Source organism: Oncorhynchus tshawytscha, linkage group LG24 (assembly GCF_018296145.1).
Source record: "Oncorhynchus tshawytscha isolate Ot180627B linkage group LG24, Otsh_v2.0, whole genome shotgun sequence".
Taxonomy (NCBI): Eukaryota; Metazoa; Chordata; class Actinopteri; order Salmoniformes; family Salmonidae; genus Oncorhynchus; species Oncorhynchus tshawytscha.
This window is the reverse complement of record NC_056452.1, coordinates 22,199,624-22,343,802: the sequence shown is the minus strand read 5'-3', so window position 1 is coordinate 22,343,802 and position 144,179 is coordinate 22,199,624. Positions and strand designations below refer to the sequence as shown.

The following is a 144,179-nucleotide window of genomic DNA, read 5'->3' as shown; positions in this document are numbered from 1 at the left end:
TCAGAGTCAACCTGTTTGTAGTCCATAAAATGCCATGTTTGTAGTCCGTTCCTCTCTAAGGTGTGAATGAGTTCTCCTGTTTGTCATTGATAGAATACCATATTCATAGTCAATGAAAAAGCGTTGCTTGTAAACCATGATATACTGCAATGTTTGTAGTCCATAATATGCTGCCATGTTTGTAGTCCATCCCCATCTCAAAGGAAGATGTGGAAGATCAGTGACTTGAGGCTCCTACTGTTGGGAATGTTCTGAACGGAGTACTTGATGGCTTTGTAGAACCTAGGACACGTTCCCAGGTGAGAGAGTGGTGAACATCGCACTGTCCGGCGGTTGTTATGCATTGTCCAGAACCCGATGGAGTAACGGGATAACACCTCGATGCTGACGGTGTGTTGCCCGGGCGACCACTGGGTCAGTCTGACGACTGTAACCATGGAGCCAAAGCCGCAGGAGTGACAAGTCACGCCACGAAACACAGACTCCTCGGGACATAGTGACACGCCTCTCTCCCACGATATACCTCCATCCTCCCCCCCCTCTCCCATGTCACCTAGGTTACACAGGGCCACAAGACACACACCCTCCAGAGCCTGGTTGCTTTTAAAACCCAGCAGGATTCCAACCAGCCTAGGGACTGCCCCCAAACGCAACAACTGCTCCTGTTGACACCCTGAGAGAGAGAAATATGTGTAAGAAAGGTTAGGTTAAGGGCTTAGACTTGAAGCGTTAGATAGAAGGCTGTGGTCGAGGGTTAGGGGTCAGAGGTTAGCGATGACTCACGGCTCTCGTAGCAGATACGAGCGATAGCGCGGCCAGCGTGTATCAGCAACTCCTGATCCCTGGAGACCAGCACAGACAGCAGAGCAGATGACAACCCTGTCTCCCCACACCTCTCCCTGATCACCGCTGATGGAGAAAGAAGCAGTGAATGACAACCATGAGAGGCAGAGAGAGAGAGAGAGAGAGAGGCAGAGAGAGAGACTTACTTTCTCTGGCCAGTTCTGACACCAGTTTAGCAGTCATTAAAGTAAGCGGTCCTCTCCTCCTAAGGGCTTGAGCCAGAGTAGGTAATACACCACTCACTGCCACCTGTTCCGCAGCCCCACGCTCTACACACCACACACACAAAGAGAGATTAAATGCACAGCATCATATTAACAAGCGCAATATACACTCTTTACTGTATTCTCCCTCCATTTACCTACAAGCCACCCAGGCATGCATGTGAATACTGTGTGTGCGTGACTGTGTGAGTGTAACCGATGTGAAATGGCTAGCTAGTTAGCGGGGTTCGCGCTAATAGCGTTTCAATTGGTGACGTCACTCGCTCTGAGACCTTGAAGTAGTTGTTCCCCTTGCTCTGCAAGGGCCGAGGCTTTTGTGGAGCGATGGGTAAGGATGCTTCGAGGGTGGCTGTTGTCGATGTGTGCAGAGGGTCCCTGGTTCGAGCCCAGGTAGAAGCGAGGAGAGGGACGGAAGCTAAACTGTTTCATGAATAATGTGTGTGCCATGTAAACTCAGCAAAAAAAGAAACATCCCCTTTTCAGGACCCTGTCTTTCAAAGGTAATTTGTAAAAATCCAAATAACTTCACAGATCTTCATTGTAAAGGGTTTAAACACTGTTTCCCATGCTTGTTCAATGAACCATAAACAATTAATGAACATGCACTTCTGGAACGGTCAGGAGATGCACTGCTGTACTTAATGCAGCTGGTGGCCACACCAGATACGGACTGTTACTTTTGACCCCACCTTTGTTCAGGGACACATTATTCCATTTCTGTTAGTCACATGTCGGTGGAACTTGTTCAGTTTATGTCTTAGTTGTTGAATCTTGTTAAGTTCACACAAATATTTACACATGTTAAGTTTGCTGAAAAAAATCTGCAGTTGACAGTGAGAGGACGTTTCTTTTTTTGCTGAGTTGATGTACATTGTGTATGGTTTGTTTACGTGTGTGTGAGTTTAATCCAGGCAGGTTAATCAACCCTGTGACCTTTTCGCCTCTCCCTCCCATTTCGTCTCTCTTTCTCCCTCCCTCCCTCTCTCTCCCTCAGACACAAACGGCTTAGCAACTGTTTGTCCAATTGGTCACGCATCCAACTCTCCCGCTCTCAACCCCTTCCTTCCTTCTCTCTCTTGTTCCTCACTTGTTACCACAAATGTATCTTCTTAAAATGTGATTTTAAACCTAACCTTAACCCTAAACTGAAAAACACACTGCTAACCCTAACCTAAAATAAGACCAAAAAGCTAATTTTGATGTTCATGAATTTCTACGATATTTGGACTTTGTGGCTGTGGTAACTAATGGACCCCCCCCCTCCCATCCTGTTTAACAATAGCTTGGCTACTGTACTAATATACTTTTGGAGAATAGACAAAATCGAAGTTCTCCCTTGAAGGAAAGGCCACCTTTTTGTGTAATTTTTGGTTTCGTTGGCAGGTAGTGTCCTCTTTGCTGTGGTCAGTGGTGTGTGTGTGTGTGACTCACGTTTTTCCTGTATGACAGTAAATACTGTTTCCAGGTGAGGTCGGAGTTCATCCTCGATGAGATCAGTACTGACCACAATGGCATCTAACGCATTAGTGAGAGGGTCTGAGAGGATGAGAGAGATGATTGAATATGAATACTTCCTGTACCAGTTCGCTTGTTACGATCTCCCTATAACCATAGTACAGCATTGGTTAATACGTTTGGCTGTGGGCTGGGAGACCTGGGATCAAGACCCTTCAATATGAACCCTGGTACAGTAAAATTATGGTGAGCTCTGGCATCGTTTTCATCACACTTCAAGTACCGATGTGAAATGAATAACATTGTACCACATATACATGACAGCGCTATAGACACCACAAGCAGACATGAGTCGGCCTCGTGATGAGGTACCCCTGTCCGCGAACAAAATCAGTTTCACCTTCAGCCCAGGAGGGAATTACCTCTTGGTTTAACGGTCAAGACGTTGGTTTCTCCCATTGGGGACACGGGTTCAGATCCCAGCCTGTGACACATACAACACGTACCCTACAGAGTAGTGTAAACCTAAGTGACTATGTCAGTGTATACTTAGGATATAAGGCACGAGGGTTGTGGCATAAGGCCACGGCTAAGGGTCACTCCGCTTTTCGTTGTGCAACAGCTCTTAGCCGTGGTATATTGGCAAAATACCACAAACCCCCGAGGTGTCACTGGTTACCAACGTAATTTAGCAGTAAAACAAATAAACGTTTAGTCATACCCGTGCTATATACCACGCCTGTCAGCCAATCAGCAGGGCTCGAACCACCCCGTTTATAATGTACTGATATAGAAGTGTAAGGTACATAGCAACAGCAGCTGTGTCAGGTCGCATAGTAATACCCTCTCCCGTGGCGCGCTGTACACACTGGTGCCATGCTAGTGTTCATATCAAATGAAGCAATATCCGTGGTGTAATGCTCAGTGCTCAATAGTATGTTTAGGTAGGTGTGTGGCTCAGTCCAACACAGCGTAGTGTCTATCTTCACACACCAAACTTAAAACAAACAAAAAATGCAATTCTACTCAACACTCACCTTTGGGTACCACTGGCAGTAGTCGACCGGAGTCACTGGTCGGCCGCAGTCTATCCATGTGTGTGTTGTGGGTGTGTATGCGTGCATATGTGTCAGTATAGACTCCCATCCGGCCTTTTTGTTACAGTTGTTTCTCAAATCGTCTGTCAGCCAGAGAATGTTCTCTACACGCCTCTGCGCTCCCCCCTTTTCTTGTCCGTATCTCTTCGCCAGCTTTCTGGAACATCTGTCTGTTGCTGTTTCAGACACCGTCTTCTCCTTTCTTTCTACCTCGTCTCTCTTCCCTCCTCTATGGTACGCTCAGCAAGCCCCGAATCCATTTATTTCCTTCTTGCCTTTTATGTTACATATTCCGTACTCCCGCTCTTTCAGGCGTTTTTCTTTCTCTCCCTCCCTCCCTCCCTCCTCCTCTACGCTATAATACAGAGTAAATCCTAATTCCCTGCAAAGCTGCTCTCCCTCGGTTCCTCCCTCCCTTTCACCCGCTGTGTTGGCAGACAATTCATTACCACAGTAAAAATATCCATATAACCTAGCGGTCATACAGTGACATGGTTCCAATCGTTTTCTACCCTTCATTCTTCTATGGGATTTTAGAAACACTTAAAATTCCTTTTATCAAGGTGACTTTTATCAATATATTTGCCTGTATTTCATCAAATGAAATGCTGATTAGCTGTTAATGTGGCTATCATAAAGAACTACGAATGCCATGATGATTTGGATGAGGCTGCCAAATCTCTGCAAAATTAAGAATCTCTGGATAAACTATCTAAAGTTAGCTAAATGTTGTAATGAATAAATTGCCAACATTTCTTTAAATTAACAATTCTGAACTGTCTTGGGCAAGTTCTAAATTGACACAATACCTGTTAGCAAAGGTGTCAGCACAGGTGTCAGCTAGAGATGACATGAAGGACCTTGCAGGGATTTATAGTCTTGCATGATGTCTACTTCGATGTTAATTAGCACTTTCGAATCAGAGCCGAATATATTTATAAAAGTCAACCTTGTCCAAAAGAGATTTGCATGGTTATCAAAACGCCACGCCAGAGTAAGCCTACATGAAACACAGCCCTTATCCTAGGCGTTTCTAAAATCCCCTTTGGGAAAAACGAATGGTGGTAAAAGGATTGGAACCATTTCCCTGTTTGACCGCCAGTTTTATGGGGCTTTATAGGCCCTTGGCTTGTTGGTTGACTTGACCGATTTACATTCGGCTGAATGAGCAAGGTGTTTTGCTAATCCTTGTACGTGAGGATTTCTTACTGGGTAGTTCTTTAGAATGCAGGATGATTTGTAGATCAGTGGTTCTGCACAGCACCTTGCTCAAACCATTTAAAATGTCCTTATTATTTTGTGTTTTGAAAAAAAGGTTAAGGCTAATAATACTCTGATCATTGTCTGATCGCTCCCAACCCATAAGAATCCCCACCCAGTTTATGTTAAAATGGTGGAAACACTCTACGGGTGAATAACTCCCCCCTACTGCAAGCAGTGAGGACAGCAGGAAAGAGTGATCTATGATCCTGCCTGTCCAGATGGGAGGAAGGTTCATCTCAGGGGTTAAATACTTTTCAGATTTCTGCAGCATCTGTTTATCTAACTTGAGGTTTAGCCTCTATAGTCCAATGAGTGTGTGTTTGATACAGCTAGAGGCTGACTGTTAGTTTTATGGTTACTATCTGTTTGTCTTTAGTTTATAGATATTAAACATTCCACATTTTCTTTAGATGTACATGTTTTTCTTTCGATGAGGTGAACAAGCAATTAACCCTCACAATTTTACTTTTGCTGTTCTAAAATGGATGGACAGCCCTCAAACAGCTATGATTAAAGCTTAGGCAGTTTTTGGCCTAGCATGCTGTTGGATTTGTTGATTTTAAATGTGTAATAAGCCCAACCTTTCTAACCACCAAGAGGATAATCTAGCTAATTAGACAGGCATGTCAGTCTGTTAGCGCTTCATCAAACGCAGAAGCAGCAGATTGTCTTAGTTTCAATCTGAAGCCTGTTGTTACGCACAATAACATGTTGATGGGTGGAACTAAACAGTGTTAGTTTAGTTTAGCTAAATCGGACATAGTCTGAAATGTGGTTGACCGCGGCACGTGTATAACTACAATCAAGTGGGACATTACTGAGTTTCCTAGTTCGGACTAGCACGCGAACGAGGCAAGTCAGAGACATGTTCAAGTCTTGTGTGGGAGCAACGTTTTTATTTGTAATTGTAAACAAAACAGAAGTAACCGAGAGCTAAAAAGTATAAAGACATGTCTATGTGAAACGAAACATTTACCAAACCACATCAATTTACAGAGTAGAAAGTCTGCACTAGGCTCTACACATATATTCTGCCTCAATGGCAATGTTCATGCTAAAATGGGTTATATCCATCTAGTCCGCCATCTCTCTCTACGTGTGAGGCAGAGCTGCTCGCTTCCTAAAATCTCTCTGAATTTACTATAACACCCAACCGCCAAAACAGTGAGATAGAGACATCAACTAGAGACATCAACGAGCTTCAGCAACTCTATAGAAAAGGATTCTCAAACCCCACTGCATGTGCAGGATTTTGGTCCATCCCTGCTCTAACACCCCTGATTCTACTAATTGTCATTGTCATGTTCATCAAGACCTTGATTATCTGAATCAAGTGTTAGCAGTAGCTCTTCAGGACCAGAGTAGGAGAACCCTGATCTAGGCATGGCTCTCTCAACACAAAGGAATCACCATGCTTTGGAAAATTACAACTTTAATATAAAGTTGTCCCAATAGTCCATATTACAGTAATTTACAATTTAGTCAATGTGTTCCAAGGCACTTAAACTCTTTTGCCTCTTATATCCTTCTTCCATGTCTCTGTCCTCACATCACTGAGTGCTCAGTCCACTTCCAAAATCAACACTTGGCCCCTATACCCCCTAGGTATAATAATGGCATCGGAGGGGATGGCTGCTGTTTTACGGGCTCCTAACCAATTGTGCTATTTTGTGGGGTTTTTCACAATGTAACTTATTTTGTACATAATGTTGCTGCTACTGTCTCTTATGACCGAAAAGAGCTTCTGGAAATCAGAAAAGCAATTACTCACCTCGAACTGGACAAAGATATTTTCTTTAATGAGTCCGAAGTGAAGGATATACTTCTTCTCTGAGACCAGGCCCAAATCCCTGTCATTCGCGTGAAGAAAAGACGGAAATATAGGGGGCGGAGATCGGTTCTATTGGCCAACGTTCAATCACTGAAAAATAAACTGGATGATCTCTGTTCGAGACTGTCCTACCAACGGGACATTAAAAACGAAATATCTTATGTTTCACTGAGTCGTTGCTGAACGACGACACGGATAATATACATTTGGCTGAGTTTTCCGTGCATTAGCAGGACAGAACAGCTACGTCTGGTAAGACGAGGGGTGGGGGTGTCTATTTGTCAATAACAGCTGGTGTGCAATGCCTAATATTAAGGAAGTCCGAGGTATTGCTTGCCTGAGGTAGAGCACCTCATGAGAAGCTGTAGACCATACTGTTTACCAAGAGAGTTGATCTATATTTTTTTGTAGCAGTCTATTTACCACCACAAACCGATGCTGGCACTAAGACTGCACTCACCGAGCTGTATAAGGTCTAAGCAAACAAGAAAATGCTCATCCAGAAGAGGCGTTCCTAATGGCCAGAGACTTTAATGCAGGCAAATTTAAAACTGCTTAACCTCATTTTACCTCACCTAATTTCTACCAGCATGTCACATGTGCAACCAGTGGGGAAAAAAATATTCTTGACCACCTTTACTCCACACACAGAGATGCATACAAAGCTCTCCCTCGCCCTCCATTTGGCAAATCTCACCATAATTCTATCCTCCTGATTCCTGCTTACAAGCAAAAACTAAAGCAGGAATTACCAGTGACTCAATCAATACAGAAGTGGTCAGATGACACGGACGCCACAGGACTGTTTTGTTATCACAGACTGGAATATGTTTGGGGATTCATCCAATGGCATTGAGGAGTATACCACCTCAGTGACTGGCTTCATCAATAAGTGCATCGACGACATCATCCTCACAGTGACCATACGTACATATGCCAACCAGAAGCCATGGTTTACAGGCAACATCCGCACCGAGCTAAAGGCTAGAGCTACTGCTTTTAAGGAGCGGGACACTTATCCAGACGCTTATAAGAAATCCTGCTATGCCCTCAGACAAATTATTAAAAATAGGCAAAGCGTCAATACAGGACTAAGAATGAATCATACTACACCAGCTCTGACGCTCGTCGGATGTAGCAGGGCTTGCAAACTATCACGGACTACAAAGGGAAACCCAGCCACGAACTGCCCAGTGACGCGAGCCTACCAGACGAGCTAAATGCCTTTTATTTGGTCTTTAGTATTTTATTAGGATCACCATTATCTGTTGCAAAAGCAGCAGCTACTCTTCCTGGGGTCCAACATGAAACATAATACAGAATGACATAATACAGAACATCAGTAGAAAACAGCAGCTCAAGGACAGAACTACATACATATTTTTTAAAGGCACACGTAGCCTACATATCAATACATACACACACACTATCTAGGTCAAATAGGGGAGAGGCGTTGTGCCGCAAGGTGTTGCTTTATCTGTTTTTTGAAACCAGATTTGATGTTTATTTGAGCAATATAAGATGGAAGGAAGTTCCATGCAATAAGGGCTCTATATAATATTGGATGTTTTCTTGAATTTGTTCTGGATTTGGGGACTGTGAAAAGACCTGGTGGGATAAGTGTGTGTGTGTCAGAGCGATGTGTAAGTTGACAATGCAAACAATTTGGGATTTCAACACATTAATGTTTCTTATAAAAAATAAGAAGTGATGCAGTCAGTCTCTCCTCAGCTCTTAACCAAGAGAGACTGGCATGCATAGTATTTCAGCCCTCTAAATACAATGAAGAGCAAAACGTGCCGCTCTGTTCTGGGCCTGCCAAAGCTTAACTAGGTATTTTCTTGCCGCACTGACCACGACGGGACAATAATCAAGATTACACAAAACTAGAGCCTGCAGAACTTGCTTTTTGGAGTGTGGTGTCAAAAAAGCAGAGCATCTTTATTACGACTAGACCTCTCCCCATCTTTACAACCATTGAATCTATATTTGTTGACCATGACAGTTTACAATCTAAGGTAACGGCAAGTAATTTAGTCTCCTAAACTTGTTCAACAGCCACACCATTCATTACCAGATTCAGCTGAGGTCTAGCACTTAAGGAATTATTTGTACCAAATACAATGCTCTTAGTTTTAAAGATGTTCAGGACCAGTTTATTACTGGCCACCCATTACAAAACATACTGCAACTCTTTGTTAATGGTTTCAGTGACTTCATTAGCTGTGGTTGCTGATGCGCATACAGTTGAATCATCAGCATACATGGACACACATGCTTTGTTTAATGCCAATGGCAGGTCATTGGTAAAAATAGAAAAGAGTGGAGGGCCTAGAGAGCTGCCCTGCGGTACACCACATGCTCGCTTCGAGGCAAGCAACACTGAAGCATGCATGAGAGCACCCGCTGTTCCAGACGACTGTGTGATCACACTCTCTACGTAGCTGATGTGAGCAAGATCTTTAAGACAGGACAACATTCACATATTACCAGGACGTGTACTCAGAGTATGCGCGGACCAACTGGCAAGTGTTTTCACTGACATTTTCAACCTCTCCCTGACCAAGTCTGTAATACCTGCATGTTTCAAGCAGACCAGCATAGTCCCGGTCTCCAAGAAAGCGAAGGTAACCTGCCTAAATGACTACTGCCCTGTAGCACTCACGTTGGTAGCCATGAAGTGCTTGGAAAGTCTGGTCATGGCTCACATCAACACCAGAATCCTGTAAACCCTAGATCCACTCCAATTCGCATACCACCCCAACAGATCCACAGATGACGCAATCTCAATAGCACTCCACACTGCCGTTTCCCACCTGAACAAAATTAACTCCTGTGAGAATGCTGTTCATTGACTACAGCTCAGCATTCAACACCATAGAGCCCACAAAGCTCATAACTAAGCTGAGGACCCTGGTACTAAACACCTCCCTCTGCAACTGGATCCTGGACAACACATTACCACACTGATCCTTAACACGGGGTGCGTGCTCAGTCCCTCCTGTACTCCCTGTTCACCTACGACTGCGTGACCAAGCACGACTCCAACACTATCATTAAGTCTGCTGACGACACAACAGTGGTATGCCTGATCACCGACAACGATGAGACAGCCTATAGGGAGATCAGAGACCTGTCAGTGTGGTGCCAGGACAACAACCTCTAATTCAACATGATCAAGACAAAAAGGAGCTGATCGTGGACTACAGGAAAATAATGGCCGAACACACCCCCATTCACGTCGACAGGGCCGTAGTGGAGCGGGTCGAGAGTTTGAAGTCCCTTGGTGTCTACATCACTGGCAAACTATCATGGTCCAAACACACCAAGACAGTCGTGAAGATGGCACGACAACACCTTTCCCCCCTCAGGAGACTGAAAATACTTGGCATGGGTCCCATTATCCTCAAAAAGTCCTGGAGCTGCACCATCGAGAGCATCCTGACCGGTTGCATCACCGCCTGGCATGGCAACTGCTTGGCATCCAACCGTAAGGCGCTACAGAGGGTAGTATGTACGGCCCAGTGCATCACTGGGGCCAAGCTTCCTGCTATTCAGGACCTCAATACGAGGCGGTGTCAGAGGAAGGCCCCAAAAAAATGTCAAAGACTCCAGTCTCCCAAGTCATAGACTGTTCTCTCTGCTACCACACAGCAAGCCGTACCGGAGCACCAAGTCTAGGTCCAAAAGGCTCCGTAACAGCTTCTACCCCAAGCAATAAGACTGCTGACCAATTAACCAAAACCAACCGGACTATTTACATTGAACCCCCCGACTAACCTGTACCCCCCACTATTGACCCAGTGCTGGTACCCCTGTATATAGCATTGTTATTGTTATTTTATTGTTACATTTAAATTTTTTGTTTATTTTGTAAATATTTTCTTAACTCTTTCTTGAACTGCATTGTTGGTTAAGGGCCTGTAAGTAAGCATTTCAAGGTAAGGTCTACTACACCTGTTGTATTCGGCGCATGTGACAAATCAAATTTGATTTGCTATACCTATCCAATTGCTTTCACCTATCCGATCCCCTCATATCTAGTCTTACACAAGTGTAGGAGCCAGAAACTGTTTCTGGAACGAGGCTATGTTTCTGTTGGCGCAACTGTTGGGGTTTCCTTTCTGCTGGAGTTTGCAGCTACACATTCTGTAACTTTTCAATTTGTTTGTGTACATCCAGCTGCAGAGTTTCCTTCTGTGTTGCCAGGAGTTCTCTTTTTGGCCATCTTTGCATTCCCCTCTTCCCTGGTATCCGTGGCAACGTGTGGGGAGGGGTTTAGCTTAACCTTCTTACCCTTCCCCTTCTCCTGAGCCGCTTCCTGTTTCCTGTCTGAGGCCCCTGAAGCGGCTCTCTTCCTGTAAGATCCCCTGGGGCCACGCTGGACGCCTCGACTCTTCTGATGTTTCAGTGGTTCCTTAGGGAGCTGGGTGTCTGTCTGGGTCTCGTTCTGGGTCTCTTGGCAGCACCGGAGGGGCTGGGTTTGAGTCCCGTTGTTGTGGGGTTGGGCTATCACATAGAGACTTTTCAAGGGGGGTTGTGCGGCGAATGGGCCCAGGGGCGTCGGATTGGTGATAACAGGGGGGGTGACGAGGGACATGGACGTCTGAAGGGCCGGAGAAGGCCTAGTTTTGACAGCCGTCCTAGTGGGAGTTTGGTGTGAAGGCATGGTGTTCACTAGACAGGCGATTAGCTGCACCTGGTAGTCAATGAGGGTAGAGATGATGTCGAAGGTGGCGTCCATCACGCCCGTGCTCATACCGTGGGTCACATTGTCCATCAGACGACTGTTAGCTGGGTCCCTGAAACACAGTCTCATCTCCTCTAGCTGGGCTCTGAGAGGGGTGGGGGAGGAGTGAGGGGACTAATTAACAAACTGACAAATAGGAGAATATTAAACTATGACAGATACATCATTTTCCTATCTATGGGACATATTCAGAAGTTAAGATGCTTTGAAATACCAGTAGTAACTGGCATTGACGAATGGATGACCTTGGACCCAACATAAAGTATACGTCTATGAGAGCTTACTTGGTATCGATGATCTTGGACCAGTGCTGCACAGGGTTGGTCTCCTCTATGAGCTGCTCGGCCATATTGGTGAAGTTGAGGTGTTTGATAGCCAGGGACTTCATGTCACTACACAGCATTGTGGTGTCGCCTGAAGGAACACACACACACACACGTTACAGAAGTTGAGGTAATCGTTTTAGGTAGCTAGGGACATGCCACTACCCAGCGTTCTTGTGTCACCTGGAGAAAATCTCTCTCTCTTACCCTCGGTGAGCCTGGAGAAGGCACTGGTGATATAGGCAGGGATCTCGACAGGGGGGATTCCAGCCTTAATCAGGTTTTTCACCAATCTGTTCTTGCTGTCTCGGTCTGCAGGGTTCTTCCCAGTGTACATCAGCAACGTTCTCACTGACATCTTCTCTGGCGCACCCATCCTCCTCAGAACCTATCAATCAATAGGTAAATATCAATAATTTCAATGACCATTGAACAGTCCCAGATCCCAAAGTGTACCATTAAATTAAATGAAAACCATATATACTGAACAAAAATATAAAACACAAAATGTTAAGTGTTGGTCCCATGTTTCATGAGCTGAAATAAAAGATCCCAGAAATGTTCCATACGCACAAAAAGCTAATTTCTCTCAAATGTTGTGCACAAATTTCTTCTTTGCCAAGATAATCCATCCACCTGACAGGTGTGGCATATCAAGAAACTGATTAAACAGTATGATCATTACACAGGTGCGCCTTGTGCTGGAGACAACAAAAAGGCCACTGTGCAGTTGTCGCACAATACCAAAGATATCTCTAGTTTTGAGGGAGTGTGCAATTGGCATGCTGACTGCAGGAATGTCCACCAGAGCTGTTGCACTGAGAATTTAATGTTAATTTCTCTACCATACGCTGCCTCCAATACCGTTTTAGAGAATTTGGCAGTACGTCTAACCGGCCTCACAACCGTAGACCACATGCGGAGCCCAGGACCTCCACATCCGGCTTCTTCACCTGCAGGATCGTCTGAGACCAGCCACCAGGTCAGCTGATGAAACTGAGGAGTATTTCTGTATGTAAAAAAGCCCTTTTGTGTGGAAAATGCTATTCTGATTGGCTGGGCCTAGCTCCCCAGTGGGTGGGCCTATGCCCTCCCAGGCCCATCCATGGCTGAGCCCCTGCCCAGTCATGTGAAATCCATAGATTAGGGCCTAATCAATTTATTTCAATGGACTGATTTCCTTACATGAACTGTAACTTTATAAAAAAATTTTTTGCCCTTTTTCTCCCCAATTTCGTAATATCCAAATTGGTAGTTGCAGTCTTGTCCCATCGCTGCACCTCTTTTTTGTTTGAATTTTTACCTCTTTTTCTCCCCAATTTCGTGGTATCCAATTGTTGTAGTAGCTACTATCTTCTCTCATCGCTACAACTCCCGTACGGGCTCGGGAGAGACGAAGGTTGAATGTCATGCGTCCTCCGATACACAACCCAACCAGCCGCACTGCTTCTTAACACAGCGCGCATCCAACCCGGAAGCCAGCCGCACCAATGTGTCGGAGGCTACACCGTGCACCTGGCAACCTTGGTTAGCGCGCACTGCGCCCGGCCCGCCACAGGAGTCGCTGGTGCGCGATGAGACAAGGACATCCCTACCGACCAAGCCCTCCCTAACCCGGACGACGCTAGGCCAATTGTGCGTCGTCCCAAGGACCTCCCGGTCGCGTCCGGTTACGACAGAGCCTGGGCGTGAACCCAGGGACTCTGATGGCACAGCTGGCGCTGCAGTACAGCGCCCTTAACCACTGCGCCACCCGGGAGGCCCCTCGCTGCAACTCTCATATGGACTTGGAAGAGGCGAAGGTCCAGAGTCATGTCTCCTCTGAAACACGACCCTGCCAAGCCACACTGCTTCTTGACACAATACTCACTTAACCCGGAAGCCAGGAAACACCGTACAACTGGCGACTGTGTCAGCGTGCATGTGCCTGGCCCGCCACAGGAGTCGCTAGAGCGCAGGCCAGACCCTCCCCTAACCCGGATAACGCTGGGCCAATTGTGTGCCAACTTATGGGTCCCCCGGTGGCGGCCGACTGCAACACAGCCCGGGATCAAACCCGGTCTGTAGTGACGCCTCAAGCACGGCGCTGCAGTGCCTTAGACCACTGCACCATTTGGGAGGCCTAAGTCGTTGAAATTGTTGCATGTTGCGTTTATATTTTTGTTCAGTATATGATATTTACTATTACCTCTTCTTTGTGGACCAGGTATGGCTGCGGTGCAGGTCTCACATCTCCGTGTTGCAGCATAGAGACCACCTCTGCCACGACAGTAGCGGTCTGAGTCTGGGCATCAGCCTTGGTTGGGGCTGCATGCCTGGCTGTCAGAGGCTTGGGTTGGAAGTGAACCATCTTCCTAGTCTGCCTTGGAGCATTAGGAGGGTCTGTTCTCCCTACTGCAGGCTGGACTTGGGCTTTGACACTGGCTACAATCTGGGATTGAACTGTGACCCCAGTTGGAGTCTTGATCTGGGACTGTCCTGGCACTTTAAGTTGGTCTATTTTCCCAGCTATAGTTTGGGGTTGAATTGTGATCCTGGCTGTAGTTTGGGGTTGAGTCGTGATCCTGGCTGTAGTTTGGGGTTGGGTCCTGACCCCAGCAGCATTCTGGGGCTGAGCTAGTACATAGATGTGTTTCCTAGTGCTTGGTACCTGGGTTTGCGTTGAGCCCCCAGCAGAGAAAGGTTGGGATACAATAAAGATGCGTTTTGTGGATGGGACTGGAGTCCGGGTTTGGGTTGCATCTACAGTGGGAGTCCGAATCTGGATTTGTGGCTCTTTAGGAGCCCGCCGGGGCATGGGTACTACGTAGATGCGCTTCTTGGGGACACCGACTGATGTTTGAGATTGGGTCACGACCACAACTGGAGTCGAGGCCTGGGAAGTCCCTGGCAGTTTGGAGGGAAGTAAAAGCATTTAAATCCACAGTAACTGTGTTGTTTTCTGACATGTACTTTGCAATTTGATGCGTTTGTTAACGTGTATTCAGCCAGCACCTCCAAGTTCATGCTAAATGATCTGCCTTTTCTCTAGTCACAAAAATACAAGCCGAGAGAACCATATACCTACCGGCTCTCCAAAAAAGTTGGGTTAACAATTATTCCCTGTGGACATTTGTATCATATTTCGAGTGGTTGAAGGACTAACCGCTCAGACAACTGGTAGAGTAAGTTCAAATGTAATTTTATTCAACATTTTGGCTTCTAAGGAAAACTTTGACAATTTTGCAGGGAGAAGTTTCAGACTTTACATCAAGCATTGGTATAAAAGTCTGATTGTTATGGCAACCTTAAATTCATGCTTCAGACAATGTACATACCTGCATATCTCTCTGCCTTCTTGGCCAGATGGATCATATCCTTCCCCTCAGGGGTTCTGTTCCCTGCAATTCAATTAGAGAAGTCCTTAGTCACCAGCAAAGCAGGGTTTCTTATCAATCCTGGTCTTGGAGATGTGTACACATTTCATTATTGTCCAGTACGAACACATTAAATCAGCCAATCAAGGACTGGATAATTAGTTGATACTAGTTTGTCAGGTCAGGTGTGTTATTGGCAGTGCACAGCTAAAATGTAAATGTGCAACCCTTGTGGGCTCCTAGAACGATGGAAGCGTTGCAAGTCAATGCACACACCTAATAACAACATTCCCTTCCACACACTCCCCTGCCTCATTCAAAACAACTGGGAACTCTGAAATCCCAGACTTACGAGTGTTCAAAACAACTGGGAACTGGGGGGGGGATGAGCTCTGACTGGTGAAATTGTTTTTGAACAGTCTCCCAAGTCAGAAACTCTGGCATCTTTCTAGAACTGACTTTCCGACCTGAAGATGACTGACCTCATTTTTTCCAAGTTCACGTGCCGCGTTCAAAACAACTCCATGTCAAATCATGAAGTCTGATCTTCAGGTCAGAAAGTCAGCTCTCTAGAAAAAGGCCAGAGCTCCCGAGTTTGAATTCTGAGTAGGATGACCGTTCAAATCAATTTTTCCCAGTCAAAGCCAGTTTTGTTTTTAGTTCCCAGTTGTTTTGAAAGCACTGAAGTCTGAGATTTCCCAGTTGCTTTGAACGCGGCAACAGTTGTCTTGAAAGCACCATTCTTTTATTTCTCCTCCTGCTGTCTGTGACAGTCCAGACATATCAAAGATTTTTATAACTAACCCAAGATAGACCACAGCCTGTCGTTTCCAATGAGAGCAAATTAATCATAGTAGGTAGAACAAGCAAGGGGGTGGGCAGACCCAAGCATTAGCCAGTGAGATCTTATGGGCGCATTCTAGAATTATTTGCATATTTCCGTTATGGAACGCCTACCCTGTGACCCTGTACCCCGCACTTTTTTTTAGAAACTTTGGTAAAGTCTACAAAACTTTGTCAACTCTGTTCGTAACAGATTTTAGTTTTGGGAACAGAAAACTGTAATGATATCTAATGTTTAATTGATGAGAAAATTATCTGAATGTCAGCCAAAATCCATCTCACTCCATCTCCTCCCACTGCCGGCCACTGGGCTTCCTTTCATCACCATGTGGAAACGCCAACCGGATGCTTAAGATTTATACATCCGGTGAAACATCTGGACCATTGTTCAAGCTGTGATATCATCATCATCATCATCATACCCAACCAGCTAGCTAATTAGCTACAACATCATGCTGATAGGCAATAACTAGCGTACAGCTAACACATAAATGCATGCATTTGAAATGCAAACAGTCACAAACTCGTTCATTTTCAGACTGGCTAGCAAAGCAAACATCACAAACTAGCTATCGCCTGTTAGCTAGCTAGTTAGCTACTTTGCTAGTACAACAGCTAACATTACAGTCTGTGTTTACTAGTTAACAAACACCTTGTGAAATGTAAATAGTTACGTTAATATTTACTAAATAATATCCATGCACTCCCAATCGCTAGTGTGTTTATGCGAGGGTGAAATAATTTAGCAAGCTTACCAGAGGGCTCCATGTTGATGATGCGCTATAAGATAACGTTGATGTGCGGCCAAAAATATCTGCCGTCTGATTGGTTTGACGCTGAAAATAATAGTGCACAGTGATTGGCTTGAATCTACAACGACCCAATCATATCTCTGCAAAGTGAATATAAATGTCCTGTTCAAAACAACTTCCAACTCCGGAACTCGGAAATCTCTGACTTTGAAAAAACTTCGGAAATGTTCATATTTCCTCGACTAACCGGTGCCCCCGCACATTGACTCTGTATCGGTACTCCCTGTATGTAGCCTCGCTGTAGTTATTTTACCGCTGCTCTTTAATTATTTGTTACTTTTATTTATATATATATGTTTTACTTTTATTTATTTTTTAACTGCATTGTTGGTTAAGGGCTTGTATAAGCATTTCAGTGTAAGGTTTGTTTGTATTCAGCGCATGTGACAAATAAAATTTGATATTTGGGCATTTTTGTGCTTTCAAGACAACTGTGATATACAGGTCAGAAAGTGCCCGAGTACCCAGTTGTTTTAAACGCTGCTTCTTAAAAATGTTTTATTTTTTAAAGATGTCACCTTTATTTAACCAGGTAGGCTAGTTGAGAACAAGTTCTCATTTGCAACTGCGACCTGACCAAGATAAAGCATAGCAGTTCGACACATACAACACAATTACACATGGAATAAACAAACAAGCATTTCTAACAAACTTTCTAGAGCTCCGGCTTTGTGACCTTAAGATCACTGACGTCATGATTTGACCTTATCCCAGTTGCCTTCGAGACACCAAGAGATCTCTACTGTCTTTGCTGTAACATCCAGTGTCCCTGTTTTATTGTATCAGTGCTACATTTTGAGGACATTTGACTAAATAGGTGTTCATATAGGTTGAGAAACACTGGTCGGGTGTTCGGAGTCTCCACCGGCTGAAAAGTGATTGCATTTGTTTTGAAACTGATGGCTTGTGGTTTGTTGACAACTGTGGCATTTTAGCTAAACCTAATCCAGTTATGGTTGGAATGGAATGATAAACATATGGAAACCACATGTTTGACTCCAATCCATTTATTCAATTCCAGCCATTAATGAGCACGTCCTTCTACAGCTCCTCCCACCAGGCTCCACTGACTTACATTGCAGGTTAGGAGAATGAGGTTAAGGTTAGGAAAAAGGTTAGAGTTAGCTAAAATCCTACAGTTGTAAATAACTTATCCCAGACAACTAGATTTTTATTTTTTTATTTTACCATTATTTTACTAGGCAAGTCAGTTAAGAACAAATTCTTATTTCCCATGACAGCCTAGGAACAGTGGGTTAACTGCCTGTTCAGGGGCAGAATGACAGATTTGTACCTTGTCAGCTCGGGGATCCGAACTTGCAACCTTTCGGTTACTAGTCCAACCCTCTAACCACTAGGCTACCCTGCCGCCCCAAGATGGAGCAGTACTGGTAGCCACAACCGTACAATCCACCAGTATCATAACACCGGCTGGCCCGTATGTCAAGCACGTGCAGTTATGAAGGTTCCAAGGTATCACGTGAAAAACATTTTTGCTCTCGTGATAAAACACATGATGTACTTTATCTGCCTTCTCAAAGAAAATGAATTTGAAAAGATGCACCATGTTTCTGAATGATGCTGCCTTGTTGACCGGGCGGCACAGATTACTATTCAATTTATCGCTTTTTCCCGGTCACGTCACAGGCCACCCCGGTTCAGCTTAGTCAAACTCCCTCAGTGAAACAGATCAGATGCTGTGCCATTGATTCTGTCAGAAATAAAGAACATCATGGAGGTGAATTAATAAAATGAAAGCTTTAATACAATATTTCAGCAATCCAGGTTTCAATATAAACATACAATCATTGACAAAGTACTGGCATGATGTGTTCCCTATGTTACAATCATGGAGATTGAGAGAGGGCTATAACTAGTCCACTCATGATATAAATAAACGGGGCTATCAAATACCAGATGAGTAGGTGGAATGAATGGACTGCCTTAACCCAAAGACCAGAATTAAGACTCATTTCTACATTGTAGGTTTTTCAATATAATCAGGTTATCTTTGGATTGACTTGAATTCCACTTGAACAGAGCTGCGTTCTTCACCTCTGTGCTAACTGACAACAAAAAACTAAATTCAATTGATTGAATTTATCAGTAGGCAAGAGCTGCAACATTCAAAAACAAAACTCTAAACCAGAATGCTGTGAGGTCACTGAATGCCTCCCTCTCAGTGTTTGGGGTTCTGTGGGCCAAAGCAGAGTTGCGTCTAAACATCACAACGTTCCACAATGTTCCACAAAGTTACTAAGACAGTTCCGCTCCCAGCTTCCCCATGGGAAAATATTAAGCAAAGTCCGATTCCCCTGTTAAGCATTGTTTGTTCAACCGTTAAACATCTTCAGATCTGTCCTGTGGCATTGAGGCCGCTGGAGATGGTCTCGTAACCAACAGAGACGAGTGTGAGAACACTGCTCTCCACATCCTCCGGCTGACAATGCTCTTGATCATGCTGCTGGGTTGTATCCATGGCAACACCAACCGGAGCTCCAGACTCCTGCAGCCGCATCTTCTTCCTGCCTCTGCCCCTCCCTTTGCCCTTCCCTGGCCCTTTCTCTTGACCTTTAACCCCGCCCAGCGACCCGTGCAATTTGTCGTTGCCGTTGTCTCGGGGCTTGCGGTGGCGGCGGCGGATGCGTCTCATTGGAGGGCCGGTGTCGACGGGATCGGTTGCCGCAGCGCCAGACAGGATGCGAATTTGTTTGTCGATCACCATGGTAATCATGTCGAGGGCGGCGTCGAGCATCCCGAGGCCCAACCCATGAGTCACGTTGTCGAACGACGCACTGTTGACCGGGTCACGAAAACACTTCCTCATCGCCTCCAGGTGGCTCCTATCGCAGAATAAAGGTGTGTTAGGGTCGGTCTCACTGTACAGAAAACGTATAGATCATAGTTAACTCGTGATTACACAGTGCTGTAACCACACTAACCTGGTTTCTATGACCTTGGACCAGTGTTGGACAGTGTTGGTCTCTGGAATAAGCTGCTTGGCCATGTTGCCAAAGTCTATGTAGTCATGGGCAAAGTCCTTCATGTCGTTACACAGGGCTTTGGTGTCACCTGGAAAACACAACAATCTATAAAGCACAAGAGATTCTCACACACACACACACACACACACACACACACACACACACACACACACACACACACACACACACACACACACACAGCTTACCCTCTGTGAGCTTGGAAAAGGAAGAAGACACAGAAGTAGTAGTACCAGGAGTAAGACCCAGTATATTTAGAGACTCCTGCAGGGTTTTCTTGCTGGCCGGGCCACGGCTGACCCTGGTGTAGGCTGCTAGTGAACGCAGAGACATCTTCTCTGGAGCCTCCAGACGACGCTTGATCTCGTCATAGGGTATCAGGTACTTGCCTAGGACCAGAGGAACAAGAGACAAATTGTGTTGAGTTTTCTACTTATTCCATACTAATATTTTCTTAACTGACTTGCCTAGTTAAATTAAGGTTAAATTGAAGAAGAAAAAAAAGTACTACTCAAACACACCTGGTTGTACTAATCAGCTGATTCTCAGGACCATAATTAACTGAATCAGTTGTTAGACCAGTGCTGGTACAAAACCCTGCACACCCAGTAGCTCTCCAGGTGGAAGGTTGGCCTCCACCTGGAGAGCTACTGGGTGTGCAGGGTGTTGCACCAGCACTGGTCTAACAACTGATTCAGTTAATTATGGTCCTGAGAATCAGCTGATCAGGTGTGTTCGAGTAGTACTTTTTTTTCTTCTTCAATTTAACCTTAATCTAAATAGGCAAGTCAGTTAAGAAAATATTCTTATTTACAATGACAGCCTACCCCGGACGACGCTGGGCCAATTGTGCACCCCCCTTGGGACTCCCAATTACAGCCAGATGTGATACAGTGTGAATTTGAACCAGGGACTGTAGTGACGCCTCTTGCACTGAGATGCAGTGCCTTAGACCGCTGTGCCACTCGGGAGCCCAAGAACATCCTGCAGAAAGATAGGTCTCCAGTAGGAGGGGCCACACCCGGCCTGATTCCCTCCGTCTCTGGCTGTGGTACTTACGGGCCTTGGAACTCTTCATGTTGGGGTCCAAGAGAGACGACACCTCTGCAAACGGAACATGGGGTACGTGGTTGTGGTTCGGAGCGGCAACCTGGGTTTGGGACATGTCCTCTGCTGGGATCTGAATCTGGGCTTGCATCTGGTTCACGTCCCCCATTTGCTGCTGGCCCTGACCCTGTCCATCCCCCAGCACCATGGAGGGGAGGTTGGATAACCCTTGTAACCCCGTCAGCCCCCCAACCATCATCTGCTGCGACCCCCCCTGTCCGACAGAGTTGGTCTGTTCTGAGGAGACTTGGAAGATGCCCATGACAGGTTTAACCACTCTGAACACCATGTTGCCCTGGGAGTCCACCCCCGCCAGGCTCTGATTTGATTCCATCTGCTCTGATGTCACTTCCTCTTCAATTCCTGGGTGACTGTTTTGGAGTGAGGAAGAGTTTCTCCTGAACCTTTCTATATTTGTTTGCAACGTCCGGGGTAGGATGAGAATGAGCTTACACACTGCTCTAAGGTCAGTTATGGGTAAAGTCTGTAGGACAGAAAAAAACAGACATCAAACTTTAGTCTACAGAGTAATAGTCATCATTAATAAGCCATTACAATAATAAAAAAATATCTGTGATTTCCTAATTAGATTCCCCAAGTACCTCACATCCAGACTAGGGTTGTTGTTTTTATGAATCTCTTATCTCATCGAGTCGCTATGCAGTCGATGCTTCAAAAATGTGAATTCTTAAACCCTTACATTAGCCCGCCATTTTTTGTTTGCTGAAATCCATACATTTGAATAAAACGTTAATAAAATACAACGACCGACTGTTTCCTTGTTGATTTTCAATTGGCGAGTTACCCTCTTAGAGGAACAGCAATGAGAAAACAGTCGGTGGTTGTTTTTGAATAACGTTTTATTAAAAAGCATGGACTTCAGCAAACAAAGGCACGCAGATGAGAAACATAGGTACATAACAAGGGTTTGAGAATTTTCACTTTCGAGGTATCGACTGCATAGCGAGCCGGAGGTTCGTTTCTAAAACTCTAGTCTGTGCCCAACTCGTGAATCATCATGGAGTTGAGGTACTCGACTACCAATTAAATAAATAATTCCCACCAGTCGCAGATATTTATCCTCTTTCCCACCCTCTCCAATTCAGCAATGTATATTACTTATATTTAAGATTCTATTCTGGTAAATAATGAATGTCTATAACATTTGTATGACATATTGTGGGCTCGTAATAAGAACGCTTTGTCGTCATGCAAAAAACAACATTAGGAGTTTTGACGTCACATTCTAACTCGCCCTCTGTTGGTCACCCACGCGCACACCGGAGGCGCTCCGGGCCGGACGTCGCTAGCAAGCTAGGTATCTTCTATTTGGCAAGGACACCTGCTTCCTATGTAAATCCAACACAGTGCATTCATTAAAAGCATGTAGCTAGCTACTCAGATGATAGATTGGGCCCAATAAAGTTTGTTAGAAGTACACAGTAACTGCTACCGTTGCAAGTTACCTGAACCACAGTCGCAATTCTGTTTAGTGAAAAGTAAACCGTTAATATTCGCTATTTTCGTCTAAACCTAAACAGGGCTGGCTAGGCCTCAAAGGGGGAAGGTAGCGCCTTTCATAAGGCCCAAACGAAATTATGATACAACACACTCAGAACTGGTTGCACAACATTTTCGCGCTAACCTTCACTGCAGTGCAACTAGTGAGGGTTTTCCGACTCACCACTTTGCTGTTTGCGTTTTCCTAACGGCCAGCTGATCCTAGAACGGTGCGTGTGGAGACAGGAGACATTTTCCTTCTTCTCCAGATCTGCTTCGGCGGGTTGCAAATCAGCTCTAGATCTTATTCTTCTTCTTTGATGAGGTTTAACAGAGGTTGGCATCCAATAAATGTTGCATTACCGCCACCTACTAGACTGGAGAATAACTCCCTTATACGTTGCTTGAAAAATACATTAATATGCAAATACCCTACCATCTAACACAACACTCACAAAAAAAATATATATATACAGTACCAGTCAAAAGTTTGGACACACCTACTCATTCAAGGGATTTTCTTTATATTTACTATGTTCTACATTGCAGAATAATAGTGAAGACATCAAAACTAAGAAATAACACACATGGCTCCATTGGCTGTCATCAAGGCAAAGGATGGCTACTTTGACGAATCTCAAATATAAAATCTATTTTTATTTGATTAACAATGTTTTGGTTACTACATGATTCCACATGTGTTATTTCATTGTGTTGATGTCTTCACTATTATTCAACAATGTAGAAAATATTAAAAATAAAGAAAAACCCTTGAATGAGATGTGTGTCCAAACTTTTGACTGGTACTGTATATTTTGGGGATTTTCATTAACTTTAATCCATAGTCCTTCGAAAGAAGTATTGTTCACATATTTTTTTAAACATTTGTATCTAAAAGCATAATAGATATAATTCATATTTTGGCATATTTATGACATTTTGGCAATACCCAGGCCTCCACAGTATTTCATCTGTAGGTGCTACAAAGCAGATATTGGTCTAATAAATATATCTGTAATATGAGTAGCATTTTTATTTCAATAACAATTTTCTTACATTAAGTTAATGATATATGTCAACAACCCTTCCTCCAAATTACCATTCTATGAATTAGATTTCCTGAAAATCCCCCAAATCATGGTATTTTTGTTGTTGTTGTCCTGGTTTCGTGTGGACTCACCCCATTTCATGTTGTGACGACCTGGGCTCATAGTACAGGGGTAGTGTGTTGCCCCATAATGGTACAGAACTTCCGGCTTAGACAGAGGTTATGTATGACATTGACCTTAAAATGGGTGTGGCCACACTTTAATCTCCACTCACTCAAGCTTACACACACACACACACACACACACACACACACACACACACACACACACACACACACACACGGAGGGGGCGGAGATGCCGGTGGAAGAGAGAGTTCCTGTAAACATCTCCTGACAGACACACACACACACACACACTCTGCGGTGGATGATATCGCTGAACACCATCCGTGCCGGCGGCAGGAGATGATAAACGATCTGTCGCTACACAGTGCTGCTGAAGACAAACACCCCCGTCTGTCTGTCTGTCTGTCTGTCTGTCTGTCTGTCTGTCTGTCTGTCTGTCTGTCTGTCTGTCTGTCTGTCTGTCTGTCTGTCTGTCTGTCTGTCTGTCTGTCTGTCTGTCTGTCTGTCCCTGTACCCCCTCGCTCTCTTTCTCCCTCTCTCTAGCAGTACAGCATATTCACACATCCTTACAACCCACACAGGGAGGGTTAGTACTGTGTCTGTCTGGTTGCCTCAGAGGGAAGGGTGTTGAAAAGGAGAGACTCTGAGTTTTACTGATCCGTTACCATACCAACTGTCTTAGCTGTGGGAGCTGGCTCTTTTTAATGGGACGGTTTGGGGATGAGGAGCGGGGGGGGTAATGGGATTGGAACCTAAGCCTCTGGGTAGGATTGTGGAACACACACACACTCTACAACGACATTATGAATCCTCATGAAAGCTTCAGATGTGCGTGTGCTGTCATCACTCAGCCTGTGTTAAGTGAAGTTAAATCTTCAAAGCTCCACCGATTATGACCCAGTGAAGATATCCATCAGAATAGGACAGAAGCCTACTCATGGCCTGATTCCACATGTTTAACTCTAATGCTGCAGTCTAATTCTAAATTCTAATTCTAATGTATTCTATACGTGATTATCCCTGGTCACCTCCTCCCCTGTCGAACAGTATGAGTGCTATTGTAGCTTCTCAAATTAGCAATAGGAACTGGAGAGAGCTCTGTCAACCACTCAGACATGTAGTAACCCTTGTGTTGCCATGACAACTGCACATTTGTAAAATCAGCACTGTACCATGTGACTCTTGTGTAGTAGGCGAGGTACAAGATGGGTATGGAACAACAGCAACAAAGAAACAGGGACAGGTTGTGTGTGTGAGTGTGCCCTGTTTTGCTGAAGAGCAACAAGGTTATACGTAGGTGTGATTCAGCCCGATTCCAATCCCCTCACTAGCCTCCATCATAAGGAGAGTCAACCTGGGAGCCAAGGGAAGAGTGCAAATTATCTGATTTGAACCATGCTTCTTCTTTGGCTGGAGGAGGTGAAGGAAAGGAGACAAGGAGAGTTGGATGAGAGCGAGAGAGAGATAAGATAATCATCTTCACATTGATAGGCTGGAGGAGGTGAAGGAAATGAGACAAGGAGAGTTGGATGAGAGAGAGATAAGATAATCATCTACACATTGACAGGCTGGAGGAGGTGAAGGAAAGGAGACAAGGAGAGTTGGAGGAGAGAGAGATAATATAATAATCTACACATTGACAGGCTGGAGGAGGTGAAGGAAAGGAGACAAGGAGAGTTGGAGGAGAGAGAGATAATATAATAATCTACACATTGACAGGCTGGAGGAGGTGAAGGAAAGGAGACAAGGAGAGTTGGATGAGAGAGAGATAAGATAATCATCTACACATTGACAGGCTGGAGGAGGTAAAGGAAATGAGACAAGGATAGTTGGATGAGAGAGAGATAAGATAATCATCTACACATTGACAGGCTGGAGGAGGTAAAGGAAATGAGACAAGGATAGTTGGATGAGAGATAAGATAATCATCTACACACTGCATTGGCTTCCAGCTCAGCACAGAGCTAACCAGAGAATCAGCAGTCGCCTGCTCAATACACACACACACACTCACACAGGCAGAGCAGAGATCTGGGTTAGAGATAACAAACCTTTAACAATGAACACCAAACTTCAAAGACTTGTGAAGACAAAAACACATTTAGCTTTTAACTTCATGAGGGATCTTATGCCCTGAAGTCGGTAGATAAAACAAAGTCTGTAAAAAAAGACAAGTAGTTTTTCTAATTTCTCTACAATCCAAGAAAAATACGTTCCATAAAGAACAGAAAAGGGTTCTATCGCTTGCTTCATACCCCTTAAAGTTCTAGAACCCTTTTGTAGCGTTCTTTCATCAGAACCCTAGGGATTCTTCTTCACGGAACCAAAGGTAGCCCCAGTATGGTGCAATTTATTAATTAAGGCTACTACTAATGAATAGTAATATTTCTAGCAAAGAATATATTAAAATTGGGACTGTCAAATAATTGAAATGTAATTGAGTTAATCACAGGATTTGCTACGATTAATCGCAAATTCTGAAATTAAGATTTTGTTTATATAAAAACGTTACACTAATATTGACATATTGATTTGGTCTAAAGTGACGGTTAGCAAAATCAGGTCAATTGAAAAAGCGCCCTTTCTTTAACCTCAATGTCAACTTGTTTTTACATGGCGTTGTTTTCAGTGTGTTTTCAGTGTGTTTTCAGTGTGTTTTCAGTGCGTTTTCAGTGTGTTTTCAGTGTGTTTTCAGTGCGTTTTCAGTGCGTTTTCAGTGCGTTTTCAGTGTGTTTTGAACACTTTCAGACAATGTGATGAATCACGATTAACCAAAAATAGTGCACTAAAATTACAAACATACAATAAATAATTAAAGAATGGACAAAAGACTACCCACATAGTTTTTTAGATTGTGTTGTCATCACAGTCACATTCAAACACAGATCAGGTAATGCTAACGCAATTTGGAAATATTCACTGGTGGCCAGGAAGACATCTCTTTGTTTGAATGATGGCCCATGCCAATCTTGGTACAAATGCTGGCTGACTTCTTTATGGAACAGTAGGCCTGCAGTATGGGTTGTTGCCTGGCCTGAGAAGATAAACGGAGCAAAAACACGAGTTCATCTTCAGAAATAAACAGGAGTTAATCGGCCAAAATTAAGACAAAATGCCATGCAGATACAGTTGAAGTCGGAAGTTTACATACACCATAGCCAAATACATTTAAACAAAAAATTCCACAATTCCTGACATTTAATCCTAGTAAAAATTCTATGTCTTGGGTCAGTTAGGATCACCACTATATTTTAAGAATGTGAAATGTCAGAATAATAGTAGAGAAAATTATTTATTTCAGCTTTTATTTGTTTCATCACATTCTCAGTGGGTCAGAAGTTTACATAAACTCAATTAGTATTTGGTAGCATTGCCTTTAAACTGTTTTGTTTTGTAACAGTATTTTTATTGGAATTTCACAATTTTCACCCATATTAAGAGATACAACAACAGAGACAAAGCACACAGAACAAAAACAAGAAAAACAGCACCCACTTACACATATCTACGTGCATATATATATATACACATACATACATACACATACATACATACACATACATATACCCATGCATATACACACACATACGCATACATACGCGCACGCACACACACACATACACACCCATACATACATACACCATTTTCCTCTTCCCGCTCGGTGCTTCTCTCACCCCATCACCATCATTGCATCTCTCAATACATACATTTTAAACAAACTTACAAACAGAAATTAAACAAAAAAGCTCAGTTTAAACCAAGAGGTTAGGTTCCACACATGGAACGTACAGTGTAGTTCTGAAATACATAGATCCCCGCCATTCTAAGAGAATCCTTGCAGCATATTAGCTGATACCTCAGGTTCTAGGTAATTTAGATAAGGTTCCCATACTTTGTAGAACTGGTCTGTTTTAGAATGCAATGTACATGTCAGATATTCCAGAGGCACCCATTCAAATAGTATCTTATGCCAATCTTTAATAGAAGGAACCTTATCACTAATCCACTGTAAAAGGATGTTTTTCCTCGCTGCGAAGGTAAGGATGTTGTAAAGCCTCCTTTTACCGACAGAAGTAACATGCCTACTAGGGAGACCTAACAGTAAAGAAACTGGGTCCAATTCTAGATCAACCCCTAGGATCTTTTCAATTTCTTGCAGAACACCAGACCAGTATCTTTGTATTTTGGTACATGACCATAAACAATGTGTTAGGGTGCCTGTATCAGTTTTGCATTGAAGACACTGAGGGGAAGAAGAAGTGGGGCTAAAAGCATGTCTGCGATTTGGGGATATATGCAATCTGTGTATTATTCTTAATTGGATTGCTCTAGTACGGTTACATATAGATATTGTTTTTGCATATCTCCAAATGTCCTCCCACATCTCTTCATCAATAGTAACAGACAATTCTTTCTCCCACACTTGTTTCACCCTCTGTGTGTTGACAGCAGAAAAGGACCTTAAAGTATCATAAAACAGACTTACAGACATTTTCCTTTGTGGGAAAAAAAGCATTCTTTCAATGACAGACACATCAGGGTTACCAATTAAGGTGGTGCTCTTCAGAATATAATGTCTTACTTGTAGGAAGCGGAAAAAGTCCTGCTTTGGGAGTCGATATTTCTCGACCATCTGCTCAAATGACAACAAAATCTTATCAGCAAATAAGTCATTTAGCCTGCGTATGCACTTATTAAGCCATAAGTTAAAGCCAGCATCCAGCAATCCTGGACTGAAATCTGGGTTGTTAAGAATTGGGGTAAGAGCAGAGGTTAGTTTGGACCTTCCCAGGAAGCGTTGAACTGACCTCCATACTTTGAGTGTGTTAAGTGTAACGGGATTATTGCAGTGATCTTCTACAGACTTGAAACTTCTGAAAAATAAAAGATCCTGTAAGGGGTATTTTGAAAGAGAAGTCTCAATGTCTAACCAAATAGAGGAGTCATCATTTGTGATCCAGTCAGAAATATAACAAAGGTGGGCACACCATTGATAGAACCTGATATTGGGCAGGTCCAAGCCGCCCATAGAACTTGGCAGCTGCAATATTGCCATCTTAAGTCTTGGCTTGCGTTTACTCCATATAAAGGAACTTAGCCATCCATTTACATCCTTTATTACCTTATTGGAGAGTAATACTGGGATCATTTGGATTGGGTAAAGTAGTCTAGGTAAAATGTTCATTTTCAAGAGGGATATTCTACCCAACCAAGAAATCGGGAGAGAGTTCCAGCGCTCCAGATCCTGTCTTATTGTATCAAACAAGGGAACAAAATTGGCTTTGTACATTAGCTGGAATTTAGGAGTTACAAATATACCCAGATACATGAAACCTGAGGGAGACCATTTAAAAGGGAAGGGGGGAGAAGTATTAGGTACAGAGTGTAGGCTACCAAGTGGCATAGCCTCTGACTTAGTAAGGTTAATATTGTAGCCTGAGAATTTGCTGAATGATTCAATAATATTAATAAGAGATGTAATTGAAGTCTCGGGACTAGAGATGAATATCAGGACATCATCAGCATACAAGCTTATTTTATGGTGAACATCACCAATGAGCAGCCCCTGTATAGCAGGCGTTACCCTGATGGCCTCGGCCAGTGGTTCCATAACGAGTGCAAAGAGAAGGGGGGATAAAGGACAGCCCTGTCTGGTACCTCTGTGTATAGAGAAGCTATTTGACCGTAGCCCATTAGTAAGGACAGCAGCCTGAGGATCATCATATAAAACTTTCACCCATTTTATAAAGTTGTCCCCCAGACCAAATTTATTTAGAGCAAATAATAGGTAAGACCACTCCACACGATCAAATGCTTTCTCAGCATCTAGGGAGAGCACAAGACCATCCACAGCACTTTGTTGGTAGGCTTGAATTACATTAAGAAGCCGCCTGACGTTGTTGCATGACTCACGGACCCTAATGAAGCCAGTTTGGTCTCCTTTCACAATTAGTGGCAGTGAGTCCTCTAATCTTGTGGCTAGAATTTTAGAAAGCAATTTTCTATCCACATTCAGAAGGGAAATTGGTCTGTACGAGGAACAAGACTCTGGACATTTTCCCTTTTTGAGAATAAGTGAAATGTTGGCTTCTCTCAGCGTTTGAGGGAGTTGGTCATTTGAAAATGAGTGGTTAAACATATCACGCAATGGCTCAAGGATCAGGCCATGGAACCCTTTACAGAACTCACTACAAAACCCGTCTGGTCCTGGGGCCTTACCATTTTGCAGATTCTTAATTGCGAACATTATCTCTTCCTTGGTAATAGGGGCATTAAGGAGGGACCTCTGCTCTTCGGAGATAGTAGGGAGCTCAATCTTACAAAAGAAGTTCTCCATTAATTTGGGTGCATCCTTTGGCAGTTCTGAGGCATAAAGGTTTGTATAAAATTTCTTAAATGAGTCGCTTATCAATTTATTTTCATATAAATGATTACCATCAGAATCAGTAATAGTAGCAATTGACTGAGAGTCAGCCCTCTTTTTAGCTAGGTATGCCAAGTACTTTCCTGGCTTATCGCCATGTTCATATAGCTTTTGCCTGACAAATCTCATTTTCTTTTCAGCGTCCTGTGTTAGGAGAGAGTCTAACGTTGATCTAATGACTGATATTTCCTTTAATAGGGCAGGAGTGGGCGTTTTAATGTAGTACTTCTCTTTAGTTCCTAATTCACCCTCTAACATTTTTTGCTTTTCCCGCTTTTTCCGTCTCTTAGTAGCTGTGTATGACATAATCAGACCCCTGGCATACGCTTTACAGGTCTCCCAAAGGAGCGAGGGGTTATCTGTTGATTGAGAGTTAATAGAGAAAAATGCTTTAAACTCTGTTATAAAATATGATGTGAATGTATGGTCTTTAAGAATGGTTGTGTTCAACCTCCAATGTCTTGACCGATTGAATGCCCCGTTGAGTTTTATGTCCAGGATCACCTCAGCATGATCAGATATGACTATGCTTCCTATCCTAGCGGATAAAACAGACTGCAAAGACGTCTTGGGCATAAAAAAATAATCTATTCTAGTCTGACATCCATGAGGTGCAGAGAAAAAAGTGAACTCTCTGTTGGAGGGATGAAAAGCTCTCCAGACATCCGCATACCCCAGATCATCACAAATAACTTTAAGTGACTTAGCTTGAGGAGAGAGTGAAGCTATACCACTGGGAAACTTATCAATAAGGGGGTTCAACAAGCAGTTAAAATCTCCTCCAACCACTGCAGTGTCTGAGTTTAATTCTGAAAAGTCTAGAAATGCCTTAGTGAGGAAATCAGGGGGGTGAGCAGGGGGGAAGTAAATATTCATTATGGAAATGTTCTGCCCTTGTAAAGTACCATTAATTATAACAAAGCGACCAAATTTATCTTTCACACAATTCAAGACCTTAAGTGGTAAGTTCTTTTTCACCAGAATTGCTACACCTCTACTTCTGGATGTAAATGATGAGAAAAACACTTGACCAAACCCTCCTTGTTGTAATTTCAGGTGCTCCTTATCATCCAAATGAGTTTCTTGCAACAGGGCAATATCAATATTTTCTTTTTTCAAAAAAGACAGTACTTTCTTCCTTTTAACAGGGTTATGGCTCCCTCTAATGTCCCACGTACATACACGCAGTCTGTTATCTGCCATTGTATCTTGACCATTCAATATCCAGACTGGATCCTACTGTAAAAGTGGGATGGTACCTTTTTCCATGTGTTGAACTCTCCTCTATCTCACTGAGCATAAACAAAAAATATGAACCCTGAACTCGAACTATACTAAACCCAAAAATTAAACATGTAAAGATCCAAAAGGGGGTTTTCCCACTAGCTAACATGCAGGGGATTTCAACTCTCCAATGTAGACTCTTAAGTCCGCATTGCCGCTCAATAGCCTCATCCTTTATATATATGGAAAAGAAAATCAATAGAAGAAGTTTGAGGCTCTTCCACCTAAAACCAAGCCTGGGCACCAATATGGATTCACACATATCTCAGCCTGAGCTATAGCGGCTATTACTTTAGCAAGAAAAATAATAAAGATACAAATATTACTGAGCCGGAGTACGTGAGGACTCACACCACTGTTTCATGATCAGATTCAACCAAAAATAAACAAAGTTATTCAATGCTTTGGAGGTGCAGCTTAAAGTTATTTACCCGAGAGAGTCAATAAACGCAGCAGCCTCTTCAGGTGTGTAGAGCTTTTTAGGTGATCCGTAGACCATAATCTTCAATGTGGCCGGGTACAACAGTGCGTAGTCCATCTTCATTCTCCTGAGTCGAGCCTTCGCCTCATCAAACGCTTTGCGTCTTCGTACAACCGCTGTGGAATAATCATTGAAGAATGAGACCTTTGGACCTTTATGTTGACTACCATCAGAGCCGATGTTTCTAGCCGCATCCATGACGCGCTGCTTGTCGGTGAAGTTGTGGAACTTTATAACCACCGGCCGTGGGCGCTGATTGGGACCGGGTATCGGTGCTTGAGAGCGATGGGCTCTGTGCAGCTTCACACGACCAGCCTTAGTGTCCATTTGTAGGTAGCCAGGGATCCATTCCTCAAAGAATTTTACTGAACGTGTCCCTTCAGAATTTTCCTGGAGTCCCACAACACGAATATTGCATCTGCGTCCTCGATTATCCAAGTCGTCAATGTGCTCCGCCATTTCGCGCACCTGTTTCTCAAGTGCTTTTATCTTAGCGTCCATAGATGTAGTTGAAGTTTCCACTGCAGCAATTCTTCCTTCCGCCTCAACAACACGTTTCACAACGCTCTGTATTTCAGCTGAATGGCCTGCTATTGCTTCCAAGACCGTTCTTATCTTAGCATCGATCACTTTAGTAATGTTATCAGTCATCTTTTGAATCATCAGGTCCATTGTGCCTGGATCCGCAATGGTGTTAGCTTCGCTAACGTTAGCCTGCTCCTCATGCACATCCACAGGGGTGGTGGTTTTGGTCGACTTCTTAGTAGTTCTATTGGGCATGTTGTCGGAGATATTTGCGAAATAGTCGTCAAGACTCATTATATGGTAACTTATTTAGCCAATTCTACCACTTTTTCAAGCTAGGAGATTAATGTAAGAATATAAATTTACGAATGCCACGAGAGCTCGCTGAAACACCGTGTTCTCTCTACTGCGCCATTTTGTCCCCCGACCGCCTTTAAACTGTTTAACTTAGGTCAAACATTTCAGGTAGCCCACAAGCTTCCCACAATAAGTTGGGTGATGTTATATAAATAATCAAATATCAAGCATTACTAGTAGGCCAACGCTCTGGTTAAACTGGATGTCCTCAGATAACTCTGGGCCCAGTGTCCTCAGTCAAGTTTAGAGCCTACGTGCTATAACATGATTATCCGAAGGACACACAGCTGCCATCACGCAAATACAATCCCCTGAAAACTACAAAGAACATCCTGCAACACTAACGAGTTTAGAGTGCCAAACTATCTCACTGACATTGACCCTTGCATGCACTCCTGCAAAGACAGGAAACACCTGAGCCTAAAGGAGACATTGCCAGTCCCCATATCTTACGCTTCCTTGACACACAAACATCTCATGAGCACGCACACGCACACTCCACCCCCCCTCTACTGGTCAGGTGCCAAGAGCAGAGGACTCTGCTGTGCACCAATGGGGCTCCTGCTCTGGCTAGAGCAGGCCCGCCTCCAACTCTTCAGGACCAGTCAGAAGACCAACACGACGAGACTCCACCTACATTATTCTGTGTATACATTCTGCTGTAAACTCTGGCTGGGCAGCCTAATTTAGCTGACTCCTCACAGAGTCATATTGCTTAGGTCCGTGCACGCTGTAGAACAAAGATATCTCTGACTTTAAATAAACTGCCTTTTTGCTACACCTGATTCCACTCTGTCCAGCGTCGTTGTTTTGCTCTCCCTCTCCTATATGTGATCACCAACAGTGAATTTTGGCCCATTCCTCCTGACAGAGCTGGTGTAACTGAGTCAGGTTTTTAGGCCTCCTTGCTTGCACAGACTTTTTCAGTTCTGCCCAAACATTTTCTATAGGATTGAGGTCAGGGCTTAATGATGGCCACTCCAATATCTTGACTTTGTTTGGAAGTATGCTTGGGGTCATTGTCCTTTTGGAAGACACATTTGTGACCAAGCTGTAACTGATGTCTTGAGATGTTGCTTCAATATATCCACATAATTTTCCCTCATCATGATGCCATCTATTTTGTGAAGTGCACCAATCCCTCCTGCAGCAAAGCACGCCCACAACATGATACTGCCACCCTTGTGCTTCACGGTTGGGATGGTGTTCTTCGGCTTGCAAGCCTCCCCTTTTTTCTTAAAAAAATAACTATGGTCATTATGGCCAAACAGTTCTATTTTTGTCAATGTAAATTGTCTAGTGGCGATTGTTATGAATTGTTCAGCAGTCTAATGGCTTGGGGGTAGAAGCTGTTGATCCTAGACTTGGTGCTCTGGTACCGATTGCCGTGTGGTAGCAGACAAAACAGTCTATAACTTGGGTGACTGGAGTCAATTTTATGGGCTTTCTTCTGACACCGCCTATTATATAGGTCCTGGATGGCAGGAAGCTTGGCCCCAGTGATGTACTGGGCCGTTCGCACTAACCTCTGTAGCGCCTTACGGTCAGATGCTGAGCAGTTGCCACACCAGGCGGTGATTCAACCGGCCAGGATGCTCTCGATGGTGCAGCTGTAGAACCTTTTGAGGATCTGGGGGCCCATGCCAAATATTTTCAGTCTCTCCCAAGCCCGTTGGGGAGTTGCAGCAATAAGACAAGATCGTAAATACCAATTGATATCACAAAATTGGGGGTAAAATTTCATTTTTTAAATAGATAAAAAAATATGAATGCATCATTAAAGTTACACTATCAGTATTACATTTTTCTTTAAGAAAATATTAAAGTTTAGATTGAATAAACTTCCCTGTTCTTGAAAGGAAATTTGCCTTGAAAATATTAGAACCATAAATCAATTATCAAGTTGAGATGAATAGGAACAGGCAAAACATTATGTTAAAAGCAAAAGCAATAAAATGTTCTGTAAAACAGTTGAAAAACAACATTGAATGTAGTGACATCTGTCTATGTGATGTGAAAATTAAAATGTAGGTTCATATCGGATTAGAATTTGGCAAACTTATGTGTGCAGGTTTCTGACTTTGGTTTCAAAATGATTTCCGTGTTCTCAACAGACAGGTCATAAACGTTTCTAATAGTACGGGTAGTCAAGTGGGGCAGGGGTCTAAGGCGCTGCATCTCAGTTCTAGAGGTATCACTACAGTACTTGGTTTGAATCCAGGCTGCATCACATCTGGCTTTGATTGGGAGTCCCATAGGGTGGTGCACAATTGGCCCAGCATCGTCCAGGTTTGGCTGGTGTAGGCCATCATTGTAAATAAGAATTTGTTCTTAACTGACTTGCCTGGTTAAATATAACATTCTAACCCAGCAAGGGTCATGCAACTGAAATGTGTTCAAATCTAGTAACAGGAAATAGAGACATTGCTGCATCTTCAAACATGGACTAAATGGTTTGTGTAACCAGGTCACTGTTGTGTTTCTGAAAACAGAGCTGTGGAATGCAACAAACATGACAAAATCACATTCAAAGATATGCAATCAAATTTGGCAGTGAGATCCAAACCTCACTGACTGCTTTTGTAAATCAGATATCAATATGAATTCAATAACTTGTAAGTCCAATGTGCCAGGTTCAAGGTAACAGCAATTCATGATAGATATTCATATTTGCATTTTAGTAATTTAGCAGACCCTCTTATCAAGTACAACTTTAGGGGTGAAGCAATTAGGGTTAAGTGCCTTGCTCAAGGGCACATAGACAGAATTATTTTGTCTGTTCGGGATTTGAACCGGAGACCTTTCGGTTACTGGCCCGATGCTCTTAACCACTAGGCTACCTAAAGAAGTTAGACAGTGACATCACAGGTGGGCGTGGTCAACAGGCCGATTTAACCATATGCACCGTTGCAACACAAAGCGATCCTTTGCACATTCACATATTTGTCCAGCATTGTGTGTGACATCAAAGGGAGAAGACTATGATTTCATGTGGACACCGCGCATGGATTTTATGTTGTTGTTGGCATAACCTAAAGCAAAACTTGTTAGCTTCTTGTTGAGAAAACGTCTTCTACAAGACAGGACACATTAATCAAGTAAGACATAAGACAACAAGGAACATATAACATGGACAAACATAGGCCTATATGGGACATAGAGGAGGAGTTGTCTGGTCAAGGTCTTCTGTAAAAGTCACTTCAAAATGGGGGAGAATCATAACCTCCCATTCACAATACTAAAATCCACTGGTTTCATTTCAGAGCTGAGTGTGCTATAGAAAACCAGCCAGGCTGACATGTTCCCCTACTAATGTGCACATAAACAGGAGCATCGAGCCGATGCAAAGAAATCCATCCAAAGACAGCTTTCTGTAGAGCCAGTGATGAAGCATAATTTCAGAAAGAAAACCGACAGTAGAAGGTTGTTCTAGAGTTGAAATCGGAAATCATCAGAACAGTTCATCTTCGCTGTGTAAAGGAGTCAATCGTCATTAGAACAACAAGCATGCAAATGTTAATTTCGCCAATGACATTAGACTATCGTGTGTAGGCTATCAATAAACAGCCACCCAGGCAGCTACTGGCTATCATAGGGGGTGAGATAGAGACATGCAGCATTGTCATAAGAGAGCAAGCTACAAACCAGAGATCATGTAGTCTATAAAACAATGGCAAGTGTGGGCGTTCGAAAGCTAAGATGACGATAATAGGAGTTTATCATCAGAATCCTAAGGGCTGTACAGTGCCGAGATCAGAACTGGGGTCAATTCCAATGGTTCCAATTCTAACTCTGCAGCAGTTTACGGGACAGTTCTCAACCGAAAGTGGTGCTCGTCTCCTCAAGGTGCAGTGGGGGTGTTTTATTTGATTAGGATCTCTTTCCGTCCTGTTTCGGACTAATCTTCCAAGAGTCCTTGTGTTTCTGTTCAGTGGAATGGATGTGAGAGGGGTTTAGGTTTAACCCAGAGGCTCTGGCTCGAATCCCAGTACCACCCCCCACACTCCCGATTCCCAAACCGTCTCATCGAAACGAGCCAATCCCCACGCTAAAACCGTTGGTATGGAAACGGACCAGTAAAGCTCCAAATCTCTCAATTTTAACATCCCTTACTGGCACACAGGCGCGCACACACACAAAAGAACCAAAGAATTCTATATACAACACTATATATACAAAGGTATGTGGACACCCCGCCTCTTTCTGTTTACCTGTCACTGTTCTGTATATCTTATTTTGTATTATACTTTTTAAAAAACCTATAACTCTTTCTGTCTGTCTCCTCTTTTATGTTTATATAAGAATTGCTTGTCTTTACTACAAGGTACCTATACACCTTTCTTGTGAGTGTTCAATTAAACATATGTGATCAAGGCTACTGATCACATACTGTATGTTTGGTTCAGCTCTGTGAAGTCTTCAGCATCAAGCGTTCTCGTGGACCTGTAGCTAGGTCTGGGCTGGTAGGCCCGAATTCACTCATTTGAAGGGGTGTCAACATACTTTTTGGCCTTGCTCCCGAGTGGCGCAGCGGTCTAAGGCACTGCATCTCAGTGCAAGAGGCGTCACTGCAGTTCTTGGTTCGAATCCAGGCTGCATCACATCTGGCCGTGATTGGGAGTCCCACAGGGCAGTGCACAATAGGCCCACCGTCGTCCGGTGTAGGCCGTCATAGTAAAGAATAATTTGTTCTTAACTGACTTGCCTAGTTAAATAAATAAAAACATGTGTATGACCTCTGATGTAACATGAATGACCAAATAAAATGTATTTATTTTAGTTCAGGGATTTAAATAAACAGGAATATCAAAGTTATTTGTGACAGGACACTAGCGATATTCATAAAAACATTGAAATAATAAAAAAATCCACTTTAAAAATAAAATAATGTGCAGATCCCCTGCAGAACCTCTGTAGACCCCTAGGTGCCCGCGGACCCCTGATTAAATACCCTTGATTTAGTCACCTTCATTTTGGCCATCCTACAAAGGATGGACCATTGGTTTTCTTAGAGGATTATTTACACAATTAACAAATGGTCAAAATATGCTTTTGTAATTGGAAATCCTATTAATTAATTGATTAATTCTACGAACATATATGCTCTATGGCATATCTATTGATATTCATTTCCGGAGGGGGCTCTGTGGCTTCATCATAGGCAACTTTAGCCGAAACTCCCACCAAAAAATATTTTTTTTACGCCAGAATTGCAAAAGTGATGTGCACCGCAGTGTTCGTCTGGTCAATACTCGGGTCAAAAGGCTGTCCTGATGGTAGTCTAGTCTTCCTTTGAACTGACAGCAGTACCAGTAGTAATGGACCTCACAGAAGTAGGGGTGAGATGTGTTGAGACACTCGAACGCTTTTTCATATTGTCCGCTGACGTCATGCAGTAATCAAGGCACGTATGGTGTCCGTAGCCCAGGTACGTCTCGTGGTCCTCGGTCGAGTGTTGTCCTGCGGGGAAGCGGTGGGAATCGCCGCGGTGACGTTGGCTTCAATCGCCTTGTGCTTCACCTTCTTGCCTCCAGTGGCGGGGCAGAGAACGCGCAGGGGGTCCAGGTATATGAGAAGCAGCAATAGGCGCCGTATCCCCATGGTGTGGTTAACTTGTCAGTTTGAGAGTTGCCACATGTGGTGTGGCAATTAGATCAGGATCAGCTAACGGAACAATTAGATCTCAACCGAAAGTGGTGCTAGCCGCCTCCTCCACTCAAGGCGCGGAGGTGGTGTGGGGCTGTGTTTCTGTTCACTCGAAGGGGTGTGTGTTTTATTCCGACACCTCACATCATCAGAGAGAAAGAAGACAAAAGGAGAGGTTTTTGGTTGAAACGGGAGATGTTTCTGTCGTATCATTCATAAAACCAGTTTACCAGGCCTACACCTTCGCGCGCTCTATTGGCATCCTATTTCGAGTCCGTGCGCGGTGGTGAACAGCGATCCACCTCGCGGTCAGTTTGTGACAGAGATGGGAGAGGTGTGCCATTTCTTTACCAGGCTGTGACACTGACACAGCGGCCAGGATGGATCCAAACACCCGGAAAATGATGCTTCTGATCGGCCTCAACTGCCTCTGGCTCCAAGTGCTTTCAGAGGTAAGCTACTACGATCAGTAGCCAATTTAGTGGCCCCTATGTGCTATAATTGCGTTCCTTTTCAAGGTGAGACCTTTTTTTCTCACACTTTCATATCCCGTACGTAGACTATCTTTACTCTTGCGAATATCTTGGAAAAAGTCTATCTTTCGAAACAGATTTGAACTAAATTAAATTAACCTTGAGAAATACGGTCAAATAAAACAACAGTGTCCCATTTCTTTTTGAAGGTGCGCCCCACATTTTGTCCACCGACGTAACGGTCATTAGGCTAGGTGCTATAGGCTACGTTTTTATAATGGTTGGAATCACATACTTCATTATAATGGAACATTATTTACGTTTTGTTGCGTTTTTCATTATCATTTCATTCAACAATACTTGGTTTTAGCCTATAGGTACCACAAGGAGGTAGAGAGAGACTAATTGTGCTGGACGAAGCCGTTTGAATGTAGGTGCACGCATTAGATCGCCTTTATTATCAGTCAGGCATTAATAATATACATTATTGTTCCGCGTCAGTGTTTGCACACAAGAGTCTGTTTTATGTCTTTGTCTAATTGAGCGGATAAAGCGAGGTTGCGCACACACACACACACACACACACACACACACACACACACACACACACACACACACACACACACACACACACACACACACACAGGCACGGTTCCCTCATGGCGGGGTGTCATAGGAACCAGCCCGTGCCTGTTTTCCCCTGGTGGCGCTTAGATGTACAGTTTCACCACGCGCTGTTTCCCGTTGTCGCAGCAATTCAATCACCCAGCCCTCCAGCAGAACATCAGCACCATCTGTATCTGCAATATGCATTATGTTGTATTGAGACACAATGTAGCCCTATTGCCTACAGGCTTACGAGTGAATCATTTCTCAATAGGCCCACAACTGTTGCTCCGTATTCGAAGTTATCCTTTCAAGCAGATAATCCTGAGTTGGTACTATATTACTGTCTCATGGATCCCTCAACAAGCATCTTTTAGTTAAGGAGATTGGAGGGGTGAGGTGGGCTGTGGCTAGATGGTTTACAGCTATGGATTGAAGTGACTTTTCATAGTAGGTTAGTAGAGTATTTTAGCTAAACCTAATCATTTTCCTAACCTTGACCTAATTCTCCTAGCCTGCTGCTTAAGTTCTCCTAACCTGCTACAAATAGTAACTTCTGTCTGTTGAGGTGTGTGTAGGCTAAGACTGGTTGTGGGAGGGTCAGGGGTCAGGGGGGAAGCCAGTGTGGTGTTAATGACACAGAACTGGTTTGGTGAATCATGTGAACACGCTCATGTGAAGAGAATCCTTGCCTGAGTCCTGAAGACTTGTGTTAGCTCCCAGAGCTATTGCTTAGGCTTTAGCTTAGCGGGTTCTGCTGACTGTCTTGTGGTGGATATCTGTGTGTGTCTGTACCTGTTCTGTAACCCTGTCCCTGTGTGCGGCTATGCAGACACCTGTGGTGTACAGATTCGAGGCCATCGGTTCCAATACCAACACAATTTTACCATTTAGAATGCATGCCCAGTACACTGATTCATTCAAAGTGGTATGTTAGTGTGAATATTGGAACAGATCGAGCCTCTCTCTGTCCAGATGTGTTGGTTTGGTCTCAGCTGTGGTAACATCTGATATGCTGCTGTAACAGTATGATAACCGTGAGATTGATATGAGTGGAGATATCATCAGCATGTTAGGTTTTCATCAGAAACCTCTGTTCACTGTGTAATATGATTAGCCAGGGCAATATCACAGGGAGGTGACGCTCGTGTGTGTGTGTGTGTGTGTGTGTGTGTGTGTGTGTGTGTGTGTGTGTGTGTGTGTGTGTGTGTGTGTGTGCGTGCGTGTGTGTGTGCCTGCCTGTGCTTGCATTCTAACTCCCTTGAGTGGAAATGAACTGTCGAAGTCAAGGTGAAGAGGATGAAATGTTCATAGATGTTATCTGAGTCCTCTTTTGTCCAGTTTCCTCTCCTCTTCTTGTCTCTCCTCTCTGACCTGGTTTGTGTGACTATGAGAGGCTGTACTACACAGCATTCTGTCAGATACTATCTGAAACGGTCTCATACTTGCTTCTTCATGACTCAGGTCTCTGTATTCTGCATGCCTGTGTGTCTGAAGTGTTTGTACTTGTGACAGGAAGGGATTTCACCTGCATCGTCTGCACATCACAAGACAAGCCCACTGAGCTAAAGCCTCTTAGACAAGGTCATTCATCATGCGGGGTTCAACAAACCACTTTGGTTACTTTTTTGACGTTTGTCTTTTATTGGTGGTAAACCCAATTTTCCCTCTTGAGGGTCAATATAGTATTAATTTGTTCTGTAACAGATATGATGTGAAATGTTGACAGTAGGTTGTGTTATCTGACGTTGTGTGAATCTGAAACTATCTCTGTGTTCCTCTCCTCTCAGGTGATAGCTGATGATAGTTATTTAAACGAGGTGCAAAACGCAGGTAGGCTAACAATTCCTTCATTTCTCTTCTTCCTATTCTCCCCTTCCCCTCTCCCTTCCCCCTTTCCCTCTCCTATTCCCCCTCCTATTCCCTCCCCCTTTCCCTCTCCTATTCCCATCCCCATTCCCTGTCCTATTCCCCTCCCCTTTCCCTCTCATATTCCCCTCCCCTTTCCCTCTCCTATACCCTTCCCCTTTCCCTTCCCCCCCCTCTCCCTTTCCCCTCCCCTCTCCTATCCCCCTGTCCTATTCCCCTCCCCTTTCCCTGTCCTATTCCCCTCCCCTTTCCCTCTCATATTCCCCTCCCCTTTCCCTCTCTTATTTCCTCCCCTTTCCCTTTCTCTTATTTCCTCCCCTTTCCCTCTCTTATTGCCTCCCCTTTCCCTCTCTTATTTCCTCCCCTTTCCCTCTCTTATTTCCTCCCCTTTCCCTCTCATATTCCCCTCCCCTTTCCCTCTCTTATTTCCTCCCCTTTCCCTCTCTTATTGCCTCCCCTTTCCCTCTCTTATTTCCTCCCCTTTCCCTCTCTTATTTCCTCCCCTTTCCCTCTCTTATTTCCTCCCCTTTCCCTCTCTTATTCCCCTCCCCTTCCCTCTCTTATTTCCTCCCCTTTCCCTCTCTTATTTCCTCCCCTTTCCCTCTCTTATTTCCTCCCCTTTCCTCTCTTATTTCCTCCCCTTTCCCTCTCTTATTTCCTCCCCTTTCCCTCTCTTATTTTCTCCTTTCCCTCTCCTATTCCCTCCCCCTTTCCCTCTCCCCATTTCTTTGTGCTCCATAAAATGTCCCACCTCTTCTTCCCCTACTCATATAGTCTCCCTTCCTACTCACTCATGCCCTTCTAGACTCTTTTTCCCCTCCTCCCATTTCCTCCATCCATCTCTATTCCTTCTTTCTCTCTGTGGCTGGTGGTTGTGATAGGGGTGGGGTTCTCTCGCTCACTGCAAAGGCCAGCTGATTCATCATTTCTGGTCTCACTCCAAGTGTCAAAATCCACAAAGCACACATACTGTATGCACACACACAAGCATCCAAATCCCTGCAGTGCTAATGATTCATTGAGACCTTTTGATGTTACCGCGTCAAGGAAAATAAACCCTTCCCACTGTCCTCTGGCCAATCAAACAGAAGAGTCTTTAATTTTTGTATTTATTTACAACACACAACAAATCACACTCAACCAACATCAAAACACACCGCAGGTAAACACACGACAACATTTTCCTCCCTCATCCTGGTCTAAATCATAAAGGCATATTTCTCAATATATATATAAAGACAGCAGAGTCTCTAACTGGGCAAGGGATGGTTCTGATTGGGTGAAATATGCGTGAGGATTTGTCTGGGATATGAAGATGCAAAAGGCCCTCCTTAGTTTGATTAGCGTACAGTGCATCAGTATGCTTTACTATGGTGTGTGTAGCTGATGGTGTAAACATGAGTATCTCATGTGTGTGTGCGCACCGCATGCATGTATGTTAGAGCACAGATACACACCAACCCCCCATATGGTCTCAACTCTCTGTGTGTTAGAGCACAGACAACCCCCCCCCATATGGTCTCAACTCTCTGTGTGTTAGAGCACAGACAACCCCCCATATGGTCTCAACTCTCTGTGTGTTAGAGCACAGATAGTCTCAACTCTCTGTGTGTTAGAGCACAGATACACATCCCCCCATATAGTCTCAACTCTCTGTGTGTTAGAGCACAGATCAACTCTCTGTGTGTTAGAGCACAGATACACACCAACCCCCCCATATAGTCTCAACTCTCTTTGTGTTAGAGCACAGATATGGTCTCAACTCTCTGTGTGTTAGAGCACAACCCCCCATAGATACACCACCCCCATATGGTCTCCCCCATATAGTCTCAACTCTCTGTGTGTTAGGGCACAGACAACAGATACACACCCCCCCATATGGTCTCAACTCTCTGTGTGTTAGAGCACAGACAACCTGTGTGTTAGAGCACAGACATGGTCCCCCCATATGGTCTCAACTCTCTGTGTGTTAGAGCACTGATACACCAACCCCCCATATAGTCTCAACTCTCTGTGTGTTAGAGCACAGATACACACCAACCCCCCCCCATATGTGTCTCAATGGTCTCAAATCTCTGTGTGTTAGAGCACAGATATGGTCTCACTCTCTGTGTGTTAACCCCCATATGGTCTCAACTCTCTGTGTGTTAGATACACACCAACCCCCCATATGGTCTCATCACAGACAACACACCCCCCCCATATAGTCTCAACTCTCTGTGTGTGTTTGTGAACCGTGTCAAATGCTCATTGAGAATGTGAAATGGATTATGGGAGCTGAGAGAATGATGATGGTTCCCATAGCGATGGAGGAGAGTGTGGTTGTCGTAGCAACGCAGTATTGTCGTCCTAGTGATCGGTGTGGGTATGTGCTTGGCGTTTACAAACTGATTCATGATGCAATGATCAGTTATTATTCCAATTAAATTCAAATAGGCATTATGGAATCTTGACAAAATCTAAACATTTATTAGGCCTACAGAATATAATGCAATTCTCTTATCATCAGTGCTGCAGGGAGAGATGTAGATGGAGGGATACAGGAAAGAAGAGGAGTCAGTTCCAAGCAGAGGGACTGGGGGATAAGAGATGGTGTGTATAGCAGGCTAGAGAGTCAAAGTTTTTAGTCATTTAGCAGACGCTCTTATCCAGAGCAACTAAGGTTAATAAGTGCCTTGCTCAAGGGCACGTCGATGATTTTTCATCTAGTCGGATCAATGTTTTGAACCCCAGATCCTTCCAATGGCGCTATCATTGTACCGTCGTAATTATCACAGGGATTGAAGTACGGATAAAGTTTCTCAGTGAAGGTGTAGCCAGTAAAATAGTAGATATAAGACCTGGCCTCCACATTTATAGTTATATAGTAATATTTCAACCCAGTACATACACATTTACCTATAGACTATATACAGAAGTTTACATACACTTAGGTTGGAGCCATTAAAACTTGTTTTTCAACCACTTCACAAATTTCTTGTTAACAAACTATAGTGTTGGCGAGTCGGTTAGGACATCTACTGTGTACATGACACAAGTAATGTTTCCAACAATTGTTTACAGACAGATCATTTCACTTATAATTCACTGTATCACAATTCCAGTGGGTCAGAAGTTTACATACACCAAGTTGACTGTGCCTTTAAACAGCTTGAACAGCAAATTCCAGAAAATGATATCATGGCTTTAGAAGCTTCTGATAGGCTAATTTACATAATTTGAGTCAATTGGAGGTGTACCTGTGGGTGTATTTCAAGGCCTACCTTCAAACTTAGTGCCTCTTTGCTTGACATCATGGGAAAATCAAAAGAAATCAGCCAAGACCTCAGAAGAAATTTGTAGACCTCCACAAGTCTGGTTCATCCTTGGGAGCAATTTCCAAACGCCTGAAGGTACCACGTTCATCTGTACAAACAATAGTACGCAAGTATAAACACCATGGGACCACGCAGCCGTCATACCGCTCAGGGAGGAGACGCGTTCTGTCTCCTAGAGATGAACGTACTTTGGTGCAAAAAGTGCAAATCAATCCCAGAACAACAGCAAAATACCTTGTGAAGATGCTGGAGGAAACAGGTACAAAAGTATCTATACCCACAGTAAAACGAGACATATATCGACATAACCTGAAACAAAAATAGAACTGTTTGGCCATAATGACCATCGTTATGTTTGGAGGAAAAAGGGGGAGGCTTGCAAGCCGAAGAACACCATCCCAACCACGAAGCACGAGGATGGCAGTATCATGCTGTGGGGGTGCTTTGCTGCAGGAGGGACTGGTGCACTTCACAAAATAGATGGCACATGAGGAAGGAAAATTACGTGGATATATTGAAGCAACATTTCAAGACATCAGTCAGGAAGTTAAAGCTTGGTCACAGATGGGTCTTCCAAATGAACAATGACCCCAAGCATACTTCCAAAGTTGTGGCAAAATGGCTTAAGGACAACAAAGTCAGGGTATTGGAGCGGCCATCACAAAGCCCTGACCTCAATCCTATAGAAAATTTGTAGGCAGAACTGAAAAAGCGTGTGCGAGCAAGGAGGCCTACAAACCTGACTGTGGAAAGCTTGTGGAAGGCTACCCGGAACGTTTGACCCAAGTTCAACAATTTAAAGGCTACCAAATACTAATTGAGTGTATGTAAACTTCTGACCCACTGGGAATGCAATGAAAGAAATAAAAGCTGAAATAAATCATTCTCTCTTCTATTAATCTGACATTTCACATTCTTAAAATAAAGTGGTGATCCTAACTGACCTAAGACAGGGAATTTTTACTAGGATTATATGTCAGGAATTGTGAAAAACTGAGTTTAAATGTATTTGGCTAAGGTGTATGTAAACTTCCGACTTCAACTGTACATAACACCATATTACTTCAGATATTATTTATTCTCGTCATTTCGGCATAGGATTACATGTCCATACTAATTTCAGATAATATCAAGTGCTAAAGTACAACATTGCATTCAGTCTGTGTGATTGACAGGACAGATGACGAATGGGGCTAAGTTTGGACCAAGTTCATTATCACAGGTGTTGAAGTATGGATAGAGTTTCTCAGTGAAGGTGCAGCCAATGAAAGAGTAGATATGAGCCCTGGCCTCCACATTGTAGAAGGAGACCAAACCCCCCCCATAGTCCACAAACACCCCTACTTTCTGGGGCTTCTCTCTCAGGGAGAGAGGGACAGGCGGAGAGGTGTAGGCCTCATAGATATCCTCACCCCTCATATACACAGTCCAGAGGCCATCGAAAGGGCTCATATTTATGTCATGCTTCCTGTTGATGGACTCCCTGGCCACTCCTAACAGCCACTCAGCTTTTCCCTTCACCTGCACCTCATAGTAGAATCTCCCCGAGGAGAAACTCTTTTCCCAGGACAGAGAGGTGATTCAAAAACCTCTCTGGGTTATAGAATTTCTTTGCGTTGTCAGGGAGTTTCTGCCATGTGCCTCCATATCTCACTTTTTTCCGGTCCCTAGACAAGATGAGCAATGGATGTGCTGTATCAGGGTCCAGGGTCACATGCGCTGACCACTGCTGAATTGTCTTCAGCTCAACATCACACAACCTCTTCACCGCTCTCTCTAGTTCTTCCTGAAGTGTCTGCTCCAGCTCAGACACAGCTCTCCTCAGTCCCCCCAAACACATATCACTGTGAACACTAACCTCAGACCAGTCCTTTGTGTGTTTCGGGGTACACAGGGATGGGAAGGTCTGGAGGAGGAGGAGGTGGTCCTCAGTGTGTGAGTGCTGCTCCAGCTCAGTGCTTCTCCTCTGTAGCTCAGTCATTTCCTGCTCCAGCTGTTTAATGAGCCCATCAGCACGATTTTCTGCTGCTTTCTGCTTCTCCTCAACCACCTCAATGAACTCAGCCTGGCTTCTCTGAATGGAATCCATCAGATCACTGAATACTTGCAGGCTGTCCGCTATTTCTCTCTCTGCGTCTCTCTTGCTGAACTCTACTGAGTGTTTGACCTCCCAAACCTTCTCTAGTCGCTCCTGGATCATCTGCCGTATCTGTCGCTCCATCTTCCCCAGCTGAACCTTCCGCTCTCCACACTCTTCCTCTAGTGGGACGGCGTGGTGAGTCTTGTGGTCTGTCTCAATGCAGAACTGACACACACACGTCTGGTCGGTTCTACAGAACAGCTCCAGCAGTCTGTCATGCTTATTACACATCCTGTCTTCCAGGTTCTCAACGGGGTCTATTAGCTTGTGCCTTTTCAGGCCGGTGACTCTCTGATGAGGCTGCAGGTGAGTCTCACAGAAAGAGGTCAGACACTCCAGGCAGGACTTCAGGGCCTTGAGCCTTGTCCCAGTGCAGACGTCACAGGACACTTCTCCAGCCTCGGCAGGGGACTCGTCTGTGTCTCTGATTTCGTCTGTGTCTCTGATTCTGATCATCTTAAAATGATCTACAACATCTCTGAATGCTGTGTTGGTTTTTAGCTCTGGTCTTGTGTAGAATGTCCTCTTACACATTGGACACTGGCACAGGTCAGTTGTATCCCAGTATCCGCTGATACAGACCTTGCAGAAGTTGTGTCCACATGGAGTAGAGACAGGCTCAGTGAACACATCCAGACAGATAGAGCACTGGAACTGCTCTTCAGACAGGAGACGGCTAGAGGACGCCATATCTGGAACACAATAAAACAACTATTAAAATACTTCCTGGAATGAGTCAGCATTTAGACCGTAAACTGGTGGGGGGGGTTTCTCACTCTCGCAGTGACCTCGGTATCCTGAATGGTAGTTGCGATCCTGCTGTCAAGGTTTTTCCATCTCCCTCTGTCTCTATTTCTCTTACTCACCTAAAAATCTTGTGTTTTCCTTTAATTTCTCGACAAACGTAGATTCTTAAGCTGCAATGTTATCTTTCTGAGGAACAGGATAATGGTTGTTTCTGTGTGCAGTTTCTTCTTCTATACTTCACTTTCACTTCTGCAAAGTGACATCACTCCACTCCTTATCTGCTCTTTGCATAGCTTTGCTCTTAAAGGGACAGCGTTGATATTTCATATGCCTGTCTAAAGTCTCTGCTGAGGGTTCAGGTTCTAGCATTCTGGGGGCCCTGCGTGACATTTGGTTGGGGGCGGGGCAAACTCCTGGCAAATTTTACTGTGGAAAGAAACATTTCCAGTTTAAGTTGATTTCCTGCAATTCTACACATTTTTCCATGGGGCGAAGAGAAAACTGCAATTGCAACACAATATAACACATTTCATAAAATTCGAGTCATTTTGCCATAGTAAGTTGAGTTTTCTAGACAGTCTACTGACGGAGGTCCGTTGGCATCGCGTTCCAAAAATTCAGCCGCACAAACCTACATAGAACTACGTAGAGAGGGATGCAAACCTACATAGAACTACGTAGAGAGGGATGCAAACCTACATAAAACTACGTAGAGAGGGATGCAAACCTACATAAAACTACGTAGAGAGGGATGCAAACCTACATAGAACTACGTAGAGAGGGATGCAAACCTACATAGAACTACGTAGAGAGGGATGCAAACCTACATAGAACTATGTAGAGAGGGATGCAAACCTACATAGAACTACGTAGAGAGGGATGCAAACCTACATAGAACTACGTAGAGAGGGATGCAAACCTACATAGAACTACGTAGAGAGGGATGCAAACCTACATAGAACTACGTAGAGAGGGATGCAAACCTACATAGAACTACGTAGAGAGGGATGCAAACCTACATAGAACTACGTAGAGAGGGATGCAAACCTACATAGAACTACGTAGAGAGGGATGCAAACCTACATAGAACTACGTAGAGAGGGATGCAAACCTACATAGAACTACGTAGAGAGGGATGCAAACCTACATAGAACTACGTAGAGAGGGATGCAAACCTACATAGAACTACGTAGAGAGGGATGCAAACCTACATAGAACTACGTAGAGAGGGATGCAAACCTACATAGAACTACGTAGAGAGGGATGCAAACCTACATAGAACTACGTAGAGAGGGATGCAAACCTACATAGAACTACGTAGAGAGGGATGCAAACCTACATAGAACTACATAGAGAGGGATGCAAACCTACATAGAACTACGTAGAGAGGGATGCAATCCTACATAGAACTACGTAGAGAGGGATGCAAACCTACATAGAACTACGTAGAGAGGGATGCAAACCTACATAGAACTACGTAGAGAGGGATGCAAACCTACATAGAACTACGTAGAGAGGGATGCAAACAGATCTCCGCCGGCTCCGTTTGAGTAGATTGTCTAGACCCCTTAAGCAACCGGCTCTGTCAGATTCTCAGTAACCAAGGTTAATGTGTCAATTGCTTTAATAAGCCATTGGCGTTTTTGTGGAAAACAGTCTGAAAAATAAAACAGAATCTGTTACTGACAAGATTATGGTTTAGCTTCTAACATAATAGGCCGTTTTCCTGGATACAGATTAAGCCTAGTCTTGGACTAAGAATCACTTTCAATGGAGAGTCCATGTCTGTCTATTCCAGGGCTGTTTATTCCACGTCTGTCTATTCCAGGGCTGTTTATTCAATGGCTTTTTATTCAATTTTTTTTTATTCCGGGGCTCTTTATTCCAGGACTCTTTAGTCCGGGGCTCTTTAGTCCGGAGCTCTTTAGTCCGGGGCTCTTTAGTCCGGGGCTCTTTAGTCCGGGGCTCTTTAGTCCGGGGCTCTTTAGTCCGGGGCTCTTTAGTCCGGGGCTCTTTAGTCCGGGGCTCTTTAGTCCGGGGCTCTTTATTCCAGGGCTCTTTAGTCCGGAGCTCTTTAGTCCGGGGCTCTTTAGTCCGGGGCTCTTTAGTCCGGGGCTCTTTAGTCCTGGGCTCCGGCTCTTTAGTCCGGAGCTCTTTAGTCCGGCGCTCTTTAGTCCGGGGCTCTTTAGTCCGGAGCTCTTTAGTCCGGCGCTCTTTAGTCCGGGGCTCTTTAGTCCGGAGCTCTTTAGTCCGGCGCTCTTTAGTCCGGGGCTCTTTAGTCCGGAGCTCTTTAGTCCGGGGCTCTTTAGTCCGGGGCTCTTTAGTCCGGGGCTCTTTAGTCCGGGGCTCTTTAGTCCGGGGCTCTTTAGTCCGGGGCTCTTTAGTCCCTTGTTCTTTAGTCCGGGGCTAGGCTGCTTTTCATTTGACTCCCCTCTCTCTTTCTCTCTTCCTCTTTCTTCCTCTTTCTCTCGCTTCCTCTCCCTCTTTTGCTCTCTTCATCTTCCTCTATCTTCCTCTTCCAGAATGGAATGAGGTATGAGGGGTACAGCCTCTGGGAAAGACTGTGTGTGTGTTTGGCATAGTTAGATGATGTTCAAGGAAAGTCAAGCTGTGTTTTTGTGAGAGATAACTATTGCAGCTCCTCTCTCTGTCCTGGCCATTAATCACAGGGTGTGTGTGTGCGTGTGCACGTGTAAGTGTGTCAGCCTGCATGTGTGTGTCTGGCAGAGTGTGTGCTGCATGAACTCTGTAGTCAGATTCAGCTCAGTGACAATAGAGTCTGATCCTGCTACTCTATGGAATGTGTGCTACATCTCTCTCTCGCTCTCTACCCCCTCTCTCTCTCTGCCTCTCTCTGCCTCTCTCTGCCTCTCTCTGCCTCTCTCGCTCTCTACCCCCCTCTCTCTCTGCCTCTCTCTGCCTCTCTCTCTCTCTCGCTCTCTACCCCCCTCTCTCTCTGCCTCTCTCTGCCTCTCTCTCTCTCTCGCTCTCTACCCCCCCTCTCTCTCTGCCTCTCTCTCTCGTTCTCTACCCCCATCTCTCTCTGCCTCTCTGCCTCTCTCTCACTCTCTACCCCATCTCTCTCTGCCTCTCTCTCTCTCGCTCTCTACCCCCATCTCTCTCTGCCTCTCTCTCTCTCTCGTTCTCTACCCCATCTCTCTCTCGCTCTCTACCCCCTCTCTCTCTGCCTCTCTCTGCCTCTCTCTCTCGTTCTCTACCCCCATCTCTCTCTGCCTCTCTCTGCCTCTCTCTGCCTCTCTCTCTCGTTCTCTACCCCCATCTCTCTCTGCCTCTCTCGTTCTCTACCCCATCTCTCTCTCGCTCTCTACCCCCTCTCTCTCTGCCTCTCTCTGCTCTCTCTCTCTCGCTCTCTACCCCCTCTCTCTGCCTCTCTCTGCCTCTCTCTCTCGTTCTCTACCCCCATCTCTCTCTGCCTCTCTCTCTCGTTCTCTACCCCATCTCTCTCTCGCTCTCTACCCCCTCTCTCTCTCTGCCGCTCTCTGCCTCTCTCTCTCGTTCTCTACCCCCATCTCTCTCTGCCTCTCTCTGCCTCGCTCTCTACTCCCCTCTCTCTCTGCCTCTCTCTCGCTCTCCTATCCCCTCTCTCTCTACCTCTCTCTGCCTCTCTCTGCCTCTCTCTCTCTCTCTCTCGCTCTCTACCCCCCTCTTTCTCTCTCTCTAACTTCCTCTCTCTGCCTCTCTCTCTCTCTCTCTCTCTCTCTCTCTACCCCCTTCTTTCTTTCTCTCTCATTTCAAGGGTGTTATTTACATGGGAAACACATGTTAACATTGGCTTTATTGGTATGAGAAACACATGTTAACATTGGCTTTATTGGTATGAGAAACACATGTTAACATTGGCTTTATTGGTATGAGAAACACATGTTAACATTGGCTTTATTGGTATGAGAAACATATGTTAACATTGGCTTTATTGGTATGAGAAACACATGTTAACATTGGCTTTATTGGTATGAGAAACACATGTTAACATTGGCTTTATTGGTATGAGAAACACATGTTAACATTGGCTTTATTGGTATGAGAAACACATGTTAACATTGCCAAAGCAAGTGAAATAGATCATAAACAATAGTGAAATAAACAGTAAAAATGAACAGTAAACATTACACTCACATAAGTTCCAAAACAATAAAGACATTCCAAATGTCATATTATGTCTATAAATAGTGTTGTAACGATGTACAAATGGTTAAAGTACAAAAGGGACAATAAATAAACATAAATATGGGTTGTATTTACAATGGTGTTTGTTCTTCACTGGTTGCCCTTTTCTTGTGGCAACAGGTCACACATTTTGCTGCTGTGATACATTTGACAGGAGGTTAGGAAGTGCAGCTCAGTTTCCACCTCATTTTGTGGGCAGTGTGAACATAGCTGTCTTCTCTTGAGAGCCAGGTCTGCCTACGTCGGCCTTTCTCAATAGCAAGGCTATGCTCACTGAGTCTGTACATAGTCAAAGCTTTCCTTAATTTTGGGTCAGTCACAGTGGTCAGGTATTCTGCCACTGTGTACTCTCTGTTTAGAGCCAAATAGCATTCTAGTTTGCTCTGTTTTTTTGTTAATTCTTTCCAATGTGTCAAGTAATTATCTTTGACTTTTCTCATGATTTGGTTGTGCAGAAGATCTAGGTGCTGCTGTAGGCCCTCCTTGGTTGGTGACAGAAGCACCAGACCATCAGCAAACAGACATTTGACTTCAGATTCTAGTAGGGTGAGGCTGGCTGCTGCAGACTGTTCTAGTGCCCTCACCAATTCATTGATATATATGTTGAAGAGGGTCGGGCTCAAGCTGTATCCCTGTCTCCCCCACAGCCCTGTGGAAAGAAATGTGTGTGTTTTCTGCCAATTTTAACCAGGGGACATGTTTGTGTACATGGATTTTATAATGTTGTATGTTTTCCCCCAACACCGTTTTCCATAATTTTGCCTAGCAGACCCTCATGTCAAATTGAGTCAAGCTTTTTTTGAAATCAACAAAGCATGAGAAGACTGTGCCTTTGTTTTGGTTTGTTTTGTTTGTCAATTAGGGTGTGCAGGCTGAATACGTGGTCTGTCGTACGATAATTTGGTAAAAAAGGCCATTTGACATTTTCTCAGTACTTTGTTTTCACTGAGGAAATGTACCAGTCTGCTGTTAATGATAATGCAGAGGATTTTCCCAAGGTTGCTGTTGATGACGCATATCCCACAGTAGTTATTGGGGTCACATCTGGGGGGTGTCTCTCTTTCTAGGCCTCTCTTTCCATGCCTCTCTCTCTCTCTGACTCCCTCTCTCTCTCCCTGCCTCTCTCTCTCTCTGACTCTCTCTCGGCCCCTATCTCTCTCTCTCTCTGACTCTCTCTCTCCTCTCTCTCCCTGCCTCTCTCTCTCTGACTCTCTCTCTCGGCTCTCTCTCTCTCTCTCTCTCTCTCTCTCTCTCTCTCGGCTCCCTCTCTCTCTCTCTCTCTCGGCCTATCCTCTCTCTTTTAGGCCTCTCTCTCTCTCGGGCCTCCCTCTTGGGCCTCTCGCTCTCTCGGGCCTCCCTCTTGGACCTCTCTCGGCCTCTGCCTCTATCTCGGCCTCTGTCTGACTCGCTCTCCCTCTCTGCCTTGCTCTCCCTCTCTCTTTGCCTCTCTCTCTCTGCCCCTCTCTCTCTTTCTCTCTGCCTCTCTCTCTCTCTCTCTCTCCCTTTCTCTCTCTCAGCCTCTCTCTCTTGGGCCTCTATCTCTGTCTCTCTGTCTCTCTATATCTCGGCCTCTCTTCTCAGCCTCTCTTTCTCTCTCTGCTCTCTCTTGGCCCCCCTGTCTCTCTTTCTCTGCCTCTCTCTCTTTCTCTGCCTCTCTCTCTCTCTCTCTCTGGCCTCTCTCTTTCTCGGCCTCTCTCAGCCTATCCCTCGCTCTCAATCACTCGCTTTCTCTCTTGGCCTCTCCCTCGCTCTGCCCCTCTCACAGGCCTCTTTCTCTCTCTCCGGCCTCTCTCTCTCTCCGGCCTCCCTCTCTCTCTCTTGGCCTTGCTCTCGCACTCTCTCTCTGCCTCTCTCTCTCTTTGCTTCTCTCTCTCTCTGCCTCTCTCTTTGCCTCTCTCTCTCGGCCTCTCTCTGCCTCGTTTTCTCTCAGGCCTCTCTCTGCCTCGCTCTTGCTCTCTCTCTGCCTCGCTCTTGCTCTCTCTCTCTGCCTCACTCTCTCTGCCTCTCTCTCTCTCTTCCCCTCTTGCTGCCTTGCTGTGTGTGTGTGTGTGTGTGTGTGTGTTTGGTTCAGCATTATGTTTGCGTCAGCAGAAGTTTCATTTAGCCTTTGTTTGTTGTTTATGCCTCCTCCACTAATTCCACCTCTAAAGTACAGAGTGTACACTCCTAAGGGATTCTCAGACTACAGAGTGTACACTCCTAAGGGATTCTCAGACTACAGAGTGTACACTCCTAAGGGATTCTCAGACTACAGAGTGTACACTCCTAAGGGATTCTCAGACTACAGAGTGTACACTCCTCAGGGATTCTCAGACTACAGAGTGTACACTCCTAAGGGTTTCTCAGACTACAGAGTGTACACTCCTTAGAGGGTGGCCTCCACCATTTTGAGTAAGGGTGGGAGTGGGAGGTAGTGTATTATAGACATCCCCTGCTGTGTCATTTGATAGTGTGCATTAATACGGAACAGTCTGGACATGAATATAGAGGAACCAAGGGGATTTTGAATAAGGACATTTTCACTCTTCTCCTGACTCTCCTCTCCTCTCTATGCTTTTCTCCTTATCTCCTCTCCATATCTCCTCTCCTTATCTCCTCTCCATATCTCCTCTCCTTATCTCCTCTACTTATCGCCTCTCCATATCTCCTCTCCATATCTCCTCTCCTTATCTCCTCTCCATATCTCCTCTCCTTATCTCCTCTCCTTATCGCCTCTCCATATCTCCTCTCCATATCTCCTCTCCTTATCTCCTCTCCATATCTCCTCTCCATATCCTCTCTTGCTATAAACCTCCCATCCCAACTGTCTCTCTTGTTCAGAGGGAGTCATAATTATGACAGTATCCTCTCTCTCTCTTGTCCCATCTCTCTCTCTCTGGTCAGCCCCTCTCTCCTGTTCGGAGGGTTTTACAGAGCTGGGTTTCTATAATGGCTCTGTGTCTCAGACGGACTCTGGCGCCCCCTGCCTGCGGTGGGCAGAGTTTCCAGACTACGTGCTGCAGTACCCTGGCCGAGGCCTTGGGGAGCACAGCTACTGCCGTAACCCTGACAGAGAGTCCAACCCCTGGTGCTTCTTCAGACAGACCTCTGGGGCCATCGGCTGGGCCTACTGCGACTGCCACCAGGGTAGGTTTATAGCAAAAATACTTTATGTATACATAGAGACAATATACTAAGAAAATCCAGTATTATATGCCGGGCCTACTGCGACTGCCAGGGAGGCCGTGTAGTGATTCCACTGAGCCCGTCCTCCTATAGCTCCTCCCATCAGCCTCCTTTTCTGTACAGAGTATCTACTCTGTATTTTTTCCAGACTATTGATTGGCTGATGTACCTGTCCTTCTCACCCTCTCTTAGGTGCAGCTCGGCTGGTGGGCGGGACATTGTCAAGAAGTGGACGTGTGGAGGTGTACCTGAATGGCCAGTGGGGGGCGGTGTGTGACTCTCATTGGACAGACAGAGATGCCAGTGTGATCTGCAGACAGCTGGGGTTGGGGTAAGAGAGTTGTAGGAGTGTGTATGTTTGTGTGTGTGTGTGCCTCCTCATTGAGATCGGCATTGTAGCATCGCAGCATTTCCGTTTCAACTGTAAGATTGTGTGTGTGTGTGTGTGTGTGTGTGTGTGTGTCCTCAGTGAGATCGGCACTGCTTTGCAGCAGTCCAGGTTCGGCTCGGGCTCCGGCCTCTTCCATTACGAGCGGCTGAGTTGCCGTGGTGATGAGAGCTCCGTCAGCCAATGCCAGAGCAGGACATTTGTTACCGGGGACTGTAGCCATGGAAACGAGGCAGGAGTTGTGTGTGCTCCACCAGAAGGTCAGTAGGAAGCTAGAGAGAAGGAAACAGTGCGTACCTCGTGCCCCTACTCAGCATCCATATTGTGCTGTTGTATCCTCCCCCAGGCAGTGGTCTTCCTCTACGATTGGTTGGAGGAGAAGAATACTTTGAGGGGCGCGTGGAGGTGTTCCACAGTGGTAGGTGGGGCTCTGTCTGCGATGACCAATGGGACGACAGAGATGCAGAGGTGGTCTGTCGACAGCTGGGCTTTGGGTGAGTGTGTGTGTGTGTGAGAGAGAGAGACTATAGGAGTAAATATATTGAAGCTAGAGGAAGAGTCATTATTGTTGTTTTGACCCATGTGTGTTTAGGGGTGTGGCGAAGGCCTGGTCGTGGGCTCACTTCGGACAGAGCTCAGGTCCCATCCTATTGGACGCCGTGAGGTGTACAGGAAATGAAGTCTTCCTGGACCAGTGTCTTCATGGAGACTGGGAACAACACAACTGTGACCATATGGAAGACGCTGGGGTATCCTGCAGCCCCTACACAGGTACACACACATAATTCATCCGCGCACGCACTCACGCATGCACACACACACACATCCCAAAAACGGATATAACGTGCACACATATGATTTAACGTGTGTGTGTGTGTGTGTGTGTGTTCCAGACGGTGTGGTGCGGTTGGTAGGAGGAGACAGTCCTTGGGAGGGTCGTGTTGAACTGTTCCACTCTGGGGACTGGGGTACGGTGTGTGACGACCACTGGACTCAACAACACACACAGGTGGTCTGTCGACAGCTCGGATACAGGTGTGTGTGTGTGTACTTTCCCCTGCAGGCATGATATGGGCTGTTGTGGTGACCATATTACCGCCGCACCGGCAATCATGAGTCATGACCCCAGTAAAATTTCAGGTGACAGTTATTCACTCTGGACATGTGTTGGTAGTACCCATCTCGCTAACGATCATCAGGTCCAAACGGCCTGGTACTCAGGGCTCTATTATCCCTCCATCAGGTCACTAATGGCCTGGTACTCAGGGCTCTATTATCCCTCCATTAGGTCCTAATGGCCTGGTACTCAGGGCTTTATTATCCCTCTGTCAGGTCCTATTGGTCTGGTACTTAGGGCTCTATTATCCCTCCATCAGATCCTATTGGCTGGTTGGCTCTATTATCCTCCATCTCCTAATGGCCTGGGCTCTATTATCCCTCCTCCATGGCCTGGATCCTATTATCCTCCATCAGGTCCTAATGGCCTGGTACTCAGGGCTCTATTATCCCTCCATCAGATCCTAATGGCCTGGTACTCAGGGCTCTATTGTCCCTCCATCAGATCCTAATGGCCTGGTACTCAGGGCTCTATTATCCCTCCATCAGGCCACTAATGGCCTGGTACTCAGGGCTCTATTATCCCTCCATCAGGTCCTATTGGTCTGGTACTCAGGGCTCTATTATCCCTCCATCAGGTCCTATTGGTCTGGTACTTAGGGCTCTATTATCCCTCCAACAGATCCTATTGGCTTGGTACTCAGGGCTCTATTATCCCTCCATCAGGTCCTATTGGCCTGGTACTCAGGGCTCTATTGTCCCCCATCAGGTCCTAATAGCATGGTACTCAGGGCTCTATTATCCCTCCATCAGGTCCTAATGACCTGGTACTCAGGGCTCTATTGTCCCTCCACCAGTTCCTAATATCCCTCCATCAGATTTATTGCTTGCCTGGTACTCAGGGCTCTATTATCCCTCCATCAGGTCCTATTGGCCTGGTACTCAGGGCTCTATTGTCCCCCCATCAGGTCCTAATAGCATGGTACTCAGGGCTCTATTGTCCCTCCACCAGTTCCTAATGGCCTGGTACTCAGGGCTCTATTGTCCCTCTAACCACTCTGACATCAATATAGATGCTTTCAAAAAATCTAATAAAACACTTATTCAAAACAGTATCATGCTTTTAAAACTCACCTTGATTTGATCAATTTGAAGAACAACAGGTTGAAACAGAGTGGAAAAACATGGTTGTGTGGATGTTGTTTTCAAAACCTAACACAACGAAATGGACTGCGCTTTCTAAGGTGATGATTCATGGATTAATAGACTAATGATGAATGGACTTCAGGAAGAATAGCTGCTGCTTTCGCAACATCCAAATAAAATACCAAATACGAAAAATTCTAAACACCCATGACATATTAGAGTTTATACCCATAGGCCTATATAGGAACCCAAACCCGAAAACAAAATCTGAATTAAAATAATTATTGTGCTGTTACACAATACACATCCTACAGCATATTACACACGGCAGAAAAACGCGTTTTACAAAATGTCTTTTGGTACAAAGTTGGTCCAGCCTAATCTCCAAAATTAATCCAATTCTAGTAATCGCCCTTCAGTGATGACTGTATTATTATATATACTGGATGGACAGGTTATACTGCGCTCCAAACGTTCGATCTATGAGTCTGGGAGAGAACATATAGGCCTAGGCCATGCTGTTGGTTCATTGATTGTGCATGACGGCCAAGCCTACAATTATAGTTAATTTGTATTTGATTTGAGTAGCCTAGTAATAAGGCATTTTGTATATTTTCATATTGAATAGGCTGACACCTTTTTAGCTACAGAATATCTCACCACTGTCCGTTTCCATATGTTCCTTCACCCCTTTCTACAGCGCGCGGAGAGAGGGGTGTGTTTCGTTGTGAAAACACGCTACGATCGTGTGTGTGGAAAGCGACCTCCATTTGCTATTCCAGTGCATACGGATGACGTTATTTTTCCCCTGCCCCTGTTCCTGCCCCTGTTCCTGCCCCTGTTCCTGCCCCTGTTCCCCTGCCCCTGTTCCTGCCCATTTGATAATGGGCCATTCTAAATCAATTCAAATTTGACATATTAGTAAAGACAAGATTAAATTGAGAATAGTGAAAATATGATAATTTGATGACAGAAGAGCGTGTGTAGCCTGGGGCAAGGAACAGAGCCCAATATTTTATTTTTTATTTATTTTATCTTTATTTAACTAGGAAAGTCAGTTAAGAACAAATTCTTATTTACAATGACGGCCTACGAAAAGGCCTCCTGTGGGGATGGGGGCTGGGATAAAAAAAAGAATATATATAAATAAATAAATATAGGACAAAACACACATCACAACAAGAGAGACAACACTACATAAAGAGAGACCTAAAGACAACAACATAGCAAGGCAGCAACACATGACAACACAGCATGGTAGCAACACAACATAACAACAACAACACAACATGGTAGCAACACAACATAACAACAACATAACAACAACATGGTAGCAGCACAACATAACAACAACATAACAACAACATGGTAGCAGCACAACATAACAACAACACAACATGGTAGCAGCACAACATAACAACATGGTAGCAGCACAACATAACAACAACACAACATGGTAGCAGCACAACATAACAACAACACAACATGGTAGCAGCACAACATAACAACAACACAACATGGTAGCAGCACAACATAACAACAACACAACATGGTAGCAGCACAACATAACAACAACACAACATGGTAGCAGCACAACATAACAACAACACAACATGGTAGCAGCACAAAACATGGTACAAACATTGTTGGGCACAGACAACAGCACAAAGGGCACGAATAGACTATAGATGCACTGAGGCGCTTAACTGTCTATGTTAAGTAAAGATCATTTACCGGGAGACCGGCAGTCTTGGGCATGACAATAACCGGTTGACTAAATTTCATGACCGCCACAGCCCTAGGGGTTACACTGGGAAGAGTCTTGTTGATGATTCCTGTAACCAGAAAACCCGCCCCACTGTTTAAATGTAGACTCAGTAATATGACATCACCGTAAACAGTTTAGACATCAACAACCACCACATTGTGCCTTTTTAAGTTGATGTCATTTCACCTTCTACCTCTAGAGGGCATGCTGAGGTGGTGACTGACAGAACATTCGGCGGGGGTTCTGGTATCATCCTGTTGGACGATGTGCGTTGTGAGGGGACGGAGTCGTCCCTGCTGGACTGTCGCCATGGCACCTGGGGCCGTAGCGACTGTTCCCATGGAGAGGACGTGGGCGTGCGATGCAGGGCCGGACCTAAAGAGGAAGAGACCAATGAGGTGCCGGCTGTTGCACCTGCCACAGGTGAGGCCTACTCCGACAGTAATACGGCCAAGCGACCATCAGGCCTTTTCATTAGCTTGTATGTTTGTGTTGCAGGTCCTCTGTTGCGTCTGTTTGGGGGTGGTAGCCATAACGAAGGTCGTGTGGAAGTCTATCTCCATGGAGACTGGGGGAGTATCTGTGACTCAGGCTGGAACGATCTAAACGCTGCCGTGGTCTGCAGACAGCTGGGCCACAGGTGTGTGTGTCTGTGTGTGTTCACAGACCTTTGTGTTGAAGAGTAGCTTCATTCAATACAGCATTTGTAATAACTCTCTTTATCTCCGTCTTTCACTCTCCCACTCTTCCCCCTTTTCCTGTTCTCCTTTTCTCTCTCTCCTCCTCCTCCTCCTCCCTCAGTGGTCATGCGGTAGCAGCAGGTGGGTTCGGTCGGGGGAAGGGTCCTGTCCACCTGGACCAGGTGAGGTGTACCGGGAAGGAGGACTTCCTGGGGGAGTGTCCGTCTCTGGGCCGGGCCCGTGACGGCTGCAGATGGAGACAGGATGCAGGGGTGAGCTGTAACCACGCCCCCCGGGCAACAGAGGGCCAGGCCAGGCCAAGTGAGCTCACCTGTGGAGTGAGGAAGATTGTGGAGGAAGGGAACGAGAGGAAGAGTGGAGGAGAAGGGGAGAATGTACTCAGGTAAGAGAAGCTTTACGTACAGTGTAGAATATAACACGACTCATGAGAAGACACAAGTTAACACGCACAAACACCACACACAGACACTCTACCCTCCTCTCCCTCCCCCTCTCCTCTAGGACATTGTGGCCATGGCAGGTGTCAGTGTGGTTGGGTTCTGAGGGGAAAGATGGCCATCCTATCTGTAGTGGTACTCTGATCTCTCCCTGCTGGGCCCTGGCCTCCGCTCACTGCTTCACCAGGTGAGACCTCTCCTTTTCCTTTCTCCTCTCCTTTTTTTAGTCATTCCTTGTTTCTGCTTTCAGCGCTCACATCCTCTTTTTCTGCCTTCATTTCTTTTATCCAATTTTATGTCCCCGTTTTCCAAACACTTACACCTGCTCTCTCTCCCCCTCCCAGGTTTGGTATTGGCCCGTCTCAGTATGTGGTGCGCTTTGGGGGTTCTGACAGAATTCTGATCCCGGAGCGAGTGGTGGTCCATAGAAAGTTCAGAGCAGATCAGGGACCTGGGGGTCATGACCTGGCCCTGCTGAGGCTGCCCAGCCCCAAGGATCACTGTTTGACCTTTGACCCCCACACCAACGCCGCCTGCCTCCCCACACCGGATGCTGCGGGGGGGAAGACCCCCTTGTCCTGCATTGCCGCGGTTACCGCTGGCTGGGACGGCCCAGGTATGCCTCACTTTCCACTACCTCTTAACTACAACCTCTTAGGATATATGGTTTAGTGCTGAGACGTTAGTAACTTATTCCTCCCTACTGTACATCCCCTCTTCCCCCTCAGACGCCGTGCTCCAGTCCTGGGTACCCCTCCTGACGTCATGGCAGTGTAAGAAGCGTTATGGCGATGGTTTCTCCTCCCACGGCACACTGTGCGCCGGCAGCCCCCCTGACACACGCCGTCTCCATGGGAACAACGGTTGCCAGGGCAACTGGGGCGGTGGGCTGGTATGCCAGGGGGAGGGAGGGCGATGGGTGTTGACTGGGATCGTCTCCGGGGGTTACGGCTGCAGCGACCCCTCAACCCCGGCGCTCTACACACGGGTCAGCCGGTTCCGGGGCTGGATCGAGGAAGTCACACATACACACAGGAGCGGGACATACACACACACACAATCATGACCAGTTGAAACAAACACACTGACGGTCAATCCATACACACACACAACCAGCACAACAATATACACACACACACACACACACACACAATCACAATGAACACAAACACAATCAGCATACAGACACTCACAATAAACACACACACACTCTTGTCTGATCCAGGACACGCCATTGGCTCACCGGCTGTGTCATGTGACTGTCAGAGGAAGAGGAGGAAGGATAGATGATGATGGAGGAAGAGGAGGACATGTTGGAAAAGGAGGGAGAGCAAGAGGAAAGATACAGGAGAAGAAGAACGAGAAGAGATCCACCTCTGCCCCCCTGACCATGTAGACTTGTGTGTGTGTGCATGTGTATTACACTAGCTATGGGGTGTGTGCATTCATGTATGTGTGTCATCTGTGTGTGTATCATATGTGTGTCTGGGAGGGGAGGTGCTGTAGTGATAATGTGTAGCTAGACGACATGCTTTTAGGTAGTCATTTCTCTGACAGTGGGGTTGAGTTTCTTGTGATGCCCTATTTGAATGTGAAGTCTGTCCAGAATGATCTGTTATTCCTTAGTGGTAAAAAAAAATCATATATAAGCTGTTGTTCAAAAGCTGTTCTCGAATATATATTATCACGTTCGTATTGCTGAAGATGCTATCTACCTTGGATGGGACTGTCGCTTCTTTCAAATGCCAACTGGAGAAGCTCTTCTCTCTCATTTCAAATAAACTGGACTTTCTTGGGGGGCTCAAAACTGGACTCTTTATTTGGCGGCAGTTAGCCTTGAGGTTTAGGCCAGTAACCTGAGGGTTGTTGGTGTCAGTTCCCAGCTACCATCTGCCGTTGTGCCCTACAGTAAGACTCTACTGCTCCAGGGACTCTGCACTGTGGCATACACTGTGCCTCTCAACGGCATTGCGACATCACAAAAAACAAAAGGATATTCTATGCTACTCTATTTTTCTCTCTCCTGTCAAAGCCATGGAAAGCCAGGGGGTGGATCATATTCATCTTTTTCTACTGATCTCCCCGAATGGCTCTAGTTGTTAATGTTGTGTGTAAATACTTCTGATTGTTTATGTGTTAATGTCTGATTTCGATGTCCAAACAGTTAGACTTCCTGTAGTTGAATATTCCTCTCGTTTTTCTATGACCTCAGTAGTAGACGGTGTTGTCATATTCAGAGGCATCAGTTATCATATGCTTGAGGGAGAAGTTGCCCCTAACCCGAGATCTAGGATCAGATTAGCCAACTCCAGATGACATGGCATCAAACATATGGAAAACATATGTTTAATGTATTTGATACCATTCCACTGATTCCTCTCTAGCCATTAGCACGAGCCCATCCTCCCAATTAAGGTGACACCAACCTCCTGTGGGGAGGATGCAAAAAGATCTGACCCAGGACCAGTGGTTAGGTGAAACTTCTACCAGCTCATACAGTATGGCCCTGATGATCTTTTTTTTGTTTCTAACTGGCTCAATCAGGTGTGGAAACATCTTGTATTCCATAACTGTTTCTCTCAAACAGGAAATGCTCCTATTCCCTTCTTTTTTGTTGTTGTTTATCCTCGAGACTCCCGGTCTATCCAGTAACATGTGGTCTGTCATGTATAATCATTACATTAACCTCCTCCTTGTGACTTCATGTTTGAGTAAAACGGTTCAGTCATACTAAGGCCTCTATTCAGTCCGTATCGCGGAAGTTCAGCGTGACAGCGTGATTGACATTTAAAGGCAATGTTCCCACGTTAGTGGAGACGGCGTTCGCGATAAACGCCGCATGTCGTCTCAATGGGAAATGACCTTTACATTTCTACCGTAAGTCTTCAGCGATACAGATTGACTAGAGTCCTAAATCAATGTAAATATTTCCATAGCTGGACACATTCCACCAAACCCACATTGCATACTGTACCCAGTGTGTGTTTGCTCAGAGGAAGCAGTAGTTTGCAAACACAGACACCGCATAAACAATGCTTCTGTGGGTTTGATTGAATTCGAGACAGAGTTCACCGTGTCTCTGTTTGAAGCTGTGAAGAGTCTTGACTCAGTAGAAATGTAAAACCGTCTTACAGACATCTGTGTGTTCCTCAGACTGGTCTGTCCTGAAACACGGTGAACTATTGAAGAGTATTGTGATGGTCTCTATTGTCTGGTCTTTATAACATCAAAATAAATGTCTTTTTTTGTCTGTTCTTTACGAAGGAGTATTACAGCTGCTTGGTGACGACAGTGAGCGTAGTTTCTAATGGCTGTATCTACATCATCACAACCACTGGGGGGGCTGCACAGCTGGATGGAGTCCCACATAACTTACAGTCAAACCCCACAAAACTGAGGTGGATACAGAGACCTGAATGTGCTACTTTAGTTCAATGCATTCATTGTAAATCCGTTTGGATAAGAACCTTGATAAGTTTGCTAAATGACTAAAATGTTGTGTGGTGTTTTGGCCTACATGTTGATTAAAGGTGCAATAAGTAGAAATCGCTCCGACATTTCCTGGTTGCTAAAATTGAAATAATTTGCTTAATTTTAGTTGACAAAACAGCCAAGTCGCAGTTGTAAATGAGAACTTGTTCTCAACTAGCCTACCTGGTTAAATAAAAGGTGAATATATATTTTTTTAAAGCACTCAGTGTAGAGAATCACTGTACCATCTAAACCACAGACATTTTTGTTCAGCTGTTTGAAGCTGGTGTACCAAACACCAAACTGAAAGTAAAAGAGAAAACAAAACTTAAGGACGGGAAGCATAGAAATACTTCAAAGATCACTAATCTGACAGAAAGAACAGGTTGTCTACTGAAGCTGATCTACAGCAGGAAGCTGATCTACAGCAGGAAGCTGATCTACAGCAGGAAGCTGATCTACAGCAGGAAGCTGATCTACAGCATGAAGCTGATCTACAGCAGGAAGCTGATCTACAGCAGGAAGCTGTAATGCCACCGTGTGGCCTCAAATAAAGCTCAATAGTCTTTCGTTAAATTCCTCATCCTCTCCCTGGCTGTCTCTGTCTCAACCTATCAAAGGGAAGCGAGGAGAGTATTCGAAGACATTACAAGCGGGTTTTCCTCATTTCCCCTCTCCTCACCTCTGTCTCAAAACGTCAGAGGTAGGCTCAGGGCTCAATTCAATCCGTATTGCGGAATTTCCGAGCTTGAAATGTAAAAGGTAATTTCCAATTGCAGCATTTAACGTGAATGCTGTCTCCACGAACAGGCGAACATTGCCTTTAAAATTCAATCGTGCTGAAGGCACACAACACGGATTGAATCAAGCCCTAAGTAACACGTTTGGAGAAGGACGGCGTCCCTCTGACATTTTAAAGAGGCAGAAGACGGGAGAGAAACAAGGAAGCGAGGAAAGACGTGAGAATGAGGGTTTTTATTCCCGGTTCACGTCAACATGACGTCTGTAACCTTTAAGACAAACGGGTAGAGAACAAGAGAGAGCGACAGATGGCCAGAGAGATGGACAGCATGCTGGAAATGTGACGGTAGGTCAGTGAATGTGTGTGTGAGTCAGTATTAGTGTGGGTGTGTGCGTGAACATGTGTGGCTGTGGTGGATATTGTGTGTGTAGAAGCTGACCTGCAGCAGTGTCCTCATTAATCACAGAGAAGACCGGGACCAAGAGACTTGTCCTACATCTGACACACACTCACGGGAGTACGCAGTCCTCCTTAAATAAGGTTACTCACGGGAGTACGCAGTCCTCCTTAAATAAGTTACTCACGGGAGTACGCAGTCCTCCTTAAATAAGTTACACCAGGGAGTACGCAGTCCGCTTTAAATAAGTTACTCACGGGAGTACGCAGTCCTCCTTAAATAAGTTACTCACGTGAGTACGCAGTCCTCCTTAAATAAGTTACTCACGGGAGTACGCAGTCCTCCTTAAATAAGGTTACTCACGGGAGTACGCAGTCCTCCTTAAATAAGGTTACTCACGGGAGTACGCAGTCCTCCTTAAATAAGTTACACCAGGGAGTACGCAGTCCGCCTTAAATAAGGTTACTCACGGGAGTACGCAGTCCTCCTTAAATAAGTTACACCAGGGAGTACGCAGTCCGCCTTAAATAAGGTTACTCACGGGAGTACGCAGTCCTCCTTAAATAAGTTACACCAGGGAGTATGCAGTCCGCTTTAAATAAGTTACTCACGTGAGTACGCAGTCCTCCTTAAATAAGTTACACCAGGGAGTATGCAGTCCTCCTTAAATAAGGTTACTCACGGGAGTACGCAGTCCTCCTTAAATAAGGTTACTCACGGGAGTACGCAGTCCTCCTTAAATAAGTTACACCAGGGAGTACGCAGTCCTCCTTAAATAAGGTTACTCACGGAGTACGCAGTCCTCCTTAAATAAGTTACACCAGGGAGTACGCAGTCCTCCTTAAATAAGGTTACTCACAGTCCTCCTTAAATAAGGGAGTACGCAGTCCTCCTTAAATAAGTTACACCAGGGAGTACGCAGTCCGCCTTAAATAAGGTTACTCACGTGAGTACGCAGTCCTCCTTAAATAAGTTACTCACAGGGAGTATGCAGTCCTCCTTAAATAAGTTACTCACGGGAGTACGCAGTCCTCCTTAAATAAGGTTACTCACGGGAGTACGCAGTCCTCCTTAAATAAGTTACACCAGGGAGTACGCAGTCCTCCTTAAATAAGGTTACTCACGGGAGTACGCAGTCCTCCTTAAATAAGTTACACCAGGGAGTACGCAGTCCCTTTAAATAAGTTACTTACGGAGTACGCAGTCCTCCTTAAATAAGTTACTCACGGGAGTACGCAGTCCTCCTTAAATAAGGTTACTCACGGGAGTACGCAGTCCTCCTTAAATAAGTTACACACGGGAGTACGCAGTCCTCCTTAAATAAGTTACTCACGGGAGTACGCAGTCCTCCTTAAATAAGGTTACTCACGGGAGTACGCAGTCCTCCTTAAATAAGGTTACTCACGGGAGTACGCAGTCCTCCTTAAATAAGGTTACTCACGGGAGTACGCAGTCCTCCTTAAATAAGGTTACTCACGGGAGTACGCAGTCCTCCTTAAATAAGTTACACCAGGGAGTACGCAGTCCGCCTTAAATAAGTTACTCACGGGAGTACGCAGTCCTCCTTAAATAAGGTTACTCACGGGAGTACGCAGTCCTCCTTAAATAAGGTTACACCAGGGGAGTACGCAGTCCTCCTTAAATAAGGTTACTCACGGGAGTACGCAGTCCTCCTTAAATAAGGTTACTCAGGGAGTACGCAGTCCTCCTTAAATAAGGTTACTCACGGGAGTACGCAGTCCTCCTTAAATAAGTTACACCAGGGAGTACGCAGTCCCTTTAAATAAGTTACTCACGTGAGTACGCAGTCCTCCTTAAATAAGGTTACTCACGGGAGTACGCAGTCCGCCTTAAATAAGGTTACTCACGGGAGTACGCAGTCCGCCTTAAATAAGTTACACCAGGGAGTACGCAGTCCGCCTTAAATAAGGTTACTCACGGGAGTACGCAGTCCTCCTTAAATAAGTTACACCAGGGAGTACACAGTCCGCCTTAAATAAGTTACTCACGGGAGTACGCAGTCCTCCTTAAATAAGTTACACCAGGGAGTACGCAGTCCGCCTTAAATAAGGTTACACACGGGAGTACGCAGTCCGCCTTTAATAAGGTAACAATACTGCTCTCAATTAGGTGCAGCCTATATAAATACTGCCGTGTCACCTTAAATGAGAACATGACTGGAAATCTTAAGAGACTTCTGAGGTAGACACACTATCAATAGATTCAGGTGAAGTCACAGTAGCAGAGCAGGACCATGTTAATCAGACCACGCACTACAGTATCATTAGTAGGCTGGTGGGAGGTACTATAGGAGGACAGGCTCATTTTTGACTCCGTTCCATTAATTCCATTCCAGACATTATGAGCCCATCCTCCTATAGCTCCTCCCACCAGGCCTCCACTGGAAGTAGTGTACGGGACACGCATTGTAAGCGCTAGCAGGACATTGGAACACTGGTTAAACTGTTTGTTTCGGACATGAAAAGAGACAGAGACAAAAAGGTGCTGAAATATTTTTATTAAATACTTTCAAGATCCAAGTTGAATAACAAAGCTATGATAAAGGACCTACTAACATTGAGACAAACACGTGATCGTCCTCAATTCATGGTTTTATTTTACCGTACATAATGATCATGCAACAAAAACAAAACAACTCCGGCGTCCAACGACTGCTGGGGAAAGAAAGCGCAGGCCGACAGGTTAACATCACAACGCAGGGAGAGTACTCACAATGAGCTTCATACCAAGCGAAGGTTCCGCAATCCTTTTTGTAATTAAATAGTTTTTTATTTTATTTTTTTAATCTCATGTCACCTATTCAATATTCTGGATGGAGGCAGGTTTTTCATTTTTATTTCAAAAGATGCAAATATGATATTGTTAGCATATACCCTATCCTCTACCCTAGTTCAGGTAGGTGCATGGTGGAGATGCTTAAACTGAAAACATGCATACATCTCTCTCTGGTTTAATTCCACAGATAATTATGTGATCTCTGAACTCTCTACCGCTCTTCTGTCACCTGAATGGCCAATATAAGGACTGAAATACCACTGAGGGGGTGAAATTAAATGAATACATTTACTGTTCATTTTAATTGATTATGTTGTCTCCACGTTCACCCTCTATTCCCTTTTCCCTGTGTGTGTGTGTGTGTGTGTAACAGATTTCTATCCTCAACAACTGACCTTGATTAAGTCCCTTCCTTCCCTGTGATATTATAACCAGCTAGTCTGATCAGTTAAAAAGTTGGTGTAACTTTAGTGTGTGTGTGTGTGAGATATAGATATATATATATATATAGTATAGAGTGCAGAACTTTGCAAACAGTAAACAAAAACATTGTCAACAAAACCCAAACCAGGAGACAGAGACACACAGAGAGAAACAGACACCGCTCTACAAATGGAGAGAATGAAGGACACTGTTACTGATGGAGGGACTCCACACGAAGAACAGATGAAAACACACTACCTGGGTGTCACCATGGAGACGGTGCAGCGGTGAAGATATGTTACAACGCCTGACACACCAGAGTGTGTAGGTGTGAGCAAGTGTGTTCACCATATGCATTTACACAGAACGTGTGAGACTGGAGGCTCAGGACGTGAGGATAGAGTAAGAATTTGGGCGGGAGGCGTGCGCATGTTGACGTGCGAGCGCCCTTGTTGATCGTCACACGGTGTCGACCACATGTAGACGTCAGAGGTCATGTCAAAAATGGGGTCAGGAACATGGCCATGGGACTACGGCTGGTGTGTGTGACCAGATGATGTTCACCCCTTTTGTCGTGCCTCTGAATGAGTCTCAGACTTATATACACACACACCATCTAAAACACACAGAGGGTAGGAGTGTGAAAGGGAGAGAGGGAGAGAAAACATGCAAAATGCAGACGCCTTTTCCCAAAAAGTCCCTCTCTCCCACTGCAGACAGAGAAAACAGACATACACACTGCAGCTTCACTTTTACAATAAAACCCCTTTTAAAACTCAGTCACTTACAATTCGTCTCAAACAGACTCAGACACAGTCCACAGAAACGCAACGTAAACACAAGGCTAAAAACACAACAGAAACAAAAATCTCTCTTGAATGCACCCCCCTACCTTCCCTTCTCTCAACAAAAAGTAAACCAGCAGAAAACACAGAAACGTGTAAAAAGCCTACAGTTGTACACTTTGGTGTTTCCTCACATCAAGTTATTACATCCTTTCTGATCGAACAGACTGTCCTTCCGTTCAGAATTCTGCTAGGGAATTCTCCATTTACAAAACCCAACATGTCACCTCCTACAAATCACACACATTCTCCTCTCCTCTCATTCGACGTATATATAAATGCTTGGTAGGGTTGGGTGTTGTCTGATACTAGTCATATATTATCCTGTATACTTACAACTCATTGTCATATCTGGCATTACAAGTTCATTAACCCTTCATTCCTCCCCCCGCTCCTCTCATCATCTCAAAATGGCTGCCGTGGACGGGAGACAAAATGGCTGCCGGGTGGGAGGGGTCAGAGGTCAAAGGACAAGCCCTCCTATTGGGCGTCAGATGCATGCATCATTCCCACAGGGGCGGAGTCCACACTCAGCCGGCCCCCAGCGGATCAAAGGATAGACGGGATTGGTTGGTGTTGCAGAGAGGGTGCAGTCTTGCCCGGCCGGGCACCTGGCATGGGCCAATCCACAAAGAGGACACGCCGCCAAAACACACTAGCCGAAAACACGCCCCAAAAAACTCACACTCCGACTGGAGTGTTTGTACACCTGAGGGAGATCGAAACAGAGACAAAGAAAGACAAAAAGAGAGAGAGAGAGAGAGAGAGAGAGAGAGAGAGAGAGAAGAGAGAGGGAGGGAGAAAGAGAGCAAACCTTTAATCCCTTGAACGTTCTAAAAAGTGTGTGTGTATATATACGTGGACGTGTTTCACTATACTTGTGGGGACCAGAAGTTCCCACAAGAATAAGAAACCAACAAAAATGTTACCAACAGGAGACATTGTTAGTCCCCACAAGGAAAAAGGGTATTTCTAGCGGTTTAGGATTAAGGTTAAAATTAGTGTTAGGGATAGAATTAGGATTAGGGGTTAAAGGTGAGGCTTAGTTTTTGGGGTTAAGGTTCAGTGATATATACGAAGGGGAATCAATTGTGTATCTCCACAAGGTTAGTTATACACACACACACAGTTCATTTGTGTGTGTACATACCAGATCACTGCAGGGGTGCGGCCGGAGCACCAGAGCAGTGGAAATGGACGTTGAGCCACTTGCTGTCGCGGCGATGCCACACCCTGGTCTCCTCCGATTGGCTGGAGCGGGGGCGGCCCTGGCCATCGACGAATTGTGTAAGGCGGATGTAGGCGATGCAGGCAGCCTCCTCTCCAATCAGATGAACGTGGGGGTTCAGCAGGGTGGTGTGGACAGGCTTACTGTTCTTACTCAGCACTGTAGCAACACAGAAAACATGTTTGGATCTCTGCTGAACTCCGTTGTATGTCCCAGAAGTGTATGAAATAGCAAAAGACTCACAGTTTTCAAAGTAGAACTTGTGGAAGTCCATTCCCTCCACCAGGTTCCCCAGAGCTTCAGGCTCAAAGGAGGTCAGACCTGGATCACAGATCCTTCTGATGAGGGAGGAGAAGAGAAGGCGACAACATTAGGTTGATGTTAGTAACTAATCAGCCGTGTGAAACATCGTAGCTGTACTCACGTGTAGGCCTCAAAGTCTCCATTGTTTACAGCTTCAATCAGCTGTTCAGTTATCTTGATGATCTCCTGCTTACGGGCTTGAGAGCGGAGAGAGAGAGAGATGGAAGTTCAGCTAAATCTAGCTAAATAGGAACTACTTTACATCTTACCCGCCAGCATAGCTCTACTCTCTCTCTACCACTTCTCTTTTTCTCTGACAGCTCCATACTAGTGTGTATATCTCTGTGTGTGTGTGTGCTTACTGTGCTGTGCTGTGGTATTGGCTGTTACAGGGAGAGTGTGGCTCCCTAGTGGAGTGGCGGGCGGAGCAGACTGAGCGTGCTCCGACTCGGGGTTGGAGCCTTGATCAGAGCCGTTCCACACCATGCGCTTTACGTCATGCAGAGGAACGGCTGGAACACACAACGCATGGTCACTCGCACACACACACGCAGTTAGACACATGCATACGACTCGTACACACAACATGAAGGAACAGTAATGATGGATGTTGGTTCATGAAAAAGGCATTGAAACAGACCGTTGGGGGGGGTTGAGGGGCTCTGAGTAGCTCAGCTGACGGGGAAGGAATCTACTTCCTGTATCATGATTTTACACTACGTGTCCCTGCATTCCACATGAAGGGAAACACACTTCTCTCTATGAAAACTGACGATACACATTAAGGATGGCTCTCCAATCAGCAATTTGAGAAGCAGAACAGAGGCCTGCCATTGGATCACAGCATGTAAGAGCACTGGCCAACAGGAGAGCAGCATTTTGAGAGAGGAGGAGAGAGAGAAGGGCAGCACCGTGGGGGAGGAAGAGAGAGGAGGAGTAAAAGTAGAAGACACCTGTCCTTCACCATCCTGTTCCAGAGATGGACACAGTGAAGACTGAGAAAGAGAGGGAGGCTGAATCCTTAACCAGCCCCTCACCCCAACCAGCCCTCTGTTGTCACGTGTTGCGGACTAAACTCAGAGGGTGACTTTCAGGGGAGAGAAAAATCTAACCCATCACCTTCGGGACACACACATTTAAATAATACAATTTACACCTTTTTTTATTAATTGTTTTACAATATCTAAACCTCAACAGTTCAACTTTTAATTTGGGAGCCGTTTCATCAGTTACATGTGTCAAGTCTGGAAATAAGACAAAAACAGGTGAATATAATTAGGCCGACGTGACTATCAAAGGATCCAATTAGCCCCTACGTCATAGACAATCTGTACTCCCTCAGTACAGGGAGGGAGTACAAGGCACTTCTGCATTCGGTGGAGGCACTGGTTGGGGACTCAGTATGAACAAAGAGGATATGCTGGAGGCTTGGGGAGGAAAAGAGGTTTAGACATACAGGTCGAAGTTTGCGTAGTGGAAAAGCAGAACAAAGGTCAGATGTCAGGAAGTGTGGGGGTCATTGGGACGACCACAAAAGGCTGTGGTTGCTGTGAAAACACTTATGTGAAAACACTTACTGGCAGGCGAGTTGTCAGACGAGGTCAGAAGAGAGGGCATCTCGTCTGTAGCACTTCCCTGACTCATCATCACAACGCTGTCTGCTAGATTAGAACACACACGGACAGACACACAAAATAATGCGCATGTACACACACACGGGTGAGTCACACACACACGGGTGAGTCACACACACACGGGTGAGTCACACACACACGGGTGAGTCACACACACACAGCTAGCTATATAGCACAGGCAGGTCATCCTATCAGATATGTTAGACCACAAAGAGAGGAAGAGAGTCATTTTACTACCTTTCATATCCTCATCCTCATTTGTGTTGCTACTCTCTGTAGAACCCTGGAGAGAGATAGTGAGAGAGATAGTGATGAGAGAGATTAACGACACATAGGTTAACAACATACGAGTCAGACTCACACTAACTGCACACCCAACACCCTCACCTTGACCCCATCAGCAGCAACCACTGTATTTTGAGATTCCTGGGAGAAGGGGAGCATGGAGTTAAGTCTGGTCTCACACACACACACACACACACACACACACACACACACACACACACAAGCCTGGGGGTTAGGGTTGGAGATGATATTAAGATGGAGGAGGAAGGATTTAGAGGTCCATGAAGGGTCCAAACTGAAACACTCCAACACACACAAGACCACTAGGAAGAGACGGGAGAACAGTATGGAGGGTAGGATGCTAGGGGGGGATCATGGACTTTAAGTTGCTAGGAGGTTGGGGTGCCAGGAGAGGAGACGAGGCTGAGGGGAATGGAGGTGGTTAGGGTGCTAGGAGAGGAGACGAGGCTGAGGGGAATGGAGGTGGTTAGGGTGCTAGGAGAGGAGACCGTGATGAAGGGAACGGGGGAAGAGAGGAGGTTAGGGTGCTAGGGGGAAGAGGGAGGAGGTTAGGGTGCTAGGAGAGGAGACGAGGCTGAGGGGAATGGAGGTGGTTAGGGTGCTAGGAGAGGAGACGGTGATGAAGGGAACGGGGGAAGAGAGGAGGTTAGGGTGCTAGGAGAGGAGACGAGGCTGAGGGGAATGGAGGTGGTTAGGGTGCTAGGAGAGGAGACGAGGCTGAAGGGAATGGAGGTAGTTAGGGTGCTAGGAGAGGAGACTGTGATGAAGGGAACGGGGGAGGAGAGGAGGTTAGGGTGCTAGGAGAGGAGACGAGGCTGAGGGGAATGGACGTGGTTAGGGTGCTAGGAGAGGAGACGTGGCTGAGGGGAATGGAGGTGGTTAGGGTGCTAGGAGAGGAGGTAGTGGTTAAGGAACCGTACCATTTGTGCGGCGGCCATGCTGTTGTCCTTCATGGCATTGATGGCACTCACTATGCTGTTCTTACTGTTGTTGTTGGTCGTAGGCTGAGACACAAATAACAAAACTCAACTGAAAAGAGTCAAATCTTAATTTCCCTCTTTACATATACAGCCTGTAATTCTCCACTAAATCAAGTAATCTCCTCACCACCCCTGTGAGCCAGAAGGGCTGTGTGTGTGTGTGTGTAGAGAGAGAGAGAGAGAGACAGCTATATGACATCAGATTGAACTCCTTACCTTAGCAGCATCCGCCTTCTTGTTAAGTAAACTTTTGCATGCTGTAAAAAGAGAGATAAAGCAACAGAAGAGCTGAAACATCTCCCCAGTCACCCTCTGCTACTCAACCTGGTCCCCACAGGATGTCACATCAGTCAGCACCCTCCCCTTCATGGATTGAAAAGCATTGGATTGTTGGATTGTTGTGAACATTGACTAAAGGGTATTTTCAACACTATTCATGACACCCAAGGCAGTCTATTCATTCTTCATCCACAAAAGGGGAGTGAACAAGTGTACACTTCAGGGAGAGCTGTAGCAGAGCCAAGTGGATGTTAATGTAAACCACTGATTTCCTTTAAGAGGCTCCAGTCAGACATCCATCCATCCTGCTGCTGTTTTTAATGTGTTACTGAAACACACACTATTCTGGGCTGCATGCATCGTCTTGGTGATGCTTACCTTCCATTAACAAGTGGGAGAGAGGAGGAAGAAAAGAGACAGACATGTTTTAGGCAGCGGGCATCCTTTAGTTGTTGGCGGTGGTTTGTGCACTGCTGTGCGTGTGTTCTTACTGTGCTGTGGTACTGGCTGTTACAGGGAGAGTGTGGCTCCCTAGTGGAGTGGCGGGCGGAGCAGACTGAGCGTGCTCCGACTCGGGGTTGGAGCCTTGATCAGAGCCGTTCCAAGCCATGCGCTTTACGTCATGCAGAGGAACGCCTGGATTAAACAAACGGACCAACCATGCAGCATCCACGTCATCTACAGTTCCCAAGGTGCATACCTACCATTCAACACACCGCAGCGCTGGGCCCTGACTGGCTAACCATTCAGCCCTGCCACGTCTGCAACCCAGCTGCCCACCGGGCGGGCTAGCACGGAACCCGCTCAAACACCCTCAACATGCACCAACTTCTTCCAAATGATCGCGGTCGGACGTTATCGGTCGAGTTCCAGGTCAACTACATTACAGACTATGTTTCATTGCAGCAACCAATGGCTGCTAGCCACAACATGGCAGTGGGAGTCGGATGAACTGACATGTTAAACACCTGCGAGCAGGCAGGCCTCTGCAGTGTAGTTGTCCTGGAACGTGGCCACCACTAAGAACGTTTACCTTACAACAGTGGCTATTTTCAGGAAGACACGAAGGGAAGAGTAACTTTCAAATTGTCCAATCCAGTTTCTCCCTGTCCTTCCTCAAGTGTGCACTCAAACCAGTCCAATCCTTTCACATCTAGGAGGGGAAGTGAGTGAGTGCACACTTCAGGGAGAAGGGTAAACAGAGTGTAGAGAGCATACAAGTTCACATGCAGCAAGGTAACACAGCCACATTGTTCACACTTGACATCTTGTATTGACTGCAGCTCGTCACACTTTCCTGTGCTACAGTGTGACGATGTGATTGGGGAAGAGAACGCATCATAAGCAGAGAGCAAAGTCTGCTTCAGCCATACACAGCAGAGGGGAGGGGGCAAGCAGTGACGTGGTGGCGGGGAGGCTTACTGGCAGGCGATTGGTCCACTCTCAGAGGAGAGCCCTGTGATTGAAGGGCTCTACCGTTCGCTTCTGTCAATCACCCTCATGCGGAACCCTAGAGCACCAATCGCACGCTCAGGGGAGACACTAACTCCTGCCCCTTGTTATCACTTCAACACTCTACTATAACCCTACCTTCTAGAAACACCTACAGATATGAAAGGATTTGATAGGTGTAAATATTATGGTAGTAGCTCCACTATGATTGGCTGGATATAATTTTTTCCATATTGCTTACACCTATCCATCCAACCCTTTCAGAAACCGTGTACCGTTTCCTAGTCCACATGGGATCGCCGACCTTAGTTCCCCCCCCAGGTCAGACGATGGCAGCGTGCCTCTCCCGCTCCTGTCCATCCTCCAGTCAGTCAGTCGCCACAGATACACGCCCCACCAATCCCTTCCCCCTCATGGCCGTGACCACAGGACGAAGGTGGGGAGGGGGGTTGATATACTGATGAATTTGATGCTTTCTGATGATATGAGGCTGAGTGGTATTGTTGACAGACTATGTGTAGTTTCACATGCATTTAACCTGTGTGCATAGTATTAGCATCATCCTTAAAAACATCCATATCGTACTCTCGTTCGTGTGTGTGTGTGTGTGTGTGTGTGTGTGTGGGGGGCTAGCGTGAGCTGCATGCAGTGGAAAAAGGGGCTAGATAACCTGCTGACCCCTTCAGAAGTTAAAGAAACCATGGTGCTTCCTTTTAGTATGATGTGGGAGGGGCTTAAACAGGAAGCCGGAAGAGTGTGTGTGTGTGTGTGTGTGTGTGTGTGTGTGTGTGTGTGTGGGGGGCCAGCGTGAGCTGCATGCAGTGGAAAAAGGGGCTAGATAACCTGCTGACCCCTTCAGAAGTTAAAGAAACCATGGTGCTTCCTTTTAGTATGATGTGGGAGGAGCTTAAACAGGAAGCCGGAAGTGTGTGTAGAGGAAATAAGAGGGCGTGTCTCTGTGACGTACCTTCCTGCGCCAGCGAGGCGGTGGAGGACACAGCAGCAGGGTTGGTATGCTGCCGGCCCACTATTGGACAGAAATACTCAAATTGGGAGGAGCTATGCAAATCTGGGCTGGCCTAACCCAATACAGTGACCAATCACAAATGACACCCTATTCTCCATATAGTAGCCAAAAGTAGTGCACTATACGAGGAGTAGGATGCCATCTAGGACGTAATACCCCCCTTCCTTTAGGGCCAGGTCTTAACCTCTAATCATCTTAGCTAGTAAAGGAGAGAATGTAGAGCCTTAAATAATGGCCCGTCCTCTGTCAAACCACACCTCCTAGTACTGACACACACTCCAGAGCCGACAAGGAGAGGGAGAAAAGTGTTAGACACACAGATGTAAACACATAGTACTGCTGGAAATATTACATTGTAGAATGGCACCTCCTCCTAGCACCTCCTTGTACTGACACCTAATGGCACCTCCTCCTAGCACTGACACCTTATGACACCTCCTCCTAGCAACACCTAGTACTGACACCTTATGACACCTCCTCCTAGCAACACCTAGTACTGACACCTTATGGCACCTCCTCCTAGCACCACCGAGTACTGACACCTTATGGCACCTCCACCTAGCACCACCGAGTACTGACACCTTATGGCACCTCCTCCTAGCACCACCGAGTACTGACACCTTATGGCACCTCCACCTAGCACCACCTAGTACTGACACCTTATGGCACCTACCCCTAGCACCACCTACTGACACCTCCTCCTAGCACCACCTAGTACTGACACCTCCTCCTAGCACCACCTAGTACTGACACCTCCTCCTAGCACCACCTAGTACTGACACCTCCTCCTAGCACCACCTAGTACTGACACCTCCTCCTAGCACCACCTAGTACTGACACCTTATGGCACCTCCTCCTAGCACCTAGTACTGACACCTTATGGCACCTCCTCCTTGCACCTAGTACTGACACCCTATGGCACCTCCTTTCACCTCCTCTTCTCCTTCAGAACTTGTGTTCTGAAAACACACACACACACACACACACACACACACACACACACACACACACACACACACACGTCTCCGAGCACTCACACACTCCTCCTCTCGGCCTAAAAACCTACATTAGGTAGACTCCAGGGAGGAGGGAGAGTAGAGCCCTCTGTCCTCCTCCCTCAGTCTGTAACTGGAGCGAGGGAGAAGACACACCCACCTGAGAAGTTTCTGGACACCAGCATGGTGGTGAGGATCGCTCCCTAGGAGAGAGAGAGAAGGGATAATTCATGAAGAGATATGATCACATGAGGGGTGTGGTAGGGTAGGAGAAAGAGGATCCCTTTGTACATGTAATTCCAGAACCTTTGGTTTTATGAAGAAGGACTGAGAAGCTCAGTTCCGGTGACTTCTTAAAAGGACATTCTACTCCAAAATATATGAAAATAAAATGATGCCGACACCATTTCTGGATTTCCACATCCAATAACATATTGGTAAAAATGTGGTCTAGAGGAGAGGAATATAGGGAGGAGGAGGTGGTGGTCTAGAGGGGAGGAATATAGGGAGGAGGAGGTGGTGGTCTAAAGGGGAGGAATATAGGGAGGAGGAGGTGGTGGTCTAGAGAGGAGAGGAATATAGGGAGGAGGAGGTGGTGGTCTAGAGGAGAGGAATATAGGGAGGAGGAGGTGGTGGTCTAGAGGAGAGGAATATAGGGAGGAGGAGGTGGTGGTCTAGAGGAGAGGAATATAGGGAGGAGGAGGTGGTGGTCTAGAGGAGTATACAGGGAGGAGGAGGTGGTGGTCTAGAGGAGAGGAATATAGGGAGGAGGAGGTGGTGGTCTAGAGGAGAGGAATATAGGGAGGAGGAGGTGGTGGTCTAGGAGGAGGAGGAGAGGAAGAGGGAGGGAGGGGAGGTGGTGGTCTAGGGATGGTGTGGGAGGAGGAGGTGGAGGAGGAGTGTGGGAGGAGGAGGTGGTCTAGGAGGGATATAGGGAGGAGGAGGTGGTGGTCTAGAGGAGGAGGAATAGGAGGGAGGAGGAGGTGGTGGTCTAGAGGAGAGGAATATAGGGAGGAGGAGGTGGTGGTCTAGAGGAGGTGTGTGGGAGGAATATAGGGAGGAGGAGGTGGTGGTCTAGAGGGAGGTGTGTGGGAGGAGGAGGTGGAATGGGAGGAGGAGGTGGTGGTCTAGGGAGGAGGAGGAGGTGGTGGTCTAGAGGAGAGGAATAGGAGGGAGGAGGAGGTGGTGGTCTAGGAGGGAGGAATATAGGGAGGAGGAGGTGGTGGTCTAGGAGGGAGGTGGGAGGAGGAGGTGGTGGTCTAGGAGGGAGGTGTGGAGGAGGAAGGAGGGAGGGGAGGAGGAGGTGGTGGTCTAGGAGGGAGGTGTGTGGGGGAGGACTAGGAGGGAGGTGTGTGGGAGGAGGAGGTGGTCTAGGAGGAGGTGTGTGGGAGAGGAGGTGGTCTAGAGGAGGAGGAGGTGTGGTGGTCTAGGAGGAGAGGACTAGGAGGGATGTGGGAGGAGGTGGTCTGGTGGTCTGTGGGAGGAGGGGAGGTCTAGGAGGGAGGAGGAGGAGGTGGTGGTCTAGAGGGGAGGTGTAGGAGGAGGAGGAGGTGGTGGTGTGGGAGGAGGGAGGTGTGGGAGGAGGAGGTGGTCTAGGAGGGAGGAGGAGGAGGTGGTCTAGGAGGGAGGTGTGTGGGAGGAGGAGGTGGTCTAGGAGGGAGGTGTGTGGGAGGAGGAGGTGGTCTAGGAGGGAGGTGTGGAGGTGGAGGTGGGAGGAGGTGGTCTAGGAGGGAGGTGTGTGGGAGGAGGAGGTGGTCTAGGAGGGGGAGGGTGTGGGAGGTGGAGGAGGTCTAGGAGGGAGGTGTGTGGGAGGAGGAGGTGGTGGTGGGAGGAGGGAGGTGTGTGGGAGGAGGAGGTGGTGGTCTAGGAGGGAGGTGTGTGGGGGAGGAGGTGGTGGTCTAGGAGGGAGAGGGAGGTGAGGTGGGGAGGAGGAGGTGGTGGTCTAGGAGGGAGGTGTGGGAGGAGGAGGAGGTGGTGGTCTAGGAGGGAGGTGAGGAGGAGGAGGTGGTGGTCTAGGGGAGGGAGGAGGTGGTGGTCTGGGGAGGGAGGTGGTCTAGGAGGGAGGTGTGGGAGGAGGAGGTGGTGGTCTAGGAGGGAGGTGGTGGGAGGAGGTGTGTGGGAGGAGGAGGTGGTCTAGGAGGGAGGTGTGTGGGAGGAGGAGTTGGTCTAGGAGGGAGGTGTGGGGGAGGAGGAGGTGGTCTAGGAGGGAGGTGTGTGGGAGGAGGAGGTGGTCTAGGAGGGAGGTGTGTGGGAGGAGGAGGTGGTCTAGGAGGGAGGTGTGTGGGAGGAGGAGGTGGTCTAGGAGGGAGGTGTGTGGGAGGAGGAGGTGGTCTAGGAGGGAGGTGTGTGGGAGGAGGAGGTGGTCTAGGAGGGAGGTGTGTGGGAGGAGGAGGAGGTCTAGGAGGGAGGTGTGTGGGAGGAGGAGGAGGTCTAGGAGGGAGGTATGTGGGAGGAGGAGGAGGTCTAGGAGGGAGGTATGTGGGAGGAGGAGGTCTAGGAGGGAGGTGTGTGGGAGGAGGAGGTGGTCTAGGAGGGAGGGTGTGGGAGGAGGTGGTCTAGGAGGGAGGTGTGTGGGAGGAGGAGGTGGTCTAGGAGGGAGGTATGTGGGAGGAGGAGGTGGTCTAGGAGGGAGGTATATCAGGAGGAGGAGGTGGTCTAGGAGGGAGGTGTGTGGGAGGAGGAGGTGGTCTAGGAGGGAGGTGTTCTAGGAGGGAGGTATGTGGGAGGAGGAGGTGGTCTAGGAGGGAGGTGGAGGTGGTCTAGGAGGGAGGTGGTCTAGGAGGGAGGTGTGTGGGAGGTGGAGGTGGTCTAGGAGGGAGGTGGTCTAGGAGGGAGGTGTGTGGGAGGAGGAGGTGGTCTAGGAGGGAGGTGTGTGGGAGGAGGAGGTGGTCTAGGAGGTAGCAGCAATAGTGTACCTTGAGTTTCCTCCGAGCGTTGAACTTGCGCAGACATTCCACTGTCTCCTGTCTGTGAATCATAGACGCCACAGTGGAACGTTGCTATAGGAGGGGACAGAGACGAGTATCAAACACTATACAAAACTGCATGTCCATGTCCGAATACCTGTACTTCATTTTTAAATAGTAGGCGGATTTTTAGTGTGCAAAAATAGGTTTTATATATTAGGTGAAATGTCTCAAATTCAGTCTGCACTAAATGCCAGAATGTCATACTTATTTCAGCTTTACGTCTGTACATTAAGAAAATATAAACGCTAAACAACTTCGAAGACTTTACTGAGTTGCAGTTCATATAAGGAAATCTGTCAATTGAAATAAATGAATTAGGCCCTAATATATATGGATTTCACATGACTGGGCAGGAGTGCAGACATGGGTGGGCCTGGGTCCACTCACAGCCAGGCAGAATTGTTTTTTATTTCATACAGGAATACTCCTCATTAGATTACACATTCTCAGTATGGGGGAGTCTAGTATTAGATTATATATTCTCAGTATGGGGGAGTCTAGTATTAGATTATATATTCTCAGTATGGGGGAGTCTAGTATTAGATTACATATTCTCAGTATGGGGGAGTCTAGTATTAGATTATATATTCTCAGTATGGGTGAGACTAGTATTAGATTACACATTCTCAGTATGGGAGAATGTTGTACACCAGGGCCTCCTGGGTGGCGCAGTGGTCTAAGGCACTGCATCGCAGCGCTAGCTGTGCCACCAGAGACTCTGGGTTCAGCCCAGGCTCTGTCGCAGCCGGGCAGCGACCAGGAGGTCTGTGGGGCGACGCACAATTGGCCTAGCGTCGTCCGGGTTAGGCCGGCAGGGATATCCTTGTCTCATCGCGCACTAGCGACTCCTGTGGTGGGCCGGGCACAGTGCACGCTGACCAGGTTGCTAAGGTGCACAGTGTTTCCTCCGACACATTGGTGCGGCTGGCTTCCGGGTTGGATGCGCGCTGTGTTAAGAAGCAGTGCGGCTTGGTTGGGTTGTGTTTCGGAGGACGCATGGCTTTCGACCTTCGTCTTTCCCGAGCCCGTACGGGAGTTGTAGCGATGAGACAAGATAGTAGTTACTAACAATTGGATACCACGAAATTGGGGAGAAAAGGGGTAAAAAATATAATATATATATAAAAATAATGTTGTACACAGTATGTCGTTTTAGTAAGTAGTAGGCAAGACAGGTTTTGGACGCGGTCACCGCGTGTGTGTGTGTGTGTGTGTGTGTGTGTGTGTGTGTGTGTGTGTGTGTGCTTACGCAGATCCATGGATGTTTGAGAGCCTGATCAGCAGTGATTCTCTTGGAAGGATTAATAGTCAACATCTGATTAATAAGGTTCTTAGCCTCTGGAGTAACAGTGTCCCACTCTGGAGAGGGAAACTGGGGGGGGACAGGAAGAGAAACAGGAAAAAAGACCATGATCTGAATTATGTCCATAACAAACAGATTTCTTCACAATCAGTCTTCCTACAATTCAGAATGTTAACGTGTGTTTGAATATCTCAGTAGCATTCTTCATTAACTATATAACCTGAATACTAGAGGATACTCGCGCACACACACACACACACACACACACACACACACACACCTCTGCAATGCGTCAGGAGGCTGATAGGATCAATAGCTGGGGTGCAGCTCTCAATCTGACACTATTAAAAATTCACCAGTTGTCCAGCCAACCCCTGCACAGTACCCAAACACAGATACACACACAAACTCACATCATAGGCCCCAGCCTTGATCTGCTGGTAGAGTTTGTGTTGGTCTTCATCCCAGAATGGAGGATAGCCCACCAACAAGATATACAGAATAACACCTAGAGAGAAAGAGCGAGAGAGAGACAAAGAGACCGAGAGAGAGACCGAGAGAGAGACCGAGAGAGAGACCGAGAGAGAAAGGCAGAGAGAGAAAGGCAGAGAGAGTTGAGATTGGTTAGGTTTTCTATAAACCCTGGTTTAAGATGTCTCTGCACCATGACCTCTCTTAAGCAATGGGATGGTGACACACATTACCCAGTAGTCACTAGATGATTATTTAGATTTGTTCTCAGTCTACAGTTAAAGAGGTTAAAGGTTTACCACAGGCCCATATGTCCACAGGCTTGCCGTAGGCGTCCTTCCTCAGGACCTCAGGGGACAGGTAACCAGGGGTACCGGCGAAACCTGCCCGACAGATAAAACACAATGGTTTCACACTTACATTGTCCTGGAAAGAACATTGAGTGGTCTGGTACCACCAGACAGAAGAGTGGTCTGGTACCACCAGACAGAAGAGTGGTCTGGTACCACCAGACAGAAGAGTGGTCTGGTACCACCAGACAGAAGAGTGGTCTGGTACCACCAGACAGAAGAGTGGTCTGGTACCACCAGACAGAAGAGTGGTCTGGTACCACCACACAGATGGTTTGTGTTTTGGTTCATCAGGCTTGTTTCCTAACACTACACTACAAGCTTAAGTAACCCATATCTCATTTACTGCAATACTGTCTGAGCCAGTACATATGCTTCCTACCTACACAAATTACTCATCACACAAAATACATTTGCAAGACAAGCCACCAGTCTGTTCAAGAAACTCAATATAATCCAACGCATCTCCAAATCCCTCCCAGACAGCCTAGCTAAACCTGTTGATGGGTTCTTCCTGGTTAACTCCCAATCCACCCATTCAACCAGACACTGATAGCCTTCACCCTCCCTGCTGCTGCATTTCAGTCAATTCTCTGTTCGATACGGAGGTTCCATACTCTGGAACTCCTATCTTCACATTGACGAAACACAATCATCCCTCAATGACTAGGGGGTCAGTCTGATGACCCAAACTACCCACTCGTCCCCTCCATGTAGCCTGGCTCTCACACATAATCATGGTTCATGTTTCCTGTGTATATCATGTCAAAATAACATTTATAAAGTGCGCTTGTTTAGCAGATTTAACCAACTTTTTTTTTGTACTTCTATACATTTTTGTGGATTTTTCGGGGCTTCCAACCTAACCTGCACACCGTTTCAGACTTCACTTTGTTTTCTTTGGTGCAAATAAATAAAACCTAAACCTAAACGCGTTCGATGAAGGGTGTGTGTGGTCTTACCGAACCATGCCTGTTGGTCCCCCTGCACCTCGATGGCCAGGCCAAAGTCTGCCAACTTCACCGCAGCTCCCTTCATCTTACTGGCCAGGAGCAGGTTCTCAGGCTGGGGGGGTAGAAACACACAGAGAGTGTACAGGGGGGTAGAAACACAGAGAGAGTGTACAGGGGGGTAGAAACACAGAGAGAGTGTACAGGGGGGTCAAAACACAGAGAGAGTGTACAGGCGGGGGTAGAAACACAGAGAGAGTGTACAGGGGGGTAGAAACACAGAGAGTGTACAGGGGGTAGAAACAGAGAGAGTGTACAGGGGGGTAGAAACACAGAGAGTGTACAGGGGGGTAGAAACACAGAGTACAGGGGAGTAGAAACACAGAGAGTGTACAGGGGGGTAGAAACACAGAGAGTGTACAGGGGGTAGAAACAGAGAGTGTACTGGGGGGGGGTAGAAACACAGAGAGTGTACAGGGGGGGTAGAAACACAGAGAGTGTACAGGGAGGGGGGTAGAAACACAGAGAGTGTACAGGGGGGGTAGAAACACAGAGTGTACAGGGGGGGGTAGAAACACAGAGAGTGTACAGGGGGGTAGAAACACAGAGAGTGTACAGGGGGGTAGAAACAGAGAGAGTGTACGGGGGGTAGAAACACAGAGAGTGTACAGGGGGGTAGAAACACAGAGAGTGTACAGGGAGGGGGGGGTAGAAACACAGAGAGTGTACAGGGGGTAGAAACACAGAGAGGTACAGGGGGGTAGAAACACAGAGAGTGTACAGGGGGGGGTAGAAACACAGAGAGTGTACAGGGGGGGGTAGAAACACAGAGAGTGTACAGGGGGGGTAGAAACACAGAGAGTGTACAGGGGGGGGTAGAAACACAGAGAGTGTACAGGGGGGGGTAGAAACACAGAGTGTACAGGGGGGTAGAAACACAGAGAGTGTACAGGGGGGTAGAAACACAGAGAGAGTACAGGGGAGTAGAAACACAGAGAGTGTACAGGGGGAGAAACACAGAGAGAGTGTACAGGGGGGTCAAAACACACAGAGAGTGTACAGGGGGGTAGAAACACAGAGAGTGTACAGGGGAAGTAGAAACACAGAGAGTGTACAGGGGGTAGAAACAGAGAGAGAGTACAGGGGAAGTAGAAACAGAGAGAGTGTACAGGGAAGTAGAAACAGAGAGAGTGTACAGGGAAGTAGAAACAGAGAGAGTGTACAGGGGAAGTAGAAACAGAGAGAGTGTACAGGGAAGTAGAAACAGAGAGAGTGTACAGGGGAAGTAGAAACAGAGAGAGTGTACAGGGGTAGAAACACAGAGAGAGTGTACAGGGGGGTAGAAACAGAGAGTGTACAGGGGAAGAAACAGAAACAGGGGGGTAGAAACACAGAGAGTGTACAGGGGGGTAGAAACACAGAGAGTGTACAAGTAGAAAACAGAGAGTGTACAGGGGGGTAGAAACACAGAGAGTGTACAGTAGAAACAGAGAGAGTGACGGGGGGTGAAACACAGAGAGTGTACAGGGGGAAGTAGAAACACAGAGAGTGTACAGGGGGGTAGAAACACAGAGAGTGTACAGGGGGGTAGAAACACAGAGAGTGTACAGGGGAAGTAGAAACACAGAGAGTGTACAGGGGGGTAGAAACACAGAGAGTGTACAGGGGGGGTAGAAACACAGAGAGTGTACAGGGGGAAGAAACACAGAGAGTGTACAGAGAAACACAGAGAGAGTACAGGGGAGTAGAAACACAGAGAGTGTACAGGGGGTAGAAACAGAGAGAGTGTACAGGGGGGGTAGAAACACAGAGAGTGTACAGGGGAAGAAACACAGAGTGTACAAACAGAAACAGAGAGTGTACAGGGGAAGTAGAAACAGAGAGAAGTACAGGGGAAGTAGAAACAGAGAGAGTGTACAGGGAAGTAGAAACAGAGAGAGTGTACAGGGAAGTAGAAACAGAGAGAGTGTACAGGGAAGTAGAAACAGAGAGAGTGTACAGGGGAAGTAGAAACAGAGAGAGTGTACAGGGGAAGTAGAAACAGAGAGAGTGTACAGGGAAGTAGAAACAGAGAGAGTGTACAGGGAAGTAGAAACAGAGAGAGTGTACAGGGGAAGTAGAAACAGAGAGAGTGTACAGGGGAAGTAGAAACAGAGAGAGTGTACAGGGAGGTAGAAACAGAGAGAGTGTACAGGGGAAGTAGAAACAGAGAGAGTGTACAGGGAAGTAGAAACAGAGAGAGTGTACAGGGAAGTAGAAACAGAGAGAGTGTACAGGGAAGTAGAAACAGAGAGAGTGTACAGGGGAAGTAGAAACAGAGAGAGTGTACAGGGAAGTAGAAACAGAGAGAGTGTACAGGGAGGTAGAAACAGAGAGAGTGTACAGGGGAAGTAGAAACAGAGAGAGTGTACAGGGGAAGTAGAAACAGAGAGAGTGTACAGGGAAGTAGAAACAGAGAGAGTGTACAGGGAAGTAGAAACAGAGAGAGTGTACAGGGAAGTAGAAACAGAGAGAGTGTACAGGGAAGTAGAAACAGAGAGAGTGTACAGGGAAGTAGAAACAGAGAGAGTGTACAGGGGAAGTAGAAACAGAGAGAGTGTACAGGGGAAGTAGAAACAGAGAGAGCGTACAGGGGAGTAGAAACAGAGAGAGCGTACAGGGGAAGTAGAAACAGAGAGTGTACAGGGAAGTAGAAACAGAGAGTGTACAGGGAGGTAGAAACAGAGAGAGTGTACAGGGAAGTAGAAACAGAAGAGTGTACAGGGGAAGTAGAAACAGAGAGAGTGTACAGGGAAGTAGAAACAGAGAGTGTACAGGGAAGTAGAAACAGAGAGAGTGTACAGGGGAAGTAGAAACAGAGAGAGTGTACAGGGGAAGTAGAAACAGAGAGAGTGTACAGGGGAGGTAGAAACAGAGAGAGTGTACAGGGGAAGTAGAAACAGAGAGAGTGTACAGGGAGGTAGAAACAGAGAGAGTGTACAGGGAGGTAGAAACAGAGAGAGTGTACAGGGAGGTAGAAACAGAGAGAGCGTACAGGGAAGTAGAAACAGAGAGAGCGTACAGGGAAGTAGAAACAGAGAGAGCGTACAGGGGAAGTAGAAACAGAGAGAGCGTACAGGGAAGTAGAAACAGAGAGAGCGTACAGGGAAGTAGAAACAGAGAGAGGTACAGGGAAGTAGAAACAGAGAGAGCGTACAGGGGAGGTAGAAACAGAGAGAGCGTACAGGGAAGTAGAAACAGAGAGTGTACAGGGAAGTAGAAACAGAGAGAGTGTACAGGGAGTAGAAACAGAGAGAGTGTACAGGGAAGTAGAAACAGAGAGAGTGTACAGGGGAAGTAGAAACAGAGAGAGTGTACAGGGAAGTAGAAACAGAGAGAGTGTACAGGGAGGTAGAAACAGAGAGAGTGTACAGGGAAGTAGAAACAGAGAGAGTGTACAGGGGAGGTAGAAACAGAGAGAGTGTACAGGGAAGTAGAAACAGAGAGAGTGTACAGGGGAGGTAGAAACAGAGAGAGTGTACAGGGGAAGTAGAAACAGAGAGAGTGTACAGGGGAGGTAGAAACAGAGAGAGTGTACAGGGGAAGTAGAAACAGAGAGAGTGTACAGGGGAAGTAGAAACAGAGAGAGTGTACAGGGGAAGTAGAAACAGAGAGAGTGTACAGGGGAGGTAGAAACAGAGAGAGTGTACAGGGGAAGTAGAAACAGAGAGAGTGTACAGGGGAAGTAGAAACAGAGAGAGTGTACAGGGGAGGTAGAAACAGAGAGAGTGTACAAGTAGAAACAGAGAGAGTGTACAGGGGAAGTAGAAACAGAGAGAGTGTACAGGGAGGTAGAAACAGAGAGAGTGTACAGGGAGGTAGAAACAGAGAGAGTGTACAGGGAAGTAGAAACAGAGAGAGTGTACAGGGGAAGTAGAAACAGAGAGAGTGTACAGGGAAGTAGAAACAGAGAGAGTGTACAGGGGAAGTAGAAACAGAGAGAGTGTACAGGGGAAGTAGAAACAGAGAGAGTGTACAGGGAGGTAGAAACAGAGAGAGTGTACAGGGAAGTAGAAACAGAGAGAGTGTACAGGGGAGGTAGAAACACAGAGAGTGTACAGGGGAGGTAGAAACAGAGAGAGTGTACAGGGGAAGTAGAAACAGAGAGAGTACAGGGAAGTAGAAACAGAGAGAGAGTACAGGGGAAGTAGAAACAGAGAGAGGGAAGTAGAAACAGAGAGAGGTACAGGGGAAGTAGAAACAGAGAGAGTGTACAGGGGAAGTAGAAACAGAGAGAGTGTACAGGGGAAGTAGAAACAGAGAGAGTGTACAGGGAAGTAGAAACAGAGAGAGTGTACAGGGAAGTAGAAACAGAGAGAGTGTACAGGGAAGTAGAAACAGAGAGAGTGTACAGGGAAGTAGAAACAGAGAGAGTGTACAGGGGAGGTAGAAACAGAGAGAGTGTACAGGGAAGTAGAAACAGAGAGAGTGTACAGGGAAGTAGAAACAGAGAGAGTGTACAGGGGAAGTAGAAACAGAGAGAGTGTACAGGGAGGTAGAAACAGAGAGAGTGTACAGGGGAGGTAGAAACAGAGAGAGTGTACAGGGAAGTAGAAACAGAGAGAGTGTACAGGGAGGTAGAAACAGAGAGAGAGTACAGGGGAGGTAGAAACAGAGAGAGTGTACAGGGGAAGTAGAAACAGAGAGAGTGTACAGGGAAGTAGAAACAGAGAGAGTGTACAGGGGAAGTAGAAACAGAGAGAGTGTACAGGGGAAGTAGAAACAGAGAGAGCGTACAGGGGAAGTAGAAACAGAGAGAGCGTACAGGGGAAGTAGAAACAGAGAGAGTGTACAGGGGAAGTAGAAACAGAGAGAGTGTACAGGGGAAGTAGAAACAGAGAGAGTGTACAGGGGAAGTAGAAACAGAGAGAGTGTACAGGGGAAGTAGAAACAGAGAGAGTGTACAGGGGAAGTAGAAACAGAGAGAGTGTACAGGGGAAGTAGAAACAGAGAGAGAGTACAGGGGAAGTAGAAACAGAGAGAGTGTACAGGGGAAGTAGAAACAGAGAGAGTGTACAGGGGAAGTAGAAACAGAGAGAGTGTACAGGGGAAGTAGAAACAGAGAGAGTGTACAGGGAAGTAGAAACAGAGAGAGCGTACAGGGGAAGTAGAAACAGAGAGAGTGTACAGGGAAGTAGAAACAGAGAGAGTGTACAGGGAAGTAGAAACAGAGAGAGTGTACAGGGAAGTAGAAACAGAGAGAGTGTACAGGGAAGTAGAAACAGAGAGAGTGTACAGGGGAAGTAGAAACAGAGAGAGTGTACAGGGAAGTAGAAACAGAGAGAGTGTACAGGGAAGTAGAAACAGAGAGAGCGTACAGGGGAAGTAGAAACAGAGAGAGTGTACAGGGGAAGTAGAAACAGAGAGAGTGTACAGGGGAAGTAGAAACAGAGAGAGTGTACAGGGAAGTAGAAACAGAGAGAGTGTACAGGGAGGTAGAAACAGAGAGAGTGTACAGGGGAAGTAGAAACAGAGAGAGTGTACAGGGGAGGTAGAAACAGAGAGAGTGTACAGGGAAGTAGAAACAGAGAGAGTGTACAGGGAAGTAGAAACAGAGAGAGTGTACAGGGGAAGTAGAAACAGAGAGAGTGTACAGGGGAGGTAGAAACAGAGAGAGTGTACAGGGAAGTAGAAACAGAGAGAGTGTACAGGGGAAGTAGAAACAGAGAGAGCGTACAGGGGAAGTAGAAACAGAGAGAGTGTACAGGGGAAGTAGAAACAGAGAGAGTGTACAGGGGAAGTAGAAACAGAGAGCGGGACAGAGATGCATTTGTCAAATGTGTAATTCCTTTTGTTCTTCTGTTCCGTTGACCGCTACGATATATCAGACTGTACACCATGGCTTTGACAAAACGCTTATCCAATTACGTTGGTAACCAGTTTATAATAGCAATAAGGCACCTCAGGGAGTTTGTGAAATAAGGCTAATATACCACAGCTACAGGCTGTATCCAGGCAGTCCTCGTGGTGTCGTGCGCAAGAACAGCCCTTATATGGCTAATATACCACGGCTACAGGCTGTATCCAGGCAGTCCTCGTGGTGTCGTGCATAAGAACAGCCCTTATATGGCTAATATACCACAGCTACAGGCTGTATCCAGGCACTCCTCGTGGTGTCGTGCGTAAGAACAGCCCTTATATGGCTAATATACCACGGCTACAGGCTGTATCCAGGCATAAGAACAGCCCTTATATGGCTAATATACCACAGCTACAGGCTGTATCCAGGCACTCCTCGTGGTGTCGTGCATAAGAACAGCCCTTATATGGCTAATATACCACAGCTACAGGCTGTATCCAGGCACTCCTCGTGGTGTCGTGCATAAGAACAGCCCTTATAAGGCCAATATACCACAGCTACAGGCTGTATCCAGGCACTCCTCGTGGTGTCGTGCGTAAGAACAGCCCTTATATGGCTAATATACCACAGCTACAGGCTGTATCCAGGCACTCCTCGTGGTGTCGTGCATAAGAACAGCCCTTATATGGCTAATATACCACAGCTACAGGCTGTATCCAGGCACTCCTCGTGGTGTCGTGCATAAGAACAGCCCTTATATGGCTAATATACCACGGCTATCACACCTCCTCTGGCCTTATTGCTTAAGTACATATATGATTGGATGTATTTACTCACTGGATCATGCGACGTATGTAATTAACCTTCAAATACAAGCCTGGTGTGTGCACTGGTCTTAACACTGATGACAGTTTGATACCAATACAAGCCTGGCGTGTGCACTGGTCTTAACACTGATGACAGTTTGATACCAATACAAGCCTGGCGTGTGCACTGGTCTTAACACTGATGACAGTTTGATACCAAAACGTTTGCAATCTCATTTTTCCCCTTTTCATTTTATGCACAATGCACTTTTTGGGCATCATGATGGCCCAATAAATCATCTGTATTTTTTGCATTTAAACATGTTTTTTTTGGATTTGTCCACATTCGACAGTGTGCGGTTCTCCATCTCTCCTACGACTCTCTCTGCGGCCATATATGGACATAGGGTTGTAGTCATGGAAACCACTTGGGAGTCATTTAAACAGCCCTGCAGACTGCATGCTAAGTGTACTGCGTGTATGCGCTCGTTTGTGTGTGTGTGTGTGTGTGCGTGAGTGTGTGTAAAGGACTGCAGTAAAAGCCTACTCAGGATAAAAAGGCCAACAAATCAGACAGACAGCAAACAAGAGGTAATACAGCTATCCTCAGACACCAGGGATGTGCATGGTTATTAGAATATTCTAAATAAGCCTATTTTAAAACACTGAAAAGGCTTTTTCTAAATTCAATTATCCATGTAACATTGTTACATACAAGGACACACCATGACATTTCAAATTATTCATTTAATAAACTTTTCAACTTTTCAAATGTATTTTTTTAAATGACATATGCCCCACAAAAAGCCTGGTAGCCATCAGGTAGCCTTCAAATCAAATCAAATTTTATTTGTCACATACACATGGTTAGCAGATGTTAATGCGAGTGTAGCGAAATGCTTGTGCTTCTAGTTCCGACGTGTGCTTCACGTGTGTAGCTTGTTGTTTATGTTGGCCAATCAAAGTGGCAAAGAGGCTCAATGTGGAGCAAGTGGACTGAGAGTTCACCAATGCAATGCAAGATGGAATTAAAAAGTTAGCGAAATGAAATGGAGTATTCTACAGTGAGCAACAAACAGGCCATTTTATCTGAAAGGGTTGAGGACAAAGTGCAGCATGTGGCCTCAATAAACCTGGCTAGCTATAGCTGGCTAGCTTCTCTAGACTACTGCAGTCAAGACAGGCACTATTATATGGGAGGGAGAATAGTCGGCAAGCTGTAGTGGAGTCGGCAAGCTGTAGTGGAGTCGGCGAGCTGTAGGGGAGTCGGCGAGCTGTAGGGGAGTCGGCGAGCTGTAGGGGAGTCATAGGGGAGTCGGCGAGCTGTGGGGAGTCGGCGAGCTGTAGGGAGTCATAGGGGAGTCGGCGAGCTGTAGGGGAGTCTGAGTCGTAGGGGAGTCGGCGAGCTGTAGGGGAGTCGGCGAGCTGTAGGGGAGTCGGTGGAGTCGGCGAGCTGTAGGGGAGTCGGCGAGCTGTAGGGGAGTCGTAGTGGAGTCGGCGAGCTGTAGGGGAGTCGGCGAGCTGTAGGGGAGTCGCGAGCTCTAGGGGAGTCGGCGAGCTCTGGGGGAGTCGGCGAGCTGTAGGGGAGTCGAGCTCTGGAGTCGGCGAGCTCTAGGGGAGTAGAGCTCTAGGGGAGTCGAGCTGTAGGGGGAGTCGGCGAGCTGTAGGGGAGTCGGCGAGCTGTAGGGGAGTCGGCGAGCTGTAGGGGCTCTAGGGGAGTCGGCGAGCGGGGAGTCTAGGGGAGTCGAGTGGAGTCGGCGAGCTCTAGGGGAGTCGGCGAGCTGTAGGGGAGTCATAGTGGAGTCGGCGAGCTGTAGGGGAGTCATAGTGGATTCGGCGAGCTGTAGTGGAGTCGGCGAGCTGTAGGGGAGTCGGCGAGCTGTAGGGGAGGGAGCTGTAGGGGAGTCGGCGAGCTGTAGGGGAGTCGGCGAGCTGTAGGGGAGTCGGCGAGCTGTAGGGGAGTCGGCGAGCTGTAGGAGAGTCGGCGAGCTGTAGGGGAGTCGGCGAGCTGTAGGAGAGTCGGCGAGCTGTAGGGGAGTCATAGGGGAGTCGGCGAGCTGTAGGGGAGTCGTAGTGGAGTCGGCGAGCTGTAGGGGAGTCGAGTCGGCGAGCTGTAGTGGAGTCGGCGAGCTGTAGGGGAGTCGGCGAGCTGTAGGGGAGTCGGCGAGCTGTAGGGGAGTCGGCGAGCTGTAGGGGAGTCGGCGAGCTCTAGGGGAGTCGGTGAGCTGTAGGGGAGTCGTAGTGGAGTCGGCGAGCTCTAGGGGAGTCGGCGAGCTCTAGGGGAGTCGGCGAGCTCTAGGGGGGAGTCGGCGAGCTCTAGGGGAGTCGGCGAGCTCTAGGGGAGTCGGCTACTGCGTCTCCCTCTCTCCCTCCGTCCGTCTTCTCGCGCCGCAGCATAAAGCCCCAGCCTCACTCACGTGCACAGTAGTGCTCTCAGGTAAATGTTACCATGCATTTAGAATATCTTGATCTCCGGAAAGAAAGAAAACCATTTCATAGTGAAATTATTTCAAACCCTACCAGATACATGCTCAGACTATGTCCAAGCGATTCACTTCTGTGTTCCATCTATTCCGGGTCACATGAACAAAGAGACATCCAGTGATGTGTCTTCATGGTGTTTCGTTGGAAGACCCATCTGATAAGAATCCATTATGTTTATCCCAACCAATCAGCCGCGAGGAGCCAGGCTGCAGTGATGTCACGGGGGTTGTCATGGTAACCACAGGGTTAATCTCTTCTTCCCTTGTCTTGGACACCTTCACTTTGAGTCAGGACTGTGTGTGTGGTCCGTGACTAGGAGTCCTTGTTTCCTTGCCATTGGGGAGAGTAGACCATAAGTTTGCCCTCTCACTGCTTACGTGCAGATGACACTAACACACACACACAACAACCCCCCGGTCAAGGACAGACATGTGGTGTGTGTGTGAGTGAGAAAAAAGATGAGGGCTAGAGAGGGGGAAACAGAGGGAGGGGACAAGTGAAACAAGGGATAGTGGGAGGGATGGAACTACAAGAGCAGTGCGTTGCCATGGCCACGAGCAAAGGTGTGTGGTAGTCATAGCAACAGGCGGCCAAACACACACGCTCACCACTCACCTTGAGGTCCCTGTGGACGATGTCATGCTGGTGGATATGCTGAACACTCTCCAAGATCTGGTTAATACACTGACTGGAGAGGAGAGGAGATCAGGTTAATACACTGAGTGGAGAGGAGAGGAGATCAGGTTAATACACTGAGTGGAGAGGAGAGGAGATCAGGTTAATACACTGAGTGGAGAGGAGAGGAGATCAGGTTAATACACTGAGTGGAGAGGAGAGGAGATCAGGTTAATGCACTGACTGGAGAGGAGAGGAGATCAGGTTAATACACTGACTGGAGAGGAGAGGAGATCAGGTTAATACACTGACTGGAGAGGAGAGGAGATCAGGTTAATACACTGACTGGAGAGGAGATCAGGTTAATACACTGACTGGAGAGGAGAAAAGAGGAGAAAATCAATGATCCAGTCATCACTAAACGTGTATGTTTGTAAAAGCTCAACAGGTTACTACAATAGTGGTTCTCAGCCTTAGTTGTCACTGTTACATGCTTGGATTACCCCTGGAGTACCCCCTAATGAGCATTTGACCAATAGGTCAATGTTCCTTTGAGACTTCCCAGGTACCCCATGTGGATAGGCCAGTTAGCAAAGATAAGAAATCATGCCACTCTCCCACGGTTTTGACCTGCGCTGTGCTACGCAGCTGCGTAACCATGGTAACAGTAAGTAGGGAGGGCCCACCTGGCGTCGGCCTCGCTGTAGTACTCCCTAGCAACGATGTCTTCAAACAATTCTCCTCCTGTCACCCTGAGAGACAGAGACCGAGCGACAGAGGAGAGACCGAGAGGGAGAAAGACAGAGGAAGGAGGACCAGATTGTTATCATACATAAAGAAACCTCTTTCATGGAGGCACATGCACACGCCAGGAAGGTCGGTGTGTGTGTGTGTGTTATACTCACAGGTCAAAGACAAGGTAGTGAAAGCCTTCCTCTGAGATACTGTCATGTAGCCTCACTAGAGAGAAAGAGAGGGTGGAGAAGAGGGAGAGAAAGAGAGGGTGGAGAAGAGGGAGAGAAAGGAAATTATGAGATTTAACAGTGGAATACGTAATGGCTACTTAGTTTGACATTCTACATCTGACTTAATGTATAGTTTTGTTTAAGGGTTTAGGGTTGGAGGTTAAAGGTTATGTAAAAAAGGTACATTTGTGTGTAATAAGTAGCAGGTCCTCCCTGCAGCAAGTACAGTATGAGTGTTCATCTCTCCCCGTCCCTCTCCCCGTCCAAGGTTTATATGAAGCTCAGACAAATGAGAAGGAGAGAAAGAGACGGAATGAGAAGGAGCGAGAGAGGCAGAATGAGAAAGATAGACAATAGAGAAACTATAAAAAGGAGAGAAAGACAAGGAGGGAGGGGCAGAGCAATCTGGGACACTGAAGAGAGAGCCAGAAAGAAGGGAGAGGGAAGGAGGGATAGATGATAGAGGGATGCAACTGAAAGAGACAGTACAAAGTTGGCATTGACTCATTAGTATGGCCTCATCTCTTCCTCCCCCCTCCCCCCTCCTGGTCATTTATGTTTTTAAACAACAACTTTGATTTGAACAGAAAATAAGCGTTATTGAAGCCCCATTTATTCAGGTTTTATTGTCCTCAACTAGATGACTTTTCATAAACCTGAAATTGAAAATAAAACAAATAGAGAAACAGACCTACCTATGTTTGAGTGTTTGAGCAGGCGGCAGATACGCGCCTCTCGTTCCAGCTTCTGGTGATCTGAGGAGAGGAAAACTCCGTTAGAACCGGCCAATGAGAGCTTATTCAGTTAGAAAACAGGCTAATGAAAGGTTTATAACAAGGTGAACACACACAGGGTGAGACAGCTCCACACACACACACACAGGGTGAGACAGCTCCACACACACACACACAGGGTGAGACAGCTCCACACACACACAAAGGGTGAGACAGCTCCACACACACACACACACAGGGTGAGACAGCTCCACACACACACACACACACACACACACACAGGGTGAGACAGCTCCACACACACACACACACACACAGGGTGAGACAGCTCCCACACACACACACACACACACACAGGGTGAGACAGCTCCACACACACACACACAGGGTGAGACAGCTCCACACACACACAGGGTGAGACAGCTCCACACACACACACACACAGGGTGAGACAGCTCACACACACACACACACACACACACACACACACACACACACACAGGGTGAGACAGCTCCCACACACACACACACACACACACACACACACACAGGGTGAGACAGCTCCACACACACACACACACACACACACACACACACAGGGTGAGACAGCTCCACACACACACACACACACACACACAGGGTGAGACAGCTCCACACACACACACACACACACAGGGTGAGACAGCTCACACACACACACACACACACAGGGTGAGACAGCTCCACACACACACACACACACACAGGGTGAGACAGCTCCACACACACAGGGTGAGACAGCTCCACACACACACACACACAGGGTGAGACAGCTCCACACACACACACACACACACAGGGTGAGACAGCTCCACACACACACACACACACACACACAGGGTGAGACAGCTCCACACACACACACACACAGGGTGAGACAGCTCCACACACACACGGGGTGAGACAGCTCCACACACACACGGGGTGAGACAGCTCCACACACACACACACACACACACACACACACACCAGGGTGAGACAGGTGAGACAGCTCCACACACACACACACACACACACACACACAGGGTGAGACAGCTCCACACACACACACACACACACACACACACACACACACACACACACACACACACACACACACACACACACACACACACACACACACACACACACACACACAGGGTGAGACAGCTCCACACACACACACACACAAAGGGTGAGACAGCTCCACACACACAGGGTTAGACAGCTCCACACACACAGGGTGAGACAGCTCCACACACACACACAAACAGGGTGAGACAGCTCCACACACACAGGGTGAGACAGCTCCACACACACAGGGTGAGACAGCTCCACACACACACACACACAGGGTGAGACAGCTCCACACACACACACACACACACACACACAGGGTGAGACAGCTCCACACACACACAGGGTGAGACAGCTCCACACACACACACGGGGTGAGACAGCTCCACACACACACACACAGGGTGAGACAGCTCCACACACACACAGGGTGAGACAGCTCCACACACACACGGGGTGAGACAGCTCCACACACACACACACACACACACACACAGGGTGAGACAGCTCCACACACACACACACACACACAGGGTGAGACAGCTCCACACACACACAGGGTGAGACAGCTCTACACACACACACAGGGTGAGACAGCTCCACACACACACACAGGGTGAGACAGCTCCACACACACACACACACAGGGTGAGACAGCTCCACACACACACAGGGTGAGACAGCTCCACACACACACAGGGTGAGACACACACACACACACACACACACAGGGTGAGACACACACACACACACACACACAGGGTGAGACAGCTCCACACACACACACACAGGGTGAGACAGCTCACACACACACACAGGGTGAGACAGCTCCACACACACACACACACACAGGGTGAGACAGCTCCACACACACACAGGGTGAGACAGCTCTACACACACACACACAGGGTGAGACAGCTCCACACACACACACACACAGGGTGAGACAGCTCACACACACACACACACACACACACACACACACACACACACACACACACACACACACACACACACACACACACACACACACACACACAGGGTGAGACAGCTCACACACACACACACACAGGGTGAGACAGCTCCACACACACACACACACAGGGTGAGACAGCTCCACACACACAGGGTGAGACAGCTCCACACACACACACACACACACAGGGTGAGACAGCTCCACACACACACACACACACAGGGTGAGACAGCTCCACACACACACACACACACACAGGGTGAGACAGCTCACACACACACACACACACACACAGGGTGAGACAGCTCCACACACACAGGGTGAGACAGCACACACACACACACACACACACACACACAGGGTGAGACAGCTCCACACACACACACACACACACACACAGGGTGAGACAGCTCCACACACACACACACACACACACACACACAGGGTGAGACAGCTCCACACACACACACACACACACACACAGGGTGAGACAGCTCCCACACACACACACACACACACACACACACACACACAGGGTGAGACAGCACACACACACACACACACACACACACACACACACACACACACACAGGGTGAGACAGCACACACACACACACACAGGGTGAGACAGCTCACACACACACACACACACACAGGGTGAGACAGCTCCACACACACACACACACACACAGGGTGAGACAGCTCCACACACACACACACAGGGTGAGACAGCTCCACACACACACACACACACACACACACACACACACACACACACAGGGTGAGACAGCTCCACACACACAGGGTGAGACAGCTCCACACACACACACACACAGGGTGAGACAGCTCCACACACACACACACACACACACACACACACACACACACAGGGTGAGACAGCTCCACACACACACACACACACACACAGGGTGAGACAGCTCCACACACACACACACACAGGGTGAGACAGCTCCACACACACGGGGTGAGACAGCTCCACACACACACGGGGTGAGACAGCTCCACACACACACACGGGGTGAGACAGCTCACACACACACACACACACACACACACACACACACACACACACAGGGTGAGACAGCTCCACACACACACACACACAGGGTGAGACAGCTCCACCACACACACACACACACACACACACACACACACACACACACACAGGGTGAGACAGCTCCACACACACACACACACACACACACACAAAGGGTGAGACAGCTCCACACACACAGGGTGAGACAGCTCCACACACACAGGGTTAGACAGCTCCACACACACACACACACACACAGGGTGAGACAGCTCCACACACACACACACACACACACACAGGGTGAGACAGCTCCACACACACACAGGGTGAGACAGCTCCACACACACACACGGGGTGAGACAGCTCCACACACACACACACACACACACACAGGGTGAGACAGCTCCACACACACACAGGGTGAGACAGCTCCACACACACACGGGGTGAGACAGCTCCACACACACACACACACACACACACAGGGTGAGACAGCTCCACACACACACACACACACACACAGGGTGAGACAGCTCCACACACACACACACACACAGGGTGAGACAGCTCCACACACACACAGGGTGAGACAGCTCTACACACACACACACAGGGTGAGACAGCTCCACACACACACACACACACAGGGTGAGACAGCTCCACACACACACACACAGGGTGAGACAGCTCCACACACACACACACACAGGGTGAGACAGCTCCACACACACACACACAGGGTGAGACAGCACAGGGTGAGACAGCTCCACACACACACACACAGGGTGAGACAGCTCCACACACACACACAGGGTGAGACAGCTCCACACACACACACACAGGGTGAGACAGCTCCACACACACACACAGGGTGAGACAGCTCCACACACACACAGGGTGAGACAGCTCCACACACACACAGGGTGAGACAGCTCCACACACACACACACACACACACACACAGGGTGAGACAGCTCCACACACACACAGGGTGAGACAGCTCCACACACACAGCTCCACACACACAGGGTGAGACAGCTCCACACACACACACACACAGGGTGAGACAGCACACACACACACACACACACACACACACACACACACACACACACACACACACACACACAGGGTGAGACAGCACACACACACACACACACAGGGTGAGACAGCTCCACACACACACACAGGGTGAGACAGCTCCACACACACACACACACACACACAGGGTGAGACAGCTCCACACACACAGGGTGAGACAGCTCCACACACACACACACACACAGGGTGAGACAGCTCCACACACACACACACACACAGGGTGAGACAGCTCCACACACACACAGGGTGAGACAGCTCCACACACACACACACACACACACACACACACACACACACACACACACACAGGGTGAGACAGCTCCACACACACACAGGGTGAGACGGCTCCACACACACACACAGGGTGAGACAGCGCCACACACACACAGGGTGAGACAGCTCCACACACACACACAGGGTGAGACAGCTCCACACACTGAGACAGCTCCACACACTCACACACACACACACGGTGAGACGGCTCCACACACACACACACACACAGGGTGAGACAGCTCCACACACACACAGGGTGAGACAGCTCCACACACACACACACACACACACACACAGGGTGAGACAGCTCCACACACACACACAGGGTGAGACAGCTCCCCCCACACACACACACACACACACACACAGACAGGGTGAGACAGCTCCACACACACAGGGTGAGACAAGGTGTGTATACTGTGTATGTGGATGTTGCTCGCAGCCCCAGCTGTGGAACATTGCTGTGCCAGCACTTTTGCCTAGCAGGGGACACATGATGAAATTGGAACACACACACCTGACAACCACCTCAAACAATCTTACATAATTCTGACACACAACCCCCCCCACACACTCCTCCCCCTGCCATCATCACCGTTAACAACAGATGTGAGAGGTCAGAGGTAATCCGAGGTGACCCTGGCTGGGAGTCAGACTGTTTGTGTGACTGTGTTGGCACGTATTATTCTAAAGAAATATCAACTGCTGCAGGGCTCCAAAACAGAGACCGCACACATTTATTTACATTCATTTAATCAGAGTATTTCAGTTTGATTTCACAGACCCTTGCCGAATGTTTTTCACTAAACACTCATTTCAAAACACATTGGAGCACATCCCATTTAATATCGCAACACTGAATATCTTAAACTCAATAACAACAACAACTGGCAATTTCATTATCAGACACCCTGGCTAACAACACGTATTAGACCCACGCGCAGACAGAGACTGTAACACACACAACTGGCTTTCTCATCACCGTATCACTTCAGTCCAATACATACACTACTCCTACACTGCTGCTAAACAGCCTCACCTCCTAACACACACATCTCCTCAACAAATAATCCTTTCTAGCCCTCCCTCTCCCCCTTCATCCATCCCTCCTCTGATCCCCTTCTCCCCCAATCACTTGTCTCCTTCCATTCCTCCCCCCCTTTAATCCATCCCCTTCTCCCCCGCATCACTTCGGTCTCCTTCCATCACTCTCCCCCTTCATCCATCCCTCCTTCCACCCCCCTGATCCCCTTCTCCTCCCCTGATCCCCTTCTCCTCCCCATCACTTCGGTCTCCTTCCATCACTCTCCCCTTCATCCATCCCTCCTCTGATCCCCTTCTCTCCCCCATCACTTCTCTGCCTCCCATTTCTCTCCTCTTCAACCTTTCCCTCTTTCCTACCACCTCCCTCTCCCATCTTTCCTACTACCCCTCTCCCACCCCCCTTTCTTCTCCCCATGTAGGCTCTAGATTCTCTCGCTCCTTCTCTCTCCTGCAGGGACAAACTACAGCAACCCTAGTCTCATTTCACAACTGACGCAGCAGAGAGAGAAAGGGAGAGAGAAACCGAGAGGATTACATGAAAATGTCCATATGCAGAAAGAGGATCACAACTCCCCATTGCGCACGCGTGTGTGTGTGTGTGTGTGTTTGTGCACGCGTGCGTGAAGGTAGCATGGTTTACTGCAACTATTGCTGATTCATTCAATTATTTGTTGACGCGTGCCTGTGTGGGGGCGTGCACGGGTGTACAATGCATGTGGTGTGTGTGTGAAAACAACGTGAACTTCGTGTGATTTACTGCGAAGTTAACGCGATAACATGACAACACGTCCTCGTGAAATGAATGTGAATTCATGAAAATGCACTATTTGGATATATGTGATAGCATGACACTACACGGGACAACAGTCGAGCTCACGCGAAAGCCCAGGTGTCAAATATCATTTAGAATATTTAACTTTGAAAGGTATAATTGACATTAATTCAATTTCAACAGTCATGGTCCTCTGGAGGTTTTTGTCTAGTTGCCATGAAAATACAGTAAATATACAACCAGTTACTGTATTTTTACAACTAAATGAAGGCGTTAATGTTAAAGGACGGTATGCTGACTCAACCTCATTTGAACTCACAACCTCTTGGTTGCTAGCTACCTGACGGTCCAGCTGCTCCACCAGGCCCGTTGGCATAATAGAGATTGGCAAGAATAAATTCTTGCACTTTGCCTAAAGTTCAGATTTAAATTACTGTAAAATCTTGTACTGTGACCACAATTGGGACTCAGCCTTAAAAAGGGATTTGAGCTAATAACCCTCTGCTCGTTAGACTGCAGCTACACCACCAAATCTATGAGCAGGAAAGAGAAATGGCCACAGACTTGTGGAAATGTCACAGGTGAAATCATGTGTTTCTTCTCATAAGGGTAGTAGATGGTGCAGAGATTGCTGCTGGGTAATTAATTACTGGCACTTCCTACTGTCCTGTAATTGGCCATCTGCTCCACAGCCATGTTGCACCAGGGGGAGAAGGAGAGGTACGCGACACACACACACACACACACACAAGCCCCCCTCAGATTATGACGGTGTTTAGCGCCGCTTTCAGATACTTATTACCCATGGGGCAGTGCACTAGCTCACACAGGCCCAATGGTGCTAATAACAACACTCAAATCCTACTAGGCACACTGCCACCACACACACACACAGAGTGTACTGTATGAGTACTCCTCCAATGCTCCTCCTCTCTCTAAATCGCCTCGCTCTTCATCCTCCTCCTCCTCCCTGAACACTCTCCTCCTCTCCCTCTCTCGACACAGATCACTGCAAGGCTGTCGGAGCCCCTCCCATCTTGGCCCACACACACACACTTTAATGCTGTACTGTGCAACTCTTAATAATTGACTGTTACCACAAAAAGCTTCTAGATATTGGTGAAACTTCCTTCTTCAGAATACCAAATACCAGCCCAGTGATACCCATTATCACAACACACACACCACAAAGGGGCTAACAGGGGGGTGTGTGAGATCCTGTGGGGTCTTGGCCCCTGCTGAGATACATTTAGTCTAACTGGATTAGCCTCTGACCAATCTCCTAGCTACTGACGGTGGGAGGGAGAGAGGGAACAGGCATAGAGCATAGAGCCAAGACTGCTCGAAGAAGAACAGAAGAGAAGAAAAGAGGGAGGGAGAGAATGGTGTTGACTGCAGAGGAGGGCAGCTCTGAGCTGAGATGCAGCACACAGTCCCCAGACACACCGTGTGGCAGAGGCCTGCATGCTGAGAACAGTCACGGCCCTGTAGACCTACCACAGCCCACAGTGGAGCTTGGCTTTCTGGGTAAACAGTTACCACATCACCAACTACCACCCCCTCCACACACACACACAGAAGTAAATCTGGAGTATGCATCAAATCATTATTATTCTAAATAACTTCCAGAAGAAAAAAAGACAAGTTGGTACTGGTCTACAGCACCAGAATATTTAACAAAATGTTCAAATACAAGATAACATTTGTCGTCACACTACTTATGGTCAACTCAAGACATCCCATCAGCTGCACCCCTGGATAGCCCTACCCAGGCCAGTGACGTTCAAGCCCTGCCCTACCCAGGCCAGTGACGTTCAAGCCCTGCCCTACCCAGGCCAGTGACGTTCAAGCCCTGCCCTACCCAGGCCAGTGACGTTCAAGCCCTGCCCTATTAAATACTACCAACATAGATTTCATATTGCAACGAATAACGTGTTAAATCTACCGTTTACGCGCAGTTTCTGAATACAGACACGAGGTGCTGTCTATTCAGTACCACTGCACAGTGGGAGCTTGGTCTTATCATTAGGCTACATCGGATGAGCAGAGGCACTGTTCATTCCCCCAGACCTCCAGCCGGCTGCTTCAGTTTAAAGTCGGCCTTGTTATGACTGCACAGCAATGCAGGACATGTTTTACTTGTACAGTATTCCAGGTTGAAAAAGGCTTCTGAAGTTAGTCATTTCCACTTCGACATTTCAACCCCTACAAAAATGGCCATTATATAATCCACATTTATTTTCCTGATGTAGCAAACTGGCTCAATTTAAGATCATGTATACAGTTGAAGTCGGGAAGTTTACATACACTTAAGATGGAGTCATTAAAACTCGTTTTTTAACCAATCCACAAATTTCTTGTTAACAAACTTTTGGCAAGTCGTTTAGGACATCTACTTTGTGCAAGATAAGTAATTATTTCAACAAATTGTTGACAGACAGATTATCTCACTGTATGACAATTCCAGTGGGTCAGAAGTTTACATACATTAAATTTACTGTGCCTTTAAACAGCTTGGAAAATTCCAGAAAATTATATCATGGCTTTAGAAGCTTCTGATATGCTGATTGACATCATTTGAGTCAATTGGAGGTGTACCTGTGGATGTATTTCAAGGCCTACCTTGTGCCTCTTTGCTTGACATCATGGGAAAATCAAAAGAAATCAGCCAAGAACTCAGAAAAACAATTGTAGACCTCCACATGTCTGGTTCATCCTTGTGAGCAATTTCCAAACGCCTGAAGGTAACACGTTCATCTGTACAAACAATAGTACGCAAGTATAAACACCATGGGACCACGCAGCCGTCATACCACTCAGGAAGGAGACCCACTGGGAATATGATGAAAGGAATAAAAGCTGAAATAAATCACTCTCTACTATTATTCTGAGATTTCACATTCTTAAAATAAAGTGGTGATCCTAACTGACCTAAAACTGAATTTTTACTAGGATTAAATGTCAGGAATTGGAAAAAACTGAGTTTAAATGTATTTGGCCAAGGTGTATGTAAACTTCCGACTTCAAATGTATGTTATATATCCATTTCTGACCCACTGGAATTGTGATACAGTGAATTATAAAGTTAAATAATCTGTCTGTAAACAATTGTTTGAAAAATTACTTGTGTCATGCACAAAGTAGATGTCCTAACAGACTCGCCAAAACTATAGTTTGTTAACAAATAATTTGGGGAGTGGTTGAAAAACTAGTTTTAATGACTCCAACCTTAGTGTATTTAAACTTCCGACTTCAACTGTATGCATGTATGTATATTATATATATATTTTTGTCAATCAGTATATGATTTGTGAACAATATTCCTTTCATGCATTAGACTAATCAAAATAGAATTCTGTTGTGCTGATTGGCTTATTCCCATATATATTTTTTCAATTCGTTAGTTAATATGAACAATTCGTTACAACCTCTGACAATATTACATATACATCTTTGTTTATTATCATAATGTATGAATTTACTGATTTAATATTAATTGTTAATTCCTTAGAATAAATTGAGACAATTTTACTTTAATCACTGCTCTTTATTACGGGCGACAATTCTAGTACTCATCACTGCATTCTCTACCAGAAAGTTGGTTGGCCCTCTGTGATGTCATCACTGCATTCTCTACCGAAAAGTTGGTTGGCCCTCTGTGATGTCATCACTGCATTCTCTACCAGAAAGTTGGCCCTCTGTGATGTCATCACTGCATTCTCTACCGAAAAGTTGGTTGGCCCTCTGTGATGTCATCACTGCATTCTCTACCGAAAAGTTGGTTGGCCCTCTGTGATGTCATCACTGCATTCTCTACCAGAAAGTTGGCCCTCTGTGATGTCATCACTGCATTCTCTACCAGAAAGTTGGTTGGCCCTCTGTGATGTCACGTAGGTTGATACATTGCTATGTTTAATATATAAAGCCCTTTTACAAAACGTCCCACTGTACCAAACATCATTACTAAACTTTAGACATACGAGTTACCACACCCGGTCTCAAGGATGGTTAACTCTGGAAATTCCTTTGGTCTCAGTTAGGGAAAAATCAGCTTTTAGTTCTTGCACCATGTTTGTAGAACGATCTTCAAAATGTTCTTAAAAATGTGATGCTGTTGCCTCTTGTGAAATTCAAAAAGCTGATCGAGGACCTGATGAAATAGATACCTAGTCCGTAATACAGCTGAACGCATTCAACTTAAATATGTCTTCTGCATTTAAGTTATATCGACAAAAAAACACGTTTAAACCCTTTTTAAAGAACCGTTGCTGATATGGTTCAAACGTAATAAATAAAACACAAAGTGCGCATGTGCAACTGGTATTCAAACATGTTGCCAGTAATGTTAGGCTAATGTCTACAGCGCCAATTTTTATTTTATTATCAGCACTATTCAGAACCAGCACACTGAGCACAGGTTAAATATCCAAACATATTACTAACTAGTTGGGACTCACGGCCCCAAACACATGTTCAGTAGGCTATTCAGAACCAGCACACTGAGCACAGGTTAAATATCCAAACATATTACTAACTAGTTGGGACTCACGGCCCCAAACACATGTTCAGTAGGCTATTCAGAACCAGCACACTGAGCACAGGTTAAATATCCAAACATATTACTAACTAGTTGGGACTCACGGCCCCAAACACATGTTCAGTAGGCTATTCAGAACCAGCACACTGAGCACAGGTTAAATATCCAAACATATTACTAACTAGTTGGGACTCACGGCCCCAAACACATGTTCAGTAGGCTATTCAGAACCAGCACACTGAGCACAGGTTAAATATCCAAACATATTACTAACTAGTTGGGACTCACGGCCCCAAACACATGTTCAGTAGGCTATTCAGAACCAGCACAATCAGATCAAATGTAGGCTATTGACTATTTGGAGAGGCCTCAACCTAAGCAGTAGGCTCAAAAATCCACTTACCTTTTGAAGTAACTCCTCTGCCTGCCACTCCAGTCCAAATTTCACCCACAGAACTTAGGCAACAATAACAGGACTCCTCAAGTTAAGACAAGTTTAACTATATGGTCATAACATAACACTCCAAATGAATAGGAGTTGAGAAGCACTCGGAAGCAAAGCAGTTTAACCACCGGCTTCGCCCAATCCTGGTTTGTCCATATAATCAGTGTTGAAAAATAAATAAAAGACTGCAACTACTGCAGCTTGTTATCTCACGCATCCCATTCAGTCCCGGCAGATTCTTCAGTCTTCACGCAGAATCTGCCCACGGGAGATAACCTGGGGTGGGGGGGGGTCCGTGCCTACAGGGTGGCAACCTGTCTCATCACAGGAAGACCAGCGCCCCCCCCAGCGCCTCGTAAGGGGGGGCTGAGAAAGTCCAATGAGAAACCAGTACATTGGGGCTCTCAATCTTTTCACAGAGTTCAGTGTATACTCCCTTGGAGTACAGGGTGAGGTACACAGTGCTGAATCTTGTTTTCACCCATGTCTCAGTCTTTGGCCTTGTCTAGACTTGACAGTTCATGCAGATGTATTAAATCAGATCATAGAGGTCAGATCATGGAATTCCGAACATGCGTATACACCTAAGTACATTTAAAATGTCTTTACCGTGTCCACAGTGTGTCTGGAATCCTGGTGGAATAGACTAAATATGATAACACAATTGATGGTAGTAGCTAACTACTGTAGCTAACTATCCAGCTAACCTCTGTAGCTAGCTAGCTAACAAGCAACGATGAAGAGATTGCAAACATGTTAGCATAACTCTAGCCAAACAAACAAAACCAGTTTTCTAAATATTAGCTAGCATTTATAAGGCCAGCAAACACGTTCCTCACACACTAGGAACGTATTTCCTCCAACGTTATAATGAAAAGGTGCCTCTCGGTCCCAAAACACACATTTTCCAGAGACTTGTGGGAGGAGTGCTGATGACGTCGCCCACTGTATGCGCTTTCGGTATCCTGATTGCATCCAGACTGAGGAGAAATCCGCACACAATGCATCCCTGACCACCTTCTGAAGTGGTCAGACAGATCTGAACACAACCACACCAAAGAGACACTTTAATGTGTCTAGACCTGTCTTTATAATGCGATCTTCGTATTCTGACAGCAGAAGTCACATGTATGTGTCAAGTGTAGACACAACCTTTGACAACTGGGCTGCAAGGTCGATTGCTTTACAAATCTTACCAATGACTTGGCTGCAAGCAAAGCTTTTGCCACCCCTGGAACCGCATCTTCCAGCTCAGCAGTGTCAAGTGCGTATTTTAGCACGGTGTTGTGCAAGTGAACCTGGAAGTCAAGCCGTCGGTAGGGTGCAGCGATCATATTCGATCCCTGGTCCTTCACCCAGACAACTTTTCAGCACAGCTGGATGGAAACAAAGCACAGCTGTCTTGGCATCTTCTGGGCGGAACGTTGCTGTAGCTAGCACTCGGCTTTTCAGCTAAAACTCGAGGGTAATGTCAGGCAGGTTATTGCCATATTGTTTACCTTGCGGTAATCGTCAGTCCACATATCTGTGATCATCCCCAAGTCATTTATATCAGCTATTGCATTGTTGATATCGCTGACCACTTCAATCCTCTTTATGAGTGCCGTTTTGTGGCATCTCCGTGATGTGCTTGTGGGGTCTGGGAGCACAGTGTCAGAGATGCAGCCATGACTAGCCACACATTTATTAGCTCTTTAGATATATCAACAAACACCGTGCCTTGAACTGTGTGGAAGGACATAATATCTTTGCAACAGAAAGCAACACACTTGTGATTTCTGATTTGACTTTGGGCGGTAAATGTTTTGGGGCGAGAGAGAAACGATGTCATGCTCGGTTGCTGACTGGTACCTGCTCCTGTTGTGAGGCGGCCGCTGCATCCTCGTGTCAATGTGGCGCTGGAAAGAGGTGCTGGTTCGCTTGCTGCCGTACTTCAAAATCGCAAGGCAGGCTCGACACTTCAAATGTCCAGTGGGCATCTTAGTTTCAACGGTCACAACTAGATTTCCACATGCCAGCCTTTTCCACTTCATTTGGGATTTTTACAAGCTCTACTTTGGAGTTTTGTGTTTCACTTCCTCCGTATCCATTGCGAGTGCAACTAGCTAGCTAGCAAGCATCATCAACCACCACCACACACACTATTTTTTTTTTTTGTCATTTTTGAGCCCAGCCCATACCCTCGTTATTAATGAAAGAAAAGGCCCTACCCGATGTATAATGTTGAGGACCGGCGTGCTTGGAAAGCAGAGCTCTACACATCTGACGTAGGGGCTGGGTGATGTATCGCTAATACTGGTATAGATTTTTTACCATCTATAACAATATTTTGATACAAATCAAATGTTATTTGTCACATGCTTCTTAAACAACAGATGTAGACTAACAGTGAAATACTTACAGGCTCTTCCCAACAATGCTAAATAATGTTCTTCCTGTGATGAGACAGGTTGCCACCCTGTAGGCACGGACCCCCCCCCCCCCACCAGGTTATCTCCCGTGGGCAGATTCTGCGTGAAGACTGAAGAATCTGCCGGGACTGAATGGGATGCGTGAGATAACAAGCTGCAGTAGTTGCAGTCTTTTATTTATTTTTTGACACTGATTATATGGACAAACCAGGATTGGGCGAAGCCGGTGGTTAAACTGCTTTGCTTCCGAGTGCTTCTCAACTCCTATTCATTTGGAGTGTTATGTTATGACCATATAGTTAAACTTGTCTTAACTTGAGGAGTCCTGTTATTGTTGCCTAAGTGCTTCAAAATGGACTACTTTAGTGTCAGTTTTGTCCTAGTTTAGGTGAGTATAACACCATCACAACGGATCACAAAATTAATTTGTTGTCATTCAAGGATTATGCACAAAACAGATTGACAACTTTCATTATTCAGAAACACAAAATACAGTCAAATAATGTTTGATATTTTGGCCATATCACCAAAGCCCTAATTTGACATGTGACACACAGGTCTGTACAACAGATCATAGCAGTGCTTCCCCTATATGCATTTAGCAGTGGCGCACCGCTTTCCCTCTCTGTGTGTGTGTGTGTTACTGTACCTCTGGCGGAGAGTTTCTTGGTGTTGATGATTTTGGCGGCGAACTCCTGACCTGATGACTTCTTCACACATCTTCGCACCACTGAAAACGCTCCCCTGGAAACAAGGAAAGCAACGGTCAGTTCTGGGTTGTGGGATTTTTTTGTTGCAACAAACACGCAGGGCAACACACACTGGCGCACACACACACGTTGGCCACACCGTCAACACTGATGCATAGCATGGAGTCATACACCTGAAACGATGACAGTCTGACGTAATTAAGGACACCCAGATTACAGAGCTCCTCTTCTCAAATACAAGTCCACAGGACCGCTGGTTATCTTCCTTCCCCTCGTAAATCAATGAACCACTAAGCAGACCTTGTAGAGAAAACCAGTCGTACCCGGAGACCAGGATTAGATTTGCTGTAGTATAGCCTTTAGGCTAGCTACCACTGTATGTACAATGCAGCTGGGATAACCAACCCTCTCCTACGGCTATTGGCGGAGCATGCTTTTGGACCAGCCCTGCTCGATCACACAGCGAATCAAAGCCTTCGATTTAACAGGTGTGTTAGAGCAGAGCTGAAACTAGGCTAAACCCTGCAGGCGTGAGCCAGTAGCCCTCCAGGAGGGGTGGCCACACCTAAACTAGAGGACAGAGAGTTAAACTCCTCTCCTAGCTCACTGGCACTAGCCCACTGCTACAGTAACTGCGTAGATCTGTTGGTATAGCATGATGATTGCAACACCAGGAATGTGGGTTTGATTCCTGCTGGGGCCACCCATAAGAAAATGTTTAAACGCAGCACTGTAAGTGTCTCCTAAATGGCATGTTATATAAACAGTCTACAAAACATTAGGGACACCTTTCATAATATTGACTTGCACCCAAAACAGCCTCAATTGTTCGGGCCATGGACTCTACAAAGTGTCAAAAGCATTCCACAGGGATGTTGGCCCATGTTGACTCCAATGCTCCCCAGTTGTGTCAAGTTGACTGGATTTCCTTTGGGTAGTGGGCCATTCTTGATACACACAGGAAACTGTTGAGCATGGAAAAACCCAGCAGCGTTGCAGTTCTTGACACTCAAACCAGTGTGCCTGGCAACTACCACCATACCCCGTTCAAAGGCACTTAAATATTTTGTCTTGCCCATTCACCCTCAATGGCACACATACACAATCCATGTCTCAATTGTCTCAAGGCTTAAAAATCCTTCTTTAACATGTCTCCTCCCATTCATCTACACCGATTGAAGTGGATTTAACAGGCGACATCAATAAGGGATCATAGCTTTCACTTGGTCAGCCTGTCATGAGAGCAGGTGTTCCTAATGTTTTGTGAACTCAGTGTATATTAATAAAATAGTATTTGCCTTTCCCTGTAACTGCTGAGTTACTGGTTCAAGAACCAATGATTGTTCCCCCTATATCACTACACCCTTGTTGATGATCATGACAAGAGTAGACTACAGGTCAGAGAAACATCTCTGTTGTACATAAATTACTACCTGAAATGTCCACAACGTTGTGCCCTAAAGAACGCACCCAGGTGTGTGCACTTTGATCAACCAATCAGTGGATCAATAAAATGCCAGAGATAAGAGAAGCCCTAGACACATCGACTATACCCAGGGTCTGGGGCTAACGGAATAATAACACAAGACATCCATCTACAGAGTCCAGAGAGGATCGTGCCTCCGACAGATGCCCGTAATAATACAACGACCCGGTTCTCTCAGGAGGGGAAAAAAACAAACCATCGAAATTCCGAGAAACAGCATCACCCCTGCACTTTTAAGCCACAGCGGCATAGTCTGTGCTGAGAGGCTTATAACGCTACATATGGCATTTATGAACGGCTGCTGCGTGAAAGCGGGTGGCGTTTTACATAATGTGCAAACATAATTCTGCTTTGGGAAGGAGGCGGTGTGGGCTATAACTATCGTCTACGTCCGACACAACTGCAGTAGAGACAAATCGCCTAATATTGTACGAGCAGACAGTTAAACTAGCCTGCATGCTAACATTCAGCGCTGTCAAGCAGGCTGCCAACGTGCCATGCCAGCAAATGTCAGAGTGCTTTCGCTCAAACGCTTCCTGCCTGACTAATTCAGCAGACGGAAAGACAAGGCGTTGACACACTAGTAGACATTGCTAGCTGTGCTAATCGCATTTTACAGACAGGGTGCAGGAAATAAATACGCTGTAAAACTCTGTCCCTAGAACCTACGACACGCAATATAGCTGCATTTAGTCAACAACCAGATGAAGACAATATGTTCAGGCTATCCCAGATAGCTGGCTGGCTAAAGAAGGAGCGAGTCGCGTACGGGGTGGGGGAGAAGAAGGAAAGGCAGACGGAAAGGCAGAGCAGTAGCAAAAGGCTAGCTAATGACGACAGTCGCTTACTTCCCGAGCTCCTCGTAGAGTTGGTATTCGTCTGTAAAGCGGGTGGAGGTAACGATAGTAGCCATGGCTGAGAAGTGGGCTCCAAGCCTCGGTCAGGTTCACGGCAGGCTGGGTCGCTCTCTGGGTCTAGGGGAGGATTGTTAACCTCCGATACGAGCTACGGCACTGACAGGCTGGGACAGAGAGACTGGAGGGGTTGGCGGAGGCGGAGAGAGACCGGGGAAGAGCAGAGAGAACCACGCGAGACTTGAGCAGGATTTTTGAGCAGTCATGTCATCAGCGCGGGGTAGCAGTATTATTCGGTGTGAATCAGCGATCCGCGAGCTGTAGCGGAAAACAACTTGGTCTGACCGAGTAAAGTTGATATGTGACAACAACGTGGCCTAAAGGAACACTGCCCATTGACCACCGTCAAAACGTCGAAGTTCATGGATGTTGAAATTTGGTCCGTCCACTCTGGCCTTGATTTCAACATCCACAGATGTACTTTGTTTTGTCCAGACCAAATCTGAACCATTCATAGATGTCTATGTTTCACAAGTTAAGACAGTACAGTATAGCAGAGTTCAGCACAGTAATGTAGAGTATTAGTGTATTGCAGTATTGCAGTATTGCAGTATTGCAGTATTGCAGTATAATATAATATAATATACTGTACTGTATTATACTATACTCTGCTGAACTAAACTGTAATCTACTGTAAAACGCGGTCCAAATTTATGAGACATTGACGTCGGAACAGACCAAATTTGGTCTTGTTTGAGGGTGGAGCTAATTATAATAATACCCAGCATGCGTTGCAAATGTTCCTATTTACATTTGGGGTTTATAGCAGACACGCCTTTACAGAGCAACTTACAGTCAGTATACTACCAAGGTAGATAAACAACCACATATCACAATCATAGCAATAACAACTATCCTGTAACCGTTACTGTGAATTCTATTGTAGTTGGAAGTTTTCTGTTGCTTTTTCTCTAGGTCTGGAAACTTTAATTATGGTCACTGTCTGTTCCAAAGGGTTTGAAAAAGCTAACATACAAGGTATTACGAAGGTATTCATATACTTTCACTTTTCCACATTTTGTTACGTTACAGCCTCATTCTAAAATGCATACAATTCTTTTTTCCCCTCATTAATCTACACATTATACCCCATAATGACGAAGCGAAAACAGGTTTTTAGAAGCTTTTGCAAATGTATAAAAAAAGTTATAACATAAGTATTTAGACCCTTTGCTATGAGCCTTGAAATGGAGCTCAGGTGCATTCTGTTTCCATTGATCATCCTTGAAATGTTTCTACAACTTAATTGGAGTCCACCTGTGGTAAATTCAATTCATTGGACATCATTTGGAAAGGCACACACCTGTCTATAAGGTCCCACAGTTGACAGTGCAAAAACCAAGCCATGAGGAATAAGGAATTGTGCATAGAGCTCCGAGACAGGATTGTGTGGAGGCACAGATCTGGGAAGGGTACCAAAAATGTCTGCAGCATTGAAGGTCCCCAAGAGCAATGGCCTTCATCATTCTTAAATGGAAGACGTTTAGAACCACAGACTCTTCATAGAGGTGGTCTCCCGGCATAAACTGAGCAATCGGGGGAGAAGGGCCTTGGTAAGGGAGGTGACCAAGAACCCAATGGTCACTCTGACAGAGATCCAAAGTTCCTCTGTGGAGATGAGAGAACCTTCCAGAAGGACAACCATCTCTGCAGCACTCCACCAATGGTAGAGTGGCCAGACGGAAGCCTCTCCTCAGTAAAAGGCATATGACAGCCCGCTTGGAGTTTTCCAAAAGCCACCTAAATGACTCTCAGACCAGGAGAAACAAGGTTCTCTGGTCTGATGAAACCAAGATTGAAGTCTTTGGCCTGAATGCCAAGAGTCATGTCTGGAGGAAACCAGTCACCACTCATCATCTGGCCAATACCATTCCTACGGTGAAGCATGGTGGTGGCAGCATCATGCTGTGGGGATGTTGTTCGGGGACTGGGAGACTAGTCAGGATCGAGGGAAAGATGAAGCGTGCAAAGTACAGAGAGATCCTTGATGAAAACCTGCTCCAGAGTACTCAGGACCTCAGACTGGGGCGAAGGTTCACCTTCCAACAGGACAACGACCCTAAACACACAGCCAAGACAACGCAGGAGTGGCTTCGGGGCCAAGTCTCTGAATGTCCCTGAGTGGCTCTGCCAGACTTCAACCTGATCGAACAGCTCTAGAGAGACCTGAAAATAGCTGTGCAGTGATGTTCCCCATCCAACCTGACAGAGCTTGAGGAGATCTGCAGAGAAGAATGGGAGAAACTCCCCCAAATACAGGTGTGCCAAGCTTGTAGGGTCATACTCAAGGCTGTAATCTCTGACCAAGGTAGATCAACAAAGTACTGAGTATAAGGCCTGAATAGTTATGTAAATGTGATATCAGTTTATTTTTAATACATTTTCAAAAATGTCAACTGTTTTTGCTTTGTCATTATGGGGTATTGTGTGTAGATTGAAGAGGGGAAAAAAACAATTACATCTATTTTAGAATAAGGCTGTAACAAAATGTGGAAAAGGTTAATGGGTCTGAACACTTTCCGAAGGCACTGTAAGTGAATGTGACAGGAGGAATAATACATATTCCATACTGCAATCTTCATTTTTCTTTATTTTCCTATTTCAATAAAAAATGTTTTATTTGATCATGCGTTCTTCATTGACATGAAGCTATAAGTGAATACGGATTGAAATGTGGCTGTAGAAATAATGTCTTTATAACGTCCGTGACATACGTATTTTCAACTTCTGTAAATGACGTCTTTTCAATATCCAGAAAATACATATTTTCGACTTTCATTCAAAACCCAAAATGAACCTAATTTCAACATAATTTTGTTCACTGGGTGGCCATTATCTACAACCCTCAAACTCAACTCTGGACCTGGAAGCCAGTTCCACTGCGTTTCTCCATTGTTCCCCAGGTGTGTGCAATTAATACCAGGTGTGTGCAATTAAATATGAGGTAGAACAGAAAACCAGCAGGATCCGGACCTCATAAGGTAAGAACTGAACACTCCTGGCCTGTAAGTCTTCACCTGTCCAATCCAGGAGCACCCCCCAAAAAAAAAAAAGATGACATTATTCTCATCTATTCTGTTGATCATCCATGCAAGGGATGAAGCAAAGCCTTTATTGCACACTGACTCACCATCATGTAGGGTTGGTCCAGCAGTAGGCTTGGCTTGAAAGCAAAACAGCGGAGGCAGCAAGTTGTGATATTGGAAAATTTTATTCTGGTCCTACAGATCGGGATAAGGATTTGGTCATCTAATCTGACCTTTAATCAGGATCAAATTTCGTTTTTGTGTTTTTCGAAAGTCAAAGGTAGTGATTATGAAGATTGTTTTTGTGATGAAAATGTGGATTATCTTTATCCCACTGGAAGGATGGATTCAGGGTGGATTTAGAAAAGTGAAACCAAGAAATGTCAATGCAACTAAAGTCAATCTGACAACCAAAGGTTTATTATGTTTCATTGATCCTAGCTATGTGGTCAGTTGTTACATTGCGACGTGTCAATTAAATGCTTCTACTTAATTATAAGTGATATGCAGGCTCTATTTTTTTTGTCTTTAATTAATGTATAGTTTCCTTATCTTTGTTCCCCTATGACAGTGTAGAAGTAGTAACACAACCTATCCAGTAGATAGCTGTGGAGGCCAGTTCAAAGCATCTGGATCAGAATGATCCTATCTGCTTATTCTTCACAGACAAACAGCTAAATAACAACCAGATCGATCGGATCCTGGATAGCAAAAAAGACGATTACAGAATCCAGATGATTCTGATCCAGATTAAAAGTTTTGTAAAAAAAAATGGGCCCAGGTTTATTAGGATATTCCCATATAGATGATCTACAGACGGTCATACTATCAACAAAAGGTCAGGCCATGATAACTATTCCAGCAGTACACAATTCCCTGATTGGTTATCTCCCTCTACCCACCTCTATGGTCACGTGATGACAGATGGCGTCCATGGCAGGAGCACTCTATGGTCAGGTATTTATTAAACGGGCAGATTTCCAATCTGAGTCCTTACAACTAAGAAGAAGAAGCCAGCCAGCCAGCCAGCCACTACTGAAGCTCTGGCTGTTTGCAGGTTCATTTCTGGCGTGAACGGTGGAACACTAGAACCGGACCTAAGTGTCTGAGTGGTTGGTGATGAGCTGAGACGCGGTAAGATGGTGGACAAGGAAAAAGGAAGAAAGTGGAACATATTCTGAATAAATAGGGAGTGGGAGATTGCACAAGACTTCTGGATGATCTGGTGAAGGAGAAGATGATAATAAAGATAATATAAAGGATGAAAAGTGGGAAATGGTTTGAGTGACTGAAAACTTGAGATATCTGTGGCATTGTGTTGTGTGACAAAACTGCACATTTTAGTGTGGTCTTATATTGTCCCTAGCACAAGGTGCACCTGTGGAATGAGTGTCTTGCCACACCTGTCAGGTGGATGAATTATCTTGGCAAAGGATAATTGCTCACTAACAGGGATGTAAACAAATATGTGGACAAAATTTGAGAGAAATAAGCTTTTTGTGCATTATGGGACATTTCTGGGATTTTTTTTTCAGCTCATGAAGCATGGGACCAATGTTGCATTTATATATTTGTTCAGTATACTTCCCGCAGCTATGGCTTTGAGACAACATTTTTGGTGTGTTACCTTGCGACTTTCCATTAGCTCAGGAAGTGTCATATTTCAGGGAAACGCACAAAGAACCCCCGTGGGAATCTGTTAAAACAGCGCTCTGTATCTTTGTATTTGTAAAATCATTTTGGGCTGATATGAAAGTAGTTTCTGAGGTTTCCAAACACATTTTGCATGCAACGATTATTGACAGTGTCAGGATTCGGGACAGTTGTAGGTGTACACATTGGCCTCGCTGTGGTCAATGGTTCTAATGAGATCCCGATGGCAGCACGGTCTTAGGATCTTGAGACCTACTCAATAAGCAACAGGAATTCCTCTCCTCATTCACACAAACGCACACACACTAGCACGCGCATACACATTTAACCTGCGATCAATATATATATATATAAATCAATGTGTCTGCTCTGACAGGAGACCGCTCTAGCCCAGTGAATCAGAATGAGAGCGAGAGTGTGAGAGACGTTATCGTTATCAGAGACATTATCCATACTATTAATGCTGAAGCTGAGTGGTGCTAAGAGATGATGTCACAGGGACCCAGAGTGGTTTGCTAAATGTTTAATGTAGCATTCGCCGCAGACCATCAGGTGTGTGTATGTCAGAGTGCTTCCTGAGTAGCATTGCTCTCTCAGCAGTCTCAATGGAGAGACCATAAACGCCAAAGAGTCATTCAGAGTAGAGATGACACAGTCCAGTTTAATGGAGAGCTTCAATTGAGGAACACAGAGAAAGAAGAAAAGGGGTCAGAGAGAGAGAAGCTGACAGACCCAGTTTACCTCAGAAACTCATACAAGTTGTACACTTATCATGTAGTGATGCGGCCAACACAGAGGTAGGTGTGTAGCACTGCGATATGACAGTTTCCTCCCCCTCCTTCAACTACTTGCCGACCCCTGCCCTCGCCTCCTCTTCCTCCTCCTACAATGTTTATGTAATAGTAACTCCTTTACCTCACCCCCCCCCCTACACACTCTGCAAGAAGGACAAAAGGAAGAGAGAGAGAAAAGAGACGAGGAAAGAGATTTCAGTTGGGTTCAGCAGAGAGGGGGAGAATGTCATACCGGTGGAGTTTGTTTGGAATGGCCCTGGGTGGGTGGAGATTTCACTTAAGGGCCAATGGAATGGTCTAAAATGAGCAAACTCCACCCACCCGGGGCACCGGGCCATGCAAAACTAACTCTAACACTGTTTTACCGTTTGACTTAAGGGCAAGCTGTAGTTGAAACAACAACAAAGCGGCCACATCGCCAACTGTTTTAGTACACAGCTATGGGGATGGAGAAATGTTACCACTCTCAAATTCATAGACAGAGCTATGGCTGCAAGGACTGACCATCCATGAGATCAAAACTATAGTTTAAACCCTACAGTGCTTGTTTACAATTACATTGTTTACAAACACAAGAGTAAAAAATATATATATTTCGGGGTGATGGGGTACGACAGTTGAACTAAGCTCATAAGGCATTCATTATTTACATTGTTCAACAATCAATGTTAATTTATGTACAAAAATGTATGTAGAAACTGCAGGTTACCCCTTTAATGCCACTGTCATGTTTTCATCACATCAATAATGCATCAGATAAGGTTATTAGACTGTGTGTGTGTGTGTGTGTGTGTGTGTGTCTCAATGTGTCATATTGAGTTGTCTTGCTTTAGGATAGGCTTTTGTCACTGTGGATCTTGTTCTCAATCACAGCCAAATAAAAGGGCTGGGGCTGGAGGATGCTGGACTGGGGCTGGAGGATGCTGGACTGGGGCTGGAGGATGCTGGACTGGGGCTGGAGGATGCTGGACTGGGGCTGGGGCTGGAGGATGCTGGACTGGGGCTGGAGAATGCTGGGCTGGAGGATGCTGGACTGGGGCTGGAGGATGCTGGGCTGGAGGATGCTGGACTGGGGCTGGAGGATGCTGGGCTGGAGGATGCTGGACTGGGACTGGAGGATGCTGGACTGGAGGATGCTGGGCTGGGGCTGGAGGATGCTGGGCTGGAGGATGCTGGACTGGGGCTGGAGGATGCTGGACTGGGGCTGGAGGATGCTGGACTGGGGCTGGAGAATGCTGGGCTGGAGGATGCTGGGCTGGAGGATGCTGGACTGGGGCTGGAGGATGCTGGGCTGGAGGATGCTGGACTGGGGCTGGATGATGCTGGACTGGGGCTGGAGGTTGCTGGACTGGGGCTGGAGAATGCTGGGCTGGAGGATGCTGGACTGGGGCTGGAGGATGCTGGGCTGGAGGATGCTGGACTGGGACTGGAGGATGCTGGGCTGGAGAATGCTGGGCTGGGGCTGGAGGATGCTGGACTGGGGCTGGAGCATGCTGGACTGGGGCTGGAGGATGCGGGGCTGGAGGATGCTGGGCTGGGGCTGGAGGATGCTGGACTGGTGGATGCTGGGCTGGGGCTGGAGGATGCTGGGCTGGGGCTGGAGGACGCTGGGCTGGGGCTGGAGGATGCTGGACTGGAGGATGCTGGGCTGGTTCTTTCCTCTCTCTTTCTCCTCATAGCTTACCCCACTTTCCTCCTCTCTCTCCGTAGCTTACCCCACTTTCCTCCTCTCTCTCCATAGCTTACCCCACTTTCCTCCTCTCTCTCCATAGCTTACCCCACTTTCCTCCTCTCTCTCCATAGCTTACTCCACTTTCCTCCTCTCTCTCCATAGCTTACCCCACTTTCCTCTCTCTCTCTCCATAGCTTACTCCACTTTCCTTCTCTCTCTCCATAGCTTACCCCCACTTTCCTCCTCTCTCTCCATAGCTTACTCCACTTTCCTTCTCTCTCTCCATAGCTTACTCCACTTTCCTCCTCTCTATCTCTTCCTCCCTAGTTTACCCCACTTTCAGCTTACCCCCCCCCTCTCTCTCCCTCCCACTAGCTTACCCCACTTTCCTCTCTCTCTCCTCTCTCTCTCTCTCTCACTAGCTTACCCCACTTTCCTCCCTCTCTCTCTCTCTCACTAGCTTACCCAACTTTCCTCCTCTCTCTCTCTCTCACTAGCTTACCCCACTTTCCTCTCTCTCTCTCTCTCACTAGCTTACCCAACTTCTCTCCTCTCTCTCTCTCTCTCTCTCTCTCTCTCTCTCTCTCACTAGCTTACCCCACTTTCCTCCTCTCTCTCTCTCTCTCCCTCCCCCTAGCTTACCCCACTTTCATCCTCTCTCTCTCTCCCCCCCTAGCTTACCCCACTTTCATCCTCTCTCTCTCTCTCTCTCACTAGCTTACCCCACTTTCCTCCTCTCGTTCTCTCCCCTAGTTTACCCCACTTTCCTCCTCTCCATTCTCTCTCCCTCCTCCTTCTTTTTTCCTAGGACATGGTGATCAATCAGCCTAGGGGCTCAGGGAGTGCAGTACCCCAACACAGGCGTGCACACACAACATAGAGGGGAATAGGACTGTGTGTGTGTGTGTGTGTGTGTGTGTGTGTGTGTGTGTGTGCGTGAAGTGACAGTTCATTACTGTGTGTCTAAGTCTATGCTACTATCTATAGTCCACACTCTGCTCTAAATACTGTGACCTACTACCTGCCCACATGCTGGTTGTGTGTGAGAGAGCATTCAAGAGTCTTTACCACCCTCTAGTGAGGAATGCTGTGTAAAGGCATACAGTATGGAGAGCTAAGGAGGGAGGTTGGACTCTGTGTGGGATAGATGAAAACAAGCTGCATGACTGCGTGTGCGGTGTATATGTGTGTGATGTATATGTGTGAGGTGTATATGTGTGTGTTGTATATGTGTGTATATGTGTGAGGTGTATATGTGTGTTTATGTGTGTGGTGTATATGTGTGAGGTGTATATGTGTGTGGTGTATATGTATGAGGTGTATATGTGTGAGGTGTATATGTGTGTATATGTGTGAGGTGTATATGTGTGTATATGTGTGAGGTGTATATGTGTGTATATGTGTGTGGTGTATATGTGTGTGTATATGTGTGTGGTGTATATGTGTGTATTTGTGTGAGGTGTATATGTGTGTATATGTGTGTGGTGTATATGTGTGTATTTGTGTGAGGTGTATATGTGTGTGTATATGTGTGTGGTGTATATGTGTGTGTTGTATATGTGTGTATTTGTGTGAGGTGTATATGTGTGTATATGTGTGAGGTGTATATGTGTGTATATGTGTGAGGTGTATATGTGTGTATATGTGTGAGGTGTATATGTGTGTGGTGTATATGTGTGTGGTGTATATGTGTGTATATGTGTGAGGTGTATATGTGTGTATATGTGTGAGGTGTATATGTGTGTATATGTGTGAGGTGTATATGTGTGTATATGTGTGTGGTGTATATGTGTGTGTTGTATATGTGTGTATATGTGTGTGGTGTATATGTGTGTAAATGTGTGAGGTGTATATGTGTGTGTATATGTGTGTGGTGTATATGTGTGTATTTGTGTGAGGTGTATATGTGTGTGTATATGTGTGTGGTGTATATGTGTGTGTTGTATATGTGTGTATTTGTGTGAGGTGTATATGTGTGTGGTGTATATGTGTGAGGTGTATATGTGTGTGGTGTATATGTGTGAGGTGTATATGTGTGTGGTGTGTATGTGTGACGTGTATATGTGTGAGGTGTATATGTGTGAGGTGTATATGTGTGTGGTGTATATGTGTGTGGTGTATATGTGTGAGGTGTATATGTGTGTGGTGTGTATGTGTGTGGTGTATATGTGTGTGGTGTATATGTGTGAGGTGTATATGTGTGTGGTGTATATGTGTGTATATGTGTGATGGTGTATATGTGTGAGGTGTATAGGTGTGAGGTGTATATGTGTGTATATGTGTATGGTGTATATGTGTGTGGTGTATATGTGTGTGGTGTATATGTGTGTATATGTGTGTGGTGTATATGTGTGTGGTGTATATGTTTGAGGTGTATATGTGTGTATATGTGTGAGGTGTATATGTGTGAGGTGTATATGTGTGTGGTGTATATTTGTGTGGTGTATATGTGTGTGGTGTATATGTGTGAGGTGTATATGTGTGTGGTGTATATGTGTGTGGTGTATATGTGTGCATATGTGTATGGTGTATATGTGTGAGGTGTATATGTGTGAGGTGTATATGTGTGTGGTGTATATGTGTGTGGTGTATATGTGTGTATATGTGTATGGTGTATATGTGTGTATATGTGTGTGGTGTATATGTGTGAGGTGTATATGTGTGAGGTGTATATGTGTGAGGTGTATATGTGTGAGGTGTATATGTGTGTATATGTGTATGGTGTATATGTCTGAGGTGTATATGTGTGTGGTGTATATGTGTGTGGTGTATATGTGTGTATATGTGTGTGGTGGATATGTGTGTGGTGTATATGTTTGAGGTGTATATGTGTGTAGGTGTATATGTGTGTATTTGTGTGAGGTGTATATGTGTGTATATGTGTATATGTGGATATGTGTGTGGTGTATATGTGTGAGGTGTATATGTGTGAGGTGTATATGTGTGTATTTTGTGAGGTGTATATGTGTGTGGTGTATATGTGTGTGGTGTATATGTGTGTGGTGTATATGTGTGTATTTGTGTGAGGTGTATATGTGTGAGGTGTATATGTGTGTATATGTGTGTGGTGTATACAGTATGTGTGAGGTGTATATGTGTGTGATGTATATGTGTGAGGTGTATATGTGTGTGGTGTATATGTGTGTGGTGTATATGTGTGAGGTGTATATGTGTGTATATGTGTGTGGTGTATATGTGTGTATATGTGTGTGGTGTATATGTGTGTGGTTAATATGCTACTTATGTGTTGTTAGCAGAACATGGCAGTGATGAGTCACATTTTCTTACAAAACATATTTACAGCCAATACCTTTGTTTGACAGTAAAAAACTAAAAAACAAGACGGCTAATCCTTGAGGGCTTTACTCAGTCAAAACAGGTTCAGGTATATGCTTCTCTTTTTGGTTTCGTTCTCTAAACATTGCTGTGTTTGGTGGAGCCTCAACTTGTATCCTTGACATTCCTACAGAAGGGTCTGAATGTGGCTGTCTCCATCTGAATAAAAGTGTATTAGTTATCCCCCCATAATCGTCATCACTTCATTTAAAATACAACATATCTACAAATCTTTGTGACGTGGCTCTAATCCTCTTATCTGTTAATTAGCAATGTGTTATCAGATATTGGGGCGATTCCATACAAGAATGGCCCAAAGATATGTAAGATGTTTTGGGACTGAAATCCATAGAAATGATGTGTGGCATACTGTTGAATACTGTTTAGAAAAATAACTGAATGAAGTTGGGAAATTTGTGACATTTTGGCCTTCCTAGGCCTTCTTTAGGACTCTACAAGTCGTCTGTCGATGCCGCTACAAAAAGTTGTGTTGTCATTTGAAACCTAGTGTTTAGATTAAGAACACAACATCTGTACATTCATTTATGGACAATTGAATATATAAAAGTGAATATCTTAAGTACCCTATGATTTGATTTGTTCTTGGACAACATACAATCAGAACAATCTACTCTACAGTGTCTGAGTGCCTGTGGGTTTCCTCTCCTCCCTTGTACTTGATGAATGAATTAAGATCAGTAATTCGTAAGAAACTCGCCATACCTAGTTTTCTAGGGTTTCATTGAAAGGAAAAAACTCAAATGTGCAGACACTAGGCCCTCCACCCTGCTCTACAAGTACAGAACATGTCCAGAGTGGGCTCCCTGATACTTTTGGAAATGTTGAAGAAGCCCATTGTTCGACTTCCTGTCCGATTTTAGATGTGCAGGCGTTGCATTGCATCATCCAATGGTTGTATGCAACGTCATCGACTGCAGGCGGGTATCAGATTGTTGTATCATATAATGGTATTAGTTGATACTGTATGTTAAATACCTATTCAGGATTGTTATATCATATAATAGTATTAGTTGATACTGTATGTTAAATACCTATTCAGGATTGTTATATCATATAATAGTATTAGTTGATACTGTATGTTAAATACCTATTCAGGATTGTTATATCATATAATGGTATTAGTTGATACTGTATGTTAAATACCTATTCAGGATTGTTATATCATATAATGGTATTAGTTGATACTGTATGTGAAATACCTATCCAGGCATTGTAAGATCTGAATGTGTCTGCGCTGTAGTCGGACAGGATCTCAACCATTGTCTCATTGCAGGAGGAACTCGAGGCAGCCCTGAGGCCCTTACAGGAGAAACGAAGTATTTCGCTGAATAAACACAGGCAGCCCAATTTTGATCTTTTGCCAATTATTGTTAAAAGAGCTGATCTGATTGGTCAAAGGACCAAAGAGGGGAGATTCAGGAGTATTGAGGCCAGGAGGTTCAGGAGCAAAGAGGGGAGGTTCAGGAGTATGGAGGGGAGGGGAGGTTCAGGAGCAAAGAGGGGAGGTTCAGGAGTATGGAGGGGAGGGAGGTTCAGGAGTATTGAGGGGAGGAGGTTCAGGAATATTGACGGGAAGATCAGGTGTATGGGGGAGGTCCAGGAGTATGTTAGGGAGGAGGTAAATGAGAAGTTTTGGAAACAGAAATGCGGAGGAGGAGAGGGGATAGAGGAGGGGAGGGGGATAGAGGAGGAGAGGGGAATAGAGGAGGGGGTGGGAGGAGAAGGGATAGAGGAGGAGAGGGGAATAGAGGAGGGGAGGGTGATACAGGAAGAGAGGGGAATACAGGAGGGGAGGGTGATACAGGAAGAGAGGGGAATACAGGAGGGGAGGGTGATACAGGAAGAGAGGGGAATACAGGAGGTGAGGGTGATACAGGAGGAGGAGGGGATAGAGGAGGGGAGGGTGATACAGGAGGAGGAGGGGATAGAGGAGGGAGGGTGATACAGGAGGAGGAGGGGAATAGAGGAGGGGAGGGGGATACAGGAGGAAAGGGGGAATAGAGGAGGGGAGGGTGATACAGGAGGAGAGGGGAATAGAGGAGGGGAGGGTGATACAGGAGGAGAGGGTGATACAGGAGGAGGAGGGGATAGAGGAGGGGAGGGTGATACAGGAGGAGAAGGGAATAGAGGAGGGGAGGGTGATACAGGAGGAGAGGGGGATAGAGGAGGGGAGGGGAATAGAGGAGGGAGGGTGATACAGGAGGAGAGGGTGATACAGGAGGAGAGGGTGATACAGGAGGAGAAGGGAATAGAGGAGGGGAGGGTGATACAGGAGGAGAGGGGGATAGAGGAGGGGAGGGTGATACAGGAGGAGGAGGGGATAGAGGAGGGGAGGGTGATACAGGAGGAGAGGGGAATAGTGGAGGAGAGGGGAATAGAGGAGGGGAGGGTGATACAGGAGGAGAGGGGAATAGAGGAGGTGAGGGTGATACAGGAGGAGAGGGGGATAGAGGAGGGAGGGGGATAGAGGAGGGGAGGGTGATAGAGGAGGAGAGGGGAATAGAGGAGGGGAGGGTGATACAGGAGGAGAGGGTGATACAGGAGGAGAGGGGAATAGAGGAGGGGAGGGTGATACAGGAGGAGGGGGATAGAGGAGGAGAGGGGAATAGATGAGGGGGGAGGGTGATACAGGAGGAGAGGGGGATAGAGGAGGAGAGGGTGATACAGGAGGAGAGGGGAATAGAGGAGGGGAGGGTGATACAGGAGGAGGGGGATAGAGGAGGGGAGGGTGATACAGGAGGAGAGGGGGATAGAGGAGGGGAGGGTGATACAGGAGGAGAGGGGGATAGAGGAGGAGAGGGGGAATAGATGAGGGGGGAGGAGAGGGGATAGAGGAGGTGAGGGGGATACAGGAGGTGAGGGGGATACAGGAGGAGAGGGTGATACAGGAGGAGAGGGTGATACAGGAGGAGAGGGGGATAGAGGAGGGGGGGTGATACAGGAGGAGAGGGGGATAGAGGAGGGGAGGGTGATACAGGAGGAGAGGGGGATAGAGGAGGGGAGGGTGATACAGGAGGAGAGGGGGATAGAGGAGGGGAGGGTGATACAGGAGGAGAGGGGGATAGAGGAGGAGAGGGGAACAGGAGATGAGGGGAGGGGGATGGAGGAGGTGAGGGGGATACAGGAGGAGAGGGGGATACAGGAGGTGAGGGGGATACAGGAGGAGAGGGTGATACAGGAGGAGAGGGTGATACAGGAGGAGAGGGGAATAGAGGAGGAGAGGGTGATACAGGAGGAGAGGATGATACAGGAGGAGAGGGTGATACAGGAGGAGAGGGTGATACAGGAGGAGAGGATGATACAGGAGGAGAGGGGAATAGAGGAGGAGAGGGTGATACAGGAGGAGAGGATGATACAGGAGGAGAGGGTGATACAGGAGGAGAGGGTGATACAGGAGGAGAGGATGATACAGGAGGAGAGGATGATACAGGAGGAGAGGATGATACAGGAGCGAGGATGATACAGGAGGAGAGGATGATACAGGAGGAGAGGGTGATACAGGAGGAGAGGGGGATACAGGAGGAGAATGGAATGGAGGTTGGTGAGGGGGATACAGGAGGTGAGGGGGATACAGGAGGAGAGGGTGATACAGGAGGAGAATGGAATGGAGGAGGTGAGGAGGTGGGATACAGGAGGTGAGGGGGGATACAGGAGGAGAGGGTGATACAGGAGGAGAGGGGGATACAGGAAGAGAGGGGGATACAGGAGAGGGGGAGAGGGGGATACAGGAGGAGAGGGTGATACAGGAGGAGAGGGGGATACAGGAGGAGAGGGTGATACAGGAGGAGGGAGAATCTGAATTGTGCTTGAGTTTCTTCTTCTGTAAACCGAGGGAAGGTTTAAAAAGAGGACTCATTTTTGTATCTGTGCCATTATGGTGTCTGTCACAACATGGGCAGTGCCATTCAGGCTATCTCCATTTTTATTTTTTGTTTGAAAAAAGCATTAAGTTACTATTGGGGATTCACCACCACCTACAATGGTGGTCCTGAAACAAATATTGTGTGAAATTCATTTTATTGTGGCCACTAGGTGGCGGTGATATAGTTTAAAGACATTTACAAACCAGAGAGCCCAATTTGAAGAAGAAGACGATGCTCTGCTCTTTGGCTGATCACTCCCAACCCATAGGAATCCCCACCCAGTTGACCACTTTAAAATGGTGGAAGGCCTCGATGGCAATGTCCATGCTAAAACTGGTTCTATCCATCTAGAACCCTCTGTCTTCCTGACAACCACCCTGTTATGCTGCAGGTTCACATCAGTACTGACAGTAGAGGGCAGCATAACTGCATAACTCTAGTGTTATTTTGCTCTCTGTCTCTAGCTCTGTTTCTCTTTCTATCTCACACACACACACACACACACAGGGTGTTTCCACACGTGTGTGGATGAACCATGTTAAGGTGTGTTTTGGGGCAGGATCCTAGAAAATTGACCTATCACGCGTTGGGGTTGTAGGGGCCAGTCACAAGTGGATAGTGGAGGAAACGACAGCTGTCTACCATCAGACCAGCCGAACGGAGCGGAATAATATATTTAGTCGATTTTATTAAACTTTTATTTTCATTTATCGATTGGTGTGAGTGAAAACTGTGTTACGAAATCTGGAGCAGAAGAGCAGAGAGCACCATCTCTACACAGCATGACCCCGGAGAGAGAGAGGAGGAGGTAGGATATCTAGCTTCACATCAGATCGTAGTGCAGAAAATACATTTAATATCATGACTAAAAATAGAGAATCAGTTTACAAATGTAAGTGTTTTTAAATGATACATTATCTTATTCATAGTGCATTTCACCTGCATATATTTGCTCGAGTAACTGCATTGTATATTTGAGACTACACTCAGGTCCAAAACTACTGGCACCTTGGTAAAGACGAGCAGAAAATACTTGTGTTTCCTTATTATTCAATCTTCAAGGAAACCTTTGACTCAGTCTTTCACGCCACAAGACAACCAGTCAGTCGACATGTGCCTAGTCAACACTTTTTAGGCATTAATGGGAACTCCATAGAAAGCGGGTGTTGTGGTGTGCCTTAGATGTAGGGTATGAAGAGTTTACCCACCATGCACCCCATCACACACACTGTCATTATCATTGTACTATTTATCTCTATCTTTCTCTCTGTCTCTCTTCCTTAGGATAATGAGTTGTGAAGCAGCGAGGGCTAGGCGGAGAGCAGAGTCTCAGGTGTTGATTGACATGTCTCAACTCCTCCCCCTCCCTTCCTCCCTCCGCCCACAGCTAGACAAACCCTCCATCATACGACTAACCATCAGCTACCTACGCATACACACACTGCTCTCTGGTACACACACACACACACACACTCACTTTCTCTCTCACTCACTCACAAACAAACAAACAAATACACACACCCAGTCATATTGTTTATGTCTCTTTATCCTAGGCTTTGCTGACCGACAGACGTGGGAGAGGAGGGACAAGGAGGGAGAGAGGGAAACGAGGGAGCAGGGAGAGAGGGAAACGAGGGAGAGGAGGGAGGAGGGAGCGAGAGAGAGGTGGGCGGAGGGAAATAAGGAGGCGGGAGACAGGGAGCTCGGGGAGAGGAGGGAGGAGCGAAAGAAGGAGATGGGGGAGACAGATCTATACCTGAGGATTCTGGGTGGCTTTGTCGTCGTGGTAACGACAGAAGGAGACATGATCTACCTGTCAGATAACATCAGAGAATACATGGGTTTAACTCAGGTACTTACACTTACACCCCCCACACACACACACACACACACACACACACACAAACTGAGTGATTTATATATGAATGTTTTTCTCCAGGTGGAGTTGATGGGGCATAGCATATATGATTTCACACACCCCTCTGACCATAAGGAAATCAGAGACAACCTTGACCTCACTGCAGGTGTGTAAACAGATGTAGGATCTTCATTTGATTACTCTTTTGTTGATGATAATTGTCCTGCAGTGTACTGGAGATGTAAAAACATTTATAAAGTTTGTAATTTCCATTTTAAAATGTCAGACTTAATTTGACGTAACGAAAAATGTATCAACCCCTACAAATAATGGCCATTAATTAGAATCCACATAATAATACACACTTCCTGTTGATGAACAATTTTTATCCTTCTGTAGCAAACTGGCTCAAATTAAGATCATACATCTGTACATATACAGTACCAGTCAGAAGTTTGGACACACCTACTCATTCAAGGGCTTTTCTTAATTTTTACAATTTCCTACATCATAGAATAATAGTGAAGACGTCAAAACTATGAAACAACACATATGGAGTCATGTAGTAACCAAAAAACTCTGAAACAAATCTGAATATATTTTAGATTTTAGATTCTTCAAAGCAGCCACTCTTTCCCTTGGTGACAACTTTGCACACTCTTGGCATTCTCTCAACCACTTTTTGAGGTAGTCACCTGGAATGCATTTTAATTAACAGGTGTGCCTTGTTACAAGTTCATTTGTGGAATTTCTTTCCTTCTTAATTAAAATAAAGGTTAAATAAATAATAAAAACGTGCTCAGCATATATGGGAACTCCTTCAAGACTGTTGGAAAAGCATTCCAGGTGAAGCTGGTTGAGAGAATGCCAAGAGTGTGCAAAGCAGTCATGAAGGCAACGGGAGGCTACTTTGAAGAATCTAACATATCAAATATATTTTGAGTTACTACATGATTCTATATGTGTTATTTCATAGTTTTGGTTTCTTCACTATTATTCTACAATGTAGAAAATTGTCAAAATAAAATAAAGTAGGTGTGTCCAAACTTTTGACTGGTACTGTATGTGTGTTAGTGGTGTGTTCTGCTTTTACTGACTAGGTATGGTATTTCCTTACAAAATAATTGATTCTGAAACGGTTCTGTGGTAGTTGTGAAATGGTTGTCTGATAGTTGTGAAATAGCTGTGTAATGTTTGTGAGACAGTTGCGTGATAGTTTTGAAAGGGTTTTGTCATAGTTGTGAAATGGTTGTGTGATAGTTGTGTGATGGTTGTGTTGTGTTTGTACTTCCAGGGCGGAGCGGGTGTGGAGGACTGAGGGACTTTCTGATGAGGATGAAGTGTACAGTGACTCACAGAGGAAGAACTGTCAACCTCAGATCAGCTGGCTGGAAGGTGAAGATTAACTTCCAATAAACCTTTAGTTACACTTTTTGTGCCAAATGGTCCCTGTCATCAGGATAGAGGTGACAAACAACATCTTTTTGGTGACAAGAAAAAGGTGTATTTACCATTTGTAAATTCCAGTTAAATGTGTGTGTTTATGTGTGTGTGTGTGTGTGTGTGTGTGTGTGTGTGTGTGTGTGTGTATGTGTGTGTGTGTGTTACTGTTGTTGTGTTAGGTGCTGCAGTGTCGAGGGTGTTTGAAGGTGTGTGTGTCAGGACCCTCTCTTACTTGTGTGCTCTTCACCTGCCAGCCCCTGTCCCTCACACACACACTCCTACACACACACACCTTCACCAGCCATCACAGCATGGACATGAGGTTCACTTACTGTGACCAAAGGTAACACACACACTCAGATTCGCACACAAACACACGCATGCACAAACATACAGATACATACGCACTCCCACAAACACACATAAAATATACACAAAACCATCATCTGTATGTGTGTGTGTGTGTGTTGTAGGGTGACTGGGTTGTTAAGTTATCGTCCAGAGGAGTTACTGGGTGTCTCTATGTATGATCTGTGTCACACTCTGGACTTACACACTCTGACCAAAAGCCACCTGAACCGTGAGTACACACACACACACACACGCACGCACGCACGCACGCACACACACACACACACACACACACACACACACACACACACACACACACACACACACACTCGTATGTCCTGTATTAGAGGCACTAACAAGATGCTCCCCCCCCAGTGTGTTCTAAGGGTCAGTCAGTGAGTGGGGTGTACAGGGTGTTGGTTAGAGGGGGAGGGTACATGTGGGCAGAGACTCACAGTGCTGTCATCTCCAAACCCCGCCCATCACAGCCACACCAATCTAGACCCTCACCGCCACTCTTCGTCGCTTGTGTCACATACATCCTCAGGTAGGAGGGGCCACAGAGTGTTCACGTTATGTATGCTGTAGCCATAGTATTGTTAAGAGTATTTTAGAGATAGCATTGTAGAGATAATATTTAAGAGATAGTATTGTAGAGATAATATGTGAGATACCATTGTAGAGATAATATTAAAGAGATAGCATTGCACAGATAATATTAAAGAGATAACATTGTAGAGATAATATTAGATATAGCATTGTAGAGATAATGTTTAAAGAGATAACCTTGTAGAGATAATATTAAAGAGATAGCATTGTAGAGATAATGTTTAAAGAGATATCATTGTAGAGATTATATTAAAGGGACAGCATTGTAGAGATAATATTAAAGAGATAACCTTGTAGAGATAATATTAAAGAGATAGCATTGTAGAGATAATGTTTAAAGAGATAGCATTGTAGAGATAATGTTTAAAGAGACAGCATTGTAGCTGTAGCATTGTTGCCACTATGTCACAACGTGTGATGTTGCTGTAAGCGTGTGTGTGTCTAAGGACAGCGTGTATGTGTGTGTGCGTGTGTGTTTCAGTGGTGTTGAAGAGCCAACTCAGCTTCTGTCTCTGGGCCAGATGAACTGAGGGGAGTAACCTCTAGCCCCTCCCTGGACCTCTTTGAGGAAGGACATTTTTCATTCTATATAACAATTCTGCATTTTCTACATAAAATCTTAGCTTTATTTAGCATAGCTGTAGCTACATATTGTGAAACAGACACTGTGAAGATATTAATGTGATTAAGACTGTTTGCTAATAAATAATCATATCCACTTCTGCAAATGCAGTGTACAATGCTTTTGTTGCCTTTGGCCTGTGGTTTGTGATTGATAAACTGTTGAGCGAAGGTTATAATCAAAGATGCAGGAAGTCTTGGGTTCAGACTAACGTTATACAACAGTTTTCCCCTTCTCATATCATCACGACCTCTCCCTGGCCTTTCTGAATTTATGCTGTGTTCAGGTGCTCGTCAGAGCTTCCTGTTTCCTAGTTGTGTTGTCGGGAAATGCGACTTTGTTTCATTCATGTGTTTTTTGGTCGAAACAATTTTTCAACCAATACGATTTTTGCTAGCTTGATAAGCTACATTATCCATATTGATAAGCTACATTATCCATATTGATAAGCTACATTATCCATATTGATAAGCTACATTATCCATATTGATAAGCGTCATCTTTTGGTTGAAAAGGTTATCCATATTGATAAACTTCCCAGTCGGAATTATCCATATTGATAAGCTACATTATCCATATTGATAAGCTACATTATCCATATTGATAAGCTACATTATCCATATTGATAAGCTACATTATCCATATTGTAGTTGTCAAAAACGGATTTGTCGTCATCTTTTGGTTGAAAAGGTCAAAGGTCAGTGTTGAAACAACATTTTCGATTTAGAGGGTCGTTCAAGAGAAACTTCCCAGTCGGAACTTCTGATACAAAGTCTGGATATCATGACAACCCTGGAACTACAGCATAGTCTCAACTAGGCTCAATACATCCTGTGACCCTGGTTTTCATCTAGAGTCTCATCATGACATATGATCACACATAACACACACACACACACACACACACACTCAATAATCACTGTAGACACCCCTGGTCTCAATAATCTACACAGCACGCATCGCACGCACGCATCTACACAGAACAAACAGACAGACACGACACACAATAATCACGCACGCAGACAGCCCTGGTCTCAATAATCTACACACAGACACACCCTGAGTATCAATAATCTACTGTAGACAGCCATTCTCTAGTGATCAATAATCCCTGTAGACACCCCTGGTCTCAATCTACTATAGACACACCAAGTCTCAATAATCTACCATAGAAGCCCCTAGTCTCAATAATCTACAATAGACACGCCTAGTCTCAATAATCTACTGTAGCGACCCCTTGTCTCAATAATCTATTGTGGCGTCTCTCTACAGAGACACCCCTCGTCTCAATCTACTATAGACACCACTGGTCTCAATAATCTACTGTAGTTTAGACACCCCTAGTCTCAATCTATATAGACACCCCTGGTCTCAATAATCTACCTTATACAACCCTGGTCTCAAAAATCTACTTTAGACACCCCTAGTCTCAATCTATATAGACAGCCCTGGTCTCAATAATCTACCTTAGACACCCCTGGTCTCAATAATCTACTGTAGACACCCCTGGTCTCAATAATCTACTGTAGACAGCCCTAGTCGCAATAATCTACTGTAGACAGCCCTGGTATCAATAATCGACTGTAGACAGCCCTGGTCTCAATAATCTACTGTAGACAGCCCTGGTCTCAATAATCTACTGTAGACAGCCCTGGTCTCAATAATCTACTGTAGACAGCCCTAGTCTCAATAACAGACAGCCCTGGTCTCAATAATCTAATCAATAATCTACTGTAGACAGCCCTAGTCTCAATAATCTACTGTAGACAGCCCTAGTCTCAATAATCTACTGTAGACAGCCCTAGTCTCAATAATCTACTGTAGACAGCCCTAGTCTCAATAATCTACTGTAGACAGCCCTAGTCTCAATAATCTACTGTAGACAGCCCTAGTCTCAATAATCTACTGTAGACAGCCCTGGTCTCAATAATCTACTGTAGACAGTCTCAATAATCTACTGTAGACAGCCCTGGTCTCAATAATCTCTCAGCCCTGGTCTCAATAATCTATAGACAGCCCTGGTCTCAATAATCTACTGTAGACAGTCTCAATAATCTACTATAGACAGTATCAATAATCTACTGTAGACAGCCCTAGTCTCAATAATCTACTGTAGACAGCCCTAGTCTCAATAATCTACTGTAGACAGCCCTAGTCTCAATAATCTACTGTAGACAGCCCTGGTCTCAATAATCTACTGTAGACAGTCTCAATAATCTACTGTAGACAGCCCTGGTCTCAGTCTCAATAATCTACTGTAGACAGCCCTGGTATCAGCCCTAGTCTCAATAATCTACTGTAGACAGTCTCAATAATCTACTAGACAGCCCTGGTATCAATAATCTCTAGACAGCCCTAGTCTCAATAATCTACTGTAGACAATCTACTGTAGACAGCCCTGGTCTCAATAATCTACTGTAGACAGCCTAGTCTCAATAATCTACTGTAGACAGCCCTAGTCTCAATAATCTACTGTAGACAGCCCTAGTCTGGTCTCAATAATCTACTGTAGACAGCCCTAGTCTCAATAATCTACTGTAGACAGCCCTAGTCAGCCCTAGTCTCAATAATCTACTGTAGACAGCCCTAGTCTCAATAATCTACTGTAGACAGCCCTAGTCTCAATAATCTACTGTAGACAGTCTCAATAATCCTGTAGACAGCCCTAGTCTCAATAATCTACTGTAGACAGCCCTAGTCTCAATAATCTACTGTAGACAGCCCTAGTCTCAATAATCTCTTGTAGACACCCCTAGTCTCAATAATCTACTGTAGACAGCCCTGGTCTCAATAATCTACTGTAGACAGCCCTGGTATCAATAATCTACTGTAGACAGCCCTGGTATCAATAATCTACTGTAGACAGCCCTAGTCTCAATAATCTACTGTAGACAGCCCTGGTATCAATAATCTACTGTAGACAGCCCTGGTCTCAATAATCTACTGTAGACAGCCCTAGTCTCAATAATCTACTGTAGACAGCCCTGGTATCAATAATCTACTGTAGACAGCCCTGGTCTCAATAATCTACTGTATTTTATTTTCTTCATCTACTTCCCTCAACCTGCACTGATGTGAAAAAACTGGACTAGACAAATGAAACATTGTAGTCATGCTCCATACTACTTTCCTCAGTTCTGATGTGTTGTCAGATCAGATGAATGGGATATATGGGTTATATGAGGAGAAGAGGGGATGTACCTCTAACCTGCACCTCCGCACACTGACTCGGTACCGGTACCCCCTGTATATAGCCTCTCTATTCTTATTTTATTGTGTTACTTTTTATTATTTAGTTTATTTGGTAAATATTTTCTTAACTCTTCTTGAACTGCACTGTTGGTTAAGGGCTTGTAAGTAAGCGTTTCACAGTAAGATCTACACCTGTGAAAAATAAAGTTAGCTTTGATATGATTTGATTAGAGGAAGACACTGTAGACTGTTGAGTCGGGGCGACAGGTATCCCAGCGGGTAACTGAAAGGTTGCTGGTTCGAATCCCCTAGATTAAAAATGTGTCGATGTGCCATTGAGCAAGGCACTCAACTGTAATTTCTCCTGTAAATCGCTCTGGATAAGAGTGTCTGCTAAATGACTGAAATCTAAAATGTAAACTGCGCTGAGAGCATCAGCAGGTGCTGGAGGGTTGCTGGAGCCATCTAGTGGCTAATAGGTGTCAATGCTCCTCTTATCAGCTGTTACTATTGTGTTTTTACAGGGCAGTGTAATACACTATGGTGGCCAGATGGAGGCAGCATAGTAGTCTGAATGATCTGCTGGGGGCAACCTAACCCCCCCACCCCCTCTCTGTCCACATGCACATTAACCTTCTGCATATCACATTTCTCTCAACCCTTGGAAGGCAGCTGTGGCTGGGCTAGGCTGATCAGGCAAGAGCCAGGCTCCTGGAGCTCCACCAGGCCCCAGGTCCCTCACACTCCACCGGGTCACCTTGACTATAAGCAGGGTCAAAACCAAGAAGTGTCACCCTGAAACAGCAACAGTCAGTCAGTGAGGGGTTACCCTGTGTGACTGGAACAGCCCTTTTTGACAAACAAGTGACTTAACTAAAGTAAGAGATTTAATCAAAGATTAAGATAATTGTATAGTTAACGCTTCTGTTCCCTCCCTCTTCTCTCTTCAATTCGCTCACTGTGAAGAGACAAGAGGGAGATGGAGAGGGACACTTTGACTTTACATAGGTCTATATTGAGACATTCTCATGAGAGAGTGGAGCAAGATAGAAAAAGAGAGGAGGGAGAGAGAGAGGGGGAGAATTCTCCTGGTAATTGAGTTTGGACTGGAACAGTTTCCATCTCACTCCTCTGACTCTCCTCAGTCCCAAGCTCAGCTCTTTTCTTTGGAAAAGTAAAAAGAACTAACGCATTCTTTATCATATTCTACGTGACATGAGTTACATGTTTGCTCTGCACAGTGTATTTATATCTGAACATTCGGTAACGTTGTCGCCCTCCTGAACAGACCCCTGTTTACAACCTCCTCATCCCCCTCCCCCCTCCTCAGCCAGTGGTCGGTGGGTGTTGTCCGGTCGTCAGCCAATGACGGGCCAGCATTCACCCTTTGACACATGACCATGATAAATCACTGACTGGCAGTGTAGAGCGGACAACAAGAGGGAGGAGAGGGGGGAGGAGGAGAGGGGGAGGGGGTGAGTGCGAAACATGTAATGTGGAGAGAGAAAGAGAAAAGGGGTAGAAAGAAAAGGAGAGAGAGGAAAGGGTATAGAGAAAGAGTTAAGAGAGAGAGAGTTGAGAGAGAGAAAAAGAGAGAGTTATAAGAGAGAGTTGAGAGAGAAAAAGAGAGAGAGTTAAGAGAGCGAGAATAAAGAGAGAGAGTTAAGAGAGAGAGTTAAGAGAGAGAAAAAGAAAGAGTTATAAGAGAGAGTTAAGAAAGAGAGAGAAAAAGAGAGAGAGTTGAGAGAGCGAGTTAAGAGAGAGTTAAGAGAGAGAGAGTAGAGAGAGAGAGTTAAGAGAGAGAGTTAAGAGAGAGTTGAGAGAGAGAGTAAAGAGAGAGAGAGCTAAGAGAGAGTTAAGAGACAGAGAATAAAGAGAGAGAGAGTTGAGAGAGCGAGTTAAGAGAGAGTTAAGAGAGAGAGAGTTAAGAGAGAGAGAGTAAAGAGAGAGAGAGTTGAGAGAGCGAGTTAAGAGAGAGAGTAAAGAGAGCGAGTTAAGAGAGAGTTAAGAGAGAGAGTAAAGAGAGAGAGAGTTAAGAGAGAGAGAGTTAAGAGTGAGAGAGTTAAGAGTTAAGAGAGAGTTAAGAGAGAGAGAGAGAGAGAGTTGAGAGAGCAAGTTAAGAGAGAGTTAAGAGAGAGAGAGTTAAGAGAGAGAGAGTAAAGAGAGAGAGAGAGTTGAGAGAGCGAGTTAAGAGAGAGTTAAGAGAGAGAGTAAAGAGAGAGAGAGTTAAGAGAGAGAGAGTTAAGAGTGAGAGAGTTAAGAGTTGAGAGAGAGTTAAGAGAAAGTTGAGAAAGAGAGAGAATAAAGAGAGAGAGTTAAGAGAGAGTTAAGAGTGAGAGAGTAAAGCGAGAGAGAGTTAAGAGAGCGAGTTAAGAGAGAGAGAGTTAAGAGTGAGAGAGTTAAGAGTGAGAGAGAGTTGAGAGAGAGGTAAGAGAGAGAGTTAAGAGAGAGTTAAGAGAGCGAGAGAGAGAGTTAAGAGAGAGAATAAAGAAAGAGAGTTAAGAGAGAGAGAGTAAAGAGAGAGAGAGTTATTTAAGAGAGAGTTGAGAGAGTTAAGAGAGAGAGAGCGAGAGGGAGAGAGTTAAGAGCGAGAGAGAGTTGAGAGAGAGAGAGAGAAGGGTCAGGGTCCATCCCTCTCTAACCATTATTAGTATTAATAGAACACCTGTTATAATGGGACAGGGATTGTAGTCAGGAGACACACAGCTCTAGGACGGATGCATCATAGTGAAGTGATGTGTGACTGACTGGGTTTGAACCTGTATTGTCTCTGTGTTGAGGTGTTGAGGTGAACCACGCTCATGTGTTGAGTAACCTTTGATTGAGACGTGTGTGTGTGTGTGTGTGTGTGGTGTGTGTGTGTGTGTGTGTGTGTGTGTGTGTGTGTGTGATCCCAGATGGCCTCACCTTAAATCAAATAATAATGTGATGTTCCTGCTGTGTTTTTCTAAGTGTGTGTGTCAGTACCAGGACCCAGATTATCAGATGTTATCTGGTGTTCAGAGTCCAATAGGTGCAGGCTGGGGTCAGTGCCTCTATTCAGACAGACTCAACACAATTTGGTTGAATATCTGTAGATCTCCTACACAGAGCAACGTACAACCTCACACGACTACATACAGCTAGCTACACAACCAGTGGAAATACGGGACACTCGGACAGGTTTTTAGGAATTTGTCAAATGTACTAGACACACACACACACACACACACACACACACACACACACACACACACACACACACACATGCATACACACATGAGTGCGCACACATGCGTGTGTATTGTCGGAATTCCTAAAAACCTGTCTTTGTGTTCATATTTCCACGGGTGGGGTTGTGTGTAGTTGTGTGTATGCTATCCACAGGTAATGAACTGAACTCCAGTATGAACTTGATCTGATCAATCTACTCCCTGACTGTCCATCTAGTTTTGTGGACTATTTAACATGGAGCGTCTACGTTTTTCTGTCTTTTCAAAGCTACTTTTCGGAGTTCACACAGAGTGATTATTGATAGTCTTAAGCAAATCTACTTTGAAACAAAAGTATACACCTCACACACATGGTTATGGGCTTAAAGAAAGTAGGCACGTCACACACATGGTTATGGGCTTAAAGAAAGTAGACACCTCACACACATGGTTATGGGCTTAAAGAAAGTAGGCACCTCACACACATGGTTATGGGTTAAAAGAAAGTAGGCACCTCACACACATGGTTATGGGTTAAAGAAAGTAGGCACCTCACACACATGGTTATGGGTTTAAAGAAAGTAGGCACCTCACACACATGGTTATGGGTTAAAGAAAGTAGGCACCTCACACACATGGTTATGGGTTTAAAGAAAGTAGGCACCTCACACACATGGTTATGGGCTTAAAGAAAGTAGGCACCTCACACACATGGTTATGGGTTTAAAGAAAGTAGGCACCTCACACACATGGTTATGGGTTAAAAGAAAGTAGGCACCTCACACACATGGTTATGGGTTTAAAGAAAGTAGACACCTCACACACATGGTTATGGGTTAAAAGAAAGTAGACACCTCACACACATGGTTATGGGTTTAAAGAAAGTAGACACCTCACACACATGGTTATGGGCTTAAAGAAAGTAGACACCTCACACACATGGTTATGGGCTAAAAAGAAAGTAGGCACCTCACACACATGGTTATGGGCTTAAAGAAAGTAGACACCTCACACACATGGTTATGGGCTTAAAGAAAGTAGACACCTCACACACATGGTTATGGGCTAAAGAAAGTAGGCACCTCACACACATGGTTATGGGCTTAAAGAGTAGACACCTCACACACATGGTTATGGGCTTAAAGAAAGTAGACACCTCACACACATGGTTATGGGCTAAAAGAAAGTAGACACCTCACACACATGGTTATGGGCTAAAAGAAAGTAGGCACCTCACACACATGGTTATGGGCTTAAAGAAAGTAGGCACCTCACACACATGGTTATGGGCTAAAAGAAAGTAGGCACCTCACACACATGGTTATGGGTTTAAAGAAAGTAGACACCTCACACACATGGTTATGGGTTAAAAGAAAGTAGGCACCTCACACACATGGTTATGGGTTAAAAGAAAGTAGGCACCTCACACACATGGTTATGGGTTTAAAGAAAGTAGGCACCTCACACACATGGTTATGGGTTAAAAGAAAGTAGGCACCTCACACACATGGTTATGGGTTTAAAGAAAGTAGGCACCTCACACACATGGTTATGGGCTTAAAAGAAAGTAGACACCTCACACACATGGTTATGGGTTTCAAGAAAGTAGACACCTCACACACATGGTTATGGGCTTAAAGAAAGTAGACACGTCACACACATGGTTATGGGCTTAAAGAAAGTAGACACCTCACACACATGGTTATGGGCTTAAAGAAAGTAGGCACCTCACACACATGGTTATGGGCTTAAAGAAAGTAGACACCTCACACACATGGTTATGGGCTTAAAGAAAGTATACACCTCACACACATGGTTATGGGCTAAAAGAAAGTAGGCACCTCACACACATGGTTATGGGCTAAAAGAAAGTAGACACCTCACACACATGGTTATGGGTTTAAAGAAAGTAGCACCTCACACACATGGTTATGGGCTTAAAGAAAGTAGACACCTCACACACATGGTTATGGGCTTAAAGAAAGTGTCCACCTCACACACATGGTTATGGGCTTTAAAAAAGTAGGCACCTCACACACATGGTTATGGGCTTAAAGAAAGTAGGCACCTCACACACATGGTTATGGGTTAAAAGAAAGTAGGCACCTCACACACATGGTTATGGGCTTAAAGAAAGTAGGCACCTCACACACATGGTTATGGGCTTAAAGAAAGTAGACACCTCACACACATGGTTATGGGTTTAAAGAAAGTAGACACCTCACACACATGGTTATGGGCTAAAGGAAAGTGTCCACCTCACACACATGGTTATGGGCTTAAAGAAAGTAGGCACCTCACACACATGGTTATGGGCTTAAAGAAAATAGGCACCTCACACACATGGTTATGGGCTAAAAGAAAGTAGACACCTCACACACATGGTTATGGGCTTAAAGAAAGTAGGCACCTCACACACATGGTTATGGGCTTAAAGAAAGTAGGCACCTCACACACATGGTTATGGGTTAAAAGAAAGTAGGCACCTCACACACATGGTTATGGGCTAAAAGAAAGTAGGCACCTCACACACATGGTTATGGGCTTAAAGAAAGTAGGCACCTCACACACATGGTTATGGGCTTAAAGAAAGTAGGCACCTCACACACATGGTTATGGGCTTAAAGAAAGTAGGCACCTCACACACATGGTTATGGGCTTAAAGAAAGTAGGCACCTCACACACATGGTTATGGGCTTAAAGAAAGTAGGCACCTCACACACATGGTTATGGGCTTAAAGAAAGTGTCCACCTCACACACATGGTTATGGGCTTAAAGAAAGTAGGCACCTCACACACATGGTTATGGGCTTAAAGAAAGTAGACACCTCACACACATGGTTATGGGCTTAAAGAAAGTAGGCACCTCACACACATGGTTATGGGCTTAAAGAAAGTAGACACCTCACACACATGGTTATGGGTTTAAAGAAAGTAGACACCTGGACCATATCAGATATACAGTTGACATGTATTACATTTTGGAGTTTGCATCCAAATATTACACTTCATATACATCACAGAAGACTGAAGTTTAACAAAACCGTTTGACATAGAAACACCGGATTTTTGGTGAAAAAAAAGTGTATTAATTATGAAATTATGAAATATATGAATAACATTCCACCCATGAGGCCACTAGAGGGCAGTTTGGTCATTCGACTGCAGTAAAGGGCCTACTCTCTAGTATAGTTATTGACTTTCCACTCAAGGGTAGCTTCCCTACACAACATAATCAAATCAAATCACAAAATAATTTCAAACAACATGGGCAGGACTGGACTCGTCAGTTTCAGGGCTTATTCAGGAATGTCAGGAACTGTGTAGACGCAAGGTTCTGTCTTAAAGAGAGAACAGGAGTGGTCAGTGGTGAGGAACGGTGTAGACACAAGGCTCTGTCTTAAAGAGAGAACAGGAGTGGTCAGTGGTGAGGAACGGTGAGAGCAGTGAGAGTTGAGCTGTCAGAGAGAGAGCAGTGAGAGTTGAGCTGCCAGAGAGAGAGCAGTGAGAGTTGAGCTGCCAGAGAGAGAGCAGTGAGAGTTGAGCTGCCAGAGAGAGAGAGCAGTGAGAGTTGAGCTGCCAGAGAGAGAGAGCAGTGAGAGTTGAGCTGCCAGAGAGAGAGAGCAGTGAGAGTTGAGCTGCCAGAGAGAGAGCAGTGAGAGTTGAGCTGCCAGAGAGAGAGAGCAGTGAGAGTTGAGCTGCCAGAGAGGGAGCAGTGAGAGTTGAGCTGCCAGAGAGAGAGAGAGCAGTGAGAGTTGAGCTGCCAGAGAGAGAGCAGTGAGAGTTGAGCTGCTAGAGAGAGAGCAGTGAGAGTTGAGCTGCCAGAGAGAGAGCAGTGAGAGTTGAGCTGCCAGAGAGAGAGCAGTGAGAGTTGAGCTGCCAGAGAGAGAGCAGTGAGAGTTGAGCTGCCAGAGAGAGAGCAGTGAGAGTTGAGCTGCCAGGGACAGAGCAGTGAGAGTTGAGCTGCCAGAGAGAGCAGTGAGAGTTGAGAGACAGAGCACCAGATAGAACCTTCTGCCGGTGTGTGTGTCTTGATAAAGAAGGTCATCAGTGGACAAGAGAGGGGGCACGTCTCAAAATGGACCTCTGCCAGGGGCGAGAGGAGGGGAGCGCTAGGTATTAGACCACTACCCTTCATACTGTCTTGTCACTCCAGTAGATCTCTTCTACTCGTGGTGGTACAGAAGAGACCCACCCTGGACCCAGCAAAGGAAAAACAGGTTGGTCAGAGGGCCACATCCTGATTGGACGCTGTCTTATCTCTGGTTTATGATTGGCTCAGACCCCAGACCAGGCAGTAAATTAGTCCTACTGACAAACACAGCAATTGAGGACAGCCATAAATAATATAATCATTCAACAATAACTACAATAAAATGATATACGCACTCTTTGATCTCTCTCTCCCTCTACCTGAGCTGATCAAAGTGGGAAGGGAAAAAGGAGAGAGAGACAAAGTGCAGATCCGTATCTGCATGTCAGAACCACTGGCTCAGCTCATTCTCTACCTCAGCCAGTCTCTGCTGGGTGCAGATCTGTCTCTGCATGTCAGAACCACCGGCTCAGCTCATTCTCTACCTCAGCCAGTCTCCGCTGGGTGCACATCTGTCTCTCTGAGCAGACACTTCCTGTCACACTTCTACTTATACACCAGCGACTGATGAAGACATCAGCTTATACTGAATGATGTGCAATTCGTCTTTTTGATGCAAGACAGGGAGCATCCCTTCAATGTACCTTGTCTGTTATTCCTTTCTTAAGAGTGCTGGGAAACTATCAGTTATACATCTGATCTGTTATAACAGATGTTCTCACTACGTGATTTGACAGCGAACGAGAGAGCCATCTGTAACAGACAGGTGCTTTGATGATAGGATCTTGTCTTTCATTATATAGGGCTAACTTTGATGTCAAAGAGAAAAGAACCCTTTTTGGTTCTATATGGAACACTTTTTCATGGTTCTTTACAGAACCTTTATGGAGAATGGTTCTATAAATAACCGTTTTCAATCTCATAGGTTCTTTGTAGAACAATACAGGGTTTTCAATTCTGGTTTAACAGCCATATTATATACAAATTCCATCGGTTTTCTTACTATGTTTATTGACAAATTCAATTCAATTCAAATTCAATTCAAAAGAACCATTGAAGGACTCAAAGGGTTCTTTGGGGAAGTATGGTTCCACATAGAACCATCACCCTTACCAAAGAACCATTAAGGAACCCACATTCTTTTGTGTGTAGGCCTACGTTCTTTGGTCTTACTTTCTCATTAAAACAACTACCTCTTACAAAAAATAATTTTTTAAATTTCCATTATTTTCAGTCAGACTGTCATAGTACACAGGGAACTCTCCGGAGTGTTAAATCAACATTGAAAGTGTTGTCTGTGTGGAACCATAAAGACACCATAACAGTGCTAAATGTTTGAGAAGCCTACGCATAAAGAAATGTGGGTTCCTCAAGGGTTCTTTGGTAAGGGTCGTGGTTCTATGTGGAACCATACTGACCCCAAAAAACCCTTTGAGCACTTGAAAAGTTATTTGCAGTGTTAATGATGTATATTTGTTTACACTGGACATGTTTGTGAGCAGGCATAGGGACCTAGAATACCAGAAAATTAAATGCTCAGGATCGCATCAGATTAACTCCACAATTGTCTCATTAGAAGAATCAGAAGCTGGATTTATCTGTGAATATGTAAGCTATATATCGTACTTGCACAATAAACATTTGACATGGGCCACCTACAACTGCTTTCAAAGAGGGACACACACGGGATCGCGCTTTGTTTTCTGTCTCTTGCGGACGCGCGGCCCGAAATGAACCTCCTTCATAGAACTGTACCCGCCTCTTCCGCGTGCATCCCGGTCCCGGAGGCGTCCAAGCCTTGGTGGTCAGCGCAGACTTAAAGTGAACGGGCGCGCACTTCCAACGGCCATTCAGTCGGAAGAGGGGACACAGTGAAGGTGTGCTGCTGTGCCGTTTAGTCATCCCTCCCTCTGACCGGTTAATAGATAGATAGATACCCCCGTCGCTGTTGTTTTACCCCCCCCCGTTAAACGGTTAGATCGATCATGTACCGGTACTTCGGGGAGCTGTTATCCCGCGGGGCGGGCAGTGCCCTGGCCTCGGGCTGCGTGGAATCTGCTCTCCCAGCATCGGCCGCTCTGATGCGGGTCCGACAGTATAGTGAACAGCCCGATGACCCCAACTTCTTTCGCATGGTGGAGGGTTTCTTCGACCGCGGAGCCGCCATCGTTCAGGACAAGCTTGTGGAGGACCTGAAGAGCAGGGAGACCCCCGAGCAGAAGATGAAACGAGTGAAGGGGATTCTCCGCATCATCAAGCCCTGCAACCACGTCCTCAGCGTCTCTTTCCCCATCAAGAGGGACAACGGAGAGTGGGAGGTAGTGGAGGGCTACCGCGCCCAGCACAGCCAGCACAGGACGCCCTGCAAGGGGGGTAAGATACTGCCACGCGCCGCTTCCTGCTTCTCAACTGTCCTTCGGGTGGTTGTGCGGTTGCGAAATTAACTATCTAGCTAGGTAGCTCATTTGGCGATCACATTACTCAGCTGTGAGAGAACAGCTGCACTGACTCTGTTTAGCTACCGTTAGCTAGTTACTGTATAGATAGCTAGCTGCATCTCCTAGCTGCATCATCAGTAGGGTGTTAGAGGACAAAATGAAACTGTGGTTCTGGTGTTATATGTTGCTTTCCAAATTATAGAGCGCCTTGTCAGGAACACAGCACGCTTTATTTCATGAGGATAAGATTTACCATTGCTGAGATATCTTATTTTCAAGAGTTCAGAAAAGGTCGCGAACAGGTAGGTCAGTGTAACTATAATCTGTTGTCAATAAGGCACTAAATCACCTGTCCGGATTCCAACATTCGACACCAGATTTGATTTGCCACATGCGCCGAATTCAACAGGTGTAAACCTTACAGTGAAATGCTTACTTACTTTTGCCCAATAACTCAGAATATCTCAAGATAGGATGGTCATATTGTTTTGACATTTTCAAGGTTCACAGAGATGACTCAAATAAAATAA

General features: G+C 45.9%; 7 protein-coding genes and 1 pseudogene across 19 annotated transcripts in view; 3 read left to right on the top strand and 5 right to left on the bottom strand.

Moving 5' to 3' along the window:
• si:dkey-21e13.3 (uncharacterized protein LOC100150043 homolog) overlaps positions 1-4,009 on the bottom strand; it is a 4,951-nt gene extending 942 nt beyond the window's left edge. The window contains exons 1-5 of one of the 2 annotated variants that reach the window (XM_024386408.2): positions 3,560-4,001; positions 2,499-2,603; positions 990-1,112; positions 784-909; positions 1-673 (exon numbers count right to left, since the gene is read on the bottom strand). The exon at positions 1-673 is cut by the window's left edge and continues 940 nt beyond it. In XM_024386408.2, the coding sequence (XP_024242176.1) occupies positions 198-673; positions 784-909; positions 990-1,112; positions 2,499-2,603; positions 3,560-3,668 (939 nt within the window). In that variant the 5' untranslated portion in view covers positions 3,669-4,001 and the 3' untranslated portion in view covers positions 1-197. Of the gene's footprint in view, positions 674-783; positions 910-989; positions 1,113-2,498; positions 2,604-3,559 lie in introns of both variants that reach the window. The other variant, XM_024386409.2, reaches the window with a different exon arrangement.
• Positions 4,010-10,595: 6,586 nt separating this feature from the next.
• On the bottom strand, positions 10,596-16,799 carry LOC112223404. The gene is made up of 6 exons (XM_024386410.2): positions 16,741-16,799; positions 15,104-15,166; positions 13,975-14,672; positions 11,994-12,174; positions 11,748-11,877; positions 10,596-11,548 (listed from the first exon to the last, which is right to left on the bottom strand). Exons 1-6 carry the CDS (start codon positions 16,751-16,753, stop codon positions 10,873-10,875), a joined length of 1,761 nt encoding a protein of 586 aa, XP_024242178.1. The 5' UTR covers positions 16,754-16,799; the 3' UTR covers positions 10,596-10,872.
• A 1,737-nt stretch (positions 16,800-18,536) lies between these two features.
• Positions 18,537-22,756, bottom strand: LOC112223405. Its single transcript, XM_024386411.2, has 5 exons — positions 22,591-22,756; positions 20,859-21,390; positions 19,988-20,188; positions 19,740-19,869; positions 18,537-19,640 (listed from the first exon to the last, which is right to left on the bottom strand). Exons 2-5 carry the CDS (start codon positions 21,238-21,240, stop codon positions 19,148-19,150), a joined length of 1,206 nt encoding a protein of 401 aa, XP_024242179.1. The 5' UTR covers positions 21,241-21,390; positions 22,591-22,756; the 3' UTR covers positions 18,537-19,147.
• A 15,176-nt stretch (positions 22,757-37,932) lies between these two features.
• LOC112223406 (neurotrypsin) lies at positions 37,933-63,558 on the top strand. The gene is made up of 14 exons (XM_024386412.2): positions 37,933-38,750; positions 41,168-41,210; positions 54,522-54,764; positions 54,996-55,134; positions 55,273-55,451; positions 55,538-55,685; positions 55,784-55,962; positions 56,085-56,226; positions 59,361-59,584; positions 59,660-59,801; positions 59,963-60,244; positions 60,364-60,486; positions 60,644-60,915; positions 61,028-63,558. Exons 1-14 carry the CDS (start codon positions 38,679-38,681, stop codon positions 61,363-61,365), a joined length of 2,526 nt encoding a protein of 841 aa, XP_024242180.1. The 5' UTR covers positions 37,933-38,678; the 3' UTR covers positions 61,366-63,558.
• On the bottom strand, positions 45,623-47,725 carry LOC112223408 (annotated as a pseudogene).
• Positions 63,559-67,409: 3,851 nt separating the features above from the next.
• Positions 67,410-111,790, bottom strand: LOC112223409 (calcium/calmodulin-dependent protein kinase type II subunit gamma). Of its 12 annotated transcripts, none has more exons than XM_042305537.1 (23): positions 111,422-111,790; positions 109,027-109,121; positions 94,625-94,684; positions 93,870-93,924; positions 93,651-93,716; positions 92,965-93,037; positions 83,233-83,335; positions 82,220-82,303; positions 81,863-81,957; positions 81,396-81,518; positions 80,093-80,176; positions 77,338-77,380; positions 76,123-76,182; positions 73,641-73,681; positions 73,365-73,448; positions 72,526-72,564; positions 72,376-72,421; positions 72,082-72,162; positions 70,867-71,016; positions 70,626-70,701; positions 70,445-70,539; positions 70,124-70,360; positions 67,410-69,682 (listed from the first exon to the last, which is right to left on the bottom strand). In XM_042305537.1, exons 1-22 carry the CDS (start codon positions 111,484-111,486, stop codon positions 70,128-70,130), a joined length of 1,851 nt encoding a protein of 616 aa, XP_042161471.1. In that variant the 5' UTR covers positions 111,487-111,790; the 3' UTR covers positions 67,410-69,682; positions 70,124-70,127. The 12 variants fall into 12 exon arrangements, with proteins under 12 accessions (XP_042161471.1, XP_042161470.1, XP_042161473.1 ...); XM_042305536.1 differs by having other exon boundaries at positions 72,082-72,165; positions 111,422-111,789; XM_042305539.1 differs by lacking the exon at positions 72,526-72,564.
• Positions 111,791-126,347: 14,557 nt separating this feature from the next.
• On the top strand, positions 126,348-130,855 carry LOC112244629 (endothelial PAS domain-containing protein 1-like). Its single transcript, XM_042305535.1, has 9 exons — positions 126,348-126,660; positions 127,137-127,303; positions 127,406-127,704; positions 127,792-127,876; positions 129,005-129,105; positions 129,333-129,496; positions 129,627-129,733; positions 129,880-130,051; positions 130,595-130,855. Exons 1-9 carry the CDS (start codon positions 126,635-126,637, stop codon positions 130,641-130,643), a joined length of 1,170 nt encoding a protein of 389 aa, XP_042161469.1. The 5' UTR covers positions 126,348-126,634; the 3' UTR covers positions 130,644-130,855.
• A 12,141-nt stretch (positions 130,856-142,996) lies between these two features.
• The window catches only part of LOC112244630 (glutamate dehydrogenase, mitochondrial), a 32,333-nt gene continuing 31,150 nt past the window's right edge, over positions 142,997-144,179 (top strand). The window contains exon 1 of the mRNA XM_042305532.1: positions 142,997-143,584. Coding sequence (XP_042161466.1) covers positions 143,197-143,584 — 388 coding nt within the window. The 5' untranslated portion in view covers positions 142,997-143,196. The remainder of the gene's footprint in view (positions 143,585-144,179) is intronic.

What these genes read in the sequence shown, in the direction of transcription:
- LOC112223404 (XM_024386410.2), bottom strand. An exon ending in GAAGGCAGAGAGATATGCAG is followed by an intron (nt 14,673 to 15,103) that starts GTATGTACATTG and finishes CCAAACTGCCAG; the next exon opens with GGACTTCCCAGGCCTCGACT. An exon ending in CTTCTCCAGGCTCACCGAGG is followed by an intron (nt 11,878 to 11,993) that starts GTAAGAGAGAGA and finishes GTGTTCCTTCAG; the next exon opens with GCGACACCACAATGCTGTGT.
- LOC112223405 (XM_024386411.2), bottom strand. Translation starts at nt 21,240, where the DNA reads ATGGAATCAAATCAGAGCCTGGCGGGGGTGGACTCCCAGGGCAACATG. An exon ending in CTTTTCCAAGCTCACAGAGG is followed by an intron (nt 19,870 to 19,987) that starts GTAAGCTGTGTG and finishes TGTGTTTTCCAG; the next exon opens with GTGACACCAAAGCCCTGTGT. An exon ending in TCCAAGGTCATAGAAACCAG is followed by an intron (nt 19,641 to 19,739) that starts GTTAGTGTGGTT and finishes ATTCTGCGATAG; the next exon opens with GAGCCACCTGGAGGCGATGA.
- LOC112223406 (XM_024386412.2), top strand. Translation starts at nt 38,679, where the DNA reads ATGGATCCAAACACCCGGAAAATGATGCTTCTGATCGGCCTCAACTGC. An exon ending in TGTGTGTGCTCCACCAGAAG is followed by an intron (nt 55,452 to 55,537) that starts GTCAGTAGGAAG and finishes ATCCTCCCCCAG; the next exon opens with GCAGTGGTCTTCCTCTACGA. An exon ending in TGTCGACAGCTGGGCTTTGG is followed by an intron (nt 55,686 to 55,783) that starts GTGAGTGTGTGT and finishes ATGTGTGTTTAG; the next exon opens with GGGTGTGGCGAAGGCCTGGT.
- LOC112223409 (XM_042305536.1), bottom strand. Translation starts at nt 111,486, where the DNA reads ATGGCTACTATCGTTACCTCCACCCGCTTTACAGACGAATACCAACTC. An exon ending in GGTGTCCAGAAACTTCTCAG is followed by an intron (nt 76,183 to 77,337) that starts GTGGGTGTGTCT and finishes TCTGTCCAATAG; the next exon opens with TGGGCCGGCAGCATACCAAC. An exon ending in GGAGACTTTGAGGCCTACAC is followed by an intron (nt 70,540 to 70,625) that starts GTGAGTACAGCT and finishes CTCCCTCATCAG; the next exon opens with AAGGATCTGTGATCCAGGTC.
- LOC112244629 (XM_042305535.1), top strand. Translation starts at nt 126,635, where the DNA reads ATGACCCCGGAGAGAGAGAGGAGGAG. An exon ending in TCAGATCAGCTGGCTGGAAG is followed by an intron (nt 129,106 to 129,332) that starts GTGAAGATTAAC and finishes TTGTTGTGTTAG; the next exon opens with GTGCTGCAGTGTCGAGGGTG. An exon ending in TGTGTCACATACATCCTCAG is followed by an intron (nt 130,052 to 130,594) that starts GTAGGAGGGGCC and finishes TGTGTGTTTCAG; the next exon opens with TGGTGTTGAAGAGCCAACTC.